At 45.4% G+C, this 121896-nt stretch overlaps 2 protein-coding genes across 2 annotated transcripts; one reads left to right on the top strand and one right to left on the bottom strand.

Moving 5' to 3' along the window:
- Positions 1–35009: 35009 nt before the first annotated feature.
- susd2 (sushi domain containing 2) lies at positions 35010–100104 on the bottom strand. Its single transcript, XM_056278924.1, has 13 exons — positions 100098–100104; positions 98378–98576; positions 92392–92540; positions 91884–92274; positions 91000–91201; positions 87691–87776; positions 87320–87585; positions 85729–85872; positions 81743–81901; positions 80736–80987; positions 78779–79057; positions 76444–76620; positions 35010–35065 (listed from the first exon to the last, which is right to left on the bottom strand). The coding sequence occupies exons 1-13, from the start codon at positions 100102–100104 to the stop codon at positions 35010–35012; spliced, it is 2367 nt and encodes a 788-aa protein (XP_056134899.1).
- Positions 100105–115361: 15257 nt separating this feature from the next.
- Positions 115362–119105, top strand: si:dkey-174n20.1 (uncharacterized protein LOC796174 homolog). The gene is made up of 4 exons (XM_056284227.1): positions 115362–115482; positions 116106–116348; positions 116726–117028; positions 117157–119105. The coding sequence occupies exons 1-4, from the start codon at positions 115362–115364 to the stop codon at positions 117414–117416; spliced, it is 927 nt and encodes a 308-aa protein (XP_056140202.1). The 3' UTR covers positions 117417–119105.
- The last annotated feature ends 2791 nt before the right edge of the window (positions 119106–121896 follow it).

Genomic DNA, 121896 nt, shown 5'->3' on the forward strand with positions numbered 1-121896 from the left:
ATAGAAGCAATAAAAACAAATAAACAAAAAATCATCGTCAACATATAAACAGCAAATAAGCAACTCAAATAATACCTATCATGTTCAAAAGGGGTCAGAAGAAGTTGAAAACATTTCTAGTTCTACCCCCTTATACTAGTTATGCATTGATAATAAGAAATGAAAGTTCAATTTACAGCCACCAGTGTCTGTGATATTGCAATCAATTCACCCAGTTGGACAAAAAAAAAAAAAACCTGGTTAGTGGTCGATCTCGGCATCCTGGTGGCACGGTGGCGAAATGGTTAGTGCTGTCGCCTCACAGAAGGCCCTGGCTTCGAACCCCAGGGTTTACCAACCTTGGGGGTCATCCTGGGTCGTCCTCTGTGTGGAGTTTGCATGTTCTCCCTGTGTCTGCGTGGGTTTCCTCCCCCACTGCCAAAAAGACATGCCTGTTAGGGTTAATACTCCTGTCTGTGCCCCTGAGCAAGGCAATAGGAAGAAATATCTGGAGTTGGTCCCTGGGTGCTGCACAGCAGCTGCCCACTGCTCCTAGCTACACAGCTAGGATGGGTTAAATGCAGAGTGTAATTTCCCCACGGGGATCAATAAAGTATCTCAAAATTTAAAAAAATTTAAAAAATCTAAAAATCTCATAACTGTTCAGTATTTTGTTTCTGAAGAGTCGTTTTAGTTCAGATAAAGTCCCACATGCTTTCAGCTCATCACTGCAGTTATTCCACAAACCAACTGCCTTGGCTGTAACAGTGATGTTCTGCAGCTGTCCTAACCGGTGGCTTTTTGAATGTACAGGTTCCTCTCAAACTGTGTTTACTTTGTCTCAGTTGGGACAACCCCTGGATAATAATAGTTAATTGTTGACTTATTACTCTGTACATAATTTGAATAGTTTTAAAATCAACCAAATCTCAACATATTAGTGCTTTTTAGTCTGATAAAAAGTGGATGTGTTGATTCTCTGATACCTGACTCACAAAGCAAAAGATGAATGAGACGGAGACTCAACTGTATGGAGCACAGCAAGCTAAAGTGGCTGTATAGCATCTGTATTTTGTTAAACAGGCTTCCATACAGCAACATTACCTTTCAGCCCACACACTACTGGGCTGCAATGGTAAGGCTCTTCACTACATATATATATATTCTGCTCCTCACTAGTTGAGCACTCACACCATTGACGGTTTCGGGAAAAACGCTATATATAAGTTTTCTTCATATCTGCAAGTAGTGTCATGGTTTTCTTTACCTGGTCTTGAAAAGATTGAAAACATGCAGCCCACAAAATTGCCCTCACTTACAACAAGGCCCCTTCTGGGCATAAACAACTCAAGGAGTCTCATGCTTTCCTGGGGGACATCAAGGGACCTGTCCTCACAACGTACCTTCCATATTTCCTCCATGTCGAATTCAGTGACACCGCAGACATGCCCTGATGGATGTCCTTTCATCTCACCCACGGAAGGAACGCTACGTCTGCAAGAGCCACAACCCACCAGATGCAGCTGGTAAAGTGCTGACTTGAAACACACTTTGAGGATGCATACTTTCGTAAGGACACAACATTTACAACAGCCTGGCGAGGGGGAGATGAAACGCCTTGCGACGCGACGTTTCACGTCAGCAGCTAAACCCCCCACAGCCCTTTTTAATACCCTGTGTTAATGTTCCATTACGGTTTGGCACAACTCACTCTGAACTGTGAGGCGAAGGTAGTCAAGGGAAACTATGTTAGCCATGCCATCTTCTGACATCTGCACAACGTGATGGGTCATTGTCCAAAAATCCCACCGCAACTTTTGAAGGGGAAGCAAACGTGACTCTGGTCTGTAAAGGAGACTTGGGAATTACAAAGTGCCGGAGCAGCAGAATGCTACGTAATCTTGGCAGGAGTGCACAAAAGTTGAAAATGAAAGGCTTTCGGTCAATGCCTGCATCCACTTGATCCAAATTAGGGTTTGCAGGGCGGCTGGAGCCAACCCGGCACAGGCTGGGCACAGGGCAGAGACAGTCTGGACAGGTTTTGCCAGTCCATCAAAGGAGCCACGCGGTTCTTCTGATCTCTGTGAGTGAAAAGTTTTCTCAGATCCACATTCGACACGATGTCCCTGGGCTGTCGTATCATTTAGCCAGTCAGAGTGATGTTGGAAAAAGGGTTCGGTCAGTTGAAAGGAGCATCCGGCGCCCAGTGATCTGGTGGTGCACAACTGCAGGTGTCTTTTATTATCATAATGATTATTCTTTGAATTATTCAGTTCATCATATGCTGTAATTATCTTTAGAATCATTTTGTTGTGTCCGTGTTCAGGCCTGTCAGGTCGAGGGTTCAGTAGGTTAGCCTTTCTTTTCCTACAGCATGGTTTAAAAGAGAGGGCTGTTGGTGTTATTGCCTACATTAACTTTCAAACTGTTAAGCTCAGGCACTCCTGAGAGGTTAACGTTTGGTTGAAGACAGATGGAGGCCTTAACCTTCATATAAAAAAAACTAATAAAGCAGTAAAAATTAATCCCTTTATCCTTAAAAACAGAAAGGAGAACAAGTTAAAAGGAATTAAAAAGAGGGGTATGTTGGGTGTTGTAAAGGGGTATAAGGGCCAAGTAGTGTTATGGTTGGTGCGGGGTCAACACAGCACAAGTTAGTTTGTGAGCATTTCTCGCTTGAAGAAATCTGGATGTGCGCGCCCACATACCATGGGCCTAATGCAAGAGCATCCACTCCAATTTCTTTGAATCAAATTTTAGATTCTTTGTTAAACACCCAAATTTGTACTTACATGTGAGTTAACAGTGGCACGGTGGCGCAGTGGTTAGCGCGGTCACCTCACAGCAAGAAGGTCCTAGGGTTGAGTCCCGGGGTAGTCCAACCTTGGGGGTCATCTCGGGTCATCCTCTGTGTGGAGTTTGCATGTTCTCCCCGTGTCTGCGCGGGTTTCCTCCGGGTGCTCCGGTTTCCTCCCACAGTCCAAAAACATGTAGGTCAGGTGAATCGGCCGTACTAAAACAAACTATCCCTAGGTGTGAATGTCTCGGCCCTGTGATGGCCTGGTGGCCTGTCCAGGGTGTCTCCCTGCTTGCCACCCAACGACTGCTGGGATAGGCTCCAGCATCCCTGCGACCCTCAGTTGAATGCCAATTGTTGGTGAGCTGAAGGTGCGTGTCAATAAACCCTTCGTGAGAACACCATGACGTTAAGAGGCATCCCCCCTGCTCAACTTAAGGTTATTAGAAAATGTGAAAAACTGCCATTTGGTCAGAATAGAAACAGAGGGAGGGCAATTTCACGGGGCGACCAACAATCTAGGGGGCTCCCACGGGCTGACCAACTTGGCTCCACAGCAATGACAGCAATGGATCAAAATTGGAAGAACTTCAATCCTTAAACCTTCCTTGGGGCCCCTGACTTGCAGAAGGTTGTTTTGAAGCCTCCCTACCTGTGAGAAATCAAAATGTATGAGTTATCTGTCTGGCAAGAAAAACAAAAATACAACATTGGTAAGGGTGTGCCAGAGAATTTTGATTTTCTTTTTTAATTTTTCTTTATTTTGATATACTTTATTAATCCGCATGGGGAAATTACGCTCTGCATTTAACCCATTCCTAGCTGTGTAGCTAGGAGTAGTGGCAGACGCCATGCAGCACCCGGGGACCAACTCCACTTCGTCTTGCCACACCTCGGTCAGGGACACAGACAGGGGTATTAACCCTAACATGCATGTCTTTTTGATGGTGGGGGAAACCAGAGCACCCGGAGAAAACCGACCGCAGACACGGGGAGAACATACAAACTCCACACAGAGGACTATCTGGGATGACCCCCAAGGTTGGACAACCCTGGGGTTCGAACCCAGGACGTTGTTGCTATGAGGCGACAGCGCTAACCACTGGGCCACCATGCCGCCAATGAAGATTAATGTGAAGGATGCTGACAGCAGGCCCAAACGTTAGTTAGCAGGTGCTCTTTTTATATGAATATGAAAGTAGCCCAACCCGGGTGAAGGAGAGGGAGAGGGGGAAGGCATGTCCAGAGGCAGCAGGAGAGGAGGAAGGGTAGAAGTGTGGAGGTGAGAGTCAGAACTTTGACTGTTGGCACTATGACTGGTAAAGGGAGAGAGCTGGCTGATATGATGGAGAGAAGGAAGGTAGGCATACTGTGTGTGCAAGAGACCAGGTGGAAGGGGAGTAAGGCCAGGAGCATCAGAGACGGGTTCAAACTCTTCTACCATGGAGTGGATGGGAGGAGAATTTGGGTATTTCCAAGATTTATTGCAAGAATATATCCAATATGAAAAGTGAAAAAGTGATTAATTTTGTTTGTTTGTTACTATACAGCTAAAATTAGGACTATTAGTTTTACTTGACTATGACTAAGCATGCTGTCTCACAGCCAACCCCTTTCCACAACACTGTCTTATCTTTCCTCTAGTAAGGTTTGGGGAATATAATGGAAATGAACAGTCAGAAGTGGACAAGATAAGTGACAAAAAAAAGGAAGATGTTTTTTTTCTACCCGAAGCTCCCTCAGACTCTAGAAACGCCTCTGAATACAAAAATTATTATCCACAGAGACAAAAGGTGTGTGTTTTTAATGTGCTGCGCTACACAATGTTACAAATATTTTTTTTAAAAGGAAAGACTTCTATTTTTTCATGTACCCCTTCTATGAACCGGGCAGGACTAACTATTAAAACGCAGTCATCGGTCATAACAATTATCTAATTTCTAATTGAAAGTTTCATTTTGATAAGAATATGGTAGGAAATACATTAAACACTTGATATTGATGTTATTATGGCACAGTTAGTGTTAAGTAAACATATTTACTTCAATTTTGGTCTCTATGCAGCCTCTAGTGACTGAAATACTTCTTAACTTGGCAATATCTCAGCCTAACCATGAAAAAATAGTATCTTTGGCTCAAACCAAGATTTCAACAATTTTTTCATCATCCAAGTACGACAGCTGCCGAAAAACAAAAATGATGTGGGGAGGGGGTGTTACTTTCAATTCAGCTGTTTTTGAAATTTAATGCTCCATCAGTATACTCCAGTAGAAATGGTTCAGTGAGTCTTCAGGCACTGTGGGGTGGCCATGGGTGGGCCTGGGTGGGCCTAGCACCACCCAATCAAAGTCCTTGATTTTTCTGTTCTTTTTTTTTACAATAAAAGAGTGTAGACCTTTTACTTTTCACCCAAATTCCTGTGTTCTAATGTGAGGAGGAGAAAGTTTTGTGTTTCGGCCGATTCACCCCACTGTGCCTTTAGCAGACCATCAACGTGCCCATTTGCCGGCTGCTGTGTGGCAGTGTGACTGTGTATTGTCTGTTTTAATGTTTTGTGGCTATGCTGTGTTAAGTTGTGCACCGTGTGACACTGGTTATTTACATTTAATTCTCAAACTATTTAATCGGTAAGCTTTTCAGAACACGCATGGGATTGGCTTTATATACAGGCCCACCCAAATTCACTTCTAGGCCCACCCAAATTCATTTCTAGTGACGGCAATGGGCGGCACGGTGGCGCAGTGGTTAGCGCGGTCGCCTTACAGCAAGAAGGCTCTGGGTTCGAGCCCCGGGGTAGTCCAACCTTGGGGGTCGTCCCAGGTGGTCCTCTGTGTGGAGTTTGCATGTTCTCCCCGTGTCTGTGTGGGTTTCCTCCGGGTGCTCCGGTTTCCTCCCACAGTCCAAAGACATGTAGGTCAGGTGGATCGGCCATACTAAATTGCCCCTAGGTATGAATGTGTGTGTGTGTGTGTGTATAGGCCCTGTGTGATGGCCTAGCGGCCTGCCCAAGGTGTCTCCCTGCCTGCTGCCCAATGACTGCTGGGATAGGCTCCAGCATCCCCGCGACCCTGAGAGCAGGATAAGCGGTTCAGATAACGGATGGACGACAGTGTTCGGGTATATTAATTTTCATAAAACAGATTTTATAAAGTCCCTCACAGATTTCAACGGAACAGTAAATTGTAAACCAATGTTATAATATTGGACAACCAAGGACCCTCGTGCAGTGAGGTATCAGCGCTAACCACGAAGTCCCCATGCCCAACTAATAATACACAGCCAGTAAAGGGGGAAAAAAACGACAAAATGTTAACGTGGCGGGGCAAAGAAATATGTAGCACAATAGCCGAGTCATCAACATGCTGTAAACGTTTTGTAACTCAAACATGAGCGCTCTCACCACCAGCATGCTAAACCAGAACGTTCTACAGATCCTGTTTTCCCATTAGAAGTGGGTTTGAATAACAGCAACTTCCACAAACCAGTAGATTTTGTTAATGTTGGAAAGCGAGACCATTTTCTTGCCAATGAAATATATGAATAGCGAGGAATTAAGATGATGATGTCATGTGTAGCTGGTGTCTGGGCCCATGTCTGGTCCATTACAGTGCAGATGGGCAGGGGACAGTTATACGAATACTTATGAGGGATTTTTTTGGGGGGGGGATTTTTTCCCTTTTTTTCCCCAATTGTACCTGGCCAATTACCCCACTCTTCCGAGCCATCCCGGTCACTGCTCCATCCTCTCTGCCAATCTGGGGAGGGCTGCAGACTACCACATGCCTCCTCCGATACATGTGGAGTCACCAGCCGCTTCTTTTCCCCTGACAGTGAGGAGTTTCACCAGGGGGACGTCCCAGATAGCAAAATTGATGTGGCCTGGACCCGTCCTCCACTGACACTTTCATCCAGCCCACATACCGCGTGGAATGATGGCACTTGGGCGGTCCGTTCCTGTTAGCCAGATCTGGGCCAGAACCAAGCCATAGCAATGCTGCATGTGCCCCATATTTGCCAAAGGTGGCCCATATTTGTTTTGTGATTTTTGGGCCATATTCACCATTTACCACACGGGCCACTTCAGGGTCACATCCAGATTACATGTTGCCCAGAGCACCGCATCTTTGCCAAAAAAGGCCCACATTTGATTTGGCGTATTTGGGCCATATTTGCTGTTATACATGTGGGCCACTTCAGGCTCACATCCATTTTGTCAGGGCCAGAAGAAGGCCATCAGTGACGCATCATTGCCTGAAGTGGCCCACATCCCGATGCTGTCTGGGGTAGCGTGTGGGAGGACCACACAATTACCCCCAGCTTCCCCTCCCCCCCGAACAGGCACCCCGACCGACCAGAGGAGGCACTAGTGCAGCGGCCAGGACACATACCCACATCCAGCTTCCCTATCACAGCTATGGCCAACTGTGTCTGTCGGGACGCCCAACCAAGCCAGAGGTAACACGGGGATTCGAACCGGCGAGCCCCATGCTGGTAGGCAATGGAACAGACCACTACGCTACCTGGACGCCCACATCCTTAATAACTCTTAGCTGCATATTCACATTCATGTTTCCAAGTCCACTCACACAGGAACTCACCAAGACACACACACACACACACACACACACACACACACACACACACACACACTGTTACCATTGACTATGACCATTAACTAGTCTCTATTGTTTATACATTATATTATCATATTGCATTGTATTGTTTAGGCATTATATTATATTATATTGTATTGTTTATACATTATATAATATTATAATATTGCATTGTATTGTTTAAACATTATATTATATTGTATTATATTGTTTATACATTATATCATTATATTGTATTGTTTATACATTATATTATTATATTGTGTTGTTCATACATTATATTATTATATTGTATTGTATTGTTTATACATTATATTGTACTGTTTATAAGGGTGGGGATACCTGCAGACTGAAGAGGTCACTTAGATGATGATGAAACGTTTCTCTGAATAAACGTGTCCAGATGAACTGATCCACCTTTCTGGGACAAAGTGTCTTGCTTCTTTAACTTCTCGTTGTGAAAGCTAGTTATACTGTTTTTATTTGTATTCTTACTTGTGTGGTCTTATTTGTTGTCGTTACCTCCTCTGTTAAAACAAGCCCAGGCTGACGTGCACAGAAGGTACTGTGGTGATGGTAAGCATAGCTTTATGTTAGTATCACATACATCAACAGTGCACTGTTTCCAAGCTGAGTCACGACTAAGATAAAAAAGATGGTGAAGTCATTTTGTGTATCTGTTGGTTATCTCACTATCTCATGTAAATCACAGTACGTCAGTGTGAGCCTAACTTCTAAACAGCCCACCAACTCAATCTGAGCAAAGCACAGAGGACATTAAATGTTATCCTGGTACACCCATGGTGGATTAGCAATAACTTGGAAATAATCTGTGCAAAATATTCAAAGATGAAGTATAATTAGTAGGTATTGCAAAATATCAGAAGTGGGTAAATTTGCAAGGTGAGGTAGACAAAACTCAAGTCTGGGCTAGCAGCAACTGATTTCATCTCATTTGCAATACTCTCCTGAAGAGCATGTGTGCACATGTGCATGTGCGTGTGTGTGTGTGTGTGTGTGTGTGTGTGTGTGTGTGTGTGTGTGTCTATGTATGCCTGTCTCCTTGTGTTGCATGTACAATACAAATCAATGCAAATGGATGTATGTCCCTGTGGGATGGTGCACATGACCATTTGTGTACATGCATTCGTGCATATGCACAAATGGTCATGTGCACATGCATTTGTGCACATGACCATTTGTGCATATGCATTTGTGCCTGCTCTGGGAGCATGCATAAGTGTACTTGTGTGGGGGCATGCTGTGTTTGTGTGTGCATATGTGTGTGATTTCGTCCATAGAAGCTGGTGTCTATGTGTGTGTGTATGGCGTACGTGCACGTGTGCATGTGTGTGCAGTTATTAAGTCTGATGGTTGATGTCCAACTGGATACAAAGAGTAATATATCTTTATATAACCCCCCCCATACACTTTTAAACCAAAGCTGGATGTGTGAAAAATGCATAAATATGAACCACAGATTTCCCTCTCCCTTCTCTGTATGGGATAAGAACACACACACACACACACACACACACACACACACACACACACACACACACACACACACACACACACACACACACACACACACCTGGAGCGTGTAGGAATACGTTCCTTTTGAACTCGCCCATCTTCTTGGAACTGACTCCAACATAGCGTGGCTAGTTAAGCAGATCATTAAGCGTAATGGCTGGGGAGGAATCCAGAGCTTTATCTCTGATGGCAGGAACAAAGTTCTTGATGATTTGGGGGGATTCTGGGGTTGGATCTGGAGGGACTTCCCCCGCCTGCTGGAGCAATTTCCCTCACTCAGTAACAGTTTGATGTGTGCTAACAGACAGGTGCTATCATAAATCGAGAGTCAGGGAAATACTCTGACTCAGGCCTCGATACTGACAGATAGGCGTATATGGAGATTAAGGTGTCTCTAGGTAGATTTTCAGGGAGATTATCAAGAGTCTAGATATACACAGCTCCTCACTAGGCATCTCCAGCCTCTACAGAACAACTGGAAATGTTTAAATATCACTGTCAAACACATCATTGTCATCAACATATATTTTTTCCCCTTTTACCGATTTATATCTGCTGGTGACCACTCCAACTTCCCAGGGCTTCATAACTCAGTTTCTAGCTGGTTTTGATCAAATCTCTATATACTATTTCCTGCCGTCTTCCAGAAAACGACCGTTTGTCTGTCTGTCTTGTCAAAACTGACGGGACATCTGCACACCTCACGTGATCTGAACCAGGGAATTCAACATGGCAGAAGAGGAACTCTTGAGACACTCTGGTCCTGGTTTGGTTGTTGCTCAGGCACACAACAGATGCCAGTGAGGTAAACTGGCCTGTGTGCCTGGGCTAGCGGTACAGAGAGGACCACACAGCACTGCAGCACAACAGATGGTGGGAGCGGGGATCTGATAGCATTTGCTGGAACTAAATTGCAGCAGTTGCAGGTCGACTTCAACTTTAGTGAATAGAGATGAGCAGATATACAGAGCACAGACACACACAATGCAGGCCAGTGACTACAGGAGCTTCTGTCCTAAAATGCCAAACTTCCTCAGAGAAGAAAACAAAATAAAATTAACACAGATGTGGGCACAGCCTGATCTTCGAGTGGCATGGAGAGCTGCCCTGGCGGCCATCTTTATTCATGAGAGTAAAATCAGGCTGCGTGTAATTCCTTTACATTGAAAAGGGTTTGTCTTCCTTTCAGTCGAGAGAAATCAGACAGACGTTTTGCTCAAGGATTATCAGCACTGAAATGATTCTCCCCATGAGAATGAGCTTTGAAAATACTTGCCCCGTGGGTGCACAATAGCAGAGTGCTACCATTTTAATATTTATTTCCCCCCCTCGCCTCCTCTTTTTGTCAGGGAGCCTGTGCTGCTTTGCATTTGAATCGCTCCAAATCGGGAAATCACTTCCACCCAGTTCTCGTGTTTATGAAAACACGAGTTTCCAAGAGCCTGCAACAAATTTATATTTGGTTCAGGCTACATAGTGCATCTCACTCCCCTGGCAGCGTGCCCCTCCGCAAGCTTTCCATGGAAGTTTTCACCCACCCCCCCACCATTCCCAGCCCCCTCGGTTTCCATAGTGCCGACTGATTGATTTGCTCTTTAATGGCTTCCTGTCTTGGGCAGGGTCTACGACGAACATCTGTAAGGGCGGATTGGGCACACGGGCTCTGTGTAGCTCTGCTACGCTCATCTGTGGTGTAGTAAACTGAGGTATCTGCCTTTTCTGTGGCCCGAGAGGATGACGTACTCCCTTATAAAAAGAACTGACTCCAATGAAAAATGAGGTTTGGGTCCTGAGGGCCGCTGGTCGGTGAGTGGATTAGGCCGCCTCGGGGGATGAAGTTCAGCCTCTGATGTCTGGGAGAGAGGAAGACTGGTAGCACGGCCCAGTTGATAGAGTCAAGAGCCGTTTGTGTTTAAAAAGGTTACTTCTACGAATCCTCCGAGAGGCCGGGGTTCAACCTCGGGTCAAAAGGGATTTTGCCTGTTGGCCATGCCAACCGACGCAACTCCGAGATGATTTAATTTGCTCCGTGGCAGCAATTTTACAGAGTCAAGCTTCTGGGTAAAGTAGTCCTAAAGGCGGTGATTGACTGTGGGATTAACATACTCTCAAAATACCACCCCCCCACTACCTCTTGCGGGTTAAGTGTTGATAATGCTTAAACCAACAAACAAACAAAAAACATCATCTGGATAAACTCCCCCATCAATCTGCGTTTCGGCCTCGGCCTTTGAACGAAGAGAAGCCGCCTCAGAACTGCTACGGCACAAATCACCGACTGACAAGCGCAAAGCGACAACCTGCACCTGCAGAGCCGGAGCTGGCTTGAAACAAAGACTCCCACACCCAAAACAAAAGCCTGATCCAACAATCCCCCAGAAGCCTTTTGTCATAACCCAGCGATGTAGCACACATCTGAGGAAGGGGAAAACTCCCATATGAGAGCAACAGGCTTCCACAGAGCGCGCCGGCATTTACTGGCATTTGAATTTGATTGAGCTAATTACGCCGGGTCGCAGGGGGATGATAAGCCAGCGTAAACATTCGGGTTTAGAACAAGCCCCCACAGAGATGAAAAACTCTCCACTTTCATCCACACACAATTAATCAGCATCTGACTTTGCAAACAGGCTCAGCGACTTGCTCCATTGCCTCCCCTGTAAGCACTGACTGACACATGAAAGCGGGGAAATTTGCTCCCAGTTAGGAGATTATACAGTCAGTCGGTCGGCCAATCTGAGCCGGGACTACACAAAGACCTTGACTGAACGTTCAGGAACGTCCACACAGCGATACGCTGAGAGGCTTATTTGTCCTTTGTTGGAGCATCGAGAGCCGTTTTCCATTAGTGCGTATTCTACTGGGCCTTAATCACTTTATTGCCGGACCAGCGCACATGGAGAGCGGGTGCACGTGTGCACATGTGTGTCCGTTTACGCTCGTAGGACCTTTTAAAGTGTTGTTTCTGCAGAAAGCCACAGGGTCCCCGAGGGGTCCTCGGGACCCCGGGAGTCCAGCAGAACACGGCCGTGTCTAGAGAGCCCGGTAATGGATACGGCGTTGCACAGCTGTGAGTCGGGGAGCGCAGCGTCCCACATTGCAGCAACTTCAAAGTGCTCCTCATCAGGCAGGCCAGGTTATTTCAATTAGGCCCTCCTAGGACACCCCCCCCCCACACACACACACACCCCAGCAGTACGGACCCAGCTGGATCCCCAGTTATCACTCACTGGGATCAGTCACACAGGACTCTGTCCCTCTGTTTCCCCTTAAGCCCCCCCCCCCACTCCCCCCCGAAGGAGTTTGTTTTGGAAAGGAGAAGTGAGGCAGGTTCAAAGTGGTGAGGAGGACCACAGAGGTAACTTAAGATGACGGTTTGTCCAGTGGGGGTATGCCGCTGTGCCAGAATCTGCATACCTGCTGGGCTGGACCGCGCAATATTCCTCTCTACAGTAACACATACACCCACAATCATACCCAAATAAGTGCACAAATACACACACACACACACACACACACACACACACACACACACACACACACACACACACACACACACACACACACACTCATACACACACACACTCATACACACACACACACACACATACACCCACAATCACACACAAATAAGTGCGCACACACACACACACACACACACATACACACACACACACATACACACACTCACACACACACACACACACACACACTCACTCACTCACTCACTCACTCACTCACTCACTCACTCACACACACACACACACACACACACACACACACACACACACACACACACACACACAGAATCTGCATACCTGCTGGGTTGAACCGCACAATATTCCTCTCTACAGTAACACATACATCCACAATCACACACAAATAAGTGCACACACACACACTCACACACACACACAGAATCTGCATACCTGCTGGGCTGAACCGTGCAGTATTCCTTTGTACAGTAACACATAAACCCATAATCACACAAATATAAGTGCGCACACACACACAGTTTGAAATTAACTGTACAGCATGCAATAATGATGGAGAATATTCCTTTGGAAAGAAACACACACACATGCACGCATGCACGCACGCACGCACACACATAAACATGTATGTTTGAAATGAACTAACTGCACAGCGTGCAATAATGATGGAGAATACTCCTTTGGAAAGTAACACACACACACACACACACATGCATGCATGCACGCACACGTGCACCTGCACACACACATGCATGCACACACACACACGTGCACCTGCACACACACATGCACGTGCACACATGCACACACACATGCACGTTTGAAATTAACTGTACAGCGCGCAATAATGATGGAGAATATTCCTTAGGAAACACACACACACACACACACACCTGGGTGTGAAATGACAGTGCAGCGGCTGTATAGTCTGAAGCAGCATTTATTTATTTAGTTATTGACTACAACTCGACGACGGCAGTGTGGATGGATGGGTGGATGGAGGGATGGGTGTTTCCTATCTTCATTCTCATGCAGGTTTTAAATAAGAGGAAGAAGAAGAAGAAGAACAAGCTAACTTAGTGCAACAGGTCAGCGTAAGGTAACGTCTGTTGTTTTCCAGCTCAGTCACCTAACAGAAAACACGGGGCACAAGCCGGCGAGCCCACACACAGGCGGCGTAACCGTCCGTGGCCCTTCAACCAAAACACGATCGAGCCGGCGTTCACACACGGTGGGCGAGGGCACCAACACATCTGGCGCCGTTTTACAACGCGCGAGAGAAGGGGGGGGCGGTGATTGGACCGATGCTATCTCGGCGGCGTATTTACACGGCGCTCTCTCTAGCGGAGACGGCGCTGTCGGTCATGCACGCCGCACGGGGAACACAGGAACGAGGTGAGCGCCTTGTGTTTGCCTGTGTGCTCCGGATGCTCAGTGCAGGCCGGCAATGTGACCTGGACGCTCTCCAAACCAAACACAAGGCCGCGTCCCGGACTCCCTAGTGCCTGGGCTTTTCTTCACAAGGTCACCATCAGTCGAGGCCTACGGGCCAAAAGAACGCCCTACACAACACAGCTGGGTATGAATTCTAACCGTTCAGCTCTCGCTGCCCCCCCCTCCACCCCCCAACCACATTTGTTGCAACCGTGGGGGTTAAAGGCCACAAGGCGGTCATAAACAAGGCCCGCATGAAAGCAACAAGCCACATACTGAACGTTTCAGGAAGTGCCGTGTGACCGCCGTCCCAAAGCGCCGTGGCGGTTTAGCAGGTCTGCTGATGCATCTCCATCTGGTCCGGCCTCCGTCGCCTCCCCCTGGAAACACAGAAACATGTCAGTCGGCACCAAAATAAGAAGGAATAAACAAGCCAAATGCTTGAGCAACCTTACTGACCAGCATTAAAGACGGGAAAGGTTTTATTTTAGACACCGCCGTGGCGGCGCTCGACAGGAATGTCCTTATGTAGGTCGTTTTATCCTCGTCGGGTTGGTGGAGTCGCCCGGGAACCGAACACGCAGGCTGGTCTGGTGTGTATTTGGGCATTTTATTTCCAAAGACGCTTTTAGCTCCATTCGCCATGCGTCTACCCTCTTCTCTCCTGGGTATCTTAAGCTGCGTTGTGTTAACATGGTTTGTTTTCAGTGAAATATCCTCGAAAATGAACACTACGGGCGTCCGGGTGGCGTGGCGGTCTACTCTACTGCCTACCAACACGGGAATCTCTGGTTCCAGTCCCCGTGTTGCCCCCAGCTTGGTCAGACGTCCCTACAGTGACAATTGGCCGTGTCTGCGGGTGGGAAGCCGGATCTGGGTCGCTGCACTAGCGCCTCCTCTGGCCGGTCGGGGCGCCTGTTCGGGGGGGAGGGAGAACTGGGGGGAATAGAGTTATCCTCCCACGTGTTACATCCCCCTGGTGAAACTCCTCACTGTCAGGTGAAAAGAAGCGGCTGGTGACTCCACATGTATGGGAGGAGACATATGGTAGTCTACAGCCCTCCCCAGATCAGCAGAGGAGGTGGAGCAGCGACCAGGACGGCTCTGAAGAGTGGGGTAATTGGCCAAGCACAATTGGGGAGAAAAAGGGGGGGGTGAATTCTATATACAGTAAATACAGTAGAACACAGAAACGTGTCCTGTTATTTTCTGTCCTCAGCTTACTAAACTACCTCTTACATAAAACGTAGTTGGACGATCTAGAACCATCTATCATTACATCACTTCAGTTCCATGTCACGAGCAGCTCATGTTGGACGGGGAAACTTGCCGACTCATTTTCTGACTGCAGAGAGAGCAGACTCGGCTTGTCAGACTCGGTCGGTAAGCCAGCAGATCAGGACTCGGCGGTCCCGCGTGTCTGTGTGTCAACACAAGAAGCCCTGCAAATGTTACTGCGGTCTAATGAGTCGGAGAGCAAACCCAGTTCTCCCAACTGGTGATGATTCCGACGGCACCAAAGGGAGACGAAAAGCCACTATTTGTCCATATTACTCTGTGTGAGGAAGGTTTATCCATCCTAGCCAAACTCTTCTTCACTTATTTCTTCCATCTATTTTGTGTCCCCCCCACCCCCGCCCCCACCCCGCCAGGTTCAGACAAGGCCCCGCTCCTCCCTTCTGATGTGTCATATAGTGGAGATGGACTAGACATGATGGTACACAGTCAGACACACGTAAACACACAACAGGGGCTGAAGCAGCAACACATACGTGCACAAATCAGTACACACACACACACACACACACACACACACACACACGCTCCTCATAGTGTAATGACTTTCTTGCGTCTGTGGTTAGCTGCCAGCAGACCAGTTGAGACCTGCAGGGTAACCCTAGATGTGGAAAGTACCCCTGCACGTCTGGGTCTGAGACAGGGCACTGATGCACGCGGAGGCCTTCGGTCGCTACCTACAAAATATGCGTGAGCACACACAATCACAAAGACACACAATCATGCACACACATAGACACACACACAGGTGCAGAGAATACACACACACACGCGCGAACAAAGAGACACACGTACACGCACGGAAATATAAAGCTACATACACAGACTCACACTCGCACACATGCAAACAGTGATAGGGTGTCCCAGCTTCTGTCCTCCAGACAGGCAGACAGGACGTGATGTGATACACCATCAGGTCTCATGTGTTACTCTCCTCCACCCTGCTAAGCTTCAGATGTTAGGAGGAATCAGTGTGCCAGCACTTGTTGGTAGGGGGCAATTCAGTGAACGTGTGCGTGCATGCACGCATGTGTGTGTGTTCGTATCCCTGCACGTTCGAGGCATCTACACACACATGTACACGTATGTTTGGGATTTTTGCCTAAATGTGCAGGGTACCATATGCACTTCATGTTTTCTACATGTGTGTGTTCTGTGTTTGTACACCAGCATATGTACCTGTGCGTAAGATCACTGTTGCTGATGCCTGCAGACCTTTGACCCTCTTCACCTCTCCTTACACTTGGCCTCCCCTTGATCCTTGATCAAGGGCGATTGTGCTCATTTCTTGCCCTCGCGGGTTGAAACTGTAGCAGATTGGCTGTCTACCTGCCCCAGATACTGCTGGGGGGTTGGGGGGGGCTTCAGGCTTCCACAGACAATCATCTTTCTTCTTCCCCCTGCAGAGTTATGGGGTGGGGGGGAAGCCCACCTAGGTCTTGTTGAAGTCTATGAGGCCATAAAACAAGTCTTTAATTTGCGGGCATGGGCCCAGGAACTAGCTCCTTGCGTTAGCTACTGCCCTCCCTGGGTTGAAGTTATGAGTGTTGTCCCACAGGGGACACACATTGTTCTGTTTGCTCTGATCGGATCAGAAAGGGAGTTTATGAGTCCGGGTTAAGGACGTTGAGACTTGTCGGATATGAAAACGGGCAGGTGGGATTCATACCCTTCTCGTCTTTGTTGTCTCTGTCTGGCTCAGAGGGGAGGGGGGGGGACCGCGGGGAGGAAATGGGAGGGGGGAGGAAGACCCCTGGCTATAAATCGGTCTTCACAACATGCTGCTATTCGCAGCATGCTAACTGTCTTCTCAGAGGTACAGGGGTGATAGATGGAAGATATTCGTGGCCCTTGACCTGAAGCCCAGCTGAGCAAAGATACACAACTGTGTGTTGATCCCTGTGGTTCTCGAACGGTGGGGTGCATCTTCTCCAGAGAAACGAGGAGGATGATAGAAAAACATCCAGAGATGATCAGCTGTATCCCCCAGGCTGGTTTTGGTGTCTCATGTCTTAAAACGTTCTTAAATGTTTTGCAGGCACAGACCCCCAGTTAACAGGTTTTATTCCCCCCAGGGACCTTCATGTGGGTACATTTATCATGTTGGTGACTTGGTTTCGCCAGGGGGACATAGCACGTGGGAGGATCATGCTATTTCCCCCAGTTCCCCCTCCCCCTGAACAGGCACCCCGACTGACCAGAGGAGGCGCTAGTGCAGCAACCAGGACACATACCGACATCCGGCTTCCCACCCGCAGACACGGCCAATTGTGTCTGTAGGGACGTCTGACCAAGCCGGGGGTAACATTGGGATTCGAACTGGCGATCCCCGTGTTGGTAGGCAACGGACTAGAGAGCTACACTACCTAGATACCCCCACTTAGTATCAAATTGTATAACTGCCTAGCCGGGTCCGCGGTGGCGTAGCGGTCTAAGCATCGGCTTAGTGTCGATGCAGTTGCCCACTGGGGACTGGGGTTCGCGCCCCGGTCTCGTCAGATCCGACTATGGCCGGACTCGACGAAGCAGCAATCATTGGCAACGCTGTCTTCGGGAGGGGGGCGGAGTCGGCTTGTGTTCGTCACGTGAATGCGTCTCTGTGTGTGTCGGAAAAACAGTAGTTCGGCTTGGATTCGCCTTGTCACGAAAGTGGGGAGGCGCTTTCCTTCGAGACTGCCGGCCGGAGAGATGCAGTTGGCGAACGCATGCAATACGAGGGTGGGTGTTTGAATTAAAATAGGGATCAATTGGCCACTAAATTGGGAGAAAAAAGGGAAAAATCAGAAATAATTTTTTTTTTAAATTGTATAACTGCCTAAAATACTTTGACAGCATAAGAACTATGATGATATTGTTATTCCCATTAATTTGTGGCACGAAACAGATTCTAAGGTTTTCTGGGGAAGTGAAGCGCTCCATATTGGCTGAAAATTAATCACATAGGAAATAAATAAGTAACTCGTGATATATCAAGGTAAGGTAATATTTAAGGCTCTCTGGATTCTGCACTTTCTGGGGCAGTGAATTCAGTTACTCACCAGAGGTTAAGGAACACAAGGATTTAAAAATATTCACACTGTAAGCACACCCGAGGGCGGTCTGACAGGACACGGAAGCGGGGCAGGCTAAGGTAACTGCTAGCCCATGCAGACCGGCAGTTCTGATAACACCGAGGGCGTCGTATGGAGTGCGGGGAGGTGTGTCTGGCTGGGAGAGCTGGCATTGGATCGGCCGGGAGAGCCGGGTCTGCTGCGTCCGGTGGGCCCAGGGACCACGGCCCCTTGCCTGGAGCTGCGCAGCAGGAGGAAGCACCGAGGGCGGTCTGACAGGACGCGGAAGCGGGGCAGGCTAAGCTAACTGCTAGCCCATGCAGACCGGCGGTTCCAACAGTCATGCTGGACAGTGGTATTTTTGGACTGTGTTGCACTGAGTGGACTGTGTTGTTAACTGTTTGTGTGTTTTTTTTGTTGTTGTTGTTGTTGTTTTTTTGTTTTTTTTGTTCTCTCTGTTTTTGTATGTTTTTGGTGGTGTCATTTCTGGGAAATTTGGGATGTTGCATTTTTGTCTTCTGTGTCACGCTGCTGTGGGCTGGGGGAAATGGAATTTCGTTTCTTTTGTGTGCGCAAGTACATGAAAGAAACGACAATAAATTGTTCCTGACTCCTGTTTGAAAAAAATGCAGCTTGATAAGTTTTAAAACGGAAAAGTTGGTATGACTTCTTTTTTTTCCAGGGCATGGTTCTCTCCTTCATTATATCAAGTATTTAATGGGGGGGGGGGGTCGGGGATACTGCATATGCCCATTCATAATACTCATAACTGAAACAGCAAAATCTTTAATTTTATTGCAACAGACTCTAAACACATTTGTGAACGGGTGAGAATGTCAGCAGGAAATGCCAACACTGCTTGCTACAAGTAAAAATAAATAAATCCACCATGCTGATAATGGGAGCATTGATTTGAGTTTGCATTCACATAGTTGTTTCCTTTGTTATGTGCTGTATGGATATGGTTGTGGTTGTGTGAGTGTGTGTGTGAGAGAGAGTTTGAACCCACCTTTCTTGTTTCTTGTTGTGCAGTTTTATCATTACTGCCATTGTGATCAGTGTTGAAAAGGAGCCAACCGCACCCAGCACAAACCCCAGGTCATCATCTGTCAAAACACACCAAACACACCGACACTGACTCACTAATACATCCCTGACATCAGCCATTAGGTCTTCCGTTTAACCCATACTCACCACAGACTGCTCAATCTGTGGACCAGCACAACAGCCGCAGAACCTAACCTCTTGGGTTCGGATCTGGCTGAAGAATTGTTGTGTTACCTCTCATCCTTTTCCTGCCCTGACAGGATGTACTGATTAAAAAACAGAATTGGTGGCTTTTGTTTTCTCTCGCAAAACATAAGATCTGCAATGCAAAGCTCCTTCTCGTATATATATATTCTATGCACCATATGCATTGCCTTTGTGCACTGCCTGTTGACACCTATGACCTATCAGACTTGAACCTGGTTTTTTGGCAAGTTGTCTCCTGACTAAATCCTTGTTTGTGTTGTATTACCTCTCAGATATACGTTATTTTGGATAAGAGCATCTGCTAAATGAAATTCTAACACTGTATAATCCAAAATCACATTGAATATTAATTACATTGAATCATATGGAATAACTGTTGCATTGTGTGGCATTTTTACAATTTACTTGTTGTTTGTGAGGGAGGGGATACCCGGTTTGTGAGGGAGGGGATACCCGGTTCGTGAGAGAGGGGATATCTGGTTGAGTCTGCATGGGGCAGTGCTTCACTGGGAGCATCATATTACATTTTCAGTTAATTGCTGAGAGTAATTTTTAAACAAAGATGAGTCCAAAGTATAATTTTGCACTCACTGTTGCAAGGGAACTTAAAACTTAGGTAACACTTTATTTTAGGGGGTCGGGAATTACCTAGTAATTTCCTAGTAATAAGGTGGTAATTATCACGTAATTTCTTAGAAATAAGGTTGAAATTTCCTAGTAATAAGGTGGTAATTATCACCTAATTTCTTAGAAATAAGGTTGAAATTACCTTGTAATTTCCTAGTAATAAGGTGATAGTTCTTATAGGTAATTTTAAAGCTAACCCTAACCCTCCCTAACCCTAACCCAAATTACAAGGTAATTTCAACCTTATTTCTAAGAAATTACGTGAAAATTATACCTCATTACTAGGAAATTACTAGGTAATTTCCGACCCCCTCCGACCCCCTAAAATAAAGTGTAACCAAAACTTATAATACCATGCAAAGCTGTCTTAAAGGCATGCAAAAGCCACTATTTTCATTTTTTGTCACTATCACACACTGTCCTTTGAGGGCTCCAGAACTTTTTCTGTTAATTTTCTGTGTGAAAAAGTAAAAATTGCTGATAAAGCAGAAAAATAAATGGCAGCCAAGATGTTAGAGAAACACTCTCCTGCACAGAAGGTTTGAGCAGTCTTGAGCCCTCAATATTGATTGCCAAGTTTCCTTTGAACAGAGTACCTAATCCCCAATTTCTCCAGTGGTGCTGAATAGTGACCACCAGGGGCAGACGGTGGATATACTGGGAAAGCCCCAGGTGAGATGGGTGCAACTGTGTGAGTAAAAGGGCAGGGCTTGAAAGGGTGTAAAAAAAAAAACTCCCCAAAACAATGAAAGGAGAGGTGCAGTTACAAGCCCATACAAATTAACTCTTAAAATTACCTGTTCCACCTCCTCCAATTTCTCTGTTAAACTCTCTCTTCATTCCTCCTACTCTCTCTCTCTCTCTCACACACACACACACACACACACACACACACACACACACACACACACACACACACACACACACACACACACACACACACACACACACACACACACACACACGTATGCAGGTAAACTATACTTTTTCGCCCCAGGGTAGTCCAACCTTGGGGTCGTCCTGGGACGTCCTCTGTGTGGAGTTTGTATGTTCTCCCTGTGTCTGTGTGGGTTTCCTCCGGGGGCTCCGGTTTCCTCCCACAGTCCAAAGACATGTAGGTCAGGTGAATCGGCCATACTAAATTGTCCCTAGGTGAGAATGTGAGTGAGTGTGTATATGTGGGCCCTGTGATGGACTGGCAGCCTGTCCAGGGTGTCTCCCCGCCTGTCACCCAATGACTGCTGGGATAGGCTCCAGCATCCCCGTGACCCTGAGAGCAGAATAAACGGTTTGGATGATGGGTGGATGGATGTTGATGGGTATTTTGTCAAAAAAAAAAAAAAAAACCCAAAAAAGCCACGCTGTGGTGTGACCAATCCTGATGAACATTTCCTTTGCTGATCATTTACTGTAGACTGCCAGAGTGACCCCACCCTCCTTGGTTTCCAGTTAACTTCAGGGAACATTCATGTGTTTGAGTCAATGACGTAAAAAAAAAGAGTAAGGAGATAGTTGTGCATGGCTAGCTGAAGACGTCTTCTGGCTAGCTAGGTAGTTTAGACAGTTTATATTTGCCATAAAAAGGTGTGAGCCAAGAACTCTCCCTATTAAAGGGGGGTACTACATTAATAATCAGATTTGGTTTGAAATGCCAGATTTAATTCTCATCATTCTTATATGAATTGGTTACTCTCGTTTGGTTTAGGTCTGTTTAGTTAAACTTTGATTTGATTACATGAAACTTAAATGTTGGGCAAAGGAGAAGGAGAGGGGAAAGGCATATCAAGAGGCAGCGGGACAGGAGGAAGGGTAAGTGTGTGGAGGTGAGAGTTGGAACTTTTAATGTTGGCACTATGACTGGTAAATGGTGAGAGAGCTGGCTGATATGATGGAGACAAGGAAGAGATTTAAGACCAGGTGGAAGGGGAGTAAGGCCAGGAGCACTGGATGTGGGTTCAAACTCTTCTACCATGGTGTGAATAGAAGGAGAAATTGGAGTAGGGTTCATTCTGAAGGAAGAGTATGTCAAGAGCGTGCTGGAGGTGGAGAGACTGTTGGAGATAGTGATGAGTATGAAGCTGGAAATTGAAGGTTTGTTGATGAATTTTATCAGTGCAAATGCCCCGCAAGATGAGTGTGTGAGGGAAGAGAAAGAAGAATTCTGGAGTGAGTTGGATGACGCGGTGGCAAGGGTACCCAAGGAGAAGAGAGTGGTGATTGGAGTGGACTTCAATGGGCACGTTGGTGAAGGGAACAGAGGTGATGAGGAGAAGGAAGGAATGGTAGGAATGGTATCAAGGAGAGAAATGTGGACGGACAGATGGTGGTGGAATTTGAAAAAAGGATGGAAAAGGCTGTGGTGAATACATATTTCAAGAGGTGGGAGGAACACAGGGTGACGTATATGAGTGGAGAAAGGTGCACACAGGTGGAGTATATCTTATGCAGGAGGTGCAGTCTGAAAGAGATGGAGACTGCAAGGTGGTGATAGGGGAAAACGTAGTTGGGCAGCATCGGATGGTGGTCTGTAGGATGACTTTGGAGTTCAAGAGGAGGAAGAGAGTGGGGTGGTCTGGGTAGCGTAGTGGTCCAGTCTGTTGCCTATCAACATGGGGATTAGCTGTTCAAATCCCTGTGTTACCTCCGGCTTGGTCAGGCATCCTTACAGACACAATAGGCTGTGTCTGCGGGTGGGAAGCCGGATGTGGGTATGTGTACTGGTCACTGCACTAGTGCCTACTCTGGTCAGTCGGGGGGTGCCTGTTCAGGGGGGAGGGGGAACTGGGGGGAATAGCGTGATCCTCCCACGCGCTATGGCGCCCTGGTGAAACTCCTCACTGTCAGGTGAAAAGAAGCGGCTGGTGACTCCACATGTATTGGAGGAAGTATGTGGTAGTCTGCAGCCCTCCTCGGCTCGGCAGAGGGGGTGGAGCAGCAACTGGGATGGCTCGGAAGAGTGGGGTAGTTGGCCAGATACAATTGGAGAGAAAAAGGGGGAAAATTCCAAAAAGAAAAAAAAAGGAAGAGAGTAAAGGCAGAGCCAAAGATCAAATGGTGGAAGTTGAATAGGGAAGACTGTTGTGTGACGTTCAGGCAAGAGTTAAGACAGGCACTGGGTGGTAGTGAAGAGTTGCTGGATGGCTGGGCGACCACTTCAGAAATAGTGGGGGAGACAGCTAGGAAGGTGCTTGGTGTGTCATCTGGCCAGAGGAAGGAAGAAAAGCAGTCTTGGTGGTGGAATGAGGAAGTATAGGAAAGTATACAGAGGGAGAGGTTTGAGAAGCAGAAGTGGGATACTCAAAGAGATGAGGAAAGTAGACAGGAGTACAAGGAGATGTGGTATAAGGCAAAGAGAGAGATGGTGAAGGCAAAGAAAAAGGCGTATGGTGAGTTGTGTGAGAGGTTGGACACTAAGGAAGCAGAAAATGACTTGTACCGATTGGCTAAACAAAGGGAGCAAGCTGGGAAGGATGTGCAGCAGGTTAGGGTGATGAAGGACAGAGATGGAAATGTGCTGACAAGTGAGGAGAGTGTGTCGAGAAGGTGGAAGGAGTACTTTGAGGGGCTGATGAATGAAGGAAATGAGAGAAAGAGAGGATTGGATGATGTGATATTGAATCAGGAAGTGTGGTGGATTAGCAAGGAGGAAGTGAGGGAAGCTATCAAGAGGATGAAGAGTGGAAAGGCGGTTGGACATGACGATATACCTGTGGGGGCACAGAGGTGTTTAGGAGAGATGGCAGTGGAGTTTTTAACTAGACTATTTAACACAATCTTAGAAAGTGAGAGGATGCCTGAGGAGTGGAGAAGAAGTGTACTGGTACCGATTTTCAAGAATAAGGGTGATGTGCAGAACTGTAGCAACTACAGAGGTATAAAGTTGATCAGCCACAGCATGAAGATATGGGAAAGAGTAATAGAAGCTAGGTTAAGAGGAGAGGTGACGATTAGCGAGCAGCAGTATGGTTTCATGCCATGAAAGAGCACCACAGATGTGATGTTTGCTTTGAGAATGTTGATGGAGAAGTATAGAGAAGGTCAGAAGGAGTTACATTGTGTCTGTGGATTTAGAGATAGCATATGGCAGGGTGCCGAGAGAGGAGGTGTGGTATTGTATGAGGAATTCAGGAGTGGCAGAGAAGTATGTAAGTGGTGCAGGATATGTGAGGGCAGTGTGACAGTGGTGAGATGTGTGGTAAGAGTGATGGATGGGTTCAAGGTGGAGGAGGGATTACATCAAGGATCGGCTCTGAGCCCTTTCTTGTTTCCAATGGAGAGTTTGACAGGCGAGATCAGGCAGGAGTCTCTGTGGACTATGATGTTCGCGGATAGCATTGTGATCTTGTGAGAGTAGGGAGCAGGTTGAGGAGAGCCTGGAGAGGTGGCGGTAGAGAAGAGGAATGGAAGTCAGTAGGAGCAAGATGAAATACATATGCATGAAGGAGAGGGAGGACAGTGGAATGGTGAGGATGTAAGGAGTAGAGGTGACGAAGGTGGATGAGTTTAAATACTTAGGATCAACTGTTCAAAGTAATGGGGAGTGTGGAAGAGAGGTGAAGAAGAGAGTGCATGCAGGGTGGATTGGGTGGAGATGAGTGTCAGGAGTGATTAGCAACAGAAGGGTACCAGCAAGAGTTAAAGGGAAGGTTTACAAGATGGTTGTGAGACCAGCTATGTTATATGGTTTGGAGATGGTGGCACTGACGAAAAGACAGGAGGTGGAGCTGGGGATGGCAGAGTTGAAGATGGTGAGATTTTCATTGGGAGTGATGAAGAAGGACAGGATTAGGAATGAGTATATTAGAGGGACAGCCCAGGTTGGACGGTTTGGAGACAAAGTGAGAGAGGCGAGATTGAAATGGTATGGACATGTGTGGAGGAGAGATACTGAGTTGGTGGGAGAAGGATGGTAAAGATGAAGCTGCCAGGGAAGATGAAAAGAGGAAAGCCAAAGAGGTTTATGGGTGTGGTGAGAGAACACATGCAGGCAGCTGGCATGACAGAGGAAGATGCAGAAGACTGCAAGAGATGGAAACGGATGATCCGCTCTGGCGACCCCTAATGGCAGCAGCCGAAAGAAGAAAAGTAAGACGAAACTTAAATGCCCTAATTGAACAACTGCTGGACCCAAGAAAAGTTAGAGCCAGGGAAGTAAAATGCACACATCCATTATCTTAACCGCTTATCCTGCTCTCAGGGTCACGGGGATGCTGTAGCCTATCCCAGCAGTCATTGGGCGGCAGGCAAGGAGACACCCTGGACAGGCTGCCAGGCCATCACAGGGCTAACACACACACACACACACACACACACACACACACACACACACACACACACACACACACATTCATTCCTAGGGACAATTGAGTACGGCCAATTCACCTGACTTACATGTCTTTGGACTGTGGGAGGAAACTGTAGCCCCCGGAGGAAACCCACGCAGACACGGGAGAACATGCAAACTCCACACAGAGGATAACCTGGGATGACCCACCAAGGTTGGACTACCCAAGGGCAATAGAAAAAGCCAAAAGTGGCATAAAACATAACACCAAAAGCCTTTCAACACCAGCGGTACATGCTGGTTGTCTTGTTGAATTTACGGTTTGTCCTCTACATTGGAACCCACTTGTGATCACGAGTATATTGATCAACTACCTACACTACCGTTCAAAAGTTTGGGATCACCCAAACAATTTCGTGTTTTCCATGAAAAGTCACACTTATTCACCACCATATGTTGTGAAATGAATAGAAAATAGAGTCAAGACATTGACAAGGTTAGAAATAATGATTTGTATTTGAAATAAGATTTTTTTTACATCAAACTTTGCTTTCGTCAAAGAATCCTCCATTTGCAGCAATTACAGCATTGCAGACCTTTGGCATTCTAGCTGTTAATTTGTTGAGGTAATCTGGAGAAATTGCACCCCACGCTTCCAGAAGCAGCTCCCACAAGTTGGATTGGTTGGATGGGCACTTCTTTGAGCAGATTGAGTTTCTGGAGCATCACATTTGTGGGGTCAATTAAACGCTCAAAATGGCCAGAAAAAGAGAACTTTCATCTGAAACTCGACAGTCTATTCTTGTTCTTAGAAATGAAGGCTATTCCATGCGAGAAATTGCTAAGAAATTGAAGATTTCCTACACCGGTGTGTACTACTCCCTTCAGAGGACAGCACAAACAGGCTCTAACAGGTACTATTTAATGAAGATGCCAGTTGGGGACCTGTGAGGCGTCTGTTTCTCAAACTAGAGACTCTAATGTACTTATCTTCTTGCTCAGTTGTGCAACGCGGCCTCCCACTTCTTTTTCTACTCTGGTTAGAGCCTGTTTGTGCTGTCCTCTGAAGGGAGTAGTACACACCGGTGTAGGAAATCTTCAATTTCTTAGCAATTTCTCGCATGGAATAGCCTTCATTTCTAAGAACAAGAATAGACTGTCGAGTTTCAGATGAAAGTTCTCTTTTTCTGGCCATTTTGAGCGTTTAATTGACCCCACAAATGTGATGCTCCAGAAACTCAATCTGCTCAAAGAAGTGCCCATCCAACCAATCCAACTTGTGGGAGCTGCTTCTGGAAGCGTGGGGTGCAATTTCTCCAGATTACCTCAACAAATTAACAGCTAGAATGCCAAAGGTCTGCAATGCTGTAATTGCTGCAAATGGAGGATTCTTTGACGAAAGCAAAGTTTGATGTAAAAAAAATCTTATTTCAAATACAAATCATTATTTCTAACCTTGTCAATGTCTTGACTCTATTTTCTATTCATTTCACAACATATGGTGGTGAATAAGTGTGACTTTTCATGGAAAACACAAAATTGTTTGGGTGATCCCAAACTTTTGAACGGTAGTGTATACTGATCAAAAGTTGCTAGAACGAATAATTTCAGCACCAACACTGATTAAATCCAGTTAATGTGATCAAATGGCCCACTTAAAGTGATCATTTTGGATATGGCATGTACAGGAAAAGATAGATAAAACAAATGTTTTAACCAAGATATTTCAGGAAATGTAATGTAACTAACCACACAACATTCTATGGGGCAGTCAATTGTGGCATCCTGATGACTCAGAATCAGAATCAGTTTATTTGGCCAAGCATGTGTAGGCCTACACATGTAAGGAATTTGACTCTGATTCCTCCATTGCTCTCCATGTACTTACACAGAATAGACATACAGCTGAAACAAAGACAACAAGGGAAACAAACATTTAACTACTATGTACAGATATAGATGTATGTAAAAGAATATATTAAAAAATACAAATAAAACAATAATGACGTAACAGGAAGACAATAGTGCAATGGTACGGAGTGCGAAGATGCTGGAATAAATATGTTAACAGGTAACAGGTTACTTCATATACATGAGGTAGGTGGACATGACAGAATATGCATTACAATATACAGTACATACAGTGTGCTTATATTTATTTTTGATGATGATTGTTAAAACTGTGCTTGAACTATAGGATATGTAATTTAGTATTTGTAGGTATAGTGGATGTTCAGTGTTACAGGTATATTGTACAGGGATTGTTTCTGACACTGTATTACTATTTCAAGTGTTCATCAGAGTGACGACCTGCGGAAAGAAAAAGTTCTTGGGTCTGTTGTTTTGGCATTTTGGGAAGAGTTGGAACAGGTTGTGGCCAGGGTGTGATGGGTCTGCAGTGACGTTGCCCGCCCGTTTCCTGAGTCTGGAAATATACAAGTCCTGAGGTAGGTTGGCACCAATGGTTTTCTCTGCAGTCCTGACTGTCCGTTGAAATCTGTTCCTGTCCGGTTTGGTGGCCGATCCAAACCAGACAGCGATGGATGTGCAAAGAACAGACTGGATTACTGCAGAGTCTAACTAAACCAGCAACTCCTGAGGCAGGTTGAACTTCCTGAGCTGACAGAGAAAGTACATCCTTGCCTTTTTGATGACTGTGTCTGTGTTGGAAGCCCACCTTAGGTCCTGGGAGATTGTGTATCCCAGAAACCTGAAGGTTTCTATAGCAGACACAGTGCTGGTGAGTATGGTAAGGGCAGCAGTGTTTGGGGGCTCCTTCTGACTTCCACTGTCATCTCCACAGTATTGGGCATGTTCAGCTCCAGGTTGTTATGAGCACACCAGAGGGCCAGCTGTTCAACCTCCCGCCTGTATGCAAACTCGTCACCGTCCTGGATGAGGCCAATGAGGTCGTCTGCAAACTTCAGGAGTTTAACAGATGAGTCTCCTGAGGTGCAGTCATTAGCGTAGAGGGAGAAGAGCAGTGGGGAAAGCACACATCTATGGGGGGCATCAGTGCTTATTATCTGAGTGCTGGATGTGATTTTCCTCAGCCTCACCAGCTGTCTCCTGTCTGTCGGGAAAATTTTGGATCCACAGGTGGGGGCTGGAGCAGTGAGCTGGGTGAGTTTGGAGTGAAGGATGTCTGGGACAATGGTGTTGAACACTGAGCTGAACTGAAGTTCACAAACAGCACCTTTGCATATGTCCCTGGGAAATCGAGGTGTTGCAAGATGTAGTGACAGTCTAATGTTGACTGCATCATCCACTGACCTGTTTGCCCGGTAGGCAAACTGCAAGGGGTCCAGTAGGGGGCCTGTGATGTCCCTCAAGTGGGCCAACACCAGTCTCTCAAAGGATTTCATAACCACAGGCATCAGGGTGAGAGATCTGTAGTCATTTAATCCTGTGATTAAATCTCCTTTTTACCTGTACAGCTGAAACAGGTACTTTCCCTACCTCCCTAAGGTAGAAAATGCCCCCAGCGTTTGACTCCGGCTTTGTGACAGGGAGTGGCAATCTGGATAAACCATCTGCATTGTAGTGAGAGTCTCTTTGAGGAGTAGCATCCAAGTTTCACAGGCGCTCTTCATTGTTTGTTCCGGTACACAGAATATCATCCAGGTAGCACTGCACTCCTGGCAACCCACTGAGGATTTGGTCCATAGCTTGGTGGAACAGTGCCAGAGCTGAAGTGATGGCAAAAGGCAGTCTGCAGTATCTGAAAAGTCGCTTATGTGTGTTAATGGTCAGCATTTCAAGTGACTGTTCTTCTACATGCATTTGTAGGTAAGCCTGACTAAGATCTATCTTGCTGAATTTCTGTTCCCCTCTCAGTCCAGCAAACAAGTTGTCAATTAGAGGAAGTGGATATTCCTCTGCTGCTAGCACAGGGTTAAGTGTTACCTTAAAGTCTCCACATCCTTTTTAGGTACTGGAACAATGGGCGTGGCAGATTCACTGATCGTCACAGACTCCAAAACCCCATTCTGTTCAGGGTGTCCAGGTCAGCTTCCACCTTGGGTCTGATATCATATGGCACTGGTCTAGCTTTCATGAACAGAGGCTTGCTACCAGGTTTGACATGCAGCTTCACTGTAATATCTTCCATGCTGCCTAATTCATCATGGAAAACCTCTTCGTGTTTTTCCGATATTGCCTGCAGGTGAGTGGAACCGTGTGACAGCTTCCTTATCGCTTGCCAGTCAAACCGGATTTCTTTTAGCCATACATGCCACATTATAGCAGAATTATTTCCCTTGGTTACATAAACTGGAAGCCTTGCAGTTTGGCTGCTGCACTGAACAGTCACATCTGTCATTCCTTCCATGTGCTCTCGATGTCCTGTATACACCCTAAAAACTATGTCTGAAGGACGTAGTGGAAGGTGCCTCATGAATTTCCTGTAGATTTTGTGTGACACCAGTGACGCCTTTGATCCAGTGTCTATCTGCATTTTCACCCAATGTCCCTCCAACTTGGGTTTAGCCTAATAGCCTTCTGAGCTCTCATCCACACTCATTATCTGCACAGTATTTACTGTGTGAACAATTCTTTTCTTTTTGTGATTTACAGTGTCTCTTTTATTTTTAGTCTTTGAGCTTCTGTCTGTGGTCTTTATTTCTGCATGCCCGCTATACATGGTCTTTTTTTCCGCAGTTATGACTGTCCATATCTTTACACCAGCATGTCCAGATTTACCACAGCGAAAACATGGGCCTTGTGCATTTGATTTACCACTGCTGAGTTTGTGCAATCTCCCTGTAGCATTTAGCTGCTGGGCTTCTTTTGATGCCATTTCCATTGTTACACTAATAGTAATACTTTTTCAAGAGTTAAGTCGCTCTCTGTGAGTAACTTCTTTCGCGCTGCTTCATTTCTTAATCCACACACAACACAGGGTTGGGTACCGTTCAAATTTTATCGATTCCGATTCTGATTTTGCTTCCGCTTAACGGTTCCGGTTCTTATCGATTTCGAGTTTCGATTCCAATGTGGTAAAAAAAAAAAAGGAAAAAAAAGAGGTGAAATGTTTAGATAACAAAAACATCTTTATTTTTAAGCATTAACTGAACATAAACAATGTAAATACATAAACACCTCATCCAAGGAAAATACTGGTGTCCAAACAACACAGTCATATTTGTAGATAATTAGTAGTGGAAAATGCTCTAATCTCTCATATATTCCACCTGACAACAACACAGTGGAAAGCAGTAACGGTTGAACCATTTGTGGATAATAACATTTTGAGCTTTTTGTTGCTCGTAAGATGTATGTATGTAGTATGACTATGCAACAAATAACTCGAACAGTTTTTCTTCAGAAAGATCAGCATATCAGTCTTTTCAGGTAGTATGTGGGATCTTTCTATATAATGAGAAATAGTGTCTCCAGCAGTGGAGAAAACCCTCTCACTTGGGGTCGAGGAGGCCTGCACGAGGAGGCCACACTTGTTGTTCCACCACCAGGCAGCAGGGTGATCAGATGTCACTGTTGGTGGCATCTCTTGGTACATCTGCAGCTCTCTGTCAGTCTTGTGCTGGACGGACGTGGTGCTGTCTGATAATGATATTTTCATCTTCAGGTCGTGTTCAGCAGCAAAAAGCTCCTCCAGTGGAGACTTTATAGCCCCCTTGCAGGGAGGTGGCTGCTCCTCCTCTTCCTCACTCTCCTCAATTTCTCTTTGTTGTCTGGCTGCTTGGACTCAGTCAGCTTTCCTGCCATCAGCTTTTCCTTGACCCGGTCCCAGACAGTGCTGTCCTCCACTTTGTGCTTGAAACGTGGGTCTAGTGCAGTGGCCTCTTCAAGGAAGTGTCCGATGTCATCACCCTGGTACCGCTTGGAGAGGTTTTGCCAGACAGCCTGCTTCAAGCTGGACATAAACACTGTGTCTCTCTCTCCTACAGTGAAGTGCTTCTGAAGAATTGGAAGGACCTGGCTGCATGTGGGGCTCTTTTCGGATGAAACACAGAGTGTGGATATGAATAGCACTCTCATCCGCTGGATGAACTCCTTTCCCTTTCTGAAATCTTCATCCGTGAGTCGAGCAAGTCAGTCCCTCTCCATGGGCTTTCTCGGATGCTGGTCTAAGCTGTCTGCTTGGATTGCAGGATACAACTCAAGGAATCATTTCAGCATCATGCAGAGGGAATTCCAATGAGTTCGAACATCCAGGATTAGGGAGTGTTGAGGGAGATCTATGAAACAAAGAAAATCACACATGGAGTTAAAGTTGATAATGCATAGAAAATTATATTAATTTTTCATTTTAATTTTAACCGCTATTGTCCTATTCTTTGTGTGTGTATTTAAATGTGTTTTAAATACATTAAAATAAATGTTGGTGCTTTGTGACAGACAAGTTATCAATATGAGATCCAGTTTTTATGTGTGTGTTTAAATGTGTTTTAAAATTATTTAAAATTAATTAAATGAATTGCTGTTGCTTTGTGACAGACAATAAATTTAAGTAATATGAGATCCAGTTTTTATTTGGTGTTGTTAGCGACATTAAGATATGAGATGTATGTTATGTTATTTGCATTGTGTTAACAAATGTATTTTTTCCCGTAAAATGTACATAATAGTTCAGTTTTAATGAGCTGTCCTGTAAAAAGGTCAAATGAAGAGAACTGAGGGATGCTTACTTAGGACTTGTTGCTTCTCCCGGAGCACAGGCTTTGCCATGGATGTCCGCTTCATCCAGACAACAACATCCGTGATCTTGGCAGTCCATTTTGCCACTGATGCCAGAGAGTAGACAGTTTGTGCAGCAAAATTTAGTGTGTGGGCAAAACAGCCTAGCTTTATGAAATGTAGCCTTGTTATCGCCACATCCATGTTTGTGGCATTGTCAACAGTGACAGCCACTATTTTATCCAATATGCCAAATTCTTGCAAGATGTCACTAATTTCTTCAGTCACCACTGGTCCTGTTTGTGATGTATAGACTGCCTTTGTTTTGAATACTTTTGTCTCATCTGTCCCTCAGTGAAATAGTGTGCTGTCACTGTAAGATAATGATCTTGGGAAATGCTTGTCCAGCTGTCGCTGGTTAAAGCAACTTTGCTAACATCACTGAGCTCAGATATTTAAAACGTTAGACTTTTCCACCTTGAACCATGCAGGAATCAGTTGATTGCTCAAACTATCGCTGGAGGGGGGGATGTATTTTAAATTTAGACCCTGGTCATCTCCCTGCAAATAAAAATTCAACATGACAGTAACTGTTACTGCACAAGAAACCTACCATCATCACACTTTTTTTTTAACATTTAGACTTAGACTACTTTTATTGTCATTGCCTTATATGCATGTCTCATACATACAAGGGAATGAAATTATGTTTCACAAGGACTACAGTGTTGCATAAAAACAAATAACACACAATAAATGTTAAAAACAGCAAGTGCATTAAAAGCAAAAAGAACTAAGCATCACAAGCACACCTGACACGGACAGTGAGAAAGGCAGTCAAAAAGTCATTTTGTGGAAGGTCTAAGTGTTCAGGCTGTTGAGGAACCTCACAGCCTGAGGAATGAAACTATTGCATAGTCTGGTGGAGGCAGCATGGACGCTCCGGTACCTCCTGCCAGAGGGTAGGAAGGTGAAGTGGATGTGGGAAGGGTGGGTGGGGTCCTTCACCATGCTGAGAGCCTTCTGGGTGCACTGTGTATCATAGATGACCTGGATGGATGGGAGAACAGTTCCTATGATCTTTCCAGCTTTCTTCACTATCTGCTGTAGGGATTTGCGGTCAGAGGCCTTGCAGTTCTCATGCCAGACAGTGATACAGCTGGTCAGAATGCTCTCTATGGTGCCTCTGTAGAATGTGATGAGGATGGGTGGGGGGAGACTCGCCTTCTTCAGACACCGCAGGAAGTGAAGATGCTGCTGGGCCTTCTTGGAGAGCACAGTGACATGTGAGGACCAGGAGAGGTCTTCTGTGGGGTGAACTCCCAGGAACTTAACACTGCTGACTCTCTCCATGTCCATACCATTGATGGTCAGAGGGGTATGGTGGGCGCTGGTCTTTCTAAAGTCAATAATGACCTCCTTAGTTTTTCCTATGTTTAGGAAGAGGTTGTTATTTTTGCACCTCATCACCAGTTGATCCACCTCCGCTCTGTATGAGGATTCATTGTTGTTGCTGATGAGACCTACCACTGTGGTATCAACAAACCTCATAATGAGGTTGGAGGTGGATGATGCTGTGCAGTCATGAGTCTGCAGGGTGAACAAGAGTGGACTGAGCACACAGCTCTGTACACTGACTGTGGCCTCCCTGTGAGGAAGTCCAGCAACCAGTTGCAGAGGGAGGTGTTAAGGCCCAGCTGGCTCAGCTTTTTGATCAGTTGTTGTGGTAAGATTGTGTTAAAAGCTGAGCTGAAGTCAATGAACAACAGCCTCTGGTATGATGGTGGTAGACCTGAAACACGTGGGGATGACTGCCTGGAACAGTGAGATGTTGAAGATGTCAGCAAGGACATCTGCCAGCTGCTCAGCACAGTCTCTGATGTCTCTGATGGCATTTCCTACCTAAAGAGGATTCGACAACTGAGAATGGGTGTAGCCCTTTCACCACAAAAGCTGTTACCGCTCTGTGGCACGCCTCGGTTTTCTCTTTGGTCATACTTCCTTTTATTGCCAAAGAGAACGGTTTCTCGCGGCCTGCTGTCTTCCCGGGCTCTACTGGAGGTGCTCGCGACATGTTGGCGCGTTTGATCAGATTTGAGGTGCAACCTGCCTTGCAGCTAATAAACTTCCCACATTTACTGCACTCAGCCTTATTGTTGCTTTCTTTGGCAAAGTACAGCCACACTTTGGACCGTTTACCGTGGTCCACCTTTCAAACTGCTGTTGTGATGCTAGTCAAACATGCTAACCACTAGCTTGTATCAAAACAAATGGACATGGACATGCAGGCGCGGTTGTGTTGATGCGTAAGGTAGACAGGTCCTGGCAGATATATAAAAAGCCGTCAGGTCCTTGCTGACATACGTAGCCGTTGTTTGCAATAATAAAGATTTATATCTCTTTTAGGAACCGATAAGCAGAACCGAAATTCAACTTTTTTTTTTTACCTTGCTAAAATACAAAGGTAAAACAACCAGGCTCTAAAAGTGTAGCGTAAAATTGTGGCTAAAAACTAGATAAAAATGACAACTTATGACAGAGCTTCTAGCGGTAAAACACAACGCAGATGTATGCACATTTCAAGGGGTGTATATTCCTGAATAGCACCACTTGATGTTAAAAGGGTGGTTTCCAGTTGCAAGGGAAAGCCCTAGATGACCAGCGCCCTTCCTAACTGCAGATAACTGCTGATTACCCAGTCAGGTTCGTCCATGCGGGCTGCAGTCACATTCCTTTTTTTGTCAGGATGCACTCTCCTAGCTTTCTGTCTTCCCAGACTAACCCACAAGCCAGCCAGCAGGGCAGTGGTTGGATTACACCAGGCCATATCCAAGCAAGCATGACTGCTGGGATAGGTTCCAGCATCCCTGCGACCCTGAGAGCAGGATAAGCGGTTTGGATAATGGATGGATGGGTATCCAAGCAATGGGCATATCAACTCTGAGGGCCACTGAAGCTCCAAGATCCCCTATCATGTTAGCCTGGGGGGTGCAAGATGCCCTGTTACTATGTGTGACCATGGCGATACCTGGCAGGAGTCTTGGTGATGGAGAGGCTGTGCACTGGCAAGGGAACACACTAAGGAAAACAAGTTCCAGTGTGTACCTAAGTGGGTACAAATGCTTGTCACTGGGGCAGTACCTTTCTGAAATACAATAATGTACCCATGTAAAGACATTTCATTGTCTTAAGCAGCTTTGTTACCTTTCAGCTTATGGAAAGATACATATTGATCCTTCAAAGTAAAATATTGTACCTCTGTTGCTGTAATATACCTATGACCACAGAAGTGTACCTCTTCTGTACCTTAATTTCTGAGAGTGAACGCTTATACACCAGGCTTTTTCTCCCAATTCACCATAAAGGTTAGCCAGCGGAAGCAAGCTGTAGGCAAGGGGATTGTAAGCAGATGGGAGGTAGATATGCCCCTTTCCTCTAAACTACTGCACTACTACGCCTGGCACATCACAACACCATGTGGGCCTAGGCAACTATGACTAGGCATCTATATATATATATATATATATATATATAGGCATCACTGCACACACACACACACACACACACACACACACACACACACACACACACACACACCAACAACATCATCATCACCGGGCAGCACGGTGGCCCAGTGGTTAGCGCTGTCGCCTCACAACAAGAAGGTCCTGGGTTCGAATCTCGGGGTTGTCCAACCTTGGGGGTCATCCCAGGTCGTCCTCTGTGTGGAGTTTGCGTGTTCCCCCCGTGTCTGCGGTGGATTTTCTCCGGGTGCTCCAGTTTCCCCCACCATCAAAAAGACATGCATGTGAGGGTTAATACTCCTGTCTGTGCCCCTGACCAAGGCAACGGAAGAAAGAAGTGGAGTTGGTCCCCGGGCGCTGTACGGTGGCTGCCCACTGCTCTTAGCCACACAGCTAGGATGGGTTAAATGCAGAGAAAGAATTGCCCCACGGGGATTGATAAAGGAGTAAAATCAAATAAAATAAATAAAATCATCATCATCATCAGTGGTCATTCGTGGTCCAGTAGGACCGTTCTCCCTCTGGATCCCTCTGGGTCCTCAGTTGGGCATAGAGGCCGATCCTGGAGCTGCATAATGGGAGGACACCTGCATGGAGTGGCTGATGTGCCTGCAGCCACCACACGGTCCTTGGCAGGGGGTGGCCGGAGTCCAATGACATGGAGAACCAAGACGATTGGGGACCACCCTCTATTGCAGCCTTCATCTGCCTACACTGCCATTGTGACCTGGAGACATCTTCTGCGAGTTCTGCCGTTGAGGTCTTTGTTGGATCTCTGTTGGATGGCGCTTCGTCTGGAACCTCCTCCCCCTTGACCCGTCCACCTTGGGTGATCCTACCAGGAGCCAAGCTCCGGATGGCATAGCTCTTGGGATCATTGGTACACACAAACTCCTCCACCGTGGCAAGGTGGGGATCCATGAGAACACACACACACACACACACACACAGAAATATTCCCTGAGGTTTCTAATCCAGTCCGCCTTGCTACACACGGACAGTCCTACAGACTGGCCATGTCCTTTGGAAAAAGAAAAGGAGGCTTCTGACTGTTGGTCTTTCGAGCCCCAGGCAACAAGCTACCTAGGCAGGTTTGGCTAATTGGGGAGAGACTATCACTCATTCAATGTTAAAACGTTCCTGACTTATACCCTCAAAGCTATCTCATTACTACAGTGACCTGACCCCCAACTCTCATCCCGCTGCTTGATCAGATAAAACAGTCCAAGGGAACACTCAGTCTGGACCAGTACATTGCTACTGAGAAGGGTCAAAACATGGTGGACAACACTGGTAACTGAGAACAGCTTAAGAGGTTGACAGCGAACATTAAAAGATGGATCTCACCCCCACTTTTTTCCCATCCATCCATCAATTATCCAAACCGCTTATCCTGTTCTCAGGGTCACGGGGATGCTGGAGCCTATCCCAGCAGTCATTGGCCGGCAGGCAGGGGGACACCCTGGACAGGCCACCAAGTCATGCCAAATTGTATCCAGCCAATTACCCCACTCTTCCAAACTGTCCCGGTCACTGCTCCACCCCCTCTGCTGATCCAGGGAGGGCTGCAGACTACCACATGCCTCCTCCGATACATGTGGAGTCACAAGCTGCTTCTTTTCACCTGACAGTGAGGAGTTTCACCAGGGGGATGCAGCACGTGGGAGGATCACGCTATTCCCCCCAGTTCCCCCTCCCCCATGAACAGGCACCCCGACTGACCGGAGGAGGCGCTAGTGCAGCGACCAGGACACATACCCACATCCGGTTTCCCACCTGCAGAAATGACCAATTGTGTTGTAGGGATGCCCAACCAAGCCGGAGGTAACATGGGGATTCGAACTGGCGATCCCCATGTTGGTAGGCAACGGAATAGACTACTATGCCACCCGGACGCCCCATAAAAGATGTTCTGAACATACGTTCAATCTATTCAAAGATGCCACTGTTTTTAGTGACTACACCACCAGTAGGTGATCTTAATAACCTTTAAGCCAGGTTTAAGACTCCGTGCCATATTATTTTAAGTCCTGTTCATACACATCACTACAAATTCAAACTTAAAAATCTGGAAAAAAACCACATCTGAGCCCAATGCGGTTTAAATTTAGTTAAAATCGAAACTTGTTTTCTGCACACTGTGCTAATCTTGCTAACAGATAACAAAAAAGATTTCCAGCAGTAGTCTGATACCATTTCCGCAAGCCCAGCATATGTACTTATTTTTACAAACCAGTTTTCTTATCACATGTAGCCCTGCTCTGTGCTGGAGATGAGTTTTTAGACATAGTTGATGTAGTCTTTAAAATATCTCTGCTGATATTTAACCCCGGGGTGAAGTTGAGCTTCTCTGCTCCACCGACAACCTCCTGTTGTCGTTTGATCCCTCTGTCAACCAGTGCGCCGGAATGTAACAGATGAAGAGTCACTGAAAAGCTGACCTTCTGCCAATCACAGCGCAGCAACTTCAGACATACACACAATTGCAAATGCGCACGCGCACACACACACACACACACACACACACGCACACACACGCACACACACACACACACACACACACACACACACACACACACACACACACACACACACACACACACACACACACACACACCCCACAAACTCTCACTCATACACACCCCCACACTCACAATGTATGCAAACAATTGCACACGTTTGCACAAACATATACCAACACACACAAACACACACAGAGGACAGTTTGATGCAGGGGGGGGGGGGGTCAGGGTTTTTTTTTCATCCCCTCCAGACACTTAAAGGGCAAGCCTCCCCATTCCAGCCCTCACCACCTTCTACAGGGGCACCACTGAAAGCTAACCTATGGCCGCACTTCTAACCAACGGCCTCACCTCATGGTTCAGTAACTGCAGAGCGACCGAACACCACCAGCTGAACAGGATGGTGAGGACGCCTAGCAAGATCATTTGTGCCCCTCTCCCCTTCTCGTTGGAGATTTACCATCATCACTGTGTTCGCTGAGCCTCCAGCATCATTAAGGACCCCCACCATCCTTCTCACAAGCTGTTTCCCTCCCGCCGTCTGGGAAGAGGTACACAAGCATCTGTGCTACATCCAGCAGAATACTAAATAGCTTCTACCCACAAGCAGTCAGGATTATCAACAAACTGATGTGTTGTAGTACTCGAGTCCAGGACTCAGACTCGAATCCAACATCAGGACTCGTGACTCGACTTGGACTTGAGCACTGATGACTCGGACTTGGACTCAAACACTAGGGACTCGAGACTCGACTCGGACTCAAGGTTTAGTGACTCGACTACAACACTGGTGTGTGTGTGCACATGCTTGCGAGTGCATTTGTTTGGCTGTTGTGTCACAAAGTAAATAAACTCCCTTTGAAGTGGTGACAGCTGTGTCATTTTTGTTTCAGGTTGACCTTTTTTATTTGTAGGTCTGCTTTTTATGGTGCCAGAGTGGAGCACTGGAGCCCATGTTGGAACTCGACTCAGACTCAACCTTGATGACTCGGACCCGAACACTTGGGACTCAAGACTCGGATTCGAGGTTTAGTGACTCGACTACAGCACTGCCTCCCACACACATGGACATGCCGATCCTACTACCCTCTACCCCCCCCCCCCCCCCCATCAGTGCTGGTCACTTGTCGACATTTAAACTGAAAATGGAACGTTAATTGACTGTGGCGCACCTGAATGGACTGTGTGGTTAACTGTTTGTGCTTTTTGTGTTGTTCTCTCTGTTGTTTTGTTTTTAGTGGTATTGTTTTGAGGGAATTTTTGGATGTTTATTTTTATCTTTGTTGCACCGCTGTGGGCTGGAAGAAACGGCATTTCATTTTCAATGAAAATGACAATAAATTAAATCTTGAAATCTTGAATACCCGCACCCACCCGATCCGTTATGAGAGCCAATCTGCCCCACCCGACCCGCTAAAATATGTGTTTATTACCCACCTGAACCTGACCCACAAACCTCCAAATTTAGCCTGGGCAACAGCAAAGTTTCATTTTTGGGCTGTTTGTCCAGCATAAGACACTGAGTGACTGCTAGGTATCGCTGTAGCATCTTAGCCCAATGGTGCCTGGGTCTAGGCTGCTGAATAAAAACCCAGTCGGCATCAGAACAAATCTAACCGGGGGGCATTAGGGAACTGTGGGGGGGTACAATCTGCCGTTCAAGAACTCTATAATGCAAATGCTGCTAATGCATTGGAACAGAATGGTTGGAACAGAAGAAGTAAGTAAAGCTATTAGGGAACAGTGCTTCTAACTTATACCATGGCAGATCGGTTGATTTAAACCAAATTGAAATTTTGTGGATGTGTGCTGCCCAATAATACATTTGGAAACTTGGGCGAGATAGTCCACCATTGAATTTGCATCTTTGAAGTAGGGATGTCCCGAGCTGATCCTCGGTATCGGGTCGATACTGGCCCAGAATGCTGGATTGGATATTGAAGGGGAGAAAAACATATGATCCGAGACCTATCCGATACAACCCATGGGGAAATCTAGCTTAAACCATCGCCTAAATACTAGTATATTACACCATCATCATCAGCATCATCCTTCTTCTTCCTTTTTTTTTCTTCTGGCTTTCTTCTTCATATTAGCACTTCCCGCGCCACACGCCTCCAGTTCAAGACGGTGGAGTGAGCAGCAGCACCCTTGCAGGCTCTGGTTAAAAGTTTTCATAAAGTCCTTGAAATGTAAACCTTTTCGTGCAATAACCTAATATTGTTTAACCAGATTACTTAGTATCAAAGTACCTTGAAAGAATACTCTATACTGAAGTACTAAACACTTTTGGAACGAAGGAAACAACATGTTTGTTAGTATGACTGACTTTGTTAGTATGACTGACCTCAACTACAACCTAACAGCTGTCCGTGAGGCGAGTGATGACAGCGACATAGAAGAAATTGATGTGGACGAAGAGACTTCTAAGGAAGAACGAATAAATTGAACTCACACGCCAATTATTAGTCTGAAACCCAAGAAATTGAAAGCGCAACGTGATAATAGGAAGGTGGATGACAGTACAGCCGCAGCAATGCTCCATGCAATGCAAGCTCTGACCCGAAAGATGGATGAACAGACTGAACTTTTGAAAAAATTTGAAAAACGCACTGAAGCCAACACAGTAGCAACTAAAGAGAACAGCCACTGTGCTTCGAAAGGAAATCAGTGAGCTGCAGAAAGAAAACAAGACGCTAAAGGAATTCATGTGTGGAACAAGCTCCCTACATAAGATGAAGGAATTTGAGGCTGATTGGTTTGTCAGAGAAAGATGGAGAAGACACAAGAGAAACTGTCATTGGGATTCTCACAAGAGTTGTACCACTGTCTGCAGACCGGGTGCGCGAGACGGTGGATACTGTTCACCGACGGGAGCAAAGGGCAGCGCTGCTACCTCTAACAACACACCGAGGGCAATTATAATCCAAATCGGGATGACAACTGTGCGGGATGACATCTGGAAGAGATAGAGATGCGAGAGTTTGCAGCGAGATGCACATACGCTTCAAAGAAGATTTCTCAAAATAAGATCGGGAGGCTCGTACCAAACTGTGGCCATTGGTTCAGGAAGCTAGGAGAAAAAGAAAGAGAGCTTTCCAGTTACGCACTGATTGACAACTGAAGAGTAGACCCTGAATAAATAAACGTTTTTAGGGTTCCTTTGTTCTAAACAGGTATGCTGATATTGTTAGACTTTTTCATTTTGTTCATATGCAATTTAAGGTTATTGCACTAAACATGTCTGATAAGGACCAAGTTACCCATTCCTGTGCATCATTAAATATTTTGCGCATTTTTTAAAGGTTACTGACAAGTTAAATGTTTTCTTTTATATCGTTACTAGGAGAGGTACCCAGCGTTGCCCGGGGAAAATGTTCTCACCAAAACAGCCAACACAATCTGATCTTTACGATATAATCGATGATGAAATATAGGACAATTTATGATTTGCCGAAGTCTCCACAAAGCATCATTGAAATGCCTCTTTTGCAAATCACATTTACTTGGTTTTTGAAATATTTTTCGAACTGTGCAATCCTTGGAAAGTGCTGATTCTAAAGATACCCTTCTTTTTGTTCTACAATGAGTATTTCTAGAGTTTTAAGCGAACATACAAACATACACTCTTGCTTTATATACACTGCTCAAAAAAATAAAGGGAACACATAAGCAATGCAATGTAGCTCCAAGTCAATCACACTTTTGAGATATCAACCTGTCCAGTTAGGAAGCAACACTGATTTGTGAATCAATTTCACCTGTTGGTAAATTGTTTAATTTCCACCAGGTGGAAATTAGACAATTTGCAAGACAACCCCTATAAAAGGAATGGATTTGCAGGTGGTGGCCACAGACCATTTGCCTGTCCTCATCTTTTCTGGCCGATCTTTGGTTAGTTTTTCATTTTGCTAGTGCCCTCACCACTAGAGGTGGCATGAGGCGGTATCTGCAACCTACAGAAGTTGCTCAGGTAGTGCAGCTCATCCAGGATGGCACATCAATGCGTGCTGTGGCAAGAAGATTTGATGTGTCTCCCAGCACAGTGTCCAGAGCATGGAGGAGGTACCAGGAGACAGGCCGGTACACCAGGAGACGTGGAGGGGGCCGCAGGAGGACAACAACCCCGCAGCAGGACCGCTATCTGGTCCTTTGTGCAAGGAGGAACAGGAGGAGCACTGCCGGAGCCCTACAAAACGACCTTCAACAGGCCACTAATGTGCAGGTTTCTGCTCAAACAATGAGAAACAGAATGCATGAGGATGGTATGAGGGCCCGACGTCCACAATTGGGGCCTGTGCTCACAGCCCAACACCGTGCAAGCCCGATTGACCTTTGCCAGAGAACATCTTGGTTGACAGATTCGCCATTGGCGCCCTGTGCTCTTCAGATGAGAGCAGGTTCACACTGAACACATGTGACAGACGTGAGAGAGTCTGGAGACGCTGTGGAGAACGTTCTGCTGCCTGCAACATCCTCCAGCATGACCGGTTTGGCGGTGGGTCAGTGATGGTCTGGGGATGCATATCCTTGGAGGGCCGCACAGACCTCTACGTGCTAGCCATAGGTACCATGACTGCCATTAGGTACCGGGATGAGATCCTCAGACCCATTGTCAGACCATATGCTGGTGCAGTGGGCCCTGGTTTCCTGCTTATGCATGACAATGCTCATCCTCATATGGCCAGAGTGTGTCAGCAGTTCCTGTATGTCGAGGGCATTGATGCTATGGACTGGCCTGCACGTTCCCCAGACCTGAATCCAATCGAGCACCTCTGGGACATCATGTCTCGTACCATCCGCCAACGCGATGTCGCACCACAGACTGTCCAGGAGTTGACCGATGCCCTGTTCCAGGTCTGGGAGGAGATCCCTCAGGAGACCATCCGTCGTCTCATCAGGAGCATGCCCAGACGTTGTAGGGAGTGCATACAGGCATGTGGAGGCCACACACACTACTGAGCCTCATTTTGAATCGTCTTGAAGAATTTCCACAGAAGTTGGATCAGCCTATGTTCTCATTTTCCAATTTGATTTTGAGTATGATTCTGAATTCAGACCTTAATGGGCTAATGATTTTGATTTCCATTGATCATTCTTAGGTTATTTTGCTCTAAACACATTCCTCTGTCTAATAAATAAAGATTTTCAGCTGAAATATTTCATTCATCGAGGTCTATATTGTGTTTTTAGGTGTTCCCTTTATTTTTTTGAGCATTGTATATAGAGAAATACTAGGGGGTTGAAAAATATGTGAAGTGTAAGGCAACTTTTCTTTTTTTGTAAGGAGCAAAGGGCAAATTGTGTGTTCTTGCAAGAAAATCATTCAGTTAAAACAGAACACAAATTATGGAAACAGCAAAAAACTCTGTTTTCTTTAGTCATGGGGCATCGCATTCAGCTGGTGTAATGATCTTGTTAAACAGGTTCCATGGATGTGTAATTAACTACAGAAGTGATATTAATGGTCATTGGATAATGCTGGTGTTGGAAATGAATGAGGTAAACTATATTTTGTTACATGTATATGGGTACAACAGAAAAACCCAGAACAAAAATGTATTCACATCCCTGGTTGTTGGAGGAATGGAAAGTATCTTACACAACTGATAAAATCATAATGGGAGGAGACTTTAATGTGGTTCCTGATCTCTGGTTTGACTGCCTTCCATCAAGGGGACAATGTCATAATCAAGACAAAATCATAGTTGAATTGGTCACAAAAGCAAGTTTGACTCATGAAAAATCCCACTACTACTACACAATACACCTGGTTTAATGCATCTAACAATGGCCAGTGTTCAAGGATAGATTATTGGTTGATCTCAAATACTTTAGTGGGAAATCTCTGCTTCACCTCTAACTGATCATTGTGTAATCTTGTTGTCCTATTTGTTGTGTAGGAATGAGTCTAACCTCAGCTGTATCTGGAAATTCAATAATAACCTTTGGGGAAAATGTAGATTTTTGCACAGATGCCAAACAACTGGTTAAAGAAATTTCTGAACTGGAAATGGGAGTGATTCAAATTTAAAGTTAGACAGATTGCGATTAAAATAAGTAAATGATCCTCTAAACTTAAAAAGCAGAAACAGTGAGACATTATAAGTGATATTAACAGATTATGTTATGAAACGGAATTATCAATGGAGGAACAAGCTAAATTAAACAATCTTCAATCCCAATTGGATAATATATATTTGGAAAAACCAAAGGGGGCATTTATTCATTCAAGAGCTCGGTGGATTGAAGAAGGGGGAAAAATTGTCTTATTTCTTTAGTCTGGAAAAACAAAGACAAACCAAAAATTCAAAAGTTGCTTATAAATGATGTTACTGTCGAATATCAAGACCAAGTAAATGAGGAAATAAGAGCTTTCTATAGTAACGTGTACAAATCCAACTTTTCCAAGGAAAATTGTCTGTTGTTTTTTGAAAAAAATTAGAGAATTTAATAAAATGGTGGATAATGAATTTAAACAACATATGGAGGATAAGCTTAAGATTGAAGATGGAAAGAGCAGTTCTGAAGATGTCTACTGGGAAGTCACCAGGACTTGACGGTTTAACCATGGAGTTCTTCACGTTTTTTGTTTTTTTTTGGAGGACAATAAAGTGTTCCTGATTCCCGATATATATAAGACAACTATTCTATAATGCCTTTTTAGAATGTATTTCAGCAACAAAAAAAACCCAAAAAACAAAACTTTGTTCCACAACGAAGCAAGGTCTTATCACCCTAATCCCAAAAGCCATCAAAGACAAACTTTCATTAGTCACTTGGAGACCGATAACTATTGGCACATGTTTATTCTAATCGATTAAATGAGGGCTTAACACAAAAGTCGATGAATGTTAATCAGCCTTTATAAAAGGTAGAACTATACCAGGCTCTTACTTGATATGCTTGATTACCGAAACTTAATTGATACAGATAGTTTTGTGTTATTGCTTGATTTTTATGAGGTGTTTGATACCATCGAATATTCCTTTTTACTGTAAGTGCTACACGTTCTGGGTTTTGGAGAAAGTTTCTGAAATGTATCTGAGATGTTTTACATTGACATATATAGTTCTGTATCTTTGAACCATGTAATGACCCCTAGATTCAAGATACAACGTGGTATTCGTCAAAGGTGCCCAAAATCACCAACATTATTTTGACCACCCAATTACTAACAATGCTTATTAATAACAATCCCGAAATTCAAGGTATTTCTATTTTTGACAAGGAATTTAGAATTAGTCAGTTTGCAGATCACACATCCATTTTCTTAAAAAAAGTATTCTATAGTAAAGAAAGCCTTAATACAATTTCATAATTCTCTAAGGCATCAGGATTATCCCTGAATATTAAAAAATTGGAATTACTTCCCATTCATTCATGCACAGGTTCTCAGATTGCTTCAATTAGAGTTGAGTCTGAAGTTAAATATCTAGCAATAACAATATCTAAAAATTTCCTTAGAAGAGAAGACATTAATATTTCTAATCGCAAAAGTGATATGACGAAATCTCTCAGTCACTGGCTAACCAGAGATCTTACTATTTTTGGTAGCGTCATCTTATCTAAAGCAGAAGGTCTCTCCAAATTAATTTATCTGTGTCACTCCCTTTAAGTTTCTTCCAATAATATTAAAAAAGCCAACTCAGGTACATTCCAATTCGGAAAAATAAAACCCATTATATAAAAAGATCACAGCTAGTTAAAGAGTATGATAAGGGTGGTATTAAAGCTTTAGAATTTGAATCAATGGTTGGAACGCTTAAGATTAAATGGCTAAAAGCATACTTAACACAGCCAACTTCTGTGTGGTTTCACATACCAAGGTCCTTGTTTAAACAAACTGGTGGGCTTGATTTTGTTTTAAAATGTGATTTTATGCAAGATTCCTATCACGTTGTCAAATTTCCAAAGACAAATTCTTCAGTTTTGGAAAAGGATAATGAAAATGATATTTAGTCATAATTTCTCTCCTCATGGTTCAACTTTATGGAACAATAGAGTGATTACAATAAATAGTGATTAACGATTGTATTTTATGTAATAACAAATGTAATAATAAGGCGATCAGTGCTATTCTGAAATCCAAAGTGTTTCATGATTATAATAAAGAGCTGTATGTGCATGTTCCTAATGTGAAGACCTTGTCTATTATGGTGAAAGCACATTCTAAAGTTTACCTGGTTGCAGATTTTCTTAAGAAAAGGTTTAAATTTGAAGTGGATCCTTGTACATTTTATAATGGAACAGATGAAACTTTAGAGCATATGTTCTTCTATTGCCCTGTGTCTAAAAGATTTTGATTCGATTTGAAAAATTGGATTTCACTTAGGGTAAATAACATTCCATTCTTTGACATTTCTCATATTTTTTTTTACATGGATAACCTAAACTCATCTATTTCTGATATGATTAAAATCATTATTCTTATGGGTAAATATCATATTCATTGTAGTAAATGGAGAAATAATTATTTTTCTCATCTCTTAAAAGAATGTATTCTAACAAAGTAGCAAGAAAGGTTCATGGGGACATAGCTCGTTTATTGTTTTTTTGATTTGTGTCCCCATGGTTTAAGCCGTTTGCTTCTTCTCCGCCCAGTGATTTAGAAAATTATTTTAATCTACATACTTATATATGTACTTTTTGTAGAGCCCCCCTATTTAATTTTATATATATATTATGTCTACATTTGTTTAGATAATGGAAATATTGTGTTATGTTATATGGCTTATGGTTTTGAATGTGTGTCAATAAAAAAAGTGAGAACAACAGTAGCCATTTAGTCGCATGTGTATGAGCGTTAACTACCTGTGAAATGGTCATGTCAGTGGTGTGGAAGTATTTCAGCCTTAAAGAGGAATAAAATCCAACAGCCAAATGCAAAATTTGCAATGCAAATGTTTCGTGGGTTGGCAGCGCTGTTTGTCGGTTTAACACCACAAACTTAATGAAGCATTTGGAAAAATACCATGCAGAACAACACCAGGAATTTCTGCATGCAATGCCTGCAAAGAAGAGCAAAACGCCCCAACAGCAGACATTGATGGGATCAATAAAAAAGCGAGAGAAACTGCACCCAGACAGCAACGACAGGAGAAGCTGAAAGTAGTAGTAGTAGTAGTAGTAGTAGTAGTAGTAGTAAGTAGTAGTATTAGTAGTACAAGAGTAAAACAAAATATCGGATGATATCGGTATCAGCAGACTGCCAAAGCTGTGGTATCGGTATCGGCATCAGAAGTAAAAAAGTGGTATAGGGACATCTCTACTTTAAAGTACAGATTTTCAGATTCTGGGTGCCTTTCCATACCATAGAAAGCTAGAAATAACTTGATCAATTGCTCTAAAACAATGTTTCGGCAAGAATAGGGGGAGACATGTAAACAGAAAAAAGAATTTAGGCAAGATGTTTATTTTAACTGTGTTAATTCTTCTAATCAATGACAGGTAAACTTCCCCATCTTTGAAGGTAAGAATTCATTTTAGACACTAAAGGGGAGAAATTGTTAGGGTTTGTGGAAGACCCCAAGCGCACGACACCAGACAGAGATGGGGTTAGCCGAAAACTGGCGTACTTTATTCAAACATAGGAAGGCAATGAGCGACAAGGAAAAAACGGAAAGTCCAAGGGGGAAAAAAACTCGCGGGTAATCCAAACGGGAACAGGGCAGGATACTTCCACGGGGAAACCTTGCAAGGGAAAACATGAACCAAGGGCTGGGATGAGTTCGTAGAGAAAAGGACCGTGAGAGGAGAGTCGCCGCTACTGCGGGGAGGTTACAACACGAACTGACAACGGGCACGTGGGAGGCCACCAAACTTAAGCCCAGCCCTGATGACTAAGCCTGGCCCTGACGAGCCGATTGGCTGCCGGCGTGGGGCGGGCGGGCCACGGCGCGGAGTGGGCGAGCCATAACAGTACCCCCCCCTCCACGGGAGCCACCAGGCGACTTGCCCGGCTTGTCGGGATGGGAATGATGGAACTCAGTGAGCAGCCCAGGGTCCAGGATGAGCTGGCGGGAGACCCAGCTACGTTCCTCCGGACCGTAGCCCTCCCAGTCCACCAAATACTGGAACCCCCGTCCTCGGCGCCGGACATCCAGCAGCTGGCGGACCTTCCACTGGGGGTGACCATCCACGATCTCAGGGGGAGGCGGAGCTGGGGCCGGAGGCATCAGAGGACTGTGGGAGACAGGCTTAACCCGAGACACATGAAACACGGGATGGGTCTTCAAGGAAGCCGGAAGCTTAAGACTCACCGCCGTGGGGCCGACAAACCGGGGGTTCAGCTTCTTCGCGGTGGACTGAAGCGGGAGATCCTTCGAGGACAGCCACACCCTTTGGCCTGGTTGGTACGTAGGTGCTGGGGACCGGCGTTGGTTGGCTCCCCGACTGGCGCGCTCAGCTGCCCGGAGCAGAGCGGCTCTGGTCACCTCCCAGACGCGACGACACCGGTTCAGATGAGCCTGCACGGAGGGAACCGCCACTTCCGACTCCTGCGCAGCAAAGAGAGGCAGCTGCTAGCCCAGGGACACCTCAAAAGGTGAGAGGCCGGTGGCAGAGCTGACCAGGGAGTTGATGGCATACTCGACCCAGGGGAGGAACCGGCTCCAGGAGCTGGGCTTCTTGGCGGCCATGCACCGGAGGGCAGACTCCACGCTCTGGTTCATCCTCTCTGTCTGTCCGTTAGTCTGTGGGTGATAGCCAGAGGAGAGACTAACAGAGGCACCCAACCCCTTACAAAAGGCCCGCCATACCTGGGAGACGAACTAGGGCCCTCGGTCCGAGACGACGTCCAGGAGAAGGCCGTGGGGACGGAACACGTGGCTCGTCAGGAGGTCCGCCGTCTCAGAAGCCGATGGAAGTCTGGGGAGGGCCACCAGGTGCACTCCCTTACTGAAGCGGTCCACCACTGTCAGGATCACAGTGTTACCCTGGGAGGGCGGCAGTCCGGAGACAAAATCCAACGCCACATGGGACCAGGGCCGGCTTGGAGTTGGGAGGGGCTGCAGCAGACCCGTGGGTCCTGGTGAGAGGCCTTGCTGCGAGCACAGACGGAGCAGGCCCCTACGAATCCCTGACGTCGTTCCTCATGGTGGGCTACCAGAAACGCCGAGCCAGAAAGGTGAAGGTGCGGTGGACACCCGGATGGCAAGCAAACTGACTGGCATGGCCCCACTGGAGAACCCGGGGCCGGACTGCGTCCGGGAAGAATAGGCGGCGTGGAGGGACGTGGCTCGGGGCGGGATGGGAGCGCAATGCCTGCCTGACCACGGTCTCGATGCCCCAGGTAACCACGCCAACCACCCTGGCCTCAGGAAGGATGGGAGTCGGCTCCTCTGTAGCTGGCTCCGTCCTCGGGTGTTGTCGGGACAGGGAGTCTGCCTTCGTGTTGCGGGACCCGGGGCGATAAGTCAGCGTCAAGTCAAACCGACTGAGGAAGCTGGTCCACCGTGCCTGCCGACCATTGAGGTGCTTGGTTGCCCGGATGAACGTCAAGTTCTTATGATCCGTCCAGATGGTGAACGGCTGTTCCGCCCCCTCCAGCCAATGGCGCCACTCCTCCAGAGCAGCCACCACTGCCGGCAGGTCCCGGTTCCCGACATCGTAGTTCTCCTCGGCGGGGAGGAACCGGCGAGAGAAGAAGGTGCATGGGTGGACCTTCTGGTCAGACGCTGACCGCTGGGAGAGGACAGCCCCCAACCCGGTGTCTGAAGCGTCCACCTCTACGATGAACTGCCTCTTGGGGTCGGGGTGGAGCAGGACCGGGGCGCTGGTGAACCTCTCCTTGAGGAACTGGAACGCAGAGCGGGCAGCCGGGGACCAGATGAACGGCTGGGAGGGGGAGGTCAGCCTGGTGAGAGGTTCTGCCACGCAGCTGTAGTTCCGGATGAACCTCTGATAGAAGTTCGCAAACCCGAGGAAGCTCTGTAATTCCTTCCGTGATGTGGGATCGGGCCAGTCCACCACAGCCTGGATCTTGCGGGGGTCGGCCCGGGTCTGTCCCCTCTCAACGACGAAGCTCAGGTAGTCAACGGAAGGGGAATGGAACGAGCACTTCTCTGCCTTGACGAAGAGCCGGTTCCGGAGGAGACGTTCGAGTACCCGGCGGACATGCTGGACATGTTCCTCGAGGGTCCTGGAGAAGATGAGGATGTCATCGAGGTACACCACCACAAACTCGTCGAGCATGTCGCGGAGAATGTCATTCATGAGAGCCTGGAATACCGCCGGGGTGTTGGTGAGGCCGAACGGCATGATAGTCCATGGGCCAGACGATATTTCGGTACACTCAAGGTGGCAAAACTTACTTATAATTTTTGAAAGGATCCATGTCTGTAGATGATATTTTGGTATGATAACCATTCCTGAGTGGCAGCTGTATCACAGTTATCAGCTCATGAAGTTAACCACCCGCTAAACTAAATTGCATTTTAGACGCTGGTGCATATCCTGGTTTAGCCTCATGGTCAGGACATTTTTCAATGTTCTATAATATTGTCTTTGGTATCATTTTAAAGGGGACCTTCTTAGCTTTCATTCAAGCCCTGTTGTGGATATTTCTCACAAATATAGAGGTCACTTGAGCTCTTCAACCCGTCAATAACACACATCTTTCTGCAATTTTCGCCTAAACTATATACTTTCTTTTAGCCCTGTGGCATCTAGGAATATCAGGGACACAAAACACAAAAACTGGAATACTCACAGGACTGTAAAGATTCAGAAAATGTATAATATACCCATACTATTTCATTGTGTGAGGTGATTGTGAGCCTTAAATGAGAACTAGACCAAAGCCAGTTAGGTCACAAACTGGTCTCTATACATTTGTTTAAATACACAATCAAAATACATGATAAAAAGGAATACCATAGTGAGGTAATGAACTATTTTAATATTTTAAACAACATTGACATTTACATATACTTAGTCAATGATACATGTAATCCCATATCATTAGTGAGTATATGTAATGGTAATGGGTAGGGTAATGGGTATATGTGAATATGGTTACATTATTGTTATCAAGCTCTGGGTAACCAAGTCCAGAATCAACATCCTGTGCATCAATAGACTACTACCACAGTAATACCATCAGAATCATCACACTGTCATTCATCAAACTGCTCGTTTCTCTCATCATCTGACTCCCCAAGTTCAAAGTCCAGTTCTGGACCATCCTGCTGTTTTTGGTTACTGCAGGTCTGTAACCTGCACATGTCTGTGCATGGAAGTCCATTTGACAGGCACATGCAGCTTGGCATTTTGCATGAATGCACACACTTGCATGTTAGCATTTCCAAGACCACATCTGGTGCAGGTGGGGAGCGCATCCAGTAAATGGCCAGCTTGCCTTCATCGTCTGTCCATCCATACTCAGTAGGGCTTGGCACCACAGGGTTAGCCTGCAGACAGCACTTCCATATTGCTGCCTGATAGTTGGCTCGTTGAACATGCATAAAGAGACAGTCTCTACATGGTGGCAGCTGGCTGGACTCAACCTCTCCCCTTTTGGTGCAGAAGAGCTGGTAACGCAGTTTGTTCACCTCAGCAGTGCTGCTATTAGCAACATACATCCGACAGGTGAACTGCTCAATTTTCTGGAACAGCTCATCACTCACATTCCATGTCTGTCCCAGTTGACTAAAAGTCTCTTGGCAGGAAGTGTGCTTTCTCACTATCTTCAGGGCATTCAGCTTCCCTCGACCAGCGAATGCACTGACAGTGTCGCAGCCTGTGAAGGCATGTAAGCCAATTAAGCTGTCACAGATGCTGTCTCCAAGTGAACTTGCCAGTTTGGTGATGTCGACAAACCGTGTGCGGTTCTGAGACCCACATTTCTGGTAGATGGGACAGGTGATGTCCTTCTGGAAGCCAAGCCAAAGCACCATGACATCAGTGTCCTCAGCTGTGATGATAACTGACTTTGAGCCCGCATTTGCTGCATGCAATGCATGCAGGAGCAGACGGGTGTCAGCTTCTTCATGTGTGGAGTGCAGTTCTGCTGCTTCCTCACACCCATCTTCTGTCAACTTGTAGCAGGTTTCCTCACAGGTCATGTACAACACCTTGCCATGCAGCATAGCTCTGTATCGTGGGAGTTTCCACTCTTCCACCAGAAACTTGATGAGACTGGTCTTGTTGGAGGAACTGCACAGACATTTTCTCCACTGCTGGACGTGGTGTCCCCCTGCAAGATTCTTGTACTGGAGAGTGATGTCTCCACCCCGGTTCAGTCGTTCAGCATCTTTGATCGAAGTCTGGTGATAGGCATCAAAAACAACATCACTCCTCCCACTCTGTGCTCCCTCATGGAGGACCTGGGTCAAGGCTGACTCTGCCACCTGTGCAAAGGTTTTGTTGTTGCCATTCATTTTTTGGACCAGGCTCATCCCATCAATGATGGAAGTAGATGGGATTGGGATGTCTTCTGCAGGAGATACATTCTTTTCAAGCTCTCTGGCAAGTGCAGCCTTGTTTGTTTTTCGTAAGGACCCATCAGCATTTGCCAGTGCCCATGGTAGTGGGCCCAATGGGTAGGCAAGGACATCCTTCAGATTCACCTTCCTGCTTTCAGCCACCAGGATCATGTGACTGAAAAGGTTTCTATCTGCCTTCAGAACCACATCCTGTGCTTTCTTTCCATGAGCTTGTTTTGTGCTGACATTGGAGAATGTTTTCAGACTTTGCTTGGTCATCTTGTCGTGGAATTTCACAGGTGGTGGGTCTGCATCTAACCTTGTTTGCTGGAATGCTTGGTAGGCCTCTTCTCCTTTCTCAAGAGCTCTCAAGAGATCTATGGTCACATCAGGTGGAGCCATGTTGCCAGTGGAGAGGCTAACCAAATCAATCTCATCAGGGGACATAGGATTGAGCCAGTTATTCTCCATAAGGTCCATGAGAGACTGGACATCTGCTTCATCTCTCTTGATCCTTGGACTCTGTAGATCTGGATGAGACCATTTGCACCTGCCTTGACCTGTCAGGTCTCTCAGCTGTCTGAGGTACATGCTTCTATACTCAGCTGTGAGATCATATTTGGTCACAGCTCCTGGCTTCAAGCTGAATCCCTTTGTCCCTCCAGCTGTTTGGGTGTCTTTGTTCACCGTTTCTTCTATAGCTTGGTCAACAGGGATTCGGCCAAAGGGATTGGTGGAGCCCAGTTGGACTGAGAAGCCTCCTTCCATGAATTCTGTGTACACATCTGGGTGTGTGATGGGCAGCTCAGACATCTGGGCGTAGTAGTAGGGGAGGTAGCGTGCATAATTCATCCTGTCATAAGCAAAGCACCATGGGATCATTGCTCGAATGCTAGCCAAGTGTAGCATCCAGTCTCCCTCTCTGGATGCTCGGATGAGCCCCAACAAGATTTCAACCATGTCCAAATAGGACATCCAGAAGTTCGAGAGGCTGCCGTTTCCACCTCTAAGGAACTCACGGTAGACTTCAAATAGATCCATGATGCGTGTACAAGAGCTGTTCTCGAGGACCTCCTTCAAAGCATGTTGTGAGACTTCTTTCCCAAGGCTGTCAATGGTCTTCAGTGTCTCATTCAGGTGAACCATGTCATTCCTGTGAGTTTCTTCCAACCAGGACAGGAAACCATTCAAGGTCAGTCGCATGAGAGCCTCATACAGGAGCTTGTGTAGTCGCACTGCCCTGTTGTACTTGCGGCCATCCATAACACCAGCAATTGAGCCTTCTGCAATCATGCCAGACTCACTGCAGAGGTCTTTGAGTGCAGCATCTTGGAAACGCTTTCCTATTATTGCCAGCAGTGTGCAGATGGTGTGGAATACCCCAAGCCTAACGATGATATCATGGAACTTGTCATGGTGTTTCCATGTGATCTCGACAGCCTTCGCATACAGGGCTTGGTCAAAGACACAGACAATCTTCCTCAGGCCTAAGCACTGCATGATGCTCAGTGACTGGTTAAGCACCTCGTTGACAGTAGACATTTGTGTCGCTGGAGCATTGATGGTAGGCAGATAGCCTATATTGTCGGGGATGACCGTCATCTCTCCTCGAGTCAGGATGTTGAAGCCTGTCCAGCTGCTGACTGACTGTTCTTCTTGTTGTGACATGCGTGCTAGGACCCAAAGAAGGTTTTTCTCTCTGGCAAGCTTAGTATTGGCTGCAGTATCGGCATCTGACTTTTTGCTTTGTGGTGGCCCTACCCGTTGTCCAGCATTGTAAGTTGGTAACATTGGTGGGGGTCCATCAATGCTTCTCTTCTTTGTTTTGGGAACAGTGGGCATGGGTTGGACAGGAAGTGGGTTGACTGGCTTTGCTTGCACAGCAATCCCATTGACTCTGTGAGATGTTCCCTCACCACTGACAGTTTCTTCAAGACGGTCGATATTGTCCCAGGCTAAAGTTGTGAATATGCCAGGATGGATGTTAGCTGGAAGGGCAATGCCACTCCCTGATGATGAGAGTTTCTGGAGACACAGGGCAGTGTTGATCTCTTCCATCTGTGAATAGGACACACTGTGACCAAGTCGGTTGAGGATGTTTATCAACTCTACATTTCCTGTCAACGATTTGACACTGAATGGCAGAACAATGTGCTTGGAAGGCTTGGTATTTCCACATGTCTCTGCATATACTATGTCATGGCCAAATGACTGCAGAAGGCACTGCACTCTCTGGGATGCATGATCAGGATCATTTGAGCCTGTGAGTAGAGAGTACAGGAAGATAATGAGCGACTCTGGAATGGTAGGACATTCTGCTTCTGGTTTGACTTCAGGCGGCCAGGTTTGAGGAACATCTTGACTTTTAATGTCTGCTCTCAATTTGATGGCTGCTTTGGCTATAACATCTTGTGCACTGACACTTTTCAGGGTCTGCAGCTCCCTTTTGAGAGACTGATTTTCTTTGGCAAGTTCCCTCATGGACAAGTTATCGGGATAGAGGAGGAATTATCCTTTCTCATCAGGGAATATCTGCAAGGCTCCAGCAAACTCACTCTCCAGGTTTCGCCTTATGTGCTTCTTGGTTGATTCCTTGACTTGGGTAATGCCTTGGGAGTTCATTGAAGCTACCAGTCTAGAAGAGAGATCAGTCATTGTCATCACTTGAGGATTGCCAAAAAGCTCCATCCTGATGAAGAGGAACAGATCATTGTATGCCTTATTCACAGCAGCTTCATACTGGGCTGCAGCATCATCATCTTCATTGCTGGCAACCTCTCCTTTGGAAACCTCTTCTTTGGTGTAAAGTCTATAGCATGACCTGTGGTAGTGCCCTTCAGCTGCTACAAGGTCTCTACTCACAATGGCAAGGATTCTGCTGTCCCTTTTCTTTGTGGCTGCACTCCTGATCTTTGCATCAGCTCGCAGTTCTCGACACTGCACCAGTACTTCTCTCGTATTCTGTCTCTTGGAATATTTGCTGTTTTTCTGACAAATATGCACTCTGCATCATAAGTCCTAGATGTACTTGGAGCATGTCGAGCTACTCTCTTAGATTGTTTCTCTTCAGCAGAGACACAACTTTTCTTTTCTTTTGCAAGGAGGCCATCAAGAATTTGCTTCATAGTGAAGATACTGCGACACTTTCTGTGGTAGTAGATTGCTGGAATCTGTCCCTCAGGAATGTCTTTTGCCAGTTTCAAAACTAGTGCATGATTTCGTATCTGAGCTGCCCTGAGCAGAGTTCTCCATGAGTCGACACTTTGTAATGAAACCAGCTTATCTGTATCATCAGAACAGTGGATAATGCACTCCACCCGTGGGCGCTTTGGTATTGGGTAAAAACTTGCTTGTTCACCAGTGGCCATATTCAGTCAGTTTTCACCTGCCACATACAAACAAATACATGTAACTTAGGTGTATGAACACTACTAAAACAAAGTTTACTTTGCTTCACCAGCGTCATATTACCATTATTTATCTTACATAGCCACAAATAGATACATTACCTAGTTGCTATGCAACAGCTGTATTTTGTCCACATGAGGCCGCTAAAATCAACACAAGATGAAAGTTCCTCGTAGCCACTTTAACTAATCATATTAACATATACATTAAAAGAACATGCTAACATTATGGGAAATTAGCTTACAATCTTCTCCAGAGTGAGACAAGAAGATAGATACCAGTTTCCTCTATATGTGTTTAGTAGAAAGCTATCTGGCTGCACGTTAGCCTAGCTTAGCACAATGAATGGAAGTACACAGTACTGGTTATCCTTGGTTGTTGGCCAACTAAGAACTGTCCCAGAGTTTAAGCTAGGCTAATCAGTACCAGGGGTGTTGAAATGCTATATTTGTAAAAATCTGGGCAAATACACAATCGTGAGAGGCACAGAAACAGGTTTCCTGAAAGAAAAATGAAATAGCTGCTCATTTGGAAAGGTTATCATGTATTATTTTACTTCTGTTAGTGTACCAAATGAAATGGCACCAGTGAAGTTGTGTCACCTTGGGTGATATCGATATCTGGTCTGACCCATGGACTAACTGGCTTTGGTCTAGTTAGTTTCTTAGTAATAATGCCCTTCTAATTTAAGGTTCACAATCACCTCACACTTGAAATAGTATGGGTATATTATACATTTCCTGAATCTTTACAGTCCTGTGAGTATTCCAGTTTTTGTGTTTTGTGTCCCTGATATTCCTAGATGCCACAGGGCTAAAAGAAAGTATATAGTTTAGGCGAACATTGCAGAAAGATGTGTGTTATTGACGGGTTGAAGAGCTCAAGTGACCTCTATATTTGTGAGAAATATCCACAACAGGGCTTGAATGAAAGCTAAGAAGGTCCCCTTCAAAATGATACCAAAGACAATATTATAGAACATTGAAAAATGTCCTGACCATGAGGCTAAACCAGGATATGCACCAGCGTCTAAAATGCAATTTACTTTAGGGGGTGGTTAACTTCATGAGCTGATAACTGTGATACAGCTGCCACTCAGGAATGGTTATCATACCAAAATATCATCTACAGACATGGATCCTTTCAAAAATTATAAGTAAGTTTTGCCACCTTGAGTGTACCGAAATAGGAAATTTTGGGCTCTGGCCTATGGACTATGACCAGGTACTCATAATGACCCCGGGGCGTCTTAAAGGCTGTCTTCCACTCGTCCCCCTTCCGGATCCGGACCAGATGATAGGCACACCGGAGGTCCAGCTTAGGGAAGACTGTAGCCTGGGTGAGGGGCTCAAGGGTGGAACTCATGAGAGGAAGGGGGTACTTGTTCTTGACGGTTATCTCATTGAGTTGGCGATAGTCAATGCAGGGTCGGAGGCCCCCGTCCTTCTTCTTCACGAAAAAGAATCCAGCTGCCACCTGGGAGGACGAGGGCCGAATGAGCCCCGCTGCCAAGGACTCGGAGATGTACTCGTCCATTGCAGCTTTCTCGGGGATGGTCAGACTGTACAGACGACTGCTGGGAAGGGGTGCCCCAGAGTGGAGGTCGATAGCACAGTCATAAGGTCGATGAGGAGGAAGAGATTGGGCCCGGGTCTTACTGAAAACCTCACCTAACTCATGGTACTCAGGGGGAACAGAGGAGAGGTCGGGAGGCGGGTACTAGGGGCACGTCGGGGGGATGGGGCGGGAGCAGCCTGGAGACATTGGGCATGACAGGAGGAGCTCCACTCCATGATGGTACCGGAGGCCCAGGCGATGTGTGGCTCATGCGGCACGAACCAGGGGCGCACTAGGATCACAGGGACTAACGGGGACTGGATGATGTAGAACCGAAGTCTCTCCACATGGTTACCTGCTATGGTGAGAGAGACAGGGTGGATGCGTTGGGTGACGCTGGCCAGGTAGCGCTCGTCCAGCGCGAAGGCCTCCATGGGCTTCTCCAGTGTCTCTAGCGGGATGTTAGCCTGGGCCGCAAACTCCGAGTCCAGGAAACACTCATCAGCCCCCGAGTCGAGGAGTGCACCCACCGTGAGCCGCTGGTCAGCCCAGGCCAGGGTAACACTAATTAGATGGTTCCGTGAGGCAGGACGGCGGGAACAGGAAAGTCGGCTCACTAGGATCTCCCGGGGCCCCAGTGAGCCTACTCTTTTGGCTGAGTGGGGCAGCCGCTGATCAGATGTCCCTTCTGGCCACAGTAGAGGCATTGACCCACCTTGAACCGGGCCTCCCGTTCGGCCGGACTAAGGCGCGTGCGCCCCAGCTGCTTAGGTTCCTCCCCCATCGTGGTCTGGGGCGCGGGGGGAGAAACGGCCACAGGGAAAGTGGGGCGAACAGGAGTAGGGATCCTGTTAGGAGTGCTGGACGACTGGGGAATGGAGGGGGATCCACGCAGGGCTCGCTCGCGCCTCCTCTCCTGGAGGCATCCGTCGATGCAGATGGCGAGCTTGATCAGGTCCTCGAGGGAGGGGGGCTCCTTCCGGGTGGCTAGGTGGTCCTTGACAGCCTCGCTGAGACCTCTCCGGAAGGTGACCCGAAGTGACCGGTCGTTCCAGCCGCTCTCAGCTGTGGCCAGCCTGAACTCCACCGAGTAGTCTGTGACACTGCCACTGTCCTGCTGGATACTGCTCAGCCGAGCACCAGGGTCCTGGCCACCGACTGGATGGTGGAAAACCTTCCATAGTTCTGCCTCAAAGGCCTCGTAGGTGAGGCAGAAACTGGCCTTCATGGACCAGGAAGCAGTGGCCCACTGAGCTGCTCGGCCTGTGAGCAGGTTGGTCACGTAAGCGACCCGGGCAGCATCAGACGTGAACATGCTGGGTTGGTGCAGGAAGACCAGCTCACACTGCATGATGAACGTGGCACAGGTCTCAAAGTCGCCATCAAACGGTCGTGGGCTGGAGAGGCAGGGCTCCCGGGGAACTGGGTTGAGCCCCACAGGGTTAACCGGGGCTGCGGGCCCAGGGGGCGGGTTACCCACGACTCCAGGGGCAGGCTGGCCCGGTGGCTGGATGGTGAGAGCCGCCGTGATGGTTTGCAACTGCCGCAGGATCTCTGCTTGTTGGCTCGCCAACGCCACCTCCTGCCTCGTTAGGTTACCCACACAGGCCTGGAGGGGCGGGACCCAAGTCTGAAGATCTCTCACCGCAGCGGAGGCCGCATCTAGCTGCTGGGTGTGGGAGTTAGTCAGGCGGATCTGTTCGATGAGGGCCGCTCGAAGCGGGCTGGCCGGTATGCTCTCCGTGTCGGCTGGGGTCGTCATGGTCAGTTCGAACTGTCAGGGTTTGTGGAAGACCCCAAGCGCGCGACACCAGACAGAGATGGGGTTAGCCGAAAACTGGCGTACTTTATTCAAACATAGGAAGGCAATGAGCGACAAGGAAAAAACGGAAAGTCCAAGGGGGAAAAAAACTCGCGGGTAATCCAAACGGGAACAGGGCAGGATACTTCCATGGGTAAACCTTGCAAGGGAAAAACATGAACCAAGGGCTGGGATGAGTTCGTAGAGAAAAGGACCGTGAGAGGAGAGTCGCCGCTACTGCGGGGAGGTTACAACATGAACTGACAACGGGCACGTGGGAGGCCACCAAACTTAAGCCCAGCCCTGATGACTAAGCCCGGCCCTGACGAGCCAATTGGCTGCCGGCGTGGGGTGGGCGGGCCACGGCGCGGGGTGGGCGAGCCATAACAGAAATTGGCACAAACGAGGGAGGTTAGTGGTTCTGATTACATGGATCCCCAGGTGTTTAAAGCCAGAGGGGCTCAATTTACCCAATTTCCCCTCAGGGATGAATAAAGCATTCTGATTCTGATTTAAAAGGGTTATCAGAACATTTAAGTTGTAATGTCGGAGCATTGACAGGAAAGCATTCAGTCTTTGAGATATTTACTTTATAGCCTGAGAATGGGCCAAATCTCTGAAGGATGGCTAGAATAGCTGGTATAAAATGGTTTGGATCTGAGACATAAAACAGTAAATCATCAGCGTAAAGTGATATACCCTGAATTCCATGCCCAACCATGATATCCAAGTAAAGATGGGAGAGGACCTTAGAAAGATTGACAAGGGCTCTATTACTAGCACAAACAATAGGGGGGATAAAGGACAACTTTTACAGGTGCCACAAAACAAAGTGGAAGAAACTGGACTGAATGCCATTGGTGGCGATACTAGTTTGTGGAGATGTATAAAGTAAGCGTATCCAGGAAATAATGACATTTCCCAGCCTAAATTTACTTACTACAGTAAACAAGTAATCCCATTCAACACTGCTGAACGCTTTTTCAGCATCAACTGGGATCACTACTGCAGGAGTTGTTGTGGTAGTTGTAGAATCAATAAATCCACCCCCCCTTTTCTCCCCAATTGTACTTGGCCAATTACCCCACTCTTCCGAGCTGTCCCGGTTGCTGCTCCACTAGGGATGTAACGGTTATCGGTTTAATGATTAACCGCGGTAAAATTCCCGACGGTTAGTATTACCGTTTCAAATTTTAATTATCATTAAAACCGTGTTTGATTACCGCGCTTTGAAAACCTAACGGTAAATACTGTCCAGCATCGTCTCTCAGACGCAGGCGCGCAGGCGCAGCAGGCAACGTGGGTTTGTTTTGCCTCAATGAAACATGGAAGGCACAGGCAGTGACGGCGCTCGGGAGATTTTTTCGCCTACTAAGAGGACTAAGTCTGAAGTGTGGTCGTATTTTGGTTTTTATAAGAGTGCTGAGGGAAAACTGATCGAAGAAGGTTACCCTGTCTGCAGAACATGCAGAAAGAACATCGCTGCGAAAGGGGGCAACACCTTTAATCTTACGAGTCATCTCCGTGACCACCATCCACAACTTTACAGCGAATGCAAGGTAAGTTAAATTTTAGCTGAATGCCTGATGTGGGGACGTCGGAATGGGGGAAAATGTCATGGTTTGCAGGTCTAACTTGCTAATAGCTTGTCAATAATGTAAACTTGAGCTTTCATGTTACCAAACGTTACTCTTTGTGAGAGCCGACGGTCCGTCCCACTGGCTAAAGTTAGCTACTCGTGCCACTGGCTAACGTTAGCTACTCGTGCGTAGTACGTTCTTAAGGAAAAGCAAGGAAAAAACCTCCACAGGACTCCGGTGTAAAAATATAACAAAACGAAAATGTATTCCGGTTCCACGGCGAAATCTTCATACAGGAGTAATCAAATAATAATTTCCTAAACTATAACTAAGGCTGGCTATTACTGCCACATTATTACTACGGCTACGGTAAGAAAACTGCATAGCTTCAGTCTCCAAAATCACCGCCGACTCACCACTCACAAATCTAGATGCTTCCTGGTTCACGTACACAGAAATTTGCGCTCTTCCTAAAGTGACAGTAGCCCTAATGTTCAACATGAGCACTGAGTTAAATAAAACTGTTTCATATGCTTATCTATACCAAAACAGCATTCCTAATGCAGATTATATCCAAAGCTATCAATGTAAACATTATAAACATTATTTAAAGTAACTAAGAAAGGCACGAACTGAGAAAGCCCCTTGGATGAGAGGCGAAACGTCTTCACGGATATATACCAAGTCCAGTTGCACTTGATTCAACTCCTTTGGATAACCATGACCTGGATGAATGAGAACATTCACAGACAATGTGAAGAAATTTCTTTTTGGCTGCTGTTTTCTTATTTGCAATGTGCACAAAGTGCAGTTACCTCTCATGGCCACATGGTGACATCTTTAATGCACATTTGTATGGTTTTTTTCATATGTTTACATAAGGAATGTTATTATTTTTATTATTTTAATGTTTATGCAAACAAAAAGTGCTGCTAATTTTATTTGTGGTTTTCAAAATAAAACTTGGTGAAATGATTTCCGTGTGTGTATCAATACTTTTTGAACATTTTCAGCACATTTTAACAATACCGCGATAATACTGATAACTGTGATAATTTTGGTCACTATAATCGTGATATCAAATTTTCATACCGTTACATCTCTATGCTCCACCCCCTCTGCCGATCCGGGGAGGGCTGCAGACTACCAAATGCCTCCTCCGATACATGTGGAGTCACCAGCCGTTTCTTTTCACCTGACAGTGAGAAGTTTCACCAGGGGGACATAGCGCATAGGAGGCTCACGCTATTCCCCCCAGTCCCCCCCCCCCAAACAGGCGCCCCGACCGACCAGAGGAGGGGCTAGTGCAGCAACCAGGACACACGCCCACATCCGGCTTCCCACCCGCAAACACGGCCAATTGTGTCTGTAGGGACGCCCGACCAAGCCGGAGGTAACACGGGGATTCGATCCAGCAATCCCCGTGTTGGTAGGCAATGGAATAAACTGCTATGCTACCCGGACGCCGAATAAATAATAATTAAGATGGTACAGACATTATAGAACAGCTGGCGCCCCTTTATAAATCCGGTTTGTTCATCTGAAACAATAGTTGGGAGGATATTTTCCAACCGATGGGCCAGAGCCTTAGCTAGGATCTTAGCATCCACATTCAGTCTTTGTCTTTTTCTAGAAGCAGACTTATGGAGGCTTGTCTTAAAGTAGGAGGGGGAGAGCCTTGTTGCAGCTATTCCTTATATATAGAATGCAAAAGTGGGGCCGGATAAGCCTGAAATCTTTTAAAAAGTTCAACCGCAAATCCATCAGGGCCAGGCGCTCTATTGCCCTGCATGCTTTTCAGGGCGATGGTGATTTCCGCTAAAGCTAATGGTGGATCGAGTTGTTTAGCAACCTCAGGGTTTACAACAGGGAAATTGAGACTATCTAAGAAAGTGTCAGATGGATATTCAGATTTATATAAAGAAGAATTAAACGAGCAAAAGACAAAGTTGATAGTGGTAGAGTCAATATTCAATGTGCCTTATGAATCTTATCTGAGGGATCATATGAGAGGCTCCCTGGCGGTGTAGTTGGTGAGCCAGGAGCTGGCTTGCCTTATCCTCATGTTCGCAGTATGCGGAACGTGAACGCAAAAGAAGGTGCTCTGCATCAATGGTTGTGATGAGATCAAATTCAGTCTGTAAATCAACACGACGTTTGTGTAAACTGGGACAGTGGCAAGTAGCAAGTTGTTGATCCAATTTACTAATGCTGATAGAGAGCTCTTGTAGTTTGTCTTTACGGGTTTTATTCAAACATGCAGAGTAGGAGATGATTTGACCCCGTAGCTATGCTTTCAGTGATTCCCATAGCAGTGAGCAAGAGACATGTTCCGTCTTGTTCTGATTTATAGCAATAAAGTCATCAATTGAGGCTGCGATAAATTTATTGGATTTATCGCCTGACAAAAGCAAAGTATTGAACCTCCATAATACTGAGTACCGGGGTTGTGAGGAAAACTCAATATCCAAAGAAAGACGGGCATGGTCAGAGATGACAATAAGATGGTATCTAATGGTCAACACACTGGAAATTAGTTTGGCATCAATGAAATAATAATCGTAGAAAAAGACTGATGCATGTGTGAAAAGAAGGAAATATTCCTTGATACGGAGGTTATAGAATCTCCACGGATCAATACAAATCATTCTTAGACATGAAATCAGAAACAGCTCTTCCGTTGCCTACCAACACGGGATCGTCGGATCGAATCCCCGTGTTACACTCCGGCTTGGTTGGGCGTCCCTACAGACACAATTGGCCGTGTCTGCGGGTAAAAAGCCTGATGTGGGTATGTGTCATGGTCGCTGCACTAGCGCCTCCTCTGGTCGGTCGGGGCGCATGTTTGGGGGGGGGCTGGGGGAATAGCGTGAGCCTCCCACACACTACATCCCCCTGGTGAAACTCCTCACTGTCAGGTGAAAAGAAGTGGCTGGCGACTCCACATGTTTCGGAGGAGGCATGTGGTAGTCTGCAGCCCTCCCCAAATCGGCAGAGGGGGTGGAGCAGTGACCGAGACGGCTCAAAAGTGTGGGGTAATTGGCCCAGACGGAATTGGGGATAAAAAGGGAGGTTAATAAAAAAAAAAATAAAGATAGTATACAACTCATTTCATCGTCATTGATCAAAGTGAATGATTTCAATAAACCAGTATCAAACAACGTTAACAATATAAAACAGATTTATTTATTTATTTATTTGACGAAAAGGTTTTCACTTTTAATTAAATAATTAAATTTTTTAATAAAACACAGAGTTTGGCATCAAATGCCTGGCCTGCGGGTGGCGGCAGCACAATAACTCATTTGTGGGGGCATGGCCCGCGAATGCTTCCCCTGCCTGTCTGTCTATCTGCCCATCTGTCTCTCTCTCGCTCTCTCTCTCTCTCCTCTCTCTCTCTCTCTCTCTCTCTCTCTCTCTCTCTCTCTCTCTCTCTCTCTCTCTCTCTCTCTCTCTCTCTCTCTCTCTCTCTCTCTCTCTCTCTCTCTCTCTCTCTCTCTCTCCTCTCTCTCTCTCTCTCTCTCTCTCTCTCTCTCTCTCCCTTACACTCACACACACACACACACACACACACACCAGCCTCTTCTTGCTGACCAATAAAAGGGGTTTGGCGGTGCAGGCAAAAGCTAGATACCACTTAGGGAAAAAAACTCCAACTCGTAGGTGAAGCCTCAACACTCTAAAAACACATGCACTGACCAAAACCACAATCACAAACTGATGGCAAAGCTGCTTAAGTGTGTGTGTGTGTGTGTGTGTTTAAGAGAGAGTGTGCGTGACAGAGAGAGGGGAAGAGAAGGTGGACTAGTAATGCACAGCCTAGCCTATTGCACGTGATGTTTCTGTAAATCACTGACAACTTAATCCCCGTGTCTGCATGCGGCATCCTCCCACAGTCCAAAGACATGCAGGTCAGGTAGATCAGCTGTACTAAATTGTCCCTAGGTATGAGTGTGTGTGTGTGTTGGCCCTGTGTGATGGTCTGGCGGCCTGTCCAGGGTGTCTCCGCACCTACCGCCCAACGCCTGCTGGGATAGGCTCCAGCGTCCGCGACCCTGAGAGCAGGATATGCGGTTCAGATAATGGATGGATGGATGGATACTGGATGAATGGACTTATAACTTACTCTGAATGCTGCTTTGCCTACTGTTGACCCACCCAGCCCGAACCTGGATATTTTCTAGCAAGAACGCGTGGGAACCCGTGGGAACCCGCGGCTTGTGGGTCGACCCACGCATCGCTACAGGACAGTAGCTTAGCAAAGTTCTGCTAGTCAGCTTCCTTGGTCAGTAAGTCCTGTGCAGACACTGAGCAGAGATAGGAAATATAAGGCTTAACACGGCAGCAGCAGCAGGAGCAGGAGCAGGAGCAGCAGCAGCAGCAGCAGCAGCAGCAGCAGCAGGAGCAGGAGCAGGCGCAGGAGCAGCTCCGGCACATAAAAGTGTCTGGAGTAATTAGACTCAACTTCAACAGCTAACCTTTCCTGTGGTCTCAGACCCTGGGGCCATATTGTATGTGTATGTGATGTGTGTGTATGAGTGAGTATGCAAGTGTGCAGTGGATGTCTACGGGCATGTGCATGTCTGTATCCTTGTGTGTTTTCCTGTGCATGTGTTTAAATGCGAGTGTGTGGATGGTAGATGTGCATGTGTGTGTATGTGCTAGTCTTATCAATTAAGCAGTGTGTGAGCCCATCTGAATCCTGCCTCCAACACGCACCACCCAGGTGCAACTGGTGCATGAAAGAGCTCACGCACATATACCCGAGGGATAATGCTGTTAAACTCATTTTTAGGGCCCTTAAAGTTGAGGCATTACACACACAAAAAAAGGGTTGAAGTCTGAGCATTTACTGCTCAAGTACACAATTCAAGTGCATCGCTGGGAGATCAAATGCACTTAAAGAGAAAGCCCGGAGAGCTTTCCATGCAATGAAAAGAAAATTCTATAAAACAGACATCCAGTTAAATCTGGTCCAAAATCTCTGACAGTGTCCTCCTGCCCATTGCAGTATATGGAAGTGAAGTATGGGGTCCACTCAGTCAGCAAGACTACACTAGATGGGACAAACATCCAATAGAAGCCCTGCCATGCAGAATTCTGTCGAAAATTGCTAAACGTACAAAGGAAAACACCAACAAATGCATGCAGGGCAGAATTAAGATCCCTTAAAGATCACTTAAATTCTGGATGCACCTTAAATTAAATCCCCACCACACACTGCAATTTAAAGCATTCCAAATCCAAGAGCTAAGAAGAATCCCCTCAGTCAGCTGGTTGTGAAACCAAATGACCCCGTAACCACTAACATAGATGAGTTTCAGACCAGCACTGCTCACCAACCACAGATTAGAGTAAACCGCATCATCACACAATGCAACAACTCATATCTGGAACACAGAAACCAAATTACAACACAAATCAGAATGTTATTGGTCCCTAAAAAGAGAACACAAACTGGCTGACTATCTGTCCACTGTCAGAGACAGTAAGCAGAGACACGTCCTTACCAAGTACAGACTCACTGACCACAGTCTAGCCACTGAAAAGGGCAGACACACAAAACACCTCGGCTACCAAAAGAGCAAAGAATATGTGGTCACTATACGGCAGGTGAGGTCAAAACAGAGATGCACTTCCTGCTAAATTGTGAGAAATTCCAGAACATAAGAGAAAAATACAGGAGAAATTTGAAAACCAGATTCCGAATTTTCTACTCCGGGATGAGAAAGAACAATGGATGCTTATTTTAGGAGAGGGTCGAAGGTCACACCTTGCGACACAATATGTATCAGAATGCCATAACCTGAGGGTCAGTGAGTGACCAAAACACTGTCAATTACTTTTCCAATTACTGTCAGTTGCTATTGAATTGAATTGAATTGAAGTGAATTCAATTCAATTCAATTCAAAAGGGCCAAGCAAGTGTTACAGGACACATTCTATCCATTATGCTGCTTTGGAGTCAAGCACAGTGACCTTTCATAGTTTCTTTCACACTATTTACACTTTTCATTGGGGGTGACGAAGAAGGAAAGGATTAGGAACAAGTATATTAGAGGGACAGCTCAAGGTGGATGGTTTGCAGACACAGCAAGATAGGCAAGATTGAGATGGTTTGGACATGTGTGGAGGAGAGATGCTGGGTATATTGGGAGAAGGATGCTGAATATGAAGCTGCCAGGGAAGAGGAAAAGAGGAAGGCCAAAGAGGAGGTTTATGGATGTGGTGAGGGAGGACATGCAGGTGGCTGGTGTGACAGAGGAAGATGCAGAAGACAGGAAGAAATGGAAATTGGTGATCCGCTGTGGCGCCCCCTAACAGGATCAGCCGAAAGTAGTAGTAGTAGTAGTAGTAGCGGTAGTAGTGGTAGTAGTAGTAGTGTGTTCTATTATAGCAGGTGTCTGAAATTCAGATTTGACCAGAAATGTAAAGCACTTTGAGTGGCTGTTGCAGCTAGAAAAGCGCTATATAAAATGCAACTTGATTATCATGCTGCAGATTTTCTTAAAATCATGGTCAAGCTGGGACAGTACTTCTGTTAACCCGGTGAGGGACAGGTAGATCTGGAAGAGACGTACAGAGAGAGAAGGCGAGAGAGTGAGTCAAGGGCAGACAGAGAGAGACAGCAAAATATTTAGAAAGAGCTAGAAATACAAGAAAGCTGGTGACAGAGTGAGAGTAGGAAAGTTTCATAGAGAGGGAAAGATGGAGAGTGACAGCCAAATGGTAAGAGAGACAGAGAACACCAGAGTCACAAAGAGAGGGAGAGAAAGAAAAGGATTATTTGTGAGAGCTCCAACCAATTATTTCTCATCCCTGCTTCAATCCAGCAAGCACTTTGGACTGAAGGTGAGAGGCAACTCCGACATACTGGAAAGGAAAATAACGCAAGATATGATGTGCAAGAGCAGAAGATGAGAGAGGTCAGGGACGCCTGTTATGTTGACCTTCCTCAGACCCTGGAGGACTTTGCTCATCCACACTTCATAAAGACGGCGGTGCCGGCAAGGACGTGACTGGCTTAAATTTCTCCAGCTGCTCTTGGCTGGCATTTCCCCGGCTCCTCCTGTATACGCAACCTGCCTTCACCAAGCAGTCTCTCGTTCGCTCTCTCTTCCCTTTCTCTCGTTCCCCCTCATCTGCTGAATCCCGAGCATATCTCTGGAGAGGTCTGGAGGCGGTGAATTGAGTCAGCCCTTGTCTTTCAACTCGCATCTCTTTTTCATGTTGAAAACCCGCTCGTTCACCCCCACCCCCCACCCCATCACTTAACTCTCTCTATCCCTGGCAGCTGTCACCTTCCCTTTAATCACTTTCTTCTCCTTTGTGCGTGGAACTCTATTAATATTACAGCACGCCATCATGGCAGGGAGATGCGTTTACTGGTATGTGTCTGAACCCCTGCCTGGGCTATTGTTTTTCAGAAGACCGTGATGAGGCCCAAGGGAGCTAGTAAATTCGAGAAACCTTTGCTTCTCGAGTCGCCTCCATCCGTGTTTATACTCAGTCAGATCAAAAACATTCCAAGGACTTTATACCTCCCCCCAGCACATCCACCCTCACCTCCCCAGACGGAGACGTTTAGAATTGATCATCGGGAGACACACAGCTTTGTGCAGCTGTTAAAGGGCCTATTAACAACCGCGTGTTTTTTAATGGCGGCAAATCGACTCTGCATAGTTGTAGTCCACTGACTTCCGGTTTTTCTACCGCAGCGGTCATACCGGTTTCCTGTTTGTTGGCGTGTGCTATTGACGATGGCACATTCTTCGCGATGCCTGCGAGATCTACAATGGATAAATGTCAACCACATGCAACAGAATTGTCGACAAACTTTTACCGGCACCTTCCAGCAAAAGGGTGAAAAGTTTCAAGTTGTACAAGTTACGTCCACAATAGCTTTGCTTGCAGTCACGTAATTCTGGTGACGCGCGAAATTCAGATGGAGGGCAGGAAGTGAAAAGCAGAATGGACGAGCAGGAAGAAAGCCCGAACTGTGCTAGTTTAAAGAGTAAGGAAAAAGTTAAGCTACATAAACACAGCCACATAAAACTGCTTCACCTTTCACCAAGTGGTCACTGCACACAAGCTCATTATCCGACTCCACCGCTCCCGGCCGCAGACGGCGGTTCCAAGCCATTTTTTCCGGCGTTTTCGGTCTGTTTCTTGTATTTCCGCCCCTTACGAACAACAATTTTTGGTAGTCGATAAACACTCCTCGTAGTTTCTCAGTTTAATCGATGTGAGCAACCGGCATTCTGAGTTTGTGATGGTGCTTCCTATGTAGAAAATCACTTCCTGCCCTCCAGCTACAAGTTCGCGCGTCATATGCAAACAAGCTATTCCATCCATCCGTCCGTCCGTCCTCATAATTGTGGACGTTACTTTTCACCCGTTTGCTGGTAGACGCAGGTGAAAGTTTGTCGACAGTTCTGTGCATGTCGTTGACATTTATCCATGACAAATCTCGCAAGCATCGTGAAAAACGTGCCATTGTCAACAGAGCGCGCCAACAAACAGGAAACTGGTATGACCGCTGCAGTAGAAACCGGAAGTCAGTGGACTACAGTTATGCACAGAGCTGATTGTTAATCCGTTTTGTTTTCGGTGATGGGATGCATTCCCGCAGTGATCCACACTGGCGGGGAACTTTCCCCTCACCTCAAGCTGACAGGTGGCGTGTCAACGGTGGCTTGTTGAGGTCGAGTTGGGAAGAGGACAAACCGGATGCGGTGGCCCTTTGTTGTAGCGCAGCAGCAGGCTGTCTGTCATCATCTAAACTGAGAGCTATGGTTTTCAGCCTAGGCCACTGAGCCTGCTCGTCATGTTGAGATGACTCACAGTGAGCGGAGGAGAAATTATCTCAGGCACTTCCTGCCAGCTCTGCATTTGGTGTTGTTTACACAGCCACAGGTAACATCTGAATGGGTGGTGGTAACAGCTCATGCAACACCTGCTGCCGTGCTCCTGAGGTCATGTTGTCAAGTTGTTAATGCTTATTTGTCTAATGACAGTGGCAAAGCAAGTGTGATTATCCTGTCGCGCTGCAAAAAATACTCTGCGTATTTATGTAAGTGTGTGTGTTCGTTTTTCCAACCCAATGGGGCCCAATGGTCCCCAATGGTCCCTTTACGATAGGAAAACCAGAAACCACCTACTTTGTGGGGCCATTTCATGGGGGCCTCACAAGGAAAATTGTCTATTTTAGGGTAAGGGCTTGGTTTTAGGTTTAAGGCTAGAATTAGTGTTAGGTTAAGGTTAGAGTGAGGGTTAAGGTTAGGCGTGAAGTTTGTGTGGTTAAGGTTAGGGTTAAGGGCTAGGGAATGAATGTAGTCAATGAGGGGTCCACACAAGGATAGATTTGTGAGGATGTGTGTGTGTGTGTGTGTGTGTGTGTGTGTGTGTGTGTGTGTGTGTGTGTGGTGTGTGTGTGTTGGGTCTAAAACCACCATATAATGTGAAAATGGCCTGTCACCATGCGGCTAGGGAGAGATCTGGACCCGTGCAGCAATGCCAGAAAAGAATGATAAACCAGTGCAGGAGCACAGTGTGTTTTCGCATGCACAGCACTTGAACTGGAGGCAACTGAGAATTCAAACTCGGCATTTGAAAACATTATGAAGCCTCTTTGGTTGACTCATGAAAGATGAATGCCTGCCTTAACAACTGCCATTCATCTCAAGAGCTTTGCAGTACCAGGTGATGAAACTAATGTGGTTGCATGATGGAAGTGTGTGTGTGTGTGTGTGTGTGTGTGTGGGGGGGGGGTCATGTTCTATTATGTCCAGCTGTTACCTAGTGGTTACATGGAGTGGTGGCGGGCCTCCAGATCTGATAGATGAATTCTATTTGTCCATGATAGCCATCAAGAGGAAGTCTTTGTGTGTAGCACCAACAAGTAGCGGATGGAGAACTGGGCCGAAGCCATGACAGGTTGAACTAAAGACCAGGGAAGAAAAGGTGGTCCTCAAGTCGAGTGTCTTTCTTTCTCTGGCTCTTCATAAATTACTGTGGACACTACTGGCCTGTCAATGAGACGAAATGTTGCAGGAAATACCTCATCAATATAGCTGTCTATTTACATATGGGATAGGCTCCAGCATCCCCGCGACCCTGAGAGCAGGATAAGCGGTTTGGATAATGGATGGATGGACGTTATCTCATACTAACAGCTCAACACGGTTCAAAAACTAAAGACAACAATTTAATGGGGAACATTGCCATCTGCTGGTTGCAACTGGGAACTACAATACTCAGCCAGTTGATGGAGAATGTTGAATTGGATGGACTATTACAGCAGACTAACCCAGGTGGTTTGCATTTCAGACATTAAAGCGTGCTGCCCAGCCATTTACAACTTTATTGCTGACAGCAGCTGAGAACAGAGAGACCTCCTCTTTCAAACAGGCTGGCTGCAAAGAACACAGAGACCTCCTCCTCTTTCAAACAGGCTGGCTGCAAAGAACACAGAGACCTCCTCCTCTTTCAAACAGACTGGCTGCAAAGAACACAGAGAGACCTCCTCTTTCAAACAGGCTGGCTGCAAAGAACACAGAGAGACATCATCTTTCAAACAGACTGGCTGCAAAGAACCCAGAGAGACCTCCTCTTTCAAACAGACTGGCTGCAAAGAACACAGAGACCTCCTCCTCTTTCAAACAGGCTGGCTACAAAGAACACAGAGACCTCCTCCTTTTTCAAACAGGCTGACTGCAAAGAACACAGAGAGACCTCCTCTTTCAAACAGGCTGGCTGCAAAGAACACAGAGAGACCTCCTCTTTCAAACAGGCTGGCTGCAAAGAACAGTTTAAAATTTTCAAGCTGTATTTCTGGAGTAGGATGGATGGATGGATGGATGGATGGATTGCTATATAAATACAATCTATCCATCCTATTCCAGAAATACAGCTTGAAAAATTATAAACTAAACATTATTCAAAATGGCAATGTTTTATCTGTTTTGTAGCTTAACTGTTTCCTTAGTTGTACATTTGGATCCTGGCTTATAATCACATATCACTTTGTAGCTGACAGGAATTAGACCGAGGTCTGTAAACTGGGTTCAAGGGCAGACCCCCACCTGTTACCCTGACTAACGAGCAGACACACAGTCAGATTACTTATCGGTCTATCATGGGTGACACCCTCATCACAGCCTATGACCCCCCCCACCCACCCCCAGATGTCTAGACGTCTTTAAAAGAGCCTCCAGATTTACATACAAATAAAAAGAAAGTGAACGGTGAGCGCATGATATGTTTCTTCATTGGTTTGAAAAGTTGAAGAATGTCCCCGTCACGTGTATTTGCACTGAATTATAAAGGAAATAAAAAACCAAAATGGTTCTCAACCCAGTCCTCAGGGACCCCCTGTACTGCTGGTTTTCTGTCCCGCCAGGTAGGTAGTTAAATTCTCCTGGTGTGATTGGATGGCTGGAATACCTGAACCAGCAGGACAACTTAATTAGCTACCTGCTGGGATGGAAAACCAGCAGTACAGGGGGGTCCCTGAGGACTGGGTTGAGAACCATGAAGGGGTCGCAGTGGCTCAGCAGGGACAGCAGGTTGTCTAGGACCTTAAGGGTTATCGGTTCGATCCTTGGTTCCTCTGGCAAAAATGTCGAGGTGTCCATGAGCAAGACACCTAATCCCTATCTGCTCCCGATGAGCTGGCTGTTATGTAGTGATGTGCGGGATATTTTCTGGTAAGCGCGGGTCGACCCACAACCCACTGTGGGTCGACCCGCGCTTACTAGAAAATATCCTGGGTTCTGGCGGGCAGGTCAAAAACGGACAAAGCAACGTTCCAAATAAGTTATACATATCTTACAGAAATATTGTGTGTAATAGGCTAGGCTGTGCATTACTAGTGTACCTTCTCCACCCCCTTTCAACTTCAAATTCAAAAGTGCTTTATTGGCAAGACAAAGCACTCATTACAAACAAGAAATGCGAACATTTACCAGACATATACATATACATAGACAGATACAAGAAATCAGAACATGTACGGGTGCAGTATAAAAACCAGACTGGTAATCAGTTACCAGTAACTATCTATTATTGAACTATTGTTGTTATTATTATTCCAACCATCCATTATACAAACCACTTGTCCTGCTCTCAGGGTTGTGGGAGGCAGGGAGACACCCTGGACAGGCCGCCAGTCCATCACAGGACCCAAACACACACACACACACACACACACACACCCCTACAATTTAGTGATTCACCTGACCTACATGTCTTTGGACTGTGGGAGGAAACCGGAGCACCCGCAGGAAACCCACACAGATATGGGGAGAACATGCAAACTCCACAAAGAGGATGACCCGGGATGCCACTATTATTATCATAATTTATTTTAATTTTACTTTATTTAAAGCAGTGGGATAGTTGGGACGACTGTATCTGTGTGCGTGCATGTGCATTTATAAGTCTCTGTGGGCTTGAGTGTGTGTGTGTGTGTGTGTGTGTGTGTGTGTGTGTGTGTGTGTGTGTGTGTGTGTGTGTGTGTGTGTGTGTGTGTGTGTGTGTGTGTGTGTGTGTGTGTGTGAGCGTGAGCCCCCCCCCCCAGCTTTGTCATCAGTTTGTGATTGTGGTTTTGGTTAATGCATGTGTTTTATAGTGTTGAGGCTTCACCTACGAGCTTGTTCCATAAGTGGTATCCGTAGCTTTTGTTTTCACCGCTATACTCTTTTTGGGGTCAGAAGAGGTATATGTATGTGTGTGTGTGTCTGTGTCTGTGTGTGTGTGTGAGTGAGAGAGAAAGAGAGAGACAAAGTTCATGTCCTTAGTAAACCCAGATAGCAAAATTGCTGTGGTCTGGACCCGTCCCACACCAGACACTTTCATCCGGCTCACATACCATGTGGAATGGTGGCACTTGGGCGGTCCGCTCCTGTTTGCCAGATCTGGGCCAGAACCAAGCCATAGCAATGCTGCATGTACCACATATTTTCCAAAGGTGGCCCATATTTGTTTTGTGATATTTGGGCCATATTCACCATTTACCACACGGGCCACTTCAGGGTCACATCCAGATTACATGTTGCCGAGAGCACTGCATCTTCGCCAAAAAAGGCCCACATGTGATTTGGCGTATTTGGGCCATATTTGCTATTATACATGTGGGCCACTTCAGGCTCACATCCATTTTGTCAGGGCCAGAAGAAGGCCATCAGTGCCGCATCAGTGCCTGAAGTGGCCCATATCCGGATGCTATCTGGGAAGGGTTACTTGTTTTGATGTTACTCAACTATAAAGATCACCATTCGAACAATTTGTCTGTTTATTTAGCAGCCTGGACCCAGACACTATTAGATTGAGATACAATAGGCTATGCCTTGCAATCAGTGTATTATGCTGAGCAAACAGCCCAGAAACCAAATAGTACAACACTGTTCACTTAGCTGTAGCCCCGGCTAAATTTGGAAGTTTGTGGGTCGGGTGGTTAATTAACGAATATTTATATAGTTTAGTAAATTGGGCGGTGCAGATTGGCTCTCATAACAGGTCGTTAAGTGAGGGTATTAAAAAAAAACCTACTAACATGGGGATCGCTGGTTCGAATCCCCGTGTTACCTCCGGCTTGGTTGGGCGTCCCTACAGACACAATTGGCGTGTCTGTGGGTGGGAAGCCAGATGTGGTATGTGTCCTGGTCGCTGCACTAGTGCCTCCTCTGGTCGGTTGGGGCACCTGTTCAGGGAGGGGGAACTGGGGGGAATAGCGTGATCCTCCCATGCACTACGTGCCCCTGGCGAAACTCCTCAGTCAGGTGAAAAGAAGCGGATGGCGACTCCACATGTATCGGAGGAGCCACATGGTAGTCTGCAGCTCTCCCCAGATCAGCAGAGGGGGTGGAACAGCGACTGTGATGGCTCAGAAGAGTGGGGTAATTGGACAGGTACAATTGGAAATTGGGAAGAAAAAAAGGGGGGAATCCCCCCCCCAAAAAATGTTGATAATGTACATAGGTACTTTTTCATAGATAATGTTGGATGATCTCAGTTAACAACAAACTTATCTGGCTGTCAATAACATAAACATTGATTTCATTTATGAACAATAACAGTGATTTCAACAGTTTGCATTGTGGTTTTAGAGCACTTTATAGTACTGAGACAGCTCTATTTAAGGTCACTAATGACCTACTGCTGACTGCAGACAGAGGTGACTGCTCGATTTTAGTTCTTTTAGACTCAAGTGCTGCCTTTGACACAGTCAATCACAGTATACTGGCATCAAGGGCTCGGCTCTTAAGTTATTACGCTCTTACCTCACCAACAGAACTTTTTCTGTTGTTCTGGGTATCTCTACTTCCTCGATGGCTCAGTTGAGTTGTGGTGTCCCTCAAGGCTCAGTTCTTGGCCCCCTTTCTGTTTTCTCTACACACGCTGCCCCTTGGCCAGGCCATTCAAAATCACGATGTGTTTTACCATTTTTTATGCTGACAACATTTAGTTATACATGCCACCAAAACCCACAGATCCTAGCGCCCTAGCAAATCTCACAACTTGCCTCTCTGACATTAAATCCTGGATGTCAGAAATTTTTCTTAAATTTAATGATGATAAGTCTGAGGTTATTCTGTTCGGTCTCCCAAATTCCATCAGCCCTTTTGGTACTAATCTTGGTGGTCTGCCAGGTAGTCTTAAGCAGGCTGCTAGGAATCTTGGAGCAATATTCAATGCTAACCTTGGTTTTGATAATCAAATCAAACATGTTGTTCAGTCATGCTTTCTCCAATTCAAGGTAATCTCTGAAATTAGGTCATTTTTATCAATTGCCAATCTGCAAAAAGTTGTAAATACTTTTATCTATTCTCGGTTTGAATATTTCAACGCACTTTACTCAGTTATCAGCAAAGGCTCCCTCCACCATCTGCAATTGGTACAAAACGCTGCTGCTCGACTCATTATCAGGACAAAGAGGCATGACTGTATCACTTCTGTGCTTGCCTCCCTACACTTTTATATCCCTGTTATATATTGATTTTAAAACTTTATTGCTCACCTGTAAGGCCTTAATTGGTCTTGCTCCTACAAACATTTGTGATTTACTGACCTGGTATACACCCTCTCGACCATTAAGAGTTGCAAATGGAGCCCTGCTGGTTATTCCCAGGTCCCGGTTTGTCACAAAGGATGATCAGGCTTTTGCTGTTAAAGCCCCCACACTATGGAACTCTCTTCCTATTGAACTAAGACAAACCAAGTCTCTGGCTTCTTTTAAATCTCATCTTAAAACTTGTCTTTTTGTGAAAGCTTTTGCAAATGTTTGATATTTGTTTTTATTTATTCATATGGGTTTCATTTTTACTCTTACTTATTTGATCTTATTCTTAGTTTTGCCTTGTCTGGTTTTATTTCTTTGTAAAGCACTTTGTAACATTGTCTTATAAAAGTACTACATAAATAAAGTTAATTATTATTATTATTATTATTATAAATATCAACTTTTGTCATTATTATAATATTGGTTCTTTTTTTTTCTTTGTTTCTTTATAAATGTGCATTTTCCCCAGCAACAACAATAGCAATAACACAGCGTGTATGCTGCAATCTTGGGTTTGATCATATAAGCAAACCTTGGCTTTGGTTGTACATTTGCACGCACCTTTCAGACAGTGCGGCTGCACCCCGGTCCATGTCCCGTCCTCCAGGCAGGTGCGCTGAGAGGAACCGTATAATTTGAAACCTTCATTACAGGAGAAGTCAAGCACTGTTCCCTCGAGGTAGCTCGTCCCGTTCTTTTTCCCATTCCTGGGAGTGGGCAGCCATCCACAGGACACCACTGAAAAGCATCAGTAAGATGTTTTAAAATCTGTATCCTGTCTTCAATAGAGGCATCTAAAACAGGTATGGAAAAATAATTAGGTGACTTTTCAACAAGTAAGCTTTAGTTTCTTTTGTCACTACTATTTTTATTCTTGTGAAAAACAATTATAGCAAACCTGTAATGAATATTAAGCATACTACACCACTGGATTCTTATTAGAATTTAAGAAACGCTGCACAAAACCTTAAAGAGAACTACTGTAATAGTCTTAAAGGTTTACTTTTAGGACTATGTTAGAATTACTACAGTAATACATTCTATTGCTATAGTAATAAAAGTCAACTTCCCAGAATGCGACTCAGAATCAGATTTATGGCCATGTAAGTTTTTAAACACATGGAGTTTCACTCTGATTTCGTGGCTGTCAGTGTATCTAACATAGAATAACAACACAACAACAACTTAGATTTGTATAGCGCAGCACAACAATCTTCAGATATATACACAAGGAGTGACTATATACAGGTGCAATGGTATAGAGAATATATCAGAGATGCTGAAATAAATGTTAACAAGTTACTTACATACATGCCTGAGGTAGATAGACATGACAGAGTGTACTGGTATATGTACAGTATAAACAACATGGCTGAATTTATTTGACAATGTGGCGGCCTATACAGGGTGTCTCCCTGCCTGCCACCCAATGACTGCTGGGATAGGCTCCAGCATCCCCATAACCCTGAGAGCAGGATAAGTGGTTTGGATCATGGATGGATGGATGGATGGATGTTAAGTGTTCATTTGAATGACAGCCCGTGGAAAAAAACTTTTTATTTCTGGTTGTTTTGGGGAACAGTGCTCTGTAGCGCCTAACAGAGCAGAGGAGTTGGAACAGGTTGTGACCAGGGTGTGATAGATCTGTAGTGATGTTGCCTGCCCATTCCTGAATCTGGAGGTGTAGAAGTCTTGAATGGAAGGGGGCGTCTGGGTGGCGTGGCGGCCTGACTGGAGGGCAGATTGGCACCAATGATTTTCTCTGCAGACTTAACTGTCTGTTGTTGTCTGTCCCTGTCCTGTTTGGTGGCTGAACCAAACCAGACAGTGATGGATGTGCAGAGGACAAACTGGATTATTGCAGTGTAGAACTGAATCAGCAGTTCCTGAGGCAGGTTGAACTTTCTGAGCTGGTGGAGAAAGTACATCCTCTGTTGGGCCTTTTTGATGACTGTGTCTTATGTTGTATGCACACTAGGTCCTGGGAGATTGTAGAACCCAGAAATCTGTAGATTTTCACCGCAGACACCATGCTGTTGAGTATGGTGGGGGGGGGAGCAGTGTTGGCAGGCTCCTCCTTAAGTCCACTGTCATCTTCACTGTTTTGAGTGTGTTCAGCTCCAGGTTGTTATGGCTTCACCAGAGGGCCAGCTGATCAACCTCTCATGTATATGCAGACTCATCACCATCCCGGATAAGGCCATTGATGGTTGTGTGCCGTCTGCAAATTTCAGGGATTTAACAGACGGGTCACCTGAGGTGTAGTCATTTGTGTAGAGGGAGAAGAGTAGAGGGGAGAATACACATCCCTGGGGAGCGCCAGTGCTGATTGTCCGGGTGCTGGATGTGATTTTCCCCAGCCTCATCAGCTGCCTCCTGTCTGTCAGGAAGTTTTTAATCCACTGGCAGCTGGGGCCTGGTACAGTGAGCTGGGTGAATTTTGAGTGGAGGATATCTGGGACGACGGTGTTGAACACTGAGTTAAAGTCCACAAACAGAAACCTTGCATGTGTCCCTGGGAAGTCGAAGTGTTGGAGGATGTAGTGCAAGCCCATGTTGACTGCATCCTCCACTGACCTGTTTGCTCGGTAGGCAAACTGCAGGGGGTCGAGCAGGGGCCTGTGATTTCCTTCAGGTGGGCCAGCACCAGTCTCTTGAAGGATTTCATGACCACAGACAGAGGTAAGGACATATTATACAAAATCTTAAAAGAACCATATTCAAATGAGATTAATATACTTGGTTTTTGTAAGGGTTGTGCACTGTAGAATTGAATTAGTAACTCAGTCCCTAAGAGAACACACAAGCTGATGACAGAACTCTATGTTACGGTTTTAGGCACTAATGACAATGGATAACTGTCAACATTCAGTATAAAAGTATCATCATGTAGCACCTTGCTCCAAGTCTTGCATTAGGGCCTCGTGACTCTGGTAGGCCCTGAGCGTGGCATTTCCCTGGGCCAAGCTGCGAGAGGTCAGCGTGTCGTATTTGCAGAACTGCGCCCCATTCCCGTAACACATCTTTAACATGTCTGCTACCAGGGGGTCATCGGGTGTCTCGGGGAGAGAAAAGGCGGGAATGAAGGTGGTGTCATGCTTTGGAGGATAGTAGTAAGTATCAAAAAGATACTTTGAGTCGTACGTGAAAAGGGATGTCTCCTTTGAAATGTTCCCTGCAGACACAAGCCAAACAGAACAAGACATGAAGATGAATCAACATGTTGGCTATGCCAGAGCAGCTATCACAGGTAAAAACCTTCAGTACTGAGAAAACATTGATCCAAAGTCAAAGTAGGTTGAATCAGTTCATCTGGATACAGCGTTTATTGACAGATACATTCCATCACTCAATTAAATGACCTCTTCAGTCTAAACTGACTGCAGGTATCCCCACCCCTTATAAACAATACAGTGCCTAATGACCGAAACTAACGACCAGTTTCGTGATCAAATGTGGGTGTGGCCATTAACTAGAGTTTCGATGGCCATGTGTACTCTGGCACCATCTTACAATGCTGTAATTGCAACAATCCCTAATCCTCTGCGAATAGTACACATGATCAATGGTCACACCCATATTTGCATATGAAACGGGTCATTGGTTTCGGTCATTAGGCACTGTGTTGTTTAGAAGGGTGGGGATACCTGCAGTCAGTTTAGACTGAAGAGGTCACTTAGTTGAGTGATGAAATGTATCCGTCAATAAACGTTGTATCCAGATGAACTGATTCAACCTACTTTGATTTTCTTACCTGAATTATTGAACATGTATCAAGACATCGATCCAAAGATATATAAAACTAAACTGTCAAAAGCAGTTATACCCAAGAAGTTGTTCTTTACTGTTATTATGGGTTGGACAGTGATGTAATGAGGTGTAAAGAGTAGCATCTCGACATTGTGCAATGTGACCCAATAAGTACGGAATGTCATACTTATTTGGCAATGTTTTAATTAATGTGTAGAGTTAGCACAGTTGGAAGGTGTCTTTGATCAACCAAACTGTGCGTCTGAAAGTCCCTTTGTAGAAAACAGAGTAGCTAGCAGTATGAGAAGATACAGTACAAGTTACATTATGTGTAACACTACACAAGAGTAGGAGTTAACTTGGTTTCAAGGTGTCTTTGATCAACCAAACTGTGCGTCTGAAAGTCCCTTTGTAGAAAACAGAGTAGCTAGCAGTATGAAAAGATACAGTACAAGTTACATTATGTGTAACACTACACAAGAGTAGGAGTTAACTTGGTTTCAAACTAGAACGAAATTGCAAGAAAACAGTGTAGCTAGTCAACTGAATGCAGCCATGCAACAAAATCATCACTCTGTTAATGTCTGGATGTCTTACAGTCACTCCCCAAAAACCCTGAACAGTCTGAGCGCTTACTGTGAGCTACACCTCAGCTGCAAGTGAGAGATTTTGGTCCAGGGTCAAGTGCATAAGAAGTTAGTTACTCAATGTCTGGGGTATGTAAACACAGCCAGAGCACTATTATGATGCATGGCTGTGGTCTGGATCTGACTGGGATCCAGGGATGTGGTTTCACTTGCACAGCGCGGTCACAAAACGTTGATAGTACCCTTCTGTAATCTATTATAGCCCTTTTAACGTTTTATGTGTGTGTGTGTGAGAGAGTGTGTGTGTGTGTGTATTCCAGTACACTCTCAAAATGTTAGCTAAGGGTAACTCTAAGCACAGTGATTAACTGATAACTGCATACTTCCCAAGTGATCCAAGGGAATTGTTCTCCTCCCCATAGCTGACTTATTGGGCCAGAAATACAGAAATAATATGTCGGCTGCATGATTATTACGCTGCCACAATAAATGCAACATCTTGGCCTTTGCACTCACAGCTAGTTCCAAAAGTGAAGATCTCCTCCGCAGTGGTGGTAGCTACATTGATGACCTCTCCTTGACTGGTCATCAGGTCATCGGTTGGGTCAGAGTTCATCTGGCCCAGGAGACCCTTAGTATTGTTGATTAACTCTGTTGGCAGCAAAACGGTCACCGCCATGGCGCTCTCCCGCCGACGCACCTCCACCCCGACACCAGAGGCAAACATTATCGTCACATTCTGAGGGCTGGCGGAGAACACGGACACACCTGGAGCAGAATTAAAGCATCCGTTTGCAGGAGGAGGTTTGTATTTCAGTTGTCAATCATTTCAGTCATCTTACATAAAAACTCAGGACTTTTAACAATAAAGTATCAGAAGCAGCAATTTAGTAGCTCCACAGGGCACATAGTTATAAGACATATTACATCATATAAAGACCCCCCCCTTTTCACCCAATTGTACTTGGCCAATTACCCCACTCTTCCGAGCTATCCTGGTCACTGCTCCACCCCCTCTGCCAATCCGGGGAGGGCTGCAGACTACCACATGCCTCCTCCGACATATGTGGAGTCGCCAGCTGCTTCTTTTCACCTGACAGTGAGGAGTTTCACCAGGGGGACGTAGCGCGTGGGAGGATCACGCTATTCCCCCCAGTTCCTCCTCCCCCCTGAACAGGCGCCCCGACCGACCAGAGGAGGCGCTAGTGCAGCGACTAGGACACATACCCACATCTGGCTTCCCACCTGCAGACATGGCCAATTGCGTTTGTAGGGACGCCCCGACCAAGCCGGAGGTAACGCAGGGATTCAAACCGGCGATCCCCATGTTGGTAGGCAACGGAATAGACCGCTACGCTACCTGGACGCCCCATATAAAGATCATTACTCAGATACACAGGATGATATCGATGGATATCACACTATGTGATAGACTTACACACGCTATGTACCATGTATAGATTGTGCATTAGTTGTGGGGTTTGTTTGTTTCTTAGTCTCATGTTATCATATCTTGTTCTCACCATGTAAGTCCATCCACCTTTGCTCAGAGAAGGAAAGGACCTTTTGGTTTCTCAACACCTGCAATTGGTCCCTATCGTCTGGCAGACGCACCTCAATGACGTCGGAGGCCTTCTGCTTCATAGCCACCGATGACAGCCGTGTCGCCTGGGCCAAGGTATCTTCACAAATATCATGCTGTTAGACGTAACACTTAACACGGCAGCAAACACAGCAGCAATAACATCACAAGTCCAGATGCTTGACCTCACTGTGAAGCAGGGAGGAGAATACCAATGACATCTGGCCAGCCATGGTCAGCTGGCCAGCGGCTTGTGTGTGACAGTTTGGAACCAATGAACATAACATCTGATCCTCACCAGAGCTGACCCAGCAACATACTGGCTGGGAACAGGAAAAAGGTAAAGAAATAATTTTCTTCATTTTACAGCATGTACAGATCTGCGAGCCAATTGGAGCCCGACAATGATGAGAAGCTGTTGTCAGGTTATGGCTGAGTTCAGATTGGTTGTCTATCGTACAGACGGACTTGGAGTCGGGCTCAGAGCTCGTTCTCAGCATGTCGAATTTGTGTATTCCTATGTGTAGCCCTTCACCAACTGGCTCCCCCATACCTCACTGACCTCCTCTCCCCCTACCAACCCTCTTGGTCCCTCAGATCCACCTCTGCCTCCCTTCTCTCTACCCCCAGGTCCGACCTCCACGGCTTTGGTGACCGAGCCTTCACCAGCGCAGCTCCCGGGCTCTGGAACCCACTCCCCCAAATCATTACACACTCAGAATCGCTCCCACTCTTCCAATCTCAAGACACACCTCTTCTCCACTGCCTTCTTGTGCCCCCCCCCCGCCCTCTTATCCACCCCTAATCTGAGGCAGACTAAGGACCGAGCACTGGACCTGCTGCCCCCTCCTCTTGGAACTCCCTCCTCAAGCACACCAGCGACTGCTGTGATCTGCCCACATTCAAGTCATGAATCAGGACTCACCTCTACAGACCTGCTGTCATGTGTGATTAATGTTGTGTTGCATGTTTTTGGTGTGTTGCTTTTACATTTATTCTAATTTATGTAAAGCGTCTTTGAATAAAATAAATAAAATGCATTATCATTATCTTTTTATATCAAATATTTGTGTAAAAACACTAACTTCAACATTTTCATTCAAATTCCACAGTCACACTTTATATTGAGTAGCTGTAAATAATGATTAATAAATGGGTAATAGGGCATTCATAAACTCTTACAATTTTAAAAAAACTGTTAATAACAGCATTACAAGGACAACAAGAAAAATTAAAAACAAAAATTGATTAGCCTTTAGACCTGACATTTCTGAAGGTGAAGGTTAGGTTTAGGCACAACGCGCTACATGGCTGTGCTCTGGACAAATCCTTTGGTCTTGACAATCCGGTCTGCAAAGTGCTATTGAGAAGAGCTCAGCTGGGGGGGAAGAAGGCACCAGATACCCCATTTCAAGCCATATTACATCCTACCAGGGGAGGGAAAAATAGACGACCTAACGGGGCCTCCAGTGAAGACAAATTATATGAGGATGGAACGCAAGTTAACTGACAGGATGGTTGGTACTCAAGGTACAGCAACCACACTCTTAACGTGAAAAATAAAATTACATGGTTTTTTTGCTATGAATTTAAAAAAAATAAACGATTCAACATTATTTTATTAGTCTTTTATCTATTAAATATACTTTTATTTTTGGAAAATAAAAAATGTGTGATGTGTGATGTTGTGTGTCATCTGTTCCCACAAGAAGCCCAACCGGCAAACCTTCCCTCATGGTTATATGTGGAGCTCATGTGTGAATGTGAGCAGTGAGCCTGAGGCTAAAATCCACAAGTAAATACACAGGAGCTGATGTTAAATCCTTCGTGCTGAAAATTAGGGGGCTACACACTGAAGCCCAGTTCATCCAAACAACCTCACCCATGTGTCCCTACATCTAAGGAGAGGACACCAGGCATCAGCCTGTTCCTGCAAGCCAACATCTACTAACAATTTCCAGTTCCTCACCTTATCCCATTTCCCAAGACTAATTCATTCATTCATTCATTCATTACGTGCCTGTACTGTGACATTCTGCCCCTCCTGTACAAATCCAACTGTTCTGTTTTCTTTACTAACAGGGACCAAATAAACTTCCCATATGCTTGCTTTCAATTACACTTGCCAGGTCCTGAAAAACTTTACTATGAAGTGTGGCAACCCTGTGCTAAACTTAACTTAGAGCCCGACAAGAGATGCTTCAGTGTAGCAGATCCATTACTGATGTTATTATCCGCAGCTGTGTTTATCCTGCTATGCTTACATCACAGAGTATCAAGACCAGCCTGCCATGTTTTTACCTTTACATGGTTTTTAACTTGTAGATGTCAGCAAACTAATAAAATAGTTTAGTTACTATACAAACTGTCTAAACTGCAGGTCAACCTGCACATTACACAGTCGAGTTAAACAGTACTGATAGACAGCTTTGGACTTGCAGGAGTGATCTAGCTAAGATGGTTCTTGACTTAAACGACCTTGACTAATCCCAGGTTGAATTGGTATAGAATATACATACATATAAAGTTTTGTCGAGACTTTAAAAAAACCCTGGAGTTGTCGGGGTATTCCAGTTATCAGAGGTTGATTTAAGTTGGTTCGACTGTAGCACAATGTCTGCCGACATTTGCAAAAATACCACCTTTAAGAATCAATACATAAGATTAATCTCATAGACTGTTTGGTAATGTAAAGTATAATATCAAACAGAAAGTCGTCTTCTGTGTGGAATTTGCATGTTCTCCCCGTGTCTGCGTGGGTTTCCTCTGGGTGCTCCGGTTTCCTCCCACAGGCCAAAGACATGTAGGTCAGGTGAATCAGCCGTACTAAATTGTCCCTAGGTGTGTGTGTGTGTGTGTGTGTGTGTGTGTGTGCGTGCGTGCGTGCGTGCGTGCGTGCGTGCGTGCGTGCGTGCGTGTGTGTGTGTGTGGGCCCTGTGATGGCCTAGCAGCCTGTCCAGGGTGTCTCCCCACCTGCCACCCAATGACTGCTGGGATAGGCTCCAGCATCCCCGTGACCCTGAGAGCAGGATAAGCGGGTTGGGTTAATGACTGAATGAAATGAAATTTATCGCATTTTTTTGTGATTTTCCATCGCCATGGTTACTCGAATTGCTAAGAAATGTCATAGCACACCATTCCCGATTGAACTGCACATTTTGATGTATAATTTGCAGGGTTTTTCTCAAAGCTGCAGGACAAGGTACGCCGTGAAATTTATGCAGAAGACGAATAAGTATAAGAAATAAGTGTGACAAATAATAATATACATCTGCTTTTCACAGCTGGCACATAACAAGTATGAGGAATAATAATATGTGTCTGCTTTGCACGGCAAGCATAATAATTATTGCACACACACAGTGTCTTCAAGATACTTCTGGAACTGTGTGCACTGTTTTAATATTAATTTGATTTTTAAAATTTATATTACATGTTACTTTTTAGAATTATCTTTGACTGTTCTTATTTGTTAATTCATATATCACTTTTCTTATCGACCCATATTACCTATTGTTTTTATACACCTTGTCTTTTTTACTTGTAGTTCCTGTTACTTTTTGCATTTCTTTCGTCATTTTGTTCATTGCTTGTTGCCTTTCTATTAATTTTGAGCTTTTTAACTTTATTTCCAGTAACTCTTTACATTACTTTCAACTTTTTTTTTACTATATATTAAACTCTGTGTAGTACGCGTCTTATGTTGCTATTATTTAAATTTTGTATTGTGTCACAGTGAGCAGCTCATCAGATTAATTAAAAGCTTACTTGGTAAATAAAACAGATCATTACTCTAAAACGAGTCGGGTCAGAAGTGCAAGGTGGGAACCAAGGGACAAGGGATGGGGGACGGGGGATGGGGGATTGGTGGTGGTGGTGGGGGATGGGGGGCTGCAGGCAGGGCCCTCAGATGTAGTGCGAACTCACCGTTCTCAGGTTTCCCCCGCTGTGTTCTGACCTGAACACTCAGCTCTTTGTCAGGCGAGGACACCAGGTAGTACTCCCCCTCCCCGCTGAAGGTGTAGTGCAGGTCGTCGAACGTTATGAAATGTGGGTCCCCGAGGACAGCGCCTGGGAGGCATCGGGACAGAACAGGCTTCTGAGGCTCTTACATCAAGCACGTATTTGGCACAAAAACAATTAGTTTAAATGATATGGAGACGTAGCAGATATAAATCTCGAGATTTATTGGGAGATCGGTTTTCTCACCTGGTCCCTGAAGGGCAGATAGCTGAGTGTGTGATCTAATATAGCGTTACAGCTGCAGTCCATAATTCACTTACATTTGCTGTGGAGTCTCGTAGACAGTTGTCCATGCGGGCTCCCATTGGCACTCACAGATACAACACATGTACATAACACATATACATACTGCACACAGTAGTATGTATGTACATGCTGTAGGCGTTCCCTCGCCCCTCGACATTTGTGAGAAACAGAAGTGTTAACTTGTTTTTGATGGGCCACTTCAGAGACTACAACAAGTTGACTGAATGTATTATGTATGAATTGTATGACTATCTTTCTGCTTCCGGTGTGGGAAGACGGCTGCCGTCCATGCAGTGTCTTTGTCTACGTTTGATGGCTGGCCGAGCTGGCGCTGGATCGGCTGGGAGCACGGGGCAGGCTAAGCTAACTGCTAGCCCATGCAGACCTGCAGTTCCGATAACACCGAGGGTGGTCTGGTGGCGGCCTCGCCTGGCGTTGACTGTGGTGTTTTTGACATGGTTGTGAGGAGTGCGGGGAGGTGTGTCGAGGGTGTCTGGCTGGGGGAGCTGGCACTGGGAGAGCTTGGTCTGCTACATCCGGTGGGCCCGGAGACCACGGCCCTGCCTGAAGCTGCACTCGAGGAGGAAACGCCAAGGGCAGTCTGACAGGACGCGAAAGCGGGGCAGGCTAAGCTAACTGCTAGCCCATGCAGACCGGCAGTTCCGGCAGTCATCCTGGCTGGCGTTGGTTCCCTTGCAGACATGGTAAAACCAGTCCAGAAAGTACAGCTCCGCACCATGTATTTCCTCCACCCGTGTGCTAAATCAGCTGATTTCATCACCCTATCAAGCTGAAGAGTGGGGTTGATTAGAATCAATTGGTTTAGCACACGAGTGGAGCAAATACATGGTTAGGAGTTTTACTTTCTGGACCTGGATTTACCACCTCTGTTCCCTTGGACAGTGATTTATTTATTAGTTTGGCTGTATGCGTTAGTTTGGATATGTGTGTTCTTGTAGTTTTGGGGTGTGTTTTGTGTTTGTGTTGCACTGCTGTGGGCTGGGGGAAACAGCATTTCGGTTCATTTCATGTGCGCAAGTGCGTGAAGTGAAACGACAAAGTGTTCCTGGTTCCTGTCTTAAGTTGGTTTAAACACATCCCTGACCTTTTGGTTTGTTTGTTTGTTTGTTTTTGGACATGTTCTTGTTCAACCTCTTGTTTTTTCTATGTAAAAAAAAAAAAAGGATTTTCTGTCCCCATTAGACACTTTGCGACACAGCCATTAAAAAGCATATAGAAATGTTCTCACCGGCTCTGGGGGGCCGGTAGGTCTTACAGCCGCTGGAGGATCGGTGCCTGAAGTAGACGTGGCAGTTATCAGACCACAGACAGCAGTAGTAGAAGCTCATAACATCAGTGAGCCGGTGGGAAAGTCCCGGGATGCGCGGGGGGATGTCCATACGAAGGGGAACCCCAGTTTTGAGCTCTGGAGTGCTGCCGCTAGTCAAATCCCGTGTCAGCACCTGGGCCCCCGTGCCGTCATAGCAGCACTGCTGCCCCGACCCCCGCCGAGGACTGGGAACACAGGAATCCCATGTGCCACGTGAGGAAACTTAAGCTCTTTTAAAAGCTACTCTCTTTCAGCACGTGATTCTTAAAAGAGGTGACTATAAATCCTACCTGGTTTGGATTGACCTCACACAGCGGATGGTGCCAGGGTGGAAGGTGCACATGCTGCCCCCCTGGGTGTCACAGCCAGAATCAGTCTGAGAAACAGCAATGTAAATAAGAATTAGTGTCCAAGGAGAAAGGCGTGATGTCATCCGATAAGAGCTCTAATTTCACAAGCACCTTGGACTCACAGCTCTGTTCATAACCCAAGTAATGAAGGGTTAAATGTAGATGGTGAGAATTTCATTAAATTTGGCCTGGCCCCTGAACTGCAAAGCTGGTGTGAGCGGTGCCAGCGGTGTTATTCACCCCATCGGTTTTCCCAGAGCCCTAAAAGTTTTACGATTTAACTCCATCCATCCATCATCCATCCATCCATCCATCCATCCATCATCCAAACCACTTATCCTGCTCTCAGGGTCGCGAGGATGCTGGAGCCTATCCCAGCAGTCATTGGGCAGCAGCTGGGGAGACACCCTGGACAGGCCGCCAGGCCATCACAGGGCCACACACGCACACGCACACGCACACGCACACGCACACACACCTAGGGACAATTTAGTACAGCTGAGTCACCTGACCTACATGTCTTTGGACTGTGGGAGGAAACCGGAGCACCCGGAGGAAACCCACGCAGACATGGGGAGAACATGCAAACTCCACACAGAGGACGACCTGGGACGACCCCCAGGGTTGAACAACTCTGGGGTCGAACCCAGGACCTTCTTGCTGTGAGGCGACCGTGCTAACCACTGCGCCACTGTGCCACCAAGATTTAACTCTTATTCCATTAATAGTCCATCTATCATACAAATATTATGTCTTTTGGGGGGGGGAAATCCTCCCTTTTACAGGGGTATGAATGTCAAATATGTTAATATTTTTTTACACCTTGAATGAAGTCACTCTAATTTACTTTTACTCCTTTTTTTTTGGAAAATGCTGTGGCTGTAATCCAGGGGGATAGCTGGAAGTGTAATATTGTGCCAGTCCACGACATTACCTGTTACATTTTAACACAAGCTGACAAACGTGATAAAATAAAGATACAATTCTGCGTCTTTGCTTTGATGTTGGGTGTTGGCTCAGTGCGATACAGTAACACCAGTCAGGTTTTCCAGCACAGCCAGACCCGTTATTATTTCTAATGTTAAACCATCTGTAATGGGAACTGCTCGTAACCACAGCCCTACACTTGGTCTTGTAAAGACTGTTGGCAACACTTTAAACAAAGACACAAACATTACTTCCCTCCGGCCATCTTGGAAAATATGTTTAACATCCCCTTTGTTGTTTTACGCTCTCATCTCGTTACATTCAAAACTGTATACTTAATGCCACATCTGCAAGTAAATATGAAAACAATTTCAATGAAACGTGGCTATCATCTTTTACTGAGAAACAAAACTCCTCAGAGAATCTAAAGGAACGCTTCAATATTACCTTCACGGCTGCAAGAACTACAGTTGCACCTCTTAAAGTTAAAAAGACAAGGAAAAACTATCAAACAGAAATAAATTCAGAGAACTGACTGCTGTTGGAAGAAGTACACTTGGAAGGGGCCAGCCACAAAATAAAAGTAGGTTTCTAACTTTATACTTGGGGGAACCGTCACCCCAGATTTCTGTTTAGTGAATGGACTTACATGCCCCTTTCACTTCTGCAAAGCAAATGTTTGCACTAACATCTTCACATATTGTACCTCTCCTAAAATGTGTATCGGCCTTCTTGTAACCATTTATGTAAACGTTATTGCTATCTTCCATCCATCCATTATCCAAGCTGCTTATCCCAATCGGGGTCACAGGATGCTGGAGCCTATCCCAGCAGTCATTGGGTGGCTTATACTATTTAAACCTGCATTTGTCCTGCCCTCTTTTGCAGACCCTAGTCTAGAATCTTCCATTCTCAATAAATGTACACCTGTCCTCTGAATTCACAACTGAACTGAGAGAATTTCTCAAAAAAAAAAAACCTATTGTAGGGCATCCAGGTAGCGTAGCGGTCTATTCCGTTGCCTACCAACACCGGGATCGCCGGTTCGAATCCCCGTGTTACCTCTGGCTTGGCCGGGCGTCCCTACAGACACAATTGGCCGTGTCTGCGGGTGGGAAGCCGGATGTGGGTATGTGTTCTGCTCACCGCATTAGCGCCTCCTCTGGTCGGTCGGGGCGCCTGGTCGGGGGGACTGGGGGGAATAGCGTGATCCTCCCATGCGCTATGTCCCCCTGGTGAAACTCCTCACTGTCAGGTGACAAGAAGCGGCTGGCGACTCCACATGTATGGGAGGAGGCATGTGGTAGTCTGCAGCCCTCCCCGGATCAGCAGAGGGGGTGGAGCAGTGACCGGGACGGCTCGGAAGCGTGGGGTAATTGGCCAAGTATAACTAGGGAGAAAAAAGGTGGGAAACCCCCCCCCCCAAAAAAAAACACTATTGTATATTTTAAAGTTAATCCACCAAATGGGCGAAGACGAAATATTTCTAAAAACAGGTTTATTCTAAACGTAGCATAAAGTCTTTAAATTGAAATTACAATCTTAGATGTTGGTGAATTTATAGAATTTCCTAGTTCTACTTGATCGTGGCATTTCCTTTAACACTCTCGGTGTCCCTCCATTGACAGTGTTAATAATTTGTTTTGGAAATTAAAATTCATTAGTTTATTTACTGAATTTGTACTGTGGTTGATAAACAGTTCGCTGTTGCCTTGGGTTATTTGTTGTCCTCCTCGGCATTGTTTCACTGTGGAACTCCTGAAAACGCCCATGATGGATTATTCTTTTCTCGGCTCTGGGGTTAAGGTAATTTGGTTACAGTGGTTACAGTACTTCTGCCCAGTGTTATGCTCGTGATACACAGCCGAATTTGCCTGTGAAACATAATAGTAAAGGAAGCCTCAACACTTACAAGCAGTCTAGCAGACACTACATTTTGGATGTCTCACAGTTCCCTTCAGGACAGCAGTAATACTGTGGGGATGTGTTTGGCCCACCAAATTCAAATGCGTGACAAATATAGAAAAAGTGCTGTACTACTACTACTACTACCGGCTACTATTACTATTATTATTAATAATAATAATAATAATAACAATAATAATAACATCAACAACTGTGCAGTCCAGAAGATCGCCCTACTTGGAACAGCCCACATATTAAGATGAATACTGTCAATCAAGTGACATCTGCCCTATAGTGCCTCAGGTCCATAGTTTGGACCCAGCTCTACAGGATGTAAAACAGGAAACATGAAAGAAATAATAATAATAATAACAATGTATTTCAACTACATCAGTAGATATATTCAAGATTACTTACATGAAACCTGCCTGTGTCGGCACGGGCCTGGGCCAAAGTGCAAGGACAGTCAGCAATCTCATCCAGGAGCTTTGGCAGCGTCTTTTCCAGGTCATCCCAGGCCAGGCATTTGTTCTCGGCCCAGTCAGTGAAGGTGTTCCTGAAGGCCTGCTCCAGGTGCCATGCTAAGGCGTGGGCTTCACTCCAGAGACCTTGGACATCTCTGCATAGTGCATACTCACCATTAGCATGATGAACTACTTTAAAGTGGCTGTTTAACCCTACAATATAAATCTCAATGTGCTCATTACTTCAGCTAACTGCAAGTACCTATAGAAGGCCCTCATCATTATTTTAAACAGGCCAAGGAAATATGTATATATATATGTGCAACGAACATATTAGCATGTGAATGTACACAATCACATGGAGAGACTAAAATTCTGAACTATTCCTTTAAGTATATGAACGCTAGTATATCCTTTTTTGGGGGGGACTAAGACTCCATCCATCCATCCATTATCCAAGCAGCTTATCCCAATTGGGGTCGCGGGATGCTGGAGCCTATCCCAGCAGTCATTGGGCGGCAGGCGGGGAGAAACCCTGGACAGGCCGCAAGCCATCACATTCACACCCAGGGACAATTTAGCATGGCTGATTCACCTGCCCTACATGTCTTTGGACTGTGGGAGGAAACCGGACCCCCCCCCTCCCCCAGAGAAAACCCACGCAGACACGGGGAGAACACACAAACTCCACACAGAGGACGACCCCCAAGGTTGGACAACCCCGGGGTTTGAACCCAGGACTTTCTTGCTGTGAGGCGACCACGCTAACCACTGCGCCACCGTGCCACCGGGACTAAGACTCATATTTCTAAAATGCAAGAGTTTTGTTAAGAATACCTAGCTCCTTCTGAGCTGGAACTGGCTTTGACGCGGATACTCCCTGCTTCCCAGTTAGAGTGGGGCTTCACTGATGGTTTGGGGATAAAGCTGAAGGCACCGGTGTTGGGCAGATCCCTACCAAGTGAGTAGAGATAGCTCCACTCTGCCTGTAAAGAGGCTGAGTTGTTCCCCTCTGACGCCGTCCTCCCGCTGACCTCTCTGTAACCCCACAGTTCTATGTCCACCCTGTCTGATCTGATCAGGGAGCTGTTCCATGTCATCGTCAGTGGCCCTGCCCTGTGTGACCACACCCTGTGTGGCCCCGCCCTGTGTGGTGTGCTGTAATGCTGCCACTGTGTCTTGTTCACCAGAGTGACTTTTAAAGCAGGGTCCAGTTCACTAGGATGGACTTAGAGAGACAAAGAAGGAAACATAAGTTTATATGGCAAAGAATTTCCCCCCCATGTCCGGGGGGGGGGGCAGATGAAAATAATCACAGGGCATTTTTTTTAGCTAAGCCCCTTACCTGACAAGTACTCTCCAGATCTATCAAACTTTACTCCATCGGTAGAGACCTCAAACGGTATAAACCCTGTCTCGTGCAGTAAGGGCAAGACACAGTGGGCACGTCCTTCAGGATCAACGAAGCCCTCGATTTCTTTACTACCTTTGAATCTGCAGCACAAAAAAAAGAAGAGGAGAAACTTGAGTTTTTAAAGCTGATACTTGATTTAGCATTTTTGTTGAGTTTGCACATCCCTGTGGTGAAAAGCGGCAGCGTTTTGCAGAAGAACAACCTTACATAAGCATCACCTCTTGTTGCAAAGATCCACATTCCTGCCCGGATAGCTGATTTGTTTTGAAAGGAGGAGTAAGAGGTGTCTGTGAATGTTCTCAATCATCCAGGTCATGGTTATCCAAAGGAGTTGAATCAAGTGCCACTGGACTTGGTATATATCCGTGAAGACGTTTCACCTCTTTTTGGAAAAACAGGCCTGTGCACAATATACAGCTAGGTATCCCGCCTGTGTGCTGTAAAATTGTTTTGTCAGACCTTGTGGGGACTCAACCCCAGAGACAACCATTTGGAATCATGATATAGAAATGTCCAATCTTCTCCTTGATGGTCTCGTTTGCTTAGGTTGGTAATATAGAGCCACCAAAATGAAATTTAGATAAATAATCAGCGAAAAACTCCTTGTAGCAAGTTACACTACTATAATGACTGCAAGAGAAGCCTTCTGTCAAGTATCTCCCCCATTCTCCCATATTTTGATATTGGGTTATGTGAAACATGGTTGAAACCAAATGTTTTCCTACACTTAAATGAAGCTCCCCCACCCGACTATACTTACGCCCATGTAGCTCGAGCAAATAAACAAGGCGGGGGTGTCGCCTTAATATTCAAGTCTATTTTCAATTTAACTTCTAAACCTGAAACTAAATTCAAATCTTTTGAGGCTCTTATTCTAAGTTCATCTTCCTCAGCCACGAACAGACCCAGCTCAGTCCAGATCGTGATACTCTATTGACCTCTGCCTGTTCGGGGGGAGGGGGAACTGGGGGGAATAACGTGGTCCTCACACGCGCTACGTCCCCCTGGTGAAACTCCTCACTGTCAGGTGAAAAGAAGTGGCTGGCGACTCCACATGTGTGTGGAAGAAAGTATGTGGTAGTCTGCAGCCCTTCCCGGATCGGCAGAGGGGGGTGGAGCAGCGACCGGTACGGCTCGGAAGAGTGGGGTAATTGGCCGTATACAATTGGGGAGAAAAGGGGGGGGTAATAAATAAACAGGATGTGCCATTACGGTCTATTGTTTGTATGATTAACTCAGTGACCTATAACTTCTCTAGGTTTCTGGCATCTATTCTTAACCAGTTGGTAGGCAGTAATGAACGTCACATTCAGAACACTATGGACTTTGTGGATAAGGTGAGGGACATTATTATGGAGAGGGATCAAACAATGGTCTCGTATGATGTTATAATGTTATATCCCTCTTCATGTGCGTTCCTGTTGATGAAGTAGTGGTGGTCCATATGAAATTACAGGACGACCCCACCCTTAGCAATAGAACCGCCCTTAACACTGACTAAATGTGTCTGCTCCTGAAACTGTGTCTTCAGTCCACATACTTCACCTACAGGGGGCGGTACGATAGGCAGAAACATGGTTGTGCTCTGGGTTCCCCACTTTCCCCTATAGTTGCCAACTTGCATATGGAAGAAGTGGAAAAGAAGGCTCTGATGTCCTATCCAGGGACACCACATATTTATTGTTTCAGATTTGTGGACGAGATCTAAGTTGAAATTAAATCCCGATTTCACCGGCTACATTAATTCGGTGGACAACCACATCAAGTTCACCAGGGAGGATGTGAAAAATGACTGGTTAGCCTTCTTTAGACTGTGAAATTGCAGTTGGTGATGGGAATATTTGATTGTTGATGTTTATTGTAAACCAACACATACTGATCAGTACTTGAGGTTTGACTCTCATCACCCACTGGAGCACAAACCAGGAGTCATCAGGACGCTGTACCACCGAGCTGAAAACGTCCCCACCGACACAGCGGGCGGGGAAGGAGAGAAATCCCACATTAAACAGGCCCTGGGTAAGTGTGGTTATCCTAACTGGGCATTTGTCAAAACCAGGAAGACGCCCAAACAGTGCATCAGCCGATAAAAGAGAGGAGAAGGACAACAGCTGTCTAAGCGTAAACCAGTGGGGATTCCCTATGTGGTGGGACTGTCTGAACAGTGGAGACACGTATTTTCCAAACACCGTATCTCAGTTGCTTTCAAACCCTGCTGCACCAGAAATTGGTCCACCCCAAGGATCAGGTTCTCCGGCACAAACAGAGCAATATAGTGTATGTACGCTGTTAAGTGCTACTTAAGAAACCACACCTCGATCCAGGGTCTCTTAATAACTATCGACCAATCTCTAATCTTCCTTTTTTTCTAAAGTACTAGAGAGAGTTGTGTATTAACAACTTCCGACCCATATAGAAGGAAACTATCTATATGAACCTTTTCAATTGGCTTTCAAGGCCTGTCACTCCAATGAAACTGCTCTGACCTGAGTGGTGAATGATCTTCTGCTAGCTATGAACTCTGATTCCACCTCTGTGCTTCTACTACTGGACCTCAGTGCAGCCTTTGACACCACTGACCACACTGTATATTATTAGACAGAATAAATTTTAATGTTGGTCCATCTGGCTTAGCTCTCTTTTGGCTTAAGTCCTACTTATTTGGAAGAACACAATGTGTCTGCTATAGTAATATTATATCAAAATTCTCTGATGTTAAATATGGTGTACCTCGGGGCTTGGTTCTTGGCCCTCTACTTTTCTCTCTTTATACTTCACCTCTTGGCCAAATTATATACAGTCAAGGAATAAATTTCCATTGCTATGCTGATGATACTCAGCTGTATGTGCCCATAAGGGTTGATGATTTTACTCAAATTATTATTTCAGAGGCCTTCTTGGCTGCTGTGAAAAATCGAATGTGACTAAATTTCCTGCTTTTAAATTCAGATAAAACGGAAATTTTGGCCGTTGGCCTTGCTAGACACAGACACCAGTTTGATCAAGTAACAGTAACGCTCAACAACTCTGGGATTTCACAAAGTGTGGCAGCCAAAAATCTTGCTGTTAGGTTTGATCCCAGCCTTTCCTTTGATAATCACAAGAAATCACCAAGACTGCCCTTTCTCGTGTATGTAACATAGCTAAAATTGGGCATTTCCTGTCCATGGCTGACATGGAGACTCTAATACATGCATTTGTGTCATCCAGATTTGATTACTGTAATGTTCTGTTTTCAGGTCTGCCACATGCTAGTACTAAAAGTCTTCAGATGGTTCAAAATGCTGCAGCTAGAATCCTAATGAAAAGTAGAAAATTTGACCGTACTACACCAATTCTTGCCTCCCTTAATTGGCTCCCTATCCATGTTAGATCAGACTCCAAGGTGCTTCTGCTGATTTATAAAATCCTAAATGGGCTTGCCCCATCATACCTGTCTGATCTCCTTAAACCGTACATTCCATCTCGAGCTTTCTGCTCTCAAAATACAGGGCTCCTGTGTGTACCCAAAGTTAAAAAAAAAGAAGTCAGCTGGTGGCAGGGCCTTTTCCTATCGGGCCCTGCTCTTGTGGAATAACCTGCCTGCTGCCATCAGACAATCAGAGTCTGTTGAGTCTTTAAAAGCAAACTTAAAACTCATCTTTTTGCCTTAATCTACAATTAGTTGCCTTTAAGATGAATGCTTCACAACCTGTACTGCATGACGAATTGGTTTCTGTCTTAATGAATTTACTAAGCACTGTTCTGCCCATGAGATTATAGAGTATAGATTATAGAGTATAGATTATTGACTATTACAAACTGTTTTCTTCCCTCTCACATGTCTTTTCTCTCTCTCTGAATGATGTCTTCTCCTTTCTCCTCTGCTGTGTGTGTGATTGTTGTGATGTGAGTCTCCTTTGTGTGCATGTGTAGTCTGTCCTCCTCTCAGGTCTAAATGGTGATGGTGGTCACCACCTGGACACTGCTTGGCATCCCCCCATCACATTCTTTATAAATCCATACGATTTTGTTATCCTGTTTCAGTGTTGTATGTTTCTCTCACTCCGATGAGTAAATAATGTCTTTTCTTGTCTCTTCTCCTGTGTATGTGAATGGTGTGATGTCAGTCTCCGCTGTGTGCATGTATAGTCTGTCCTCCTGTCAGGTCTCCATGGTGATGGAGATCGTGTGGCTCAGGTCTGTTCCGGTGGCATGTGCACACTGCTTGGTGTCCTCGTCATCACATTCTTCATATATCTTATAATCCTTTATAAATCTGTTATCCTCTTTCAATGTTGTATTCTGTAAATTGTGTTTTATTCTGTACACAAAACGTCCATTGTATGTCTGTCCATCTTGGGAGAGAGATCCCTCCTCTGTTGCTCTCCCTAAGGATTCCTCCATTTTTTCTCCCTGCTAAATGGTTTTATTTAGGGAGTTGTTCCTCATCTGATGTGAGGGTCTAAGTACAGGATGTTGTGTTGCTGTAAAGCCCCCTGAGGCAAATTAGTAATTTGTGATATTGGGGAGCTGCCAGCAAAGAGGAAAAGAGGAAGGCCAAAGAGGAGGTTTATGGATGTGGTGAGGGAGGACATGCAGGTGGCTGGTGTGACAGAGGAAGATGCAGAGGACAGGAAGAGATGGAAACGGATGATCCGCTGTGGTGACTCCTAACGGGAGCAGCCGAAAGTAGTAGCAGTAGTAGTAGTAGTAGTAGTAGTAGTAGTAGTAAGGCTATACAAATAAAATTGACTTGACTCTCCTCCTTCTCTCCTACCTTCATCACCAGTGCAATATTGTTTATGGGTAACAACTAAGTCATATGTATGAGACTAGGGATCAACATTGCTAAAGTCACCAAATCTAGCAGCTCTTCGAGGATTTGTCTTGATGATATTGCTCCAGGAAGATGCCAAAAACGTGCAGGGTAACAAACAAGACTTTAGATGCCACACGAACAACAGCACTTCAAATGTAGTATAAGGAGACAGTGTAGCACATACAACACAACAAACTGCGGCCTACCCACGTCACTTTACATATGTACTGTACAAAATAGTATTCTATCAGTATTTTCACTCAAGCAACCTGACTTGCTGCTCCTACAGCAGGTAGGAGTCCTGCACTGCACTGGTGCAACTTACCAAGAAATAGTGCAGTCATACAGAATGAGAATACAGGGAATGAGGCACAGGGAGGGCAAGTGTTAAACTAACAAATTTACAAAACAGCAGTGGCAGCTGGCCAGTACAGGGTGCTGGGGCACCGCCCCCTTCGAACATCAACATTTCTGGTGAAATCTGAATTTCAGACACCTGTTACAATAGAACACAAGCAGTTTCCTGTACAATCGCTACAATTTAGTTGTATAATGCGAATAATGATGAAATAAAAGTGTTTTCAGTCTGTGAGCGCCTGTCGGCAGCATTAAATATTGGTTCAAATGGTAGTTGGTTGATTTGTGTCTGAATAGATATACTTCCTGGGTGAGGGGTGCCGGCTAAACGACACCTTATGTAAGCCCTCAAACTTGTGGCGAGCAGGTGACCTGAGGCTGCTGTCTGATTGGTTTCTTCAGATTTTCCAGGGGGTGCAGTTCTGTGCACCCCAGACACTCCCACTTTTATTGTCAGTGAATTGGTATTGTTTAAATGTTATCTAATGTGATTGGACAATTCTCGTGGCTGTCACACCCACCATGACGCCTCATCTCGACTGTCAATCATCCATCATCTACGAACCCTGATAAAATCTATAGGCTGCATTGTCCTTCTTAATAACTTATGACTGTATGGACATTAAAGCAGCCGTCAGGTGTGCTGCGCCAAGGTAAATTGCGCCCCCCCCCCAAAAAAAATGTTTTAGCACCAGACGCCGCTGCAAAACAGAGTAAAGATTTCAAGGGTCATCATGCCCTAATACTCAGCACACGCACCTGCAGATGACGCGCTCACCAGGAGCAAAGACGAGATTGAGGATGGTGAATGTGCTTCCGCCGAGCATCGAGCCGGAGTAGGGGGACACTCGAAGACAGAACTGTTTATAGTCCCCACAGCAGTCCAGCAGATATGCACAGGTTGTGTGGCAGGAGCATTTCTCCAACACCACGCCACACTTCTGCTTGCATGTTTGGCCTGATTATAAAAAGGAACAAATGGACAAAAAAGAAAACATTATTTGTCAGTGATCACATGGACATAACGCCTCGGAAAGTACAATTCTGTATGTGTCCTACTGAAACCACCGACTTGTAAGTCATGGACATTTTTATTTATTTTTGTTTTGTTAAATCTACCCTATACTCTGTCTTAATGTACGTTAGAATGAATACATAAAACTGTATTGAAGCATAGATGTAACCTTAGGAAAATTGAAATTTTATTCCAATTTCGCATTTTCATTTCCGAGTCGTATAAGGATAATATAGAACACTATTATTGTGTTTAGAAATCACGTCAGGACACAGCGCTGTCGCTCGACACAACCTGTGTTGCATTGTTTATTTAGACTGACACAGCGTCACAGGCAGACCCGATCAAACAACCCAGAGCCCGCAGGCATCACCAATCGATCCCAGCACAATAGAACAGCGCCAAATCAAACGCAGCACTGTCGATGTGTGCAGACGTAACACCCCCCCCACCCCACCCCCCGGCAGGATTTAACAATAACAGAACTACTGGGCATCACACATCAATCAAGGCGCAATAGAACGATGCTATCATTAACTAATTGCAGCACTGGGGATTCAGTGTGCAGACATAACAAATATCAAAAGGTAAATGCAACACTGCAATTTCAGTGTTCACTTCCAAATACTCCTGCACACCTTTTGTAACCCAGCGGGCAGTAATGCAGGTCAGAGTTACGCTGTATTTGGAAAACGTCCCTCAGTTTTTCTGTAACAATGTTCAGATGTTGAGTTAAACGTGTCTCGCCTTGCCTCTTATGGAGCAGCGGTCAAATGTTGGAAATGGAAAACTGAGGCTCCCTTTGCGTTTGAATGTCCAAGTTCTCGTGCAGTTTCTTTAGCAATATTCAGTGGTCAACCGACCTGTCAGTCATTGTTACTGGTGGAAAGGGGCGGAGCAGTGGGTCTGAGCTGGTCTAGCGCCACACAACGCTTCTCACAGGCAAGTCAACCCCGCCTCCTCGTGGTTCAGACTGGTATCACTAACGGGGCTCCGGCTATGGGCGACCCCCCGGCGCCCTAGAAGGTAACCGGCCCCTGCTGCCTTGTGGGACAGGCTATTTAGCCAGAGGCTAAGGGCGGGGCAAACCTCGAGAAAACCTCCGGAGGAGTAACCCCCCCCCCCGCCCCCAGTAGACCAATTACTATGGCCCACTTAAACATGGACATGTCCTGCTAATTGAGTCGAGGTTACCCCAGTTATGGGTTAAATAACAAAACAAATTACTGCCTTGTAGACGCCCTGGGGCGGGGGTAAAGGCTATGGGACCAACCCAGACAGAAATTGGGCTCTGAAGGAGTTGCGACCTCAGTCTTCTATCAGCAAACGCCAAGCATGAATCTGCTCGGCTGTGGTTGAAGGATGATGATGATGATGATGAATGGGTCAAAGCCAAGGCACCAAGGGGGGGGGGGTAAAGCTTGACTCCTCCATCACCACACCTCCCTCATCACACCATCACACCTTCCATCATACCCCCCTCATCACACCTCCCTCACTGTGGCAAATGGTCTGTGCTGCACTTCCCAGACCTGCTGGAGCTGCAGGCTGGAGGAGGTTGTGAACACCCAGAAGGGAGTTTAAGAGTCTTTGAACAAGTTGCACAAATTACAAATTAGAAATGAAATTAAACTAGTTTAATGATGTAACCACTAGAGCTGTTTCTGATTTGTAGTTTCTTCTTATTCTTCTTCTTTCAGCTTGTTTCCTGTTTCTCAGGGGTCGCCTCAGCAGATTGTACAGCTTTCATCGGTCCCCTGTGAGGGTGCAGCACCAACGGGGCCGTTATTAACCCGGGCCTCAGCCAGTCTTGTATGGAGCCTTGATCTGATCCGGTATGGTCTTGTCAAGCCGCATAATGATTTGGCACAATGTCATGTTAGATGCCCTTCCTGACACAACCACTAACCCTATGGACGACAGCACAGCTAAAGCGCTGGAACTTATGATAATTAACTTAATTAATTAATTAATTATTATAGGACATTGTCATTGTAGGACATGACGCACTTGCAAATCACAAATGAGTCTGTCTTTTTACTCAGAAAAAGGAAATGTCGAGTTTTTGGAAAAACAGTCAAACAAAAATAAAGGAAATAAATCAACTCGAGATAATCTTTCAGTCATCCCTTGAAATAACGAATGCTGTTATCATGTAGTGGCACGCGGCACAGTGGTTAGCGCGGGCGCCTCACAGCAAGAAGGTCCTGGGTTCGAACCCCGAGGTAGTCCAACCTTGGGGGGTCATCCCGGGTCGTCCTCTGTGTGGAGTTTGCATGTTCTCCCCATGTCTGCGTGGGTTTCCTCCCACAGTCCAAAGACATGTACTAGGTCAATTGTCCCAAGGTGTGTCTGTGTGTGTGTGTGTGTGTGGGTGTGTGTCAGCCCTGTGATGGACTTGCAGCCCGTCCAGGGTGTCTCCCTGCCAGCCGCCCAATGACTGCTGGGATAGGCTCCAGCATCCCGTGAACCCAGTTGGGATAAGCGGCTTGGATAATGTATGAAATGGACGGATATTATCATTATTATTATTATTATTATTTATTGTTGTTGTTATTTATATATGTTATTATTTCTTATTATTAATTTATAATGTAATTTATAATGTGACTTGTAGTTAACTGATTGATAATAAATAGATGAACAACTTGGTGGAAGTGCTTGCTGCAAACATTGTGGTTTGGAGCGGTGGCACGGTGGTTGTGTGTTGCAAAGGTGTGCGTCACGTCAGGATCGCCGCTTCTGGATCGCCACCTTGTCGTGGTGGAGAAGCTTGCCAATAATCTAAAGAGCTATGCCGCCCGGAGCTTGGCTCCTGGTAGGGTCACCCAAGGCAGGGAGGTCAAGGGGGAGGTTCCAGATGAAGCGCGATCCAACAAAGACCTCCACGGCAGAACTGGTGGAAGATGTCTCCATCCCCACCTTCTAAACCATGCGGTGGCGTACCACTAGTTGAGGTGGTTATGCCACTGTGTTGTAGGGGTAGGGATACCTGCAGTCAGGCGAGACTGAAGAGGTCACTTAGATGGTGATGAGACGGATCACTCAGTAAACGTTGTGTCCAGATGAGCTGGTTCACCTTCCTGTGAATACACACACACCTCGCCATGTATCCTGTGTGAGTCAGTGGTGTCGCTGCTCTGCTCTTTATCGAGGGTTTAATCATAACGGTAACCACCGGTGTGCCGCACACATCCACCACCAGAGATGGGACCAAGTCATTGTTTTCCAAGTCCCGAGTCCCAAGTCTTGGCGCTTACATCCAGAGTCGAGTCCCAACTCAAGCAGTCGAGTCCCGAGTCTGCAACCCTGAGTTTCAAGTCCTAAACAAGTCCCAAGTCCCAAGTCTTGGCACTTAAGTCCAGAGTCGAGTCCCGAGTCAAAACAGTCGAGTCCCGAGTCCTCAACCTTGAGTTTCAAGTCCTAAACAAGTCATTTTGCACTCTTCGTCACATTTAATGCAATTTCAAAATGTTAAGACCAGAGTAAAAGTTAAAATACTAAATGTACACAAGTCAGGTTGATTCAAAGTGGTTCTGTAGTCGTAGAAATTAGGAGTTGATTGGTTGCTCACTTTTCCAAAGCCTTTTATCTTTGGGCTCAGAGAAGGCACCAAGTTTTGCAAGTCAAAAGGCTCAAGTCCAAGTCAAGCCATGAGTCACCGGCGTAAACGTCAAAACTGAGCCTCGTGTTTTTCAGTTTGTCAAGTCAAGTCTGAAGTCGTCAAATTTGCGAATCGAATCTGACTCGAGTCCAAGTGGCTCAAGTCCACGCCTTTGTCCACCACCGTCCATCAGAACGGCTGACATGTTGGTTGACCGTGTTCACAGAACTCCATCTGCCAATGCATTTGGATATCGTTACTGAAAAGGCGCGAGAAATTGGAAATTCAAATAAAAATGGGAGCCTCAGTTTTCCATTTTCATATTTAAACAGACATGGATATCTGAATATTGTTACATGTGAAGCGAAGCAAGTACTTGAGAATCAAAGTCAGTCTGCTTTTGCGTCCCAGTTTTAAAATTTGGACTGAAAGTGCGTAACGGGTGCTTGGAAGTGAACATTCAAAGCGAAACTTGCCAATCTTAATTAACATTTTAATACTGTTAGATACGGACTGAAGGGAGTTTCTGAAATTACAGTGTAAGTCTAATTCTAATTTCTCTGTCCAGTGTGTTAGTAAACATGCACAGTAGTATATGAAAATGTAAATTGAAATCGGATTATTGCATTTAAATTTTAATATTGTTACATGCGTATCGTGCTCACATGAGTTGGAGATGAAAATGCAAAATAGAATTTTCATTTTCCAAAAGTTACATATAGGCAGCGTTGGGAGGGTTACTTTTAAAATGTATTCCGCTACGGATTACAGATTACATGTCATGAAATGTAATTTGTAACGTATTCTGTTAGATTACTCAATGTGAGTAACGTATTCTAAATACTTTGGATTACTTTAATATTTTCTTACATTTTGTGTAACAGTATATATATAGCATTCACACAATACTATTTACTTGAGTAGACTTCCGTTTCTTCTATTGTATCAACTGGCTGAATGCATTTGCGTCACCTTAAATATATATTTAGCACAAAAAGTAAGGAAATGTGTGTTTGGTAGATGATTTCTTTGTTGTAATAATGCTTCTTGGCAATGACTCTTACACCGTTGGAAAGCCTGTTTACTTCCCTTTTAAATGGGGCCACATTTTTAAGGAACATGCATTTGTGGGATGAGCAGCAGAGCTGAGTATGTGGGTTGCGCCCATGAAAATTTTGCCAAATCTTCTCTGCCAATGCCAAACAGCTTATTTTGCTGTTGCTGTTGACTTGTTTTGAGCTTCTGGTACCCCAGGTGCGGACAATCAGCTGCCTAATATAATATTTATTGCCAAGAAGCATTGTTACAACAAAGAAGTAATCTACCAAACACACATTTCCTTACTTTTTGTGCTAAGTTTATATTAAGAAAGGCTAGAAGAGTATGGAAACACAAAAGATCTATGATTTTTTATCTGGTTAAAAAAGAAAGAATAAAACTTTTCCATGTCCTTTTCTTTATTTCCATAGCTGTTAGAATGAAAAACCTTAGACAAAGATGAAAATATAGCATACTGTTTTACTGCATTTTGTGTCTCAATCCTCTTAAAATAAGAATGGCACCAAATATCTTTTTGAGTAATCTATTAATTTCAAGAATGTAACTGTATTCTGAATACCATAAATTTAAATTGTAACTGTATTTACTCATATTTTGTATTCTAAATGCGTAACGCCGTTACATGTATTCCGTTACTCCCCAACACTGCATAGAGGTACAAGCAATGGTTGCTCTTCGCATCAGCAGAAAAAGTAATAGTGACCAATCCAAACCAGTAGCCTGTTCATAAGAACATGATTATCAAATAAATGGTTTTTCTTCTTCATGAAATCTTGAAAAGTAACTCACCCCTTGTTTTAGATGAGAGAACAAGAACAAGTATAAAGAGAGGAAAGCTCCCTGCGAGTAGTGGTCTCATGTTTTACTCTGCTCAGACTCAGACCTCCTGACCGAACTGCACTTGAAGCTGTGGTGTTGAGTTGTGCAACGTGTTGCAAAGGTCTTTCCGATAACGTGCAGAGCAGCGTGGTGTTTTTGTGTCACAGCCGTTGAAAACGTGGAACTTGGAGAGTGGATGTTTGAGTAACCACAATCTGGTTGTTTACTGAATAATGTAGGCAAACCCAAGTCTGCGACGTTAAAACTATCATAAAGGATTTTTGTTGTTGTGCAAAACCTGGCAGGAATCTTCTTCTTCAAGGCCTCCTCGTTAGCGAGGGTTGCTAGCACCATCAGGACGACATGCTTGCCAAACAAGTCTCCTCCAGTTCGTTCTGTTCCGAGCTGGTCTTGTTGCCTCCGATATTTTCAGACTACTGATGTCATCATATGCTGCCTTTTTGGTCGGCCTCTCTTGCGCTTTGCTGGTGTCGTTCCCAAAATCGCTGTCTTCGTTACTGGCAGGAATACTGGGACTTAACTGACATAGTCCATGGGCCAGACGATATTTCGGTACACTCAAGGTGGCAAAACTTACTTATAATTTTTGAAAGGATCCATGTCTGTAGATGATATTTTGGTATGATAACCATTCCTGAGTGGCAGCTGTATCACAGTTATCAGCTCATGAAGTTAACCACCCGCTAAACTAAATTGCATTTTAGACGCTGGTGCATATCCTGGTTTAGCCTCATGGTCAGGACATTTTTCAATGTTCTATAATATTGTCTTTGGTATCATTTTAAAGTGGATCTTCTTAGCTTTCATTTAAGCCCTGTTGTGGATATTTCTCACAAATATAGAGGTCACTTGAGCTCTTCAACCCGTCAATAACACACATCTTTCTGCAATTTTCGCCTAAACTATATACTTACTTTTAGCCCTGTGGCATCTAGGAATATCAGGGACACAAAACACAAAAACTGGAATACTCACAGGACTGTAAAGATTCAGAAAATGTATAATATACCCATGCTATTTCATTGTGTGAGGTGATTGTGAGCCTTAAATGAGAACTAGACCAAAGCCAGTTAGGTCACAAACTGGTCTCTATACATTTGTTTAAATACACAATCAAAATACATGATAAAAAGGAATACCATAGTGAGGTAATGAACTATTTTAATATTTTAAACAACATTGACATTTACATATACTTAGTCAATGATACATGTAATCCCATATCATTAGTGGGTATATGTAATGGTAATGGGTAGGGTAATGGGTATATGTGAATATGGTTACATTATTGTTATCAAGCTCTGGGTAACCAAGTCCAGAATCAACATCCTGTGCATCAATAGACTACTACCACAGTAATACCATCAGAATCATCACACTGTCATTCATCAAACTGCTCGTTTCTCTCATCATCTGACTCCCCAAGTTCAAAGTCCAGTTCTGGACCATCCTGCTGTTTTTGGTTACTGCAGGTCTGTAACCTGCACATGTCTGTGCATGGAAGTCCATTTGACAGGCACATGCAGCTTGGCATTTTGCATGAATGCACACACTTGCATGTTAGCATTTCCAAGACCACATCTGGTGCAGGTGGGGAGCGCATCCAGTAAATGGCCAGCTTGCCTTCATCGTCTGTCCATCCATACTCAGTAGGGCTTGGCACCACAGGGTTAGCCTGCAGACAGCACTTCCATATTGCTGCCTGATAGTTGGCTCGTTGAACATGCATAAAGAGACAGTCTCTACATGGTGGCAGCTGGCTGGACTCAACCTCTCCCCTTTTGGTGCAGAAGAGCTGGTAACGCAGTTTGTTCACCTCAGCAGTGCTGCTATTAGCAACATACATCCGACAGGTGAACTGCTCAATTTTCTGGAACAGCTCATCACTCACATTCCATGTCTGTCCCAGTTGACTAAAAGTCTCTTGGCAGGAAGTGTGCTTTCTCACTATCTTCAGGGCATTCAGCTTCCCTCGACCAGCGAATGCACTGACAGTGTCGCAGCCTGTGAAGGCATGTAAGCCAATTAAGCTGTCACAGATGCTGTCTCCAAGTGAACTTGCCAGTTTGGTGATGTCGACAAACCGTGTGCGGTTCTGAGACCCACATTTCTGGTAGATGGGACAGGTGATGTCCTTCTGGAAGCCAAGCCAAAGCACCATGACATCAGTGTCCTCAGCTGTGATGATAACTGACTTTGAGCCCGCATTTGCTGCATGCAATGCATGCAGGAGCAGACGGGTGTCAGCTTCTTCATGTGTGGAGTGCAGTTCTGCTGCTTCCTCACACCCATCTTCTGTCAACTTGTAGCAGGTTTCCTCACAGGTCATGTACAACACCTTGCCATGCAGCATAGCTCTGTATCGTGGGAGTTTCCACTCTTCCACCAGAAACTTGATGAGACTGGTCTTGTTGGAGGAACTGCACAGACATTTTCTCCACTGCTGGACGTGGTGTCCCCCTGCAAGATTCTTGTACTGGAGAGTGATGTCTCCACCCCGGTTCAGTCGTTCAGCATCTTTGATCGAAGTCTGGTGATAGGCATCAAAAACAACATCACTCCTCCCACTCTGTGCTCCCTCATGGAGGACCTGGGTCAAGGCTGACTCTGCCACCTGTGCAAAGGTTTTGTTGTTGCCATTCATTTTTTGGACCAGGCTCATCCCATCAATGATGGAAGTAGATGGGATTGGGATGTCTTCTGCAGGAGATACATTCTTTTCAAGCTCTCTGGCAAGTGCAGCCTTGTTTGTTTTTCGTAAGGACCCATCAGCATTTGCCAGTGCCCATGGTAGTGGGCCCAATGGGTAGGCAAGGACATCCTTCAGATTCACCTTCCTGCTTTCAGCCACCAGGATCATGTGACTGAAAAGGTTTCTATCTGCCTTCAGAACCACATCCTGTGCTTTCTTTCCATGAGCTTGTTTTGTGCTGACATTGGAGAATGTTTTCAGACTTTGCTTGGTCATCTTGTCGTGGAATTTCACAGGTGGTGGGTCTGCATCTAACCTTGTTTGCTGGAATGCTTGGTAGGCCTCTTCTCCTTTCTCAAGAGCTCTCAAGAGATCTATGGTCACATCAGGTGGAGCCATGTTGCCAGTGGAGAGGCTAACCAAATCAATCTCATCAGGGGACATAGGATTGAGCCAGTTATTCTCCATAAGGTCCATGAGAGACTGGACATCTGCTTCATCTCTCTTGATCCTTGGACTCTGTAGATCTGGATGAGACCATTTGCACCTGCCTTGACCTGTCAGGTCTCTCAGCTGTCTGAGGTACATGCTTCTATACTCAGCTGTGAGATCATATTTGGTCACAGCTCCTGGCTTCAAGCTGAATCCCTTTGTCCCTCCAGCCGTTTGGGTGTCTTTGTTCACCGTTTCTTCTATAGCTTGGTCAACAGGGATTCGGCCAAAGGGATTGGTGGAGCACAGTTGGACTGAGAAGCCTCCTTCCATGAATTCTGTGTACACATCTGGGTGTGTGATGGGCAGCTCAGACATCTGGGCGTAGTAGTAGGGGAGGTAGCGTGCATAATTCATCCTGTCATAAGCAAAGCACCATGGGATCATTGCTCGAATGCTAGCCAAGTGTAGCATCCAGTCTCCCTCTCTGGATGCTCGGATGAGCCCCAACAAGATTTCAACCATGTCCAAATAGGACATCCAGAAGTTCGAGAGGCTGCCATTTCCACCTCTAAGGAACTCACGGTAGACTTCAAATAGATCCATGATGCGTGTACAAGAGCTGTTCTCGAGGACCTCCTTCAAAGCATGTTGTGAGACTTCTTTCCCAAGGCTGTCAATGGTCTTCAGTGTCTCATTCAGGTGAACCATGTCATTCCTGTGAGTTTCTTCCGACCAGGACAGGAAACCATTCAAGGTCAGTCGCATGAGAGCCTCATACAGGAGCTTGTGTAGTCGCACTGCCCTGTTGTACTTGCGGCCATCCATAACACCAGCAATTGAGCCTTCTGCTATCATGCCAGACTCAATGCAGAGGTCTTTGAGTCCAGCATCTTGGAAACGCTTTCCTATTATTGCCAGCAGTGTGCAGATGGTGTGGAATACCCCAAGCCTAACGATGATATCATGGAACTTGTCATGGTGTTTCCATGTGATCTCGACAGCCTTCGCATACAGGGCTTGGTCAAAGACACAGACAATCTTCCTCAGGCCTAAGCACTGCATGATGCTCAGTGACTGGTTAAGCACCTCGTTGACAGTAGACATTTGTGTCGCTGGAGCATTGATGGTAGGCAGATAGCCTATATTGTCGGGGATGACCGTCATCTCTCCTCGAGTCAGGATGTTGAAGCCTGTCCAGCTGCTGACTGACTGTTCTTCTTGTTGCGACATGCGTGCTAGGACCCAAAGAAGGTTTTTCTCTCTGGCAAGCTTAGTATTGGCTGCAGTATCGGCATCTGACTTTTTGCTTTGTGGTGGCCCTACCCGTTGTCCAGCATTGTAAGTTGGTAACATTGGTGGGGGTCCATCAATGCTTCTCTTCTTTGTTTTGGGAACAGTGGGCATGGGTTGGACAGGAAGTGGGTTGACTGGCTTTGCTTGCACAGCAATCCCATTGACTCTGTGAGATGTTCCCTCACCACTGACAGTTTCTTCAAGACGGTCGATATTGTCCCAGGCTAAAGTTGTGAATATGCCAGGATGGATGTTAGCTGGAAGGGCAATGCCACTCCCTGATGATGAGAGTTTCTGGAGACACAAGGCAGTGTTGATCTCTTCCATCTGTGAATAGGACACACTGTGACCAATTCGGTTGAGGATGTTTATCAACTCTACATTTCCTGTCAACGATTTGACACTGAATGGCAGAACAATGTGCTTGGAAGGCTTGGTATTTCCACATGTCACTGCATATACTATGTCATGGCCAAATGACTGCAGAAGGCACTGCACTCTCTGGGATGCATGATCAGGATCATTTGAGCCTGTGAGTAGAGAGTACAGAAAGATAATGAGCGACTCTGGAATGGTAGGACATTCTGCTTCTTGTTTGACTTCAGGCGGCCAGGTTTGAGGAACATCTTGACTTTTAATGTCTGCTCTCAATTTGATGGCTGCTTTGGCTATAACATCTTGTGCACTGACACTTTTCAGGGTCTGCAGCTCCCTTTTGAGAGACTGATTTTCTTTGGCAAGTTCCCTCATGGACAAGTTATCGGGATAGAGGAGGAATTTTCCTTTCTCATCAGGGAATATCTGCAAGGCTCCAGCAAACTCACTCTCCAGGTTTCGCCTTATGTGCTTCTTGGTTGATTCCTTGACTTGGGCAATGCCTTAGGAGTTCATTGAAGCTACCAGTCTAGAAGAGAGATCAGTCATTGTCATCACTTGAGGATTGCCAAAAAGCTCCATCCTGATGAAGAGGAACAGCTCATTGTATGCCTTATTCACAGCAGCTTCATACTGGGCTGCAGCATCATCATCTTCATTGCTGGCAACCTCTCCTTTGGAAACCTCTTCTTTGGTGTAAAGTCTATAGCATGACCTGTGGTAGTGCCCTTCAGCTGCTACAAGGTCTCTACTCACAATGGCAAGGATTCTGCTGTCCCTTTTCTTTGTGGCTGCACTACTGATCTTTGCATCAGCTCGCAGTTCTCGACACTGCACCAGTACTTCTCTCGTATTCTGTCTCTTGGAATATTTGCTGTTTTTCTGACAAAATATGCACTCTGCATCATAAGTCCTAGATGTACTTGGAGCATGTCGAGCTACTCTCTTAGATTGTTTCTCTTCAGCAGAGACACAACTTTTCTTTTCTTTTGCAAGGAGGCCATCAAGAATTTGCTTCATAGTGAAGATACTGCGACACTTTCTGTGGTAGTAGATTGCTGGAATCTGTCCCTCAGGAATGTCTTTTGCCAGTTTCAAAACTGGTGCACGATTTCGTATCTGAGCTGCCCTGAGCAGAGTTCTCCATGAGTCGACACTTTGTAGTGAAACCAGCTTATCTGTATCATCAGAACAGTGGATAATGCACTCCACCCGTGGGCGCTTTGGTATTGGGTAAAAACTTGCTTGTTCACCAGTGGCCATATTCAGTCAGTTTTCACCTGCCACATACAAACAAATACATGTAACTTAGGTGTATGAACACTACTAAAACAAAGTTTACTTTGCTTCACCAACGTCATATTACCATTATTTATCTTACATAGCCACAAATAGATACATTACCTAGTTGCTATGCAACAGCTGTATTTTGTCCACATGAGGCCGCTAAAATCAACACAAGATGAAAGTTCCTCGTAGCCACTTTAACTAATCATATTAACATATACATTAAAAGAACATGCTAACATTATGGGAAATTAGCTTACAATCTTCTCCAGAGTGAGACAAGAAGATAGATACCAGTTTCCTCTATATGTGTTTAGTAGAAAGCTATCTGGCTGCACGTTAGCCTAGCTTAGCACAATGAATGGAAGTACACAGTACTGGTTATCCTTGGTTGTTGGCCAACTAAGAACTGTCCCAGAGTTTAAGCTAGGCTAATCAGTACCAGGGGTGTTGAAATGCTATATTTGTAAAAATCTGGGCAAATACACAATCGTGAGAGGCACAGAAACAGGTTTCCTGAAAGAAAAATGAAATAGCTGCTCATTTGGAAAGGTTATCATGTATTATTTTACTTCTGTTAGTGTACCAAATAAAATGGCACCAGTGAAGTTGTGTCACCTTGGGTGATATCGATATCTGGTCTGACCCATGGACTAACTGGCTTTGGTCTAGTTAGTTTCTTAGTAATAATGCCCTTCTAATTTAAGGCTCACAATCACCTCACACAATGAAATAGTATGGGTATATTATACATTTCCTGAATCTTTACAGTCCTGTGAGTATTCCAGTTTTTGTGTTTTGTGTCCCTGATATTCCTAGATGCCACAGGGCTAAAAGAAAGTATATAGTTTAGGCGAACATTGCAGAAAGATGTGTGTTATTGACGGGTTGAAGAGCTCAAGTGACCTCTATATTTGTGAGAAATATCCACAACAGGGCTTGAATGAAAGCTAAGAAGGTCCTCTTTAAAATGATACCAAAGACAATATTATAGAACATTGAAAAATGTCCTGACCATGAGGCTAAACCAGGATATGCACCAGCGTCTAAAATGCAATTTACTTTAGGGGGTGGTTAACTTCATGAGCTGATAACTGTGATACAGCTGCCACTCAGGAATGGTTATCATACTGTAACCCACATGATTACATGTACCCTGTGACGTATGTAAGTTCCACGAGTAGCCTCTAGGAGGCACACGAGCTACAGAGTTTAAACCATGCAAACAACCGTCGACAATAGAGAAGAGAAATACGGATATTTAGAAATACGGACAACTTTGACTATGGATACCTGAATTATTGATATTTGAACTACGGATATTTGAGCTACAGGACATTTGAACTACGACAAAAAAGATCCCTCCCACGAAGCTTCCTTGGTGAGCCGCTAGCCAAAGCTAAAAAGTAAACAGCTTTCTGTATTCCATGTAATCATAGCCATTTACGTAGGATATCTTGATTTTATCCAAAGACAGATGATCTCCCGTTGAAGGAAGAAGGAAGACTCTTTTCTCTTGTGTTTTGTACGCTGCTGGAATCCTGGTGAGATAAGAGTTTAAAATCTTGAAATCTAAAGACTGACAATTTTCCATTGGTTGCTAAGCTAAGCTAACCCAGCTAAAACGTATATCTATGATCCTTAGCAGTTCCCATATGATTCAGAGCTTTAAAACCAGTCAGGACACCCTAGGGTTTATTTGATGTAGGAATGTTAGACATTTTAATATAATAATATGCTTGTTGTTAAAAAAAACTGTAAGCTCCAGTTGCCACTAGCCACCGAGCCAACTCGGGCTACATGGCATGCATGGAACCCATAGCAGCCAGCTAGACGTGAATTCACGTTGATAGTGCCGCAGCCTGGCTGCGATGACATTGTTTTTAACTGTTCTTACAGCAATAGGCTGTTGTCATTCAGCCGCATATTAGTTATATGTAGGAAATGATTTAATTCTGAGAATTGACTCTAGATTTGGGTATTTTTATTTTGTTTGTAATTGTTTGATAGAGATTGCAATTAATAAGGAATCTGTGCAATTTTGTGCAGACTGGTTTTTTAGTACCCCGAACAACCCCCCTTGCTACACCCTTTTGGAACCCTTGGATACCCCCTTTGGATTGCCCCCATCATCGCCCTGGATTTGGATTCATTATCATCGCCTCTACATTAACTTGCCCCTGTGATTGTGGTAGGATCTGGACATTGCACCTTGCACAGATTGGAAGACTGAATCATTCCCCCTTTTCTTTTCTTTATTATTTTCTTTGAGTGCACTCATACTTTATTTTGGATTATTTTCTTTAATTTGTTAGTGTAGAATATGGCTGCATAAGTAATATATTAGAAGGGTATAAAATATAATATAGATAGATATAGACAATAAATAGAATATTAGGAAGAACTTTTAAAAAGTATAATAGAGTAAAATATATATATATATATAACACATCTAATTTAGTATTGATATTGAAATAACTTTACTTTGAACTGTTGAAATAAATTGGTTTTTTTATTGTAAACTATACCCACGAGTGTGTGTGTTGTCTTTGGGGTGAGTACTAGAATCCGGTCTAGAAAAAAACCTACACCAATCTCCACTGAACTTAGACATTAGACTGTAAACTGTCCCTGCGCAAGCATAGGCCCATTCCCCTGTCGTGCAGGTTACAATACCAAAATATCATCTACAGACATGGATCCTTTCAAAAATTATAAGTAAGTTTTGCCACCTTGAGTGTACCGAAATAGGAAATTTTGGGCTCTGGCCCATGGACTAACACAGGAATACAGCTTCACAGAATGTAGTTGGGTCCCCCCCCCCCCCGCCAAACTGCTGTTCTACAATCCGGTCCAATAGATGGCGGTACTGCGCCCATACCAACAGCTATTAGAGGAAGAAGAAGAAGATTTTTTTTTAAATTTATTTTATTGAAAGCATAACAAAACATAAGGGCATGCAAACCATGACAGTAAACATCTCTCAAAATACAAGGCACCTTAGGAAAGAAAGAAGCTGTATAAAATGAAATATATAACAAATGATAGAGAATAAAAAAATAACAGATAAAAAAAATTAAAGATAATACGTCTGCACTTTTTCATAGGAAGAAGAGGAGGAGGAGGTGGTAGCAGCAACAGTAGGAGAATGGAGAGGGAGCGAGGGAAATTGAAGTTGAGAATTTTGAATGTAGACGCGGGAGAGCCTCGGAGTAGGGAAAGAAGAAGAAAGTAGATCATCAAGTCATGGTGAGAGTGAACATGGAAGAGAAGCCTACATGGCTGGAATGAAGATTCGGGGTTTGAAAGAAGGTGCTGGATGTGGAGCTTTGTCAGAGAAGCACAATGTAGCGAGATGGCTTAAGAATGAATTGAGCGAAGTTAAACTGATCGACCCGGCTTGGTAGTCGTCGAACGTAGGTCAAAGTCACAGATGGGGGGGGGTTGAAAGTCGTAGTGTTTGGTGCTGGGTGGGACATGTAGCCACTGTCATGTTTTCCACTCAGCAAGAAGGCTCCAATAAAAGGTGTTGTTGGTGGTGTTTCACGCAGAGTGGGTGCAAGGAGGTTTAACAAGTGTGAAGGGGTGACTGACAGCTATAGAATGAATAGGTTTGACGAAGTTCATGAGAAGTACCTGTTATGATACAGTTTGAGCACTTGCATGATGGAGTGTTCTTGGGCCATGTGTCGTACTCAGTTAGGCAGTATGTTCCCAAACCTTTACAGTGTAAAAAATTGTTGGTAATTGTTTATTTGTATGTCGGGGTGATTTTACTAAATGTGTGTGTGGGGGGGGGGGCGAGCGTGAAGGAAACTGAAAAAGAGCCAGTGTCTTCTTTGCAAAGGGAATCGTGCAGCATGGGAGGCTAAATGTCCAAAGAGAATAAGGGAGGCAGAAGTAATCAGGGTTAGCTCTAAGATGAGAACTAAACATGAGGAAGTTTTCAAGAAATATTATGACGTGAGACAAGAAGCTAAGGAAGACAAGTCAGTCAGGAAGCATGCCGAATATCAGACGAAGTTCTTGGCCTTTTTGGCAATGGTAATTAACTGTACTGTTGGAGTAGAAAGAAAATCAGAGAGGATTGACGTAATTGTAGATGCAGCAAGGAAATGTATGGGTGTTGTGGGAGTTTCTGGAGAAGGTGTGCAGCAGCTGCTGAGAGACACTTTTATTTTAGTCCCTCGGCAACCTGAGAAGTAGAGAAGTTACAGCAGGGGAAATTGGTGGGAAGGACTTATTCAGTGGATATTTCAGTTTAAATCCAGCAGATGGGGCTAATGCAACATTTCGGGTGCCAACCACCACTAAAAACTAATATGATGAAGAACTGCGGCAACTAAATGTGCGCAGATTGAAGGAAAGGTGGCAAAAGCAGTGGGAGGAAGAGAGGGAAGGACGATGGTTTTACAGAGTTCAAAGGAAAGTGGGAGAAATGAGGTGTGCAGGAAGGAACAGGAGAGATGGGACAATAATTTCAAGACTCAGATTTGGACACACTGGACTAAACAGTACACTTTTCAAAACAGACAAACACAATACAGGCAAATGTGACTACTGCGGGCAAGAAGAAACAGTAGAGCATGTTATGATACATTGTCAGAAATATGAGGCAGAAAGAAGGCGTCTGACTCAAAATTTCAGGAAAATAAAAGTACAATTTGATTTAGTAGATCTTCTACAGAATAATTAAACCGAGTGTTATAAAATCTTGTTTCAGTTTCTTAGAGTAACTAATTTAATTAAGAAGATCTGGGGGTTTTTTGTGTGGAGGGAAGTGTAAATAATAGACATATTGATCCACACTCCAGACCAGCTGGTGGCAGTAATGCACTAATTCGCTGTTTGCCAAAGGCCAATAAACACCACCAAGAAGGAGGAGGAGGAGGAGGACTAAATGTGCGCAAGCGCACTCTAACGCAATTTGACCAACTTTGCGGGTTCTTGCAAATACCCTTCTGGGTTTCTGGTTGATGTCGGATCAGAATCCACTCGTTTAAATTCCCAGACTCGAACGCAGAACGGAGGCGTGAATATGACAAAACATGTTAGGGCAATGCTAACAAGTTGACAGCTAGCCAGCTAACACTGGCTCCTGGCAAACAGGCAACAGTAGACAGCGTCGGGCAGTATTCTTAAAATGTATTTTTTGTACACGGTTATTGCTTCATTGGTTTCTTTTTTCATATTGAAATGGTTAAAAAAGAGAAGATATTGCAACGATCTGAAACGGCTTGATGGCAAAACGGTCCTCATTACAGGTAACGTTAAACCCTGAACATAGACACCTCAACGTAACCTCGGTCTAGCTTACTTTTAATGGCTGGCCGCTGATAGAATGGACGTTATCTTAACACCTAACAAACCGATGCGGGTAACTCTATGAAGTGATGGACGACAGTAATAAAGCAAAATAAAGATGGCGTGTCCACTATGGGAATGAATGAATAAATTGGCTCGAGACACCAGTACCTGATACAGCGACCTGTCTCCATCTTTGTCTTTTAAATGGTCAGTTATTGTCTTTTAAATGGTAAATGGACAGCATTTATACCACGCTTGCCTAGTCAGCCGGCCACTCAAAGCGCTTTACGGTGCATGCCTCACATTCACCCCTTCACACACACACATTCATACACTGATGGCAGAGGCTGCCACGCAAGCCGCAAACCTGCTCACCAGAAGCAGTTAGGGGTTCAGTGTCTTGCTCAAGGACACTTCGATACGCTTTATGGAGGAGCCGGGGATCGAACCAGCTACCTGTCGATTACCAGATGACCCATTCTACCTCCTGAGCCCTGCCGTTTATTGTCTTTGCTGTGTGATTCCTATGTCATCACTCACAGTAATCAAAACATGTCTGTCTTCTGTCCGTGTCTTGCAGGTGGAAATTCAGGCATTGGCAAAGAGACAGCAGTGGCTTTGGCGATGCGAGGCGCCCGCGTCATCATTGCTTGCCGGGATGTGGGCAAAGCTGAGAAGGCTGTGAGAGACATCAAGTCCAGGAGTCACAGTCTTAATGTCCTCCACATGGAGCTGGATCTAGCTAACCTTCATTCCATAAGGGAATTTTGCAAGAGCTTTCTACAGAAAGAGAAGAGACTAGACATTCTCATTAACAATGCAGGTAAGTGTGTCTGCCACACTGGATCCCCACTAATCTGCTCTTTTACACATGGTGTTTGACTAACTATCCTGTACAGGACAGTTGGCAGAGCAGCTCCACCTTAGCTCAGTGATTACAGGCTTGGTGATGGAGGACCTCACACTAAGCCAGTTTGGTGAAGTCGCATATATACTGACAGTCATTCTTGATGAGTGCTGGTATTTTGCAATGAGTCCCTCCATTAAGCATCACTTTTACACTGCTAGAGTTTGGGGTTTGGTTCCCTCAGGCACCTCCTGCATCAAAATTATAAGAATACTCAGATAAATGCATCCTCTCAACAAAGCCCACTGACTCATTATGAAATCGTCCATTCCCCGTCTGTGGTGTCTCCCCAGGCATGCCCAGCATTCTGGACTGGACAGACGATGGCTTCAGCATGTGTTTTGGCGTTAACCACCTGGGCCACTTCCTCCTGACCAACTTGCTCCTGCCCAGTCTGAAGGACAGTGCCCCCAGCAGGGTAATTACCCTCACATGCTCCATCTACAAATACCAAAAGCTGGATTTCCAGGACCTCAACTACAACCTGCTGCCATTCTTCACCTACTGTCGCAGTAAGCTGGCAAACATCTACTTCAGCCAGGAACTGGCCCGCATCACAGAGGGGAAAGGAGTCACCTCCTATGCTGTGCACCCTGGTGAGACAGGCTTTTCTTGTTGGTTTTGGCCTTGCAGGGTTTGATTAATGCTTACTAATGGCCGACTAATTCATCAGGCCTCTCTGCTTCCAATTAAGTATTCAAGCATGCCTTCTCCTGTTCCCCAGGTTTTGTCCAGAGCGGCTGGACGTGCCACTACTCCTTCCTGTTCCGTATGCTGATGCAAGTGATCATGTGGATGTTTTTTGTGCCGTGTGAGATGGGGGCTCAGACAGTGGTTTACTGCGCTGTGTCAGATGAGGCTGCCAAGCACAATGGGGGATACTTTGTCGACTGCAGGCCCACTACTCTGCGCCCCTTCGTCAGAGATGCAGGTGTGGCCAAGAAGCTATGGGAGGCCAGTGAGAGACTGGTCAAACTGGTCTAATGGAAGAGTGTGGAAATATTCAACTTGGTCTCAATGTGAAGCTGAGGAAATAGACAATGTGTAGTACTCAAGATAAACCAGCTCAGTGTCAAATTTAGATTTATTTCATTTTTTACTTTAGTTTCTCTTTTGTTAAAATATTTATATTTATTTTCTTTAACTTTGTGAGGATTATCATGCGTGGATGATAACATGAGTTATATTTTGATTTTATTTATTTATTTTTTTGCCTTTAAAGATATTTCTGGGACCATCTCGGAGCTTATTTTCCAATCAGACCCGATTCGAATTGGAATATTTTTGTCTTTTTACTCTGACAGCCGAGGGGTAACCCTGCATCGCTTTGCAAAGCATCATTATAGCTCTCGTAAATCCTTAAACCGTCTTAACATTGTTTGACATTCTCAAGGCTACTCTGAGGAATATCACCAGCAAATCAAATTGGCCACGCTCATTTGCAGAGATTTTGAAACAGCCCTGAGGAAAACGCGCCCAAGACATACTTAGTGCATATGTCAGAGCTGTAGAACGCTGCCTCAGACCATGAGTACGTTTACATGTGCACCACACGCCGATTAAGATCTTTGTTCCAGATAAGACAACGGTTTCATTGGGATGTTAATGGTTTGCAAAGGCTGTGTAAAAGCTCCTTTTCTGTCATAGTGTAGTTTACATGCAGCAGAGTGTAGTTTGAAGCTGGGGCCAGGATTTCCTTTTACCGTCTTATAAATTATAGACAAAATATTAAGTGTGAGGACAGTTTCAGCTTTGCCTTGAAGATGCTTTTGGGGGGGGTGCGGACATAGTTTTGAGCAGAAGGCTGTATTGTAAGTATCTTGTATTATCTTATTTGTCTGGGTGGGGTCCGTATGTCCATCCATTTATTCCATTTTTTGATACCCTAGACTCACACAACCCATGTTTTTACCTTTGGTTTTTTATGTTTAGGTTATTTGAATAAACTCCGTGAATTCTTGCGGATCATCTTCCTCACTTGTGGCAAGCCAGAGGCAGTTGATAACATTGCCTTTTGCCTGTTTTAAGAAACAAACAATGTAATTTTTGTTCACTGTTTTTTTATCATCTTCCGAGAGTGCTTGGATTTGTATATGTTAATTTTGTTTTTAACACCTTGAGATACTTGGTGCCATGTGAAACAAACAAATGAGCGCGACGTCCTGTTCCTGTGTGGCAATATGACTGGAACCTCTCCTTGCTGTGGCCCGGCTATCGTTTTTATTGTGAAACCACTTTTGCAGCTTCCGTTTTTTCTGTTTTTGTCTTCGAGGAGAGCAGCCCTGCGAATGGATGTTTACTAATCATGTACAAGGTGAATGGAACACGGAGTAACACGTAAAAAGTCACAGGCCGTCATGGAAGCAGCGCCATCTGCTGGTAAAATGAAGTATTTCCTAAGCACGTGTTAATGTTAACAGTTTAGGACGTTGTTGATCATCATCATCACATGACTACAACACAAATTGCAAGATGTCCGATCTCCACTTAACAAAACGTGTTCATGATTTGTTTAGTTACATGTTTTTAATATCTACATTTATGAACTTACAAACATTATAAGAGCAATCAAGAACATAAATGCCAAAATAGATACAATAAAATAAGAAAAGAAAAATAACCTAATATACCCAGCAAGGCTATCAATTATGTTCCCATCACAACAAGTCATTAAATAAAGTCATTGTTTTTACAGCCTTCGTATTGTCTTTTGAAAATTAAGTTGACTATCAAAGCAAACCGCAACACACGTCATCTTTGAGAGTCCATGGAACAAACTTATTATCGGCCAATGTATATTCGTCCTGCTACTGAAACGTGAAGACGTGACAGTAAGGGTCTAACTTGTGAATGACAGACTCGTTGTGGACTTGTGTCTTCATGACACACTCTTGTACCTTTGACTTTTTTCAGAGAGCCACCACAAAGTCAACGCAGTTGCTTATTATTTATACTGAGGATTCAAACGGAAGCGTTTGGGTGAGATGCAGGGACGGCCAGTACCGTGACAGTGTTTATGGGGGATTTTCTTCCGGGAGCAAAGACCCCCCCCCCCTCGATGTGGCTCCGCCCACTTCCCCCCACGATACAACAAACAGTGACTTGTGACAATACCAGTAAGCAATGAAAGTTAACACACACACACACACACACACACAAAGGAAAAGCAGAATTAATGGCCTCAACTATCTCCAAAGTTGCAAGAAAATCCGGTTTATTTATATTGTCTTGAATTACAATTACACTTTCAGGCGGCTTTGTATTCACAAACTGAAAACAGGCACACTTCTGTCCTTGTAAAAGTTATAAAACTGATTTTTTATTTCAGTCTGGCTCTGTGTCAGATTGCTTGCTTTGGTGCAGTTGAACTTAGATATCAATATTGTAACGTACACGTTTAAGTAGATGGTGGCGGTGCAGGAGATACGGGTTCGCGTCCCGACTGCCCCCTGAATTCGCTGCATTGGTGTCAGAAGAGGGATGGTGAGGTCATCGGAAGCGCGTGCGCCCAGAGGCGTGAGGGAGCTGAAGCGAGGGGACGCGCTTCCCGAAAATGGGGGGGTTAGTGTAACGTGCACGGATAAGTAGACACGTTAGCGCCCAGAGGCGTGAGAATGCAGCGAATCGGGGGGGGGGGGGCAGCAGCCCGGGAACCGCGGGCAACGACGCTAACCAGTCGACTGAAGGGTCCAAACCGTTAGCCAAGGGCTAACGTGTCTACTTATCCGTGCACGTTACAATATTTTTTTTAATTAATACTAATCTAAGGGAAAAAAAATTTTGATGTCTATTATGATTCTTCACAACGACAGTGGTGTACGTTAACTTTTATGGAATGATCAGTAAGCGCTGAGTAACTTTCATCAAAGTCAAGGAAAGTTGAATCAGTTCATCTGGACACCGCGTCTGTAGACAGATGAATTGAAGATGAGCTTATTCAACTTTCTTGCATTTTCTAACCTGGATTACTGAACGTGCATCAGGACACTTCCATCATGTAGGTCAACTGTTGTGTGGATTTCAGTAAAAGGGTGCGACGTCTTGAGTTGATGCAGTTGGAGGACAGTAGGGAGAGCTAGAGGACAAGATAGGGTGTAAGTGACTGTAAGAGGGGAGAAGGAGTGTGACGTGGGTGGTTGAAGTAAAGACGCGTATGCTAACAGACGTGTGTCTTCGAGTGGTCCCTTAGCAACACGACATATTGGCGACGATGGCTGTGAATGTGAACCCAGTGCCACCTTTCCTCATGTCTCCGGGTGAGCCTTCGGTAAGCTTTTCAAGCTGGCTACGTGCTTTTGAAAATTATCTGCTAGCTTCGGCGGAGAAAATGTCGGAAGCTAGAATGCGCGCGCTTCTCATCCATAGCCTCGGTGCTGAAGGGCAGAGACTATTTTACACACTGACTTGCGAAGATGAATCTTATGATGCAACGGTAGCTGCACTGACGAAGTTTTTCGTTCCTGCTGTTAACGTGGTGGCTGAAAGATACAAGTTTAGACAACGGACTCAGCATCACGGAGAATCAGTGGCACAGTACGTGTCCGCGCTGAGAAAACTCGCTGCTACGTGCGACTTTAAAACGTTTGAGGATGACATGCTACGGAACCAGTTGGTGGAAAAGACTAACTCCAATCGGATAAGAGAACGGTTGCTGCTGGAGGTGCCTCTAACTCTGGAAAAGGCTGTGACTATTGCTGGACTAATTGAATCCGTCACATCTAATGCTAAAATCATGGACCGGGGAACTGCGACTGCAGGGCCGCCCGCGACAGCTGTGGGTGTGTAGCTGGTGGACACAACCAGGGGACCGCCAGCGTCCACGAGAGACAACGCCACGAGACAAGGGCTAACATGCTTCAGATGTGGAGCACGCGACCATAAAGCGTCCTACCCATCTTGCCCCGCCAGGACGGCCCGCTGTAAAGACTGCAGGAAACAGGGGCATTTTGAAAAGGTGTGTAGGGGGCCAAAGAGAGTAAGTGGAATTACAGATGATGTGGAACAAGTAGAGAGCTCTGTGCCTGAAGTGACTATATTAAATGTAGACACTGTAGCTCGCACTGGGAATAAAATAATATGCACAGTACAGATGGCTGTTGAGGGGCAGACAACACAAAATGTGGAACTTATGCTGGACACGGGCTCTGCCGTTTCAATCCTTCCCAATGCAATGTTAATGCAACTTTTCCCAAACGCCCCACTGAGTACACCAACACTGAAACTTGTGAGACGGAGGCAATCATATTCCTGTGAGTGGAACGCTACATGCCACTGTGACATATGCCAGTAAAAGTATGAGGAGTGAGATATGTGTTACACACTTGGGCACGGCAATTCTAGGCAGAGACTTATTTGCTGGACTTGATATGCAGTTAGTGAATGGTCAGGTGGCAAGTCCGACCTGCTCCCCAGTCACACGTCACCCAGATGCTGTTTCATCCATTTCGGAACAGGGCAATGGGGA

This window comes from Lampris incognitus, chromosome 1 (assembly GCF_029633865.1).
Source record: "Lampris incognitus isolate fLamInc1 chromosome 1, fLamInc1.hap2, whole genome shotgun sequence".
Taxonomy (NCBI): Eukaryota; Metazoa; Chordata; class Actinopteri; order Lampriformes; family Lampridae; genus Lampris; species Lampris incognitus.

What these genes read in the sequence shown, in the direction of transcription:
- susd2 (XM_056278924.1), bottom strand. An exon ending in CTACCGGCCCCCCAGAGCCG is followed by an intron (nt 85,873 to 87,319) that starts GTGAGAACATTT and finishes GATGCCTCCCAG; the next exon opens with GCGCTGTCCTCGGGGACCCA. An exon ending in GCAGCCGCACTGTCTGAAAG is followed by an intron (nt 35,066 to 76,443) that starts GTGCGTGCAAAT and finishes TTCCCTTGCCAG; the next exon opens with TGCACAGCCTCTCCATCACC.
- si:dkey-174n20.1 (XM_056284227.1), top strand. Translation starts at nt 115,362, where the DNA reads ATGTATTTTTTGTACACGGTTATTGCTTCATTGGTTTCTTTTTTCATA. An exon ending in CAAAACGGTCCTCATTACAG is followed by an intron (nt 115,483 to 116,105) that starts GTAACGTTAAAC and finishes CGTGTCTTGCAG; the next exon opens with GTGGAAATTCAGGCATTGGC. An exon ending in CATTCTCATTAACAATGCAG is followed by an intron (nt 116,349 to 116,725) that starts GTAAGTGTGTCT and finishes GTGTCTCCCCAG; the next exon opens with GCATGCCCAGCATTCTGGAC.